At 38.2% G+C, this 144,179-nt stretch overlaps 6 protein-coding genes and 2 non-coding genes across 14 annotated transcripts; 4 read left to right on the top strand and 4 right to left on the bottom strand.

Moving 5' to 3' along the window:
- Positions 1-26,416: 26,416 nt before the first annotated feature.
- Positions 26,417-94,544, bottom strand: LOC124164120 (lariat debranching enzyme). 3 transcript variants are annotated; one of them, XR_006865963.1, is made up of 11 exons: positions 94,096-94,544; positions 93,734-94,025; positions 93,545-93,645; positions 89,584-89,710; positions 82,387-82,464; positions 81,790-81,932; positions 81,503-81,691; positions 76,064-76,389; positions 75,015-75,234; positions 62,371-62,512; positions 26,417-26,661 (listed from the first exon to the last, which is right to left on the bottom strand). XR_006865963.1 is itself a non-coding variant. In XM_046541298.1 (10 exons), exons 1-9 carry the CDS (start codon positions 94,290-94,292, stop codon positions 75,056-75,058), a joined length of 1,632 nt encoding a protein of 543 aa, XP_046397254.1. In that variant the 5' UTR covers positions 94,293-94,544; the 3' UTR covers positions 72,571-74,821; positions 75,015-75,055. The 3 variants fall into 3 exon arrangements, 2 of the variants coding, with proteins under 2 accessions (XP_046397254.1, XP_046397253.1); XM_046541298.1 differs by lacking the exons at positions 26,417-26,661; positions 62,371-62,512 and adding an exon at positions 72,571-74,821; XM_046541297.1 differs by lacking the exons at positions 26,417-26,661; positions 62,371-62,512 and having other exon boundaries at positions 72,571-75,234.
- LOC124164121 lies at positions 28,862-66,836 on the top strand. Of its 2 annotated transcripts, none has more exons than XM_046541299.1 (4): positions 28,862-29,000; positions 58,291-58,880; positions 63,681-63,986; positions 65,933-66,836. In XM_046541299.1, the coding sequence occupies exons 2-4, from the start codon at positions 58,423-58,425 to the stop codon at positions 66,300-66,302; spliced, it is 1,134 nt and encodes a 377-aa protein (XP_046397255.1). In that variant the 5' UTR covers positions 28,862-29,000; positions 58,291-58,422; the 3' UTR covers positions 66,303-66,836. The 2 variants fall into 2 exon arrangements, with proteins under 2 accessions (XP_046397255.1, XP_046397256.1); XM_046541300.1 differs by having other exon boundaries at positions 58,288-58,880.
- Positions 94,545-94,603: 59 nt separating the features above from the next.
- Positions 94,604-102,254, top strand: LOC124164123 (ubiquitin-conjugating enzyme E2 W). 4 transcript variants are annotated; one of them, XM_046541302.1, is made up of 7 exons: positions 94,684-94,707; positions 95,779-95,950; positions 98,051-98,142; positions 98,252-98,354; positions 99,257-99,412; positions 100,365-100,440; positions 100,958-102,254. In XM_046541302.1, the coding sequence occupies exons 2-7, from the start codon at positions 95,903-95,905 to the stop codon at positions 100,969-100,971; spliced, it is 489 nt and encodes a 162-aa protein (XP_046397258.1). In that variant the 5' UTR covers positions 94,684-94,707; positions 95,779-95,902; the 3' UTR covers positions 100,972-102,254. The 4 variants fall into 4 exon arrangements, with proteins under 4 accessions (XP_046397261.1, XP_046397258.1, XP_046397259.1 ...); XM_046541303.1 differs by lacking the exon at positions 94,684-94,707 and adding an exon at positions 95,375-95,758 and having other exon boundaries at positions 95,832-95,950; XM_046541305.1 differs by lacking the exon at positions 95,779-95,950 and having other exon boundaries at positions 94,604-94,707.
- A 1,937-nt stretch (positions 102,255-104,191) lies between these two features.
- Trnas-gga lies at positions 104,192-104,264 on the bottom strand. Its single transcript has one exon. It is a non-coding gene; the product is annotated as a tRNA-Ser (tRNA).
- A 91-nt stretch (positions 104,265-104,355) lies between these two features.
- On the top strand, positions 104,356-104,428 carry Trnas-gga. Its single transcript has one exon. It is a non-coding gene; the product is annotated as a tRNA-Ser (tRNA).
- Positions 104,429-106,631: 2,203 nt separating this feature from the next.
- On the bottom strand, positions 106,632-107,854 carry LOC124163482 (transmembrane protein 223). Its single transcript, XM_046540420.1, has 3 exons — positions 107,282-107,854; positions 107,063-107,205; positions 106,632-106,988 (listed from the first exon to the last, which is right to left on the bottom strand). Exons 1-3 carry the CDS (start codon positions 107,757-107,759, stop codon positions 106,839-106,841), a joined length of 771 nt encoding a protein of 256 aa, XP_046396376.1. The 5' UTR covers positions 107,760-107,854; the 3' UTR covers positions 106,632-106,838.
- Positions 107,855-107,926: 72 nt separating this feature from the next.
- On the top strand, positions 107,927-127,942 carry LOC124163481 (SUMO-activating enzyme subunit 2). The gene is made up of 14 exons (XM_046540419.1): positions 107,927-108,155; positions 108,269-108,423; positions 108,509-108,662; positions 109,153-109,286; positions 112,828-112,895; positions 114,031-114,282; positions 116,203-116,321; positions 117,994-118,123; positions 118,218-118,330; positions 118,590-118,694; positions 118,851-119,021; positions 120,073-120,155; positions 120,310-120,401; positions 127,220-127,942. Exons 1-14 carry the CDS (start codon positions 108,015-108,017, stop codon positions 127,408-127,410), a joined length of 1,908 nt encoding a protein of 635 aa, XP_046396375.1. The 5' UTR covers positions 107,927-108,014; the 3' UTR covers positions 127,411-127,942.
- A 3,219-nt stretch (positions 127,943-131,161) lies between these two features.
- On the bottom strand, positions 131,162-138,967 carry LOC124163309 (GTP-binding protein Rheb homolog). The gene is made up of 5 exons (XM_046540124.1): positions 138,713-138,967; positions 138,565-138,636; positions 138,015-138,222; positions 137,579-137,708; positions 131,162-133,452 (listed from the first exon to the last, which is right to left on the bottom strand). The coding sequence occupies exons 1-5, from the start codon at positions 138,759-138,761 to the stop codon at positions 133,363-133,365; spliced, it is 549 nt and encodes a 182-aa protein (XP_046396080.1). The 5' UTR covers positions 138,762-138,967; the 3' UTR covers positions 131,162-133,362.
- Between the last annotated feature and the right edge of the window lie 5,212 nt (positions 138,968-144,179).

The raw sequence follows: 144,179 nt of genomic DNA, 5'->3' as shown, positions 1-144,179 counted from the left end.
TTATGCCATACACTGTCTCCTCAAAGGCAACTAAAAGGGTCATTTTAGTGTACGAGTAGTACCTAGAAGTTTTTCCTAGTCCTTTAGTTTTATATCTGTTTCCATTCTTGTCTTTTCCTTCACCCGGTGGGAAGAAACAGTATCCGAAAATACAATGTCTTTAGCTCAGAGCAAATATTGCATTTTAGCGAGGCACCCTATTATTCAACAACATACTCGGACGCGGTCTGAAAATGTAGACGTCATCCATTCGTTGCCGCGGAAACCTGCAAACGAACTGCTGATTGTTATTAGTCGTGCGCAAAATCAACTCGAGTAAATCATTACAATGGCAACACCCAGAATTGCAGCCAACGACGTGAAATATTTTCCTGCATTACTGATCTTACCCACAGTCCTGACACCGTTTCCATATTTTGATGAGCGATTGACAGCGGAAAAAGAGAGGTGAGGTTTTTGCTCGACAAACGAAGAAAGGAAGAAGGAGCCAGGGCCTAAAGGAAAAGATGGATGAGAGTATTGGGTGAGGGCCTTGGGGAGGGACGTATGTATGAAGGACGCCGGAAGTTATAAGGAGAGGAGGATGTGGAGGGGAGTGAGAAAAGATAAGGGAGTCGATCAAAATCACAAAAACGCCAAGAAATGTTAACAAGGAAGACGGATATTATCAAATGCTTGGAAGAGAGTGTTCCAGAAACCGGCCAATCACAGCCCATCAGCGCGGAACGAGGGAGCGAAAATGCCGACATTGGCACTTCGACCAGAAGACGCCAGGTGGAATCCCGGTGAAACTGTCATCAGAGTCCTCTATATTGCCATATAATAGAAAAAAATAAGGGAGTAGTGTTGAGAATGCAGTCTAGAGGACTCTGACTATCACCAACCTATGACAAACAACGTAATGAAAACCCAGAACAAGGAGGGATCGACGAATCAAGAACGCCACGGAAGACAACGAGAAAACGTGATATATTTTCCAGCGTAATTACTCTTACAGGGTGTCGAGCCAATCAAAGCAGAGAAGTTCATGCATAATTCCAGGGAAATTTTTAAAAAATACCACGCTAATCTTAAGTGAACACTGCGATTGATGAGAATTTTAAAACGCTCAAAATTACTTCAATACTTTTAAACAATATTATATAATGTTATTATGTATTATTTTACGTTCCTAAGTTAAATTCTTACACAGAGTAATAGAAATTTTACACTTAATTTACGAATGTCTCACTTGGTACCCCCAAGACACTCTTCATATTTTAAAGTGCTACATAGATCAAGGTATGGTGGTATTTAGAGGAGGCGACCGACAGCTGAGGCCATTTGCACCATGAGGGAAGGGTAGGTAAGGAAGGTTGGAGAGTAACCCGGCGCGCGGCGTCGGCATTAACCTGCTCTTAACGAAAGGCGCCTAGGGGAACACGGCTTAACGTCCCATCCGACGGACGGACTGTTGCGCTTGAAATGTCCTCCGCACAACATTCAAGCAGGATCGGGCAGTCTGAAAATTCTCTGCAAACGCCGGGATTTGAACCCGAGCCCACAGGATGGTAATCCAACACTCTAGCCACCACACCAACCCGACCCCTAAAAATATATCAATGTATGTTTTCATAATGTGCAATCTAAAATGTAATCAATACTTTGTAATGCATACATGTGCATAAAATTGGGCAGAAAACGGGTGTTGTAATGGCAAAATTTTGTGCGAAATGAAATTGAAATAAAAGATTTTGAAATTCCAGGTCGGACCAAACATTCATGAATAATTCATGCATAATTCCAAGGAATAAAAATTCATGCACAATTCCCGATTACCCCGGTTTACCCGGTCACTGAACTCCCTATCTTGCCCACAGTCCTGGCACTGTTTCCACACTTTGATATTCGAATGACAGCGGAAAAAAGAGAGATAAGGATGTTGATGGAGGCGAAGGAAGGAGCCAGGGCCTAAAGGGAAAGGTGGATGAGGGTATTGGGTGTGGGCCTTGGGGAGGGACGTATGTATTAAGGACGCCGGAGGTTAAAAGGAGGGTAGGATGTGGAGAGGAGTAAGAAAAGACGGGCGTCTCCCCCGTCTCTCAAGAGAAGGAGCAATCAATCTCCTTCGCACACCTCCCGCCACCCCCCACACACAACATTCCCTCCGCCCGAAAACCCGCGGCGGCGGTGGCGCCACCGAAAAGCACTCGATCACCAAGCAACCCAATCCATCCAAGCCATCTCTCTCTATCTCTCCCGCCCAACAAATCCCACCCTCCCTTCTGCAGTCTTCGGCGTCCCGTTTGCTAATGACTGGGATCTCTTAACGCGACTGTGAGAGGAACCTCTCAAACGCACCCCCCCCCCTTTCACAATTCTCTACCCTATATAATATGTATTTAAGCCGCTCGTGAGACGTAGCTGTTATCCTGCGCTGAGAAACAACTCCGCATACTAGCATAAATGAAATGATAAACAACAATATCGTATCGCATCGTGTGTTTATCATTTGATATGGTGTTCCACGATATCTCTCCAGAAAAAGTTGGCTTTATTACGGACATGAGTCGTCTATAGACTTGCTAAAAATTTCGTGGCTCTTCGATGGTAGTGATGAGCGATGCATCACTAACTGTGCTTGAAGAGAAGTAGCCGATCACTGCCAGTGACTTAGTCACCAAATACTCGAAATCACTGCAACTGTGAATACGGTGACGATAGCTTCGGCTGCTACCAACTACCAACAGTATAATAAAGAATGTCTTATTCATATTTTAAGAAATTCTTGACATTCTTTACGAAATACACAGCTAACGGTTTGAATCATGATGGTTTGAAAATATGTTTTTAAAAAATGCCGACGGGATGCTAATGGTTTCCACTTATCAATTCCTTTACCATATAAAATTTACTTAATTATCGCAATATAAACTCAGAATCAGAACTGTTCCCTCAAAAAATATTTTGCCTGATTTTCGAATTTTCAATAAGTTTATTCGTTCCATTTGCCTAGAGGTCATCCATTGGCACTGGACAAAGTAACAGGAATAGCAGTGCCACAAATCATGGCTGACTTTTAAGAGTGATTCTCCACGGTGATCGCAATCACAGTTAAGAATCACATTTACTGATGAGTTGCAGTCACAGGTAACGAAGTGATTGGAAAATCACAGTTCCGCTCATCACAATTCGATGGTAATTTTTGCAGGAATAATGTATTTGGAGCGATTAGAGAAGGCATTTTGAGTATACAACGCCCTGGAAGTTTATTATTATTTTCAGTCACAACCATTTCTCTACCCTATACATATTTGTATTCACGTCACCCGTGGGACGTAGCTGTTTTCTCGCGGTGAGAAAAAAACGCCGCAGTGGACGGAAATCGAATAAAGCTGGCCAAAACTCGCTGTAGTCATAATTTTAGCTAAATTAATGGGAATTCGCATATTGTGTATTTTAAAGATGCAAAGAAACTTATTTAGGATGATTTATTCCACAATTTTGTTAAGGAGAGCGATGAAAAAATAAGGCTAAGTGATACGGGAATCATCTATTCCAGGGGCGCTGATTTTTTTCCCCGGTAATATCAACGGAAAGATAGATTTTCTTCCACAGATAACAACGTTAAAGCCATCAAATACCTGCGTAAAGGGTAGTTAATGATTAAAAATTGCTGTTGGGTGTTTAAACTTGAAATTTTGATAACTGAAGCGATATAATATAAAAAATACCTTAAGGAATATTTTTACTGTTAATTCCTCATAAACAATGGCTTAAACTCCTATTTTGAGTAAGCGAATGAAGATTCCTCACCTTTAAACATCTTTCAAAATATTTTCTTACATCACCAGAAGATTTTCACGTCCTCTGTTAATTTATTACTCTACGGTGAACTCCAGCAGAACATTAAATAAAAGAATCTAATGTAAGCCGAAACCAATGGAAAAGGTCATCCTTTGTTGCAATACTAGACAATTTTCTGGAATTTTTTTCGCGATATCTTCTTATATCCTTTGGCCGGGCTTCCAATGCATCTTCCCAAGAGAAAGAATGGTCCCGCTCCATGTATTAAAAATTTGTTAAAGTTTGTTAAAAAGTTGGTGGTATGTGATACCATAGATAAAGTTTTTCGTACAAGTTAGATGTTTTAAGACAGTAAGCTGAGAAAATCGTATCACTTCCTAGAATTCCAGCCGATACAATTCTCAAAATTACTGAGAAGTGGGTAATAAGGTCGTTCGAAATTCCTAGAAAAGGATTTATCATTGCACTATCTTAGGATTGTCAATTAATAATTTTACCAACTCGAATACATTTTAATAGAGTGGCAGGAAGTGTTAATGACTTTTTTAGCCAAATTTTATTCAAATTCAGAAATCATTCACTCTGGAGAACTCGTCACAATTTCGAAAACATTGATGAAAAATTTAATAAGGCTACGAGAAAAGTTTTTAATTTCTCGCCCAAAAATAGCCTTTTTGGGTGAAACTTCTAACACGAATTATTTCTTCTGCTTCATGAATCCCCTTCTATTTGCCAAGACCATACTATGAAAATCATGGTGAGTCATTTTCGTTTTATCCAAAACTGGGCAATAGGGGTGGTCATCAAACAACTTTTTTTCGAAATTCAAAGTTTGATACATGTCAAAATGTAGCCCGAAGTACCAAATGAGCATACAAAAAAATTTGTTCCTGAAGGTTGACATCCTGCGGTGGTGCCAGGGCCATTTAGGTTGATTGTAGGCAACCCGCACCACATACCCTCTTTTTACGCTATTTCGGCGATAAATGTCGTGATTTAAATAGTTTTTCCAGCCGATTCTGCACCAGTCATGTCTAAAATTGTCGAGGTAAACCACACAGATCGAATACTCACATTTTTTATACGATACCCGGTAATAAAATGCAAAGAAACTTTTAAAAACTTAGAAAATTTCTTAATTAATGGCATATATTTTAATTAGCTGTACTCGTATGGGCATGATCGCACGAATATGACCCTTCCACTTATATAGAACAAAACCTTTCCCCTCTCTCATCCCAAAGTAAGGATCTCCTCATCTCCCTATGGCCCGCCTATGAACTAATGTCAACCCAGTGGGCAACTACACTGTCACTGTCCTTCGACATAAACTTCGACAAGGAATGCTTAAGGGAGACTGATGTTGAGCACTCGGCTAGAAATAAGCGAGACAATAGCTAAGACGGCTATATTATGGGAAACTCCTATTTATTGAATGGAAAAATGTGCACATTTTCAAAGGAAAAGAACAAATCTGGATACGTAAAGGGGCAGCCGCGGAGGACAAAGGCGCACGAACCGTTAGGTTTATTGGAGTCCGAACGTGGCATCCAAGCAAATATCAAAGGGTAAAACCGTCAGAAGATGTTACATTCCATAAAGGCACCGCAAATGATACGTACTTGAATGCAATTCACTCAAGATTTAGGGAAAATCCAGTCTCTCAAACGGACTGCTACGCATATCACGCCAAGTTCCCGTGCGCCTACCATGTGTATTGCCGGTCACTGGGCGCGAGAACCGCCCGACTTCGAATTGGTTTACCACAAAAAAATTAGAAAGTTGCAATTTTGCGCATGATTTTATTGTCCCGCTACATAGAATAAATATCTCTCTCACTGTTCAAGAAAATACCTCCTCGGAGATAAGCGGAAATTAGTAAGTTTATCTCTGATTTAGTTAAAATTTTAGCGGAAAGCATTTCATTTTTTATTCATGTATGATGCTCGTTTGGAAAGTGATATATTCGAAGAATCATAGCTTAATACTATCTAGTATATACATATACTAGCGTTATATTTTCGCCAATAGTACAATATTTTTGTTAGGTCCGAACACCAGGTTAACAAACATTGAGATATTTTGCAAAAAATGTAGTTTTGGACTTACGCGATTTTTTTCACTTTTTGAAGGATGACATACATATTACGAACATAAATAAATAAAATTGAGTTAATTTATTTGGGTATCTATGCATTCTAGAACAATACTACGTAACTTTTGGATCAATAAAAAATGGTAAAAAAATTGGGTTTTGGCCAGTTTTTTTCGATTTCCGCCCACCGCGTAACTTTCATAAATGAAATGATAAACAAAGTACTGCCCACTTAAATTCCGCGGCTTTGTGCTAAAAGGACCAATGTCAAAAATTAATACTTGTGTCATTATACCTCCATATTACTTTAAAAATTGGGGTCTATACAGAGTAAAAAGGGTCAATGTTTGAAAAAAATAGGAAAAAAGAAAGTTATAGCAGTTTTAGGGCCATTGTTACAACAAATTATTGAAAGCTAAAAAAAATCTACAAAAATAAAAACATATAAAAAACATAATAGTTCACGGGATTATAATTAAAACATTTTTCTGAAAATTACAAGTAGATAACTATTTTAGCTTCAATTGAAAATAAGGTTGAATTTTCCATTAAGTTCATACTGCTCTACTGAAGAGCAAGCGATTTTTTAATTGTCCCTTTGAGCACCAAGCCACAGAATTTATTTCACAGCTCTACAAAATGGGGTTCGATTGGCTTGCAATCATCATAAAGTACCATATAATGATTGCAATCCAATCAAAGCACGTGTTGCAGAGCTGTGAAATAAATTCTGTGGGTTGATGTTGGTGCTGAAAGGGCCAATCTCAAAGAAATGAACATTCATCCGGCTTATTACAATAACAGGAATCTAAAAAGCTTGCTTCCACCCATCAAAGACTCCATAAACCCAGCCCTCCATAGTGGGGTTTACCAACTAAAATGCAGTGATTGTGACGCCAGTATGTGGGACAAACGGGGAGAAACCTAGCCAGCTTAGAGCCGAAGCCTAACCTAGCTTAGAGGCGAAGAACACAGACGAGACTACTTCAAGAAAACGGGGATGTCCCAGTTTGCCTCCCACCTCATTGAAGAAGGACATCTGGCGGATTTCACCCTGGAGTTGCTGCACCGTGTGAAGAAAGGGTTACAAATGGACATCAGGGAGCAACTGGAAATTTTAAGAATAGTCAAGAAGAAAGAGCCCATCACTAAAGACCACCTTTTCCCATTCCACTCCCCCCTCCTGGACATCCCAATTTTGCACCCGAAAAATTCCCATAACGCTAACCCTAACGCTAGTACGCTTCCTTTCCCTTTCCTCTCCCCCCCTTCCTAGGGCTTTCCATATTCCCTCACTTCCACTACTCCACCCCTATCCCCTTCCCACCCCTTCCACTCTTCCCCCTTTTTGGTATATAACCCACAACGACACTACTTGTACTGCTAGTCCTATGAATATGATACAGTGTATCGAAAAACTAGTAGGGAAAATAAAGTTCCAAATTGTAGAAACAGCAAAGTTTTTCATTCACAAATCAGTACCAGATTATGATTGCAAGCCTATCAAAGCACATGTTGTAGAGCTATGAAATAAATTCTGTGGCTTGGTGCTGAAAGGGCCAATCTCAAAATCGCTTACTTTTTAGTAGAGCAGTATGAACTTATATCTCAGTAGACCTTATATCTCAATTTCCTAGCTGAATTTCCAATGTTCCCCATCCAATAGAGGCACAATAGAGTTTCTTGATTAGCTATATTTTCGGCTGCAATCTTGCCATCGTCTCGGCAATGTTTCCAGTAAGCCATCTGATGTTTTAAAAAAAATCATGTCATGTAATAGAGAATATTTTTCCTACACACTCTGTTGATGAAGCCTTTACATATGATTGGTACTTGCCAGCGGAACTGAAATATGCATTGAAGATGGACTGGTGGAGCAGACTATGCTGAAAGAAAATAAAAGTAAAAGAGTTGAATTGAAGATGCTTGGTTGGTAACGATTCAGACACAGGAAAGGAGAAGACAGGTATGTGACAGTAGGGTAAAGCATATGTGCTTTCAGGAAAAGAGGGGAATTGTGCCAGACTTGTAAAAAAAAGCTAGAATCAAAGATTGTATTTTGACAAAAGAATAATTCCAATTAAATTTATCCAAGAATCAATAGATAAAGGCTAACATTTACATGGAAAATGTGTCCTCCCATGAGATTTATCAAAATGTAGCTAATCAAATAATCATTTTTATTTTGATAAACATGGAAATAATACTTTAAATAAAATTAATCATCTCTTAATTCTCAATCGTGGAATTAATCCATTGATGAAATAAATTAAATTAGAGATAAAAGGCATCCATGCATAACCACTAATGGTAGTACATACCTACATATACTGGTTTAATATTGCTGACCAGCCTTTGACTTCATTTTCATTGCTTTTTGCCTGAACTTTTCCCTTCCTGTCCCCGAGATGCACCTCTGCCTGCAAATAGGCATTCCTTCTTCCATCCACTCCCAGCCACTTTCCCCCTTTTCACTTGTATTTCTGTACCTCCTTCTCACCTTCAGAGTCAGCAGCAAACTTTGTACATAGATGCATGATGTACTGTTGACATCGGGAGCCAATGAGGGCTTCAGAGAATGTCAGTAGGGGTAAGCCGAGACACCGAGGTACTGTTGGCATACGGCAGTCATGCATGGGATGTAATCGAGTAAAGACAATAAACGCTATCCGCTGTTTGTCTGTCTGTCATTACCCTTGGTTCCCTTCCTCCCTTCAAACAAACCCATTGCCATCGCTGGTGTTACACTGGCTTCAATAAAAACCCAACTTAATTCATTCAATGAGTAATCCTGGACATAAAGCAATGAAAATCTGAGGGGTTAATGGTCAATCCTTGGATAAGGTGGGCCATTTAAATGATACCAAAGTTCATGAAGAAGCCAGTCTTCTTTGGTTAGGTTATGATTTTTAAATAAGCAACCATTCTCCTGTATTTTGTGCAGAATTCGAGTAATCATTCTCCTCTTTCATTTCCATTACCTAATCTATATTCTCTGTTTATTCTTTTACCCTGACCTTCTCCAGTGATAGAATTCCAATTTTTTCATACTATAAAATTCTCTCCATAGGAATGATACGCCTATGAAGAAGCCTTTGCTACAGGAGGCTGCCACAAATTATGTGTTCAAACCTGGGGGAGGGGGCACAGCCCTCCTTCATGTTGGTGAAGGTGGAGACATTAGTGGTTATAGCAGCTTAACTCATAACACTGCAGGCATGGTAGAATTTACATTAACAATTGTAACACAGCATGGGAAAGGCAGGAGAATTATTATCAGAGAACTTCTTCTTCTTCCTCTTATCCCCTTTTGCTGTTAGGCGAGAACATCAGCTTATTATCCAGAAGAGTTGCAGCAACTCCACACACACATTCTGGAAAATGTAATACATGTCTCTTGATTGCGTAAACTGAAGAAGGCCAACTTCATCGCATAAAAATAAGGAACTATTGGAGAAAATTTGCAAACCAATTCTTCGAAAGAAAAAGTAGAAGTTGATCATCAAAATTTTTAGATCCAAATTTGACACAGCAATAAAGGACCGTATAATAAACTAAGCATCTGGATTGGTAGGACCATCGATATACTAATCCCCTGAAAGTAGAGAGCTAAAAAAAGCAAGGATTTTAAAACCATAAGCTTGACAACTCACCCCTTGAGGATATTGACTAGCATCATCAACAGGAGAATTGAACAGAAAGCAGAGGAGTTTCTGGATGAAGACCAATTCAGATTTAGGAAAAGCAAGGGTGCTAGGGAAGCCACATTGGCCCTTAGGATGCTTGCAGAGAAGAGAATAGAGGAGAACAAACTGACACCAACAAATACGGTGGACACAGAGAGGGCTTTTTAATATGTGGATTGGAATACGATGCTCTATCTCCTAGAGCACATGGAGTGTTCTATGCCAACCAGAGAATAATCCATAATTTATATAAAACCAAGTATCTGTGGTCAAATCTGGACTGAGCAGCAAGAAGCTAGAATAAGAAAAGGAGCGCAACAAGGATGTACTGTCCCCAGTACTTTTTAATGTTCATCATTATCATCATTAGCCAACAATCCTAAGATTGGTTTGTCACAGCTCTCCATTCCTCTCTCCCATCCACTAATCTTTTCATAGTGACGTATTTCTTCTCTTTTACATCCTTTATAACCTGTCCTATGTAACTCATTTGGGGCCATCCCTTATCATCAGAAAATCTAAAAATTATACAAAAGAAAAACACCAAGAGTGAAAATCCACAAGGATGAAATTAGCTTGCCATTATTTGCCGATGACATAGCAGTCATTGCAGGCACATAAAGGGATCTAAAGAGTTCCGCCTCCCGATTATCTAGGAAAGGAGTTTTTCTAGGGATATCAGCTCTGCATCTTCAAATTTCAAATATTATGTCAGTCAAATGCATTGAGTTTTGCAATGGCATAGATGATCTCCCTCCCTGAATGTGTAGCCCTCTTCTCACTAAGGTATTTCTTCTGTGAGTCAATCTAGAGTACTCTCTATCTTTGCCCAATTTAGCAACTAACTCACTATCAATCTATTCAGCAGACACTATCATCGTTTACTTTTGGCACCCACACTATGATCCTTTTCAAATATCTTTGTGACTGGCTCACTCATGCAAGCTCTAAATATTTTTAGCGGTGTCGCAGCATGAGGTGGAACCTGCGACACTAGGGATGATGGATGGGGACAGGGAATGGCAGGCGTTCCCATGTTTTCTCAATTGGCTTTTTGCATGAATGGAAATGAGAAGCTTCATCAAAAACCCTCCCCTCACCAGGCAACACAACTAACTTACTCACAAAGCATATAACACGCAGGCCTAAAGGCGATTAAATTTCCCATAGGCTAGGCTCTCCCTATTGCATTTTTCCCAGTGAGAAATGGGTGGCGGAATCCACGTGGAACCCATGTGGAATCCACGTTGACTCGTGGTTATATGGTGGTGGTGGATATTGAGTGGTTGGACCCACGTGGAATCCACGTTGATTTCAAGTGGATTGGTGGTGATTAGCATAAAATGTTTAACAGAATTTCTTATTTGTGGAACTCAACTCTCAGGTGACATTGCATCATTTATCATCCTGAAACCACGCTAGTTTTGTGAAAATGTATCGCACATTCTATTTTATATAATTTGTGGAAAGGCAGCCATGAGAGCACACAATAAATCGTAGACACATGAAATATCTATTTCCAGTGTACAAGTAACTTAAACCGATGAAAGTGCGATGTAGACCATGAATATACACAATCCCAATGAGCAATGGGTGGTGGCATCATGGTGGATTGTGGAATCCACCACAAATTAACGTTGAATCCACCACAAATCAACGTTGAATCCACCACAAATCAACGTGGAACCCACGTGGAATCCACATTGATTTCAAGTGGTGTGGTGATTAGTATAAAATATTTAACGGAATTTCTAATTCGTGGAACTTAACTCTCTGGTGACATTGCGTCATTTATCATCCTGAAACCATGCTAGTTATGTGAAAATGCATCACACATTCTATTTATATGTAATTCATGGAAAGGCAGGATTAGTATTATGTTTAAAATAGAATCAGCGGGTTATCAAGCTTTTGTATAATAGGCAGATTTTACTTTTTTATATCCACTACACTAGCTCCTGCTGCAACTTCACTATTAAACTATTCATTCATTTTATAGTTCTATTTTATAAATATTTTAAATTTCCTTCCCCACATCACAAAATATCACCTGCATAGCACAAAATATCTTCTAGATATCTGGAGCAAGTCTGCAATGTCTTGGATATTTTTAATATCTACTAGATGTCTAGAAATACATCTATTTTATATGAAAGTATGATTACTACTTAGCCTTCTAAATTTCTGGAATTTTAGATAGGTACTGAAAGTAATTTCACAAAAAGATTATTTAAATAAATGATGCATTTTTCAAAAAAATTAAAATCTTTGAGATGAAAGAGCAGACATCGACAATTCAAGCAAAATTTATTATTATTTAATTAATCAAAATTGATAGGTAACTACGAACTTGCTCAGCTTAGTTACCATCAATAAACAAATCCAATTCAGTGGAATAAAAGGTATGTCAAAATTCTAGTCTTTTCTTTTTCATTAATTTACAACAAAATATTTTTACTATCGTAACAAAAATTGCCATAACCTTTTATGTATCACAGTTATGTACCTACCCATATTCATTCATAGCCTTGATGAAGGAATCGTGCGAAAAAGTTATCACCGCGGCTAGTCCCAGTATACTTTAAACTTGATGAAGGAAGGCAAAAACTTGAATTGAAAACTCCTCAAGACCTATACTGCAAGACACTGAATCAACATTAATTGATAATGTTGCACTACTCCTTTCAGAAATTAAATAAATTGTAAGCTGCTTTGGAAACTTCAAATTTAGAATCAGAGGAGGAAGTCCTAATTAGAAAGAAGCGAAAGGAAGAGAGTTTCCAATATTCAGGAAGAATTTCCAGAAGATGTTATTCCATCACCTCCTGCTCCACCATCAGGCTGTCAGTTGAAAAATAAACATATCTTATACCGAAATATTACATTCGAGTCATTTATCCTGAATTTTCCCTGTGGGTCCAATTCAAATATGATTATCTAGAAAATATCTTCTCAAGATATCTTGTACATATCAGAAAAGGGAACATTCAGATGCCTACAAAATGTCTGGAAGCTATTACAAGATATTTTATGCTATGCCAATCCTTTTTCTCATCTATGCAATATTTTTAATTTAAAAATTCATGAGATGAACCAAAGCATTGCCATGCACATTTGCTTTCATCATGAAGAACTATCTTCACATGGTTAGGGAAGAATTCTGAATTTCCTGCTTATTCAGTAGAGGCATTTTGTTTGGAATTGTATAAGGAAGGACATTAGCTGCTGGGTATTTGGTTTAGATATAGAGTGGTCAAGGTTTTAATGGTTTTAGGACAGCACCTACTGCTGTTTTAATTTTTCCACCAAATTTCCACGTGGATTCCACGTTGATTCCACCAAATTTCCACATTGATTCCACCAAATTTCCACCTTGATTCCACAACCAAAAACACTTATATCTATGTTACATTTCCACCTAATCTCCAACGTAATTTTCACGTGGGTTCCACGTGGATTCCACCACCCATTTCTCACTGGTGGTTAGCTTTCAGAACGTCACGTCCCCTCCAGCCTCTTCCCAAGAAAAACTTGGGCCTTCCTCTCAGTTGCAAAGATATTTTAAATGAACTCTAAGTTGGAGGTCTTTGTAAGGCAATAGAATCTTGAGAACACTCAAGATTCTATTGCCTTACAAAGACCTTCTGTAGTGCTTCTAGGAACAGTATTTTATACTCTCCAGGGTACTTTCCTGACGGTGAAATCTTGATGGAAATGTTTTCAGACAAAACACTTTTCCAGGCCAAATGGTTATCCAGAGATCATCAAATTTGTTAAGTGGGGCCATTTGAAACCAAAAAGCCTTTCTGCTTGGCCAGCGGATACGCCTGATGGCTGTGAATAATGGCATTGCTCTCACCCCTTCATGGAAAAATTTAAAGTGAATTGGTGATAACATGTCTGTATTACATGCTCCTGCCAAGTACATCTAAAAATAATAATTTTTTGTAAAGTATGACAGCATAATTAGGTTCAGTCACATTCAGCATCAACTTCATATTATTTACCACCAGGGCATTTAAAAATATATAGTAGCCCTCGTCCATCTCCATAGTGAACTTAATACAGTAGTTTTGGTTTAACAGGTGGTTTAGGAATTTTAGCTATCTCTCCCTATGCAGCCAAATAACTAAAATCTAAATGGTTTTTCCCAAAATTTAATAGACAAATTGATTTTTAAAAAACAGAGAAGATTGGTTATCAACCAAATGCTTTCAGCAGGCAAGAATAATAATAAGCAGAGGTGCACAGTGACATACCTCGATGCACTTTCTGTGAAAATGGCCCATTATTTTAGTTTTAAGGTTTTCGCAGCGATTAGATGCACTATTATAATTCATTTTCGGGTGTACGTCTGCGTGCTTAATATTTAACTCAACGTTTCGTTCCACCTACTGGGAACGTCGTCAGGAGAATGAAAATATAAACACCTATCATACCGTTGGAAAAACTGGTCCATTGTTGTCAAGGTATTTAAAAAAGTAAATAAAAATAAAATAAAAGCCAACTTCTTTAAAACATCTACTATAAAAAGGAAGATGAAAAGTGGAATATTGTTATTAAATTTTCGAAATGTATCTCTTCCACACATGGCTTAAATTATATCCATCATCCCTGTTAAAATTCATAGGTCGTTTAGAAATTTCTATCGCCTCTCTAATAAGCCGTGGATAATATGCAGATTTTCTTGCAATGGCTTTGGCCTCATCCAGGAGGATCTTGTGTCCTGGCCCCGACATAAAATGATCGGCGACAGCTGAAGTTTCCCATTGCCTTGCCTTCAGCGCCCTTTCATGCTCTTTCAGCCTTGTCACTATCTTCCGTTTGGTCTGTCCGATGTAACTAGACCCACATGAACACGGAATCTCATATATACCTTCCATTTGTAATGGGGGAATAGCATCAATGACGGATGGAAGTAGGTCTACGATCTTCCTCAACGTGCCAAACCTGGTTTCAACGTTGGCTTTTCCAAGGATGCGAGCAATCCGGTCCGTTGTTCCTGATATGTAAGGCAGAACTGCAAAAGCACTTGGTTTTGTTTTCTCCATCGGGGCCTTGACTTCCCTTAAAGCTCTCCTAATGAATGAATTAGCATATCCGTTTCCTTTTAAAATAGAAATAAGATGTTCCATTTCACTTTCCATGCTATCTTCATCAGAAACGGCAAGGGCTCTATGTCTTAAGGTCTTGATAACGCAGGACTTCTGACGTGGGTGATGGTGTGATGCCGCGTTTAAGTAGGTACCTATCTGTGTGGGTCTTCTTCCTAAAGACCGAATGTCCCAAGCTTCCGTCTTGCCTTTTACTTACTAGAACATCAAGAAACGGTAAAGAGCCATCTTCTTCGATTTCTTTAGTGAACTTGATGTTATCATGAATATTATTCAGGTGTTCATGGAAATATTCAAGAGACTCTTTCCCGTGTGGGCAAATAACAAAAGTGTCATCAACGTATCGGAGCCAGCATACCGGTTGATATTCACTTGATGAAAGAGCATCGGCTTCAAACTTCTCCATGAAGAGGTTAGCTATGACCGGAGAGAGAGGGGATCCCATAGCAGCTCCCTCTACTTGGGAATATATTTCTCCGTCGTAGCGTAGATAGCTGTTTTTGAGGCATAATTCTGCGAGATCGGGTACATAATTAGGGAGCCCTTTCTGAGTTAGTTCCCTTAAAATCAGAACTGAATCATTAACCGGAACTTTAGTAAAAAGACTCACAACGTCAAAACTGACCAGAATATCATTCTCTGATGTTCTTAAATCCTTTAGTAGCTCGATGAAATGGCTTGAGTTTTTAACGTAGGATTCGGTACTCCCAATAAAAGACTGAATGTCTCTGGATATATAGCGGGCCAAATTATACGTCGGTGAGTCGATAGTGTTCACAATCGGTCGCAGAGGTATTCCTGCTTTATGTATGAAGCAGCTAAAGAAGGCCTGCTTTTATGAAACATGCATAAATGTATACATAATAAAAATTGCAATATTCCCACTAGTACCGGAAGTGATGAATATTTTAAAAGTAGGAAGCGATGCGCAATTACTCCAAAACCAAACCTAACATTATTTAATAGGTCCTTTGTTTACTTAGGACCTAAACTATTAGATGATATACCAGAGTATTTTAAATTTCCAGATTACAAAAGAGAAAACCTAAAAACCTAAGCTGCTAAAGAAATGATACTAACCATAAATAAAATCGGAGTACTGTATTTGATTTGGAACTCATATTATATTCCAAATTGTAACTAACAATGTTAAGTGTACATATAATATAGCTTGATGCATTGTAAAATTGTGCAAATATATATGTTGGGAAATTTTCAATACATGTAGTATAATATCACCAGTAATGGGATCTATGTATTTATTTAGGGAAGGTAGTTTTGAGGCTGTGAGGTAGACTGCCTAAAGCTTCGAATTATTTGTACTTAAATAATGTTTTATGGAGTAAAAGATGAATATGTTGTTATTATTATTATTATTATGAGATTTATTTCATGGATAATTTTATTGTAAATTTTGTGTATTTTGATAACATCTCTGCACAGAATTTGAGTGAAAACCAGCGATACCATCAGAGAACCAAACATAATGATGCGAGGCATTGTTTTGTTGGTGGTGCTCAGCTCAAAATACAAATTGATAAATGGTAACTGAGTTCCGAAGAAACGGTAGCAGATGCTTTCAAATAGGCTATCCCAAAAACTAAGTTAGTGAAATGTATCTAATCACTAGGTGTTATAGAAATATCGTAGAATTCCTGCCTGCATGTGGCATTGGTTGTTTTTCTTTTGAATGTCTTATTTTTTGCACTCTTATGCATAGACTCAATTGTTTTTGTGTGCGATTTACCAATAAAAAGCACGTGTGCTGTTCCTTATATAAATCTGAATCTGGATGATACCATTGAAGTGACAAAAGCAATTATCGATCATGGACAGACAAAGTTTTACCTTATGAACTTAAGCAAAGTTTTAACTTATGGCCTGGATGGTATGCAACACCCATACAAAATTGGCACTATTTTTTAATGACCTTAGAAAAACATTGAAGGAGAAGATACGCACATAAGAAGATCTGATAAAGAAAAGACAAAAATGAGCTAAAATGCAGCTTATAGATGTAACTGGAGCCTATCAAAATTATTGAAAAATTAACTCCTGTCAAGAAATATAAAAATAAGAATATACACGCTACACAGTCACAATACAGCTAGTTCTTTTATATAGTATAGTCACAATACAGCTAGTTCATTTATATAGTGAAGGCATAGGCCATAACAAAACAGACCCAGAAGAAGTTAATAACCTTTAAAAATAATATATTGAGAAACAGAGAGCTCAGGACACAGGCACAGACATGAAAAAATATTATTAACTCTTACCATGGCTCAGTGGTACACCTTTAAAGTTTAAAGCACCATTATTAATGTAAACGAACACTTAAATAATGTCTTATTTTCTAGGCGAGTACCCCTTAACATGCCATCATACAGCCCAGACCAATCCAGCAGGGTGCGATTTGACGTACTCTTTAGGCAATTATGTATCATGATATTGTCGTGTCCTCTTGTGGACAGCTGGACGTAATGTATTTTAGCATGTGCATTCCATAAGATCAGAGTTTTTTATTTTGATAACTGCTTTCATTTTGCTTTATTGTGTCATTATTTTTTTTTAACCATGCTAAATAATCCACCACTGATCTGTTGGCATAAAGGTGAAAAGTAAAAGGCTGCATAGAGCATATCAAAAGAAACAGCTACTATGAGCTTCAAGGGTGTATGCTGCCTAGTGGAACGGAGAAATGAAAAAACAGTCGTGCTGAGCCTGTTAAATCCATTGCACCCGACAAAAGGTTGAATTAAAAAAACATTAGCAGACATGAAATGCATTCTCGATGCATAAGCATCATATACATAACTGTTAAAATGATGGAAAATCGAATTTTAAGTATACCGGGACTAGCCACGGTGATAACTAAATAATCAATTAAATAATTAACTAATAAATAATTTCCACAGGGATGAATGACGCCTCGGTAGCTTAACTGGCTAAAGCACTCGGCCGGAAATCGAGGGATCCGGGTTCGAATCCCGGTCAAGGCGAATGATTTTTTCTCTGTGGATTTTTCGCACAATTGTGCATTGATGGAAAATCACTTCCATGGCCACGGTTTCTCTATTTTCTCAAAAACTTTCTGAGGGGTGCGTTTGTGTTCCTCCCCTCCCCTCCAACATCCATTATGATTCGTAAATAAGGAAGATGAAGACCATTTTTTTTAGCGGAGGCGTATGAGGGAAACTCTCTCTCCTTTGAGGAAACAGTTAAGAAGAGACGATCATAAATTCACCTTAACAAAAGAGTTTTCTCTACTACTTGACCCAAATATGCGAAAGACTCAAAAATAAACATTGCTATATTCCACACAGTATTTATTGAAAACTCTAATGGTTTCGACCTATTCAGATCATTATTATGAAGTTACAGAAAATATGAGGTTATGCTACCAGTTGATAATGACCTGAAAAGGTTGAAACATTTATTTTTTAATCTATCATGTCACCATTCCAAGATGTGAACTCGAAATCATTGATTTGATACCAAGATTGCGATTTGCTGGCTCATCTCATGGGAGATGCAGAGTTTAGCATGCATTTTCAGGTACATACAATTACTGTACCATGTTCTTTCAATCACTTTTTTCATCATAATCAGCAGAAATAATACCAGTGATCACGTCCTAAGAAAATTAATAATAAGTATTACATAAAGCTAGATTATATATATGCAAATTATACCAAATCGGATGGACTCAAATCGAGCTGAGTTCCATTGGATGCACCAGCATGTTGGGATTCTTTGATACAAAAAAATAAAAATATTCCAATTTTGAGAATTTAAATACATCGAAAAATGAAGCAAAATGTGAAATCAGGCAATCGCTCTTTTATGTGTTAAGTCAATTGACAATGACCTATTTGAGAATTTTCACCATCACCGACACTCATAAAGTATATCCATACACTGTGGGTAATTTTTTTTTTTTTTGAAGGTCATATATAATCCTGTTATTTTACTCTTGAACTCAATCAGAAACAATCTATTCATTTTTATTAGCTTCACATCAAAGAATTTACTTTGATTCTAAAATATTTGGATAAGATTCAATTTGGTAAATTAAGATTCAATTTGGAAACATTTCAAATGGATATTTACAATTTTCGTGTAAATCAGAGCTTGGTTATTTAGATTTCAATTGTATATTTGATTCAAAATACAAATTACTCTAAAAAAATTGCATTTCAGGTACAAATTATGAATTACTCCAACTATTTTTTCAATACATAATGCAAATATAATTTCAAATAACCTTCTTAAAATAAGAGGCTCTATTCAACTCTTTCACTCTGAAACTCAAATATTTGAAAATTTCAAATATTTCAGATAAACAAATATGACTTACTCAAGAATTATTTTCAAATCAAAATTTAATTGTAATTTCAAATACCCTTCTTTAAATACCAAATATATCGGCCCTTTCATCATGAAATTCAAATTTTTCAACACGACAAATTAAATTCAATTAAAATTGCTGAAATTTTGAGGCTCAATTATTCTTACATGCATACAGCCTGGTAGCTGAACTAATCTATAAAAATAAAAGAGTTTGTCTCTTTGTCTGTCCGCTATGCGTTTCCATAAGGCTGCACGGATTGAAACCAAAATCAGTACATAGGTGCATCTCATGCTCTCAAATCCCTTAGTGCTACTTCCGGTTGCGTCTGATGCATCCTTCGGGTCGTTTTCTTATTACTATTTGTTACATCGCATCATACAATTTTTGCGGTTGGGCATCCTGCTGGGTAGGCACATGTCTTGACACGATCAAAGGGAAAACATAACTCATAGGATACTACACTTGCCTATAAATCTTCTCGGTAAATCTTGTTGCTAGGGTATGCGTGCACACGAATTTTTTAATCTACGTACGTATGGATACACAACGATCAGTGGAACTATGGAACGGGGTAAAAGCTGATCCCGAGGGCGGCATACAGAAACCGTTTTTACCATTGTTTACAGTTCGGCATCGTCCGCTCACTGTATTACTTCAATTTTGAGTCAACCGTGGGATATATTAGGGGGGTGGGTTCAGAGTTTCCCACTTCTCTGGGTACTATCCTTCCCCAGCCACGCCGGGTGGTCAACTAGTTAATGATGAATAAAAAAGATTAAGACTTATTATCGATTTACATTTTTATCAAGAAAATGTTATAAAAAATTTTAGGCCGAAAAAAGCAATTAAGATAATTCGAACAAAAAATAATTCATACTATTTTTTATTTTTATATTAAGAGCCAACATCACTGAAAAAAATGGTAACAGGGTGCTGAAATACGCGTAGCCAATCAAAAATCCAAGAAGCTACAAGGGTGACATCGGTAATGTCCTCGAAACAGGTTAAGAGTATGAATTTTTATTTTTAATGTATTTACGAACGATAAACTACGCTGTAAACGTATTTTAGTTGCATAATACCGAGGGAAATTGAGTTTTCAACACAAAATGAAAGCTTCAAAAGGATCGAAAATACGAATTTCATAAACATTCATTTTCGACACATTCATTTCTCGATTTCGTAAGGCGGAAATATTCTTAAGTAGGAACTTTCAAAATCTGTGCATTCAGGGCCAGCAAAATTAGCACCAACCGAGTAAAAAGGTCATAAGAAAATATGAAATCTCTCAGGGAGTCTCTTAGTAATGGAGAAGTAGCTATATTAGAAGCTCCTTCTTCGATTAAATTTAGGACCATGTTAGCCAACATACGCGAAGAGACAGTAATAGGACTGATTTCAATGACGAAAAGTAACGATTCCGTTCCGACGAGATAAGGTTACTATTGGTCCAAGGTAGCTAACCTTTCTAAGCAGATAGGAAACTCAAAGACTTTCGAGAGGAAAAAAATGTGGATGTGGAAAAGTCAAATAAAATTGACAGCGAAGTGAAAGTGTCATCCAGACGTTCTTTAAATATACCAGGGACCAAGGTAAAAAGGTCATGCTTGAACAGACACAGAAAAGAGAACGTAATGATTAAAACGTTAGAGGGGTACTTCAGAGTACGTCTACTTACCTCCCTCTTGATCGTATTTTGTTTTTTTGGCGAATATCCTGCCTAAAAATTGCGTCTATACCTTGAAATGATCAGGGAAGATCTAATAGACCTTTTTCAGCATTTAACTATATCTCAAATCTTAAATATCAAAGTTAATACTAAGCCAATATTTTCTAATTAAGATGCAGAAAATTTTTGAAAGGGCCTATCTATATACATTAAGTTTGAAGCGTGTCAGCCTGTCTGCATTTTGCGCAGTCACACTTTAGGGTCTATCTCAGTCCCTTAATTGATGGAGTTTGGTGTGTTCGACGCAAAATCTCCGCACGCACATTTTAGACATGGTTCCAGCTCTGTAGCTCATCATTCCGTAAAGTTGCGGACAAAAACGGACCAAAAGCATCCTGTACACTAAACGGGAGACAAACAGTGGCAAACCACAATTAATTCCTGTCGACCCACTGCAGTGGTTCTCTTTTACAAAACTATCGCAACCAGTAGCAGGTGCAACACTACGACAGGCTACAGAGCCACAACGATAGGTGACAAGGCAAGTAGCGGAGCAGTCTCAACCTGGCTGTGGAACAGGCAGGTTGGCACTGCCAGTTTTATTTACCCTAATAATTTCAAGATGATAGATCAAGCTATTAACGAGCATAGTGTCACTAAGAACGCCGGTCGGGCGACAGCGATGCGTCCTCTTAAGAGCTGATCAGCCAGTCATTGATTGATTGATTGATTGACAGCCAACCAACCAGCCACCGTAAGACATCAAGTGAAAACATGCAAAGCTCCAGATGACTAAGGACTAAGAGTAATAATATTTTCTATGATCAAGAAAAAATATTCTTACTACAGATGTGATTGCATTCAATTATTCCAAATTTTTATCCGCGCACGTACACAGATGAAAATTCGTTGGAGCGTAAGAAGTGATAATTGAGGTGCATCTTCAACCTTTCTAATCTATTTTTTTTTCCTCTTCCGGCAGATGCTCATGGTCATGTTCCCAGTATTCCTATTATCTTTTACTTAGTACACATCGCCCTTTTCATTCATGATACCATAATAATATTTGCGATCGAGCCTTTCTTTCTCCTCGTCTGTTTTGGGTGCCGCGAGCAATTCATCCGTACCGTATTTTATATCACTTAAAATTTAATCCTCATAACGTTCGCCGCTATTCATTGAATTTCCCAAAAATTTCACAAAAAATTGATGAGACGATTGATGCTATAAAGCTTCAGTTTTCCAAAATTGTCCGTATCGGGAAGGGAAATAAAAAATTACCAGTTTTTTTTCAGTAAATCATCGCACTTCACCTTACTCGCGGTATCCGTATTCGCTACGGTCCAGCCAGTGGTGGTGTAACGAAATATGTTGAGAAAATAATGGGAATATTATTTGCTTTCTCATTATTTATTTATTCATCCACAATACTGGAGTCACATTCGAAATAGTCTCCATTAGATATCATGCACTTGTGCCAGCACTTCTTCCAATCCTCGAAACACATCATTAAGAGCATGCTGATGACGACGCTGGTTTTCGATCCGCCCTTCCTTTCCTATGGATCAATTGACTATAGCTGTAGGTCATCTCCTCCTAATACCGACCAGCCTAAAACCATGAATTTGACCATGATTCGAGAGTACCAACAACAACCTAGAATGCCACAGCTTCAACACCACTGCATACGTTGAAGTCTCCGTTAACTTCTCTTTTACATTTTCACTCTGCGTTTAAAAACAGACTTGAGCACAACCCCTATGAAATATATCACACTTTAAGATCTAAAACTATTGAAAATAGCAGAACAGACGAGCCCTGCGTAAGGTTTGAATGCTATAAACATACAGGTCGGCGCTAAATCAACCCGGCTACTAGCTTCGAATGGTACATAAATTCGCGTATAATATTCACCTCTACATACCGTACCAAAAGTTTCTCCCCTTCACCCATGCAAAAGTGCGAGCGATGGACCCAGAGCATCTTAAGTAGCTCGTCTCCCCACGCCAGGTCATCTTTTATTGCACTCTACTCGCCTTTTGTTGAGTAATTTAAATGAAAGCATCAGACGAAAATTAAGTAGAAAGGAATTAGTCTTATTCGGACTCAATATTAACAAAAATAAGCCATTATATCAAATTTTAATGGCTAAAATGCGTCTCATATAAAATTATTCCAACACCATAATCCAAAGAATTCATAAGAACAATTCATTAATTGATTTTATAAGGATATACAAATCCCCACATGTTTATTACCTACTGCTAGGTATTCAAATGTAGAACATGAAGATAATCATAGATTATGCAAATGAAATTCTAAGTCTTCCTTACAACTGATAATTAGATGAAAACAGTAGGTAATACAAAAGCGTAAATAAGTCAACATTAGTCATAAAAGAGAGTATTAGTTAACAGGGAGAAAATAATGTAAAACTTTACCCTGGCTAATAAAAGAGAACTCGAAAAACTGCAAAAGTATTCCACGATGTAAAACAGCACAACATACTTTGTCTCACCAAATCAATACGGGCTAGCATGTGGTGAACTTTCATTAAGGCACCTGCATGTGCATTGATACGTAAAAATTCCAAAAATGAACATCATCCCTTTGAACCTCAAGCAAGGATTTCTCGATTTCACAATTATTTTATTTCTCATCAGTATAGTTCAACATCGATAATTTAAATGGTCCATATTTTACTTCAATTATCTATTTTTTACGATCTCAGACCCATATACGACTATATTGCATTAAATTAGTGTAACTGATAAGTAATATTCCGATTCGTGGGTATACAGTTGTAGAAAACAATCTCTTGAGTGATTAGCCTTCAAAAAGTTAAGCTACCAACTCGAAATGCAAGAATTCAAACTGATGTTAAATAATTTTTCATCGTAAGATTTACCGTGGAGTCATAGTGGAAACATTATAGAAGACTTCAAAAGTGTGTCAAGCAAGTTCTTTTACTTATCTCTGCAGGTGGTGAACTTGTTTTGGACTTGCTCTGGTGTGCATTGCGCACGGAAAACAGTTTTCATCCAGTAACGGAAAGCGGGGATTGATCTCGCAATTAACTCCACATTATTTCCAGTTCTCCTCACGATGCGTAACTAATAGCTATTGGCCTGAAATTTCAATGGAGTAGGGTAGTTGGCTAACCTCAACAAAAATACAAGCGAGGAGATTTAAAAAATTGAATTTGAAATTCAGGGAACCGATTTAATCGATTTTCCGTGAACAGGTGCAGGCGGAGCGCGCGGTAGGGAGGTATTCCTATTACTCAACCTTACGTGATGCCAAACATGATCGGGCTTCCGGCACGGATCGAAGCGAAAACAGAGGCTGAGATACGAGCACAATAGCACAGGTAAACAGCATTGTGATGCCGCATGCCCAGATAAGGCGAATTTTCCTTTCCTTGCGCTCCTTAAATTCCAAACAGAGAAGCAGTCAACAGTCATTTTTATACACTCGAAAAAATGGCCCATTACTTTCAACTGAGGAATTCCGTTTATTAATATTTACACGAAACTCACTGAAAGTTTACAATTAAGACAGTACATACATGAAAAACTGCGTTCCTGAGTATTTTTACGGGAAACAACTGCTTTTTCAAAAGGCCAAATCCGCCCTCAAATTTTCGCGCATTCCAATGCTTAGATTCAGCCATTTCAATTCATACAGTTTAACTTGTTAACCTCTTGACATAAACACATGTCCATAACTAAATTAATATAATTGTTGTAGCTAAAAACGATGATTTAATGATAAATTAAACTGCAAAAATAGTTTCTAGTATTCCTCACACTGAAATTACTTTTTTTCAAACATAACTTCTTCTCTCATCGATTTGATTAGTATATAGAATTGACTCTACATTGTATGGTATAAAGTATAGTCCCTGGTAATGACAGACTAAAAATAGGAAAGCTAAGTCGATTAGTGTATCCACTTGTACTTGGCATTTAGTAGTTGAATTACATCAAAATTAATGCAGAAAGACTCGAGAAACGAAGAAAATGACGTACTCTCATATCACTTAAGACTTCTCAAAGATCTGTTCTACTTCGATTCTTGATTTAAACTGCCAAGTCACAGTCCTTTCCATTGCATTAGTCTTTGGGCACGCCTTTCCGACAATTGGCGAGCATTTAAACGTTGAACTTAAAACGGAGGAAGTCGAGATGCGGACTGTGAAAAGTGAAAGGAAAACCAGATACAAGGGACATTTTAGACGATTTGGTGGTCTTTTAATTTCTTGGTTTTTTCTGAGCAATTTCCATTCGTTTACCGAGGCAAGTAGTGAAAATAATCAACGATCTCGTTACTCCATTCGACACTGGGTCTCCTGTTGCCACAGCCTACACCGATATACAATTTCCCGTTCCCAAAATGAATGTATATCTGACTGCCGAGAATAATCGCCATGCCACGAAATCAAACCGCAGTCTAATTTAGCTATTATTAAAATAATTTATTACCAGTTTTCAGAGCAGGTCTAAGAAAAGGATTCAAACCTTTTAAGATCCATTGAGTGAAAAGTATTTTAAGAGCAGTAGATTTTTAAACAAAGGAATGGTAACACTGAATTGATAACGGAATGGTAGTGTTTCGTGGGAAAGTTTCGTTTCGTTTTTTTAGAGGGAAAATGAAATACATAATCAGACCAAAAAACGAATACAATTGATCTTTACTTCTGAAATATTTTTGAGCACAAACTTAAATATAAATTTTAATTAAATTTCAGGCATTAATGAGCATAATTAATTAAAGCACAAGAAATTATGATTCATGCCTGCATCCAAATTTAATTATATGCTGATCTAAAGTGAAGAATGTTCTAGACTGATTAGGCAACAAATACTGAGCGCAGTAAAAACTTCAGTAGCAGGGACAGACAGAATTCAGCACCAAAATCCCCGAGAAAAAAAAGGTCACAACAGAAGAGAGAAATATATATTGCGTGCATAAGAAGGATAACATAGATTTCTATCCCTTGGATGGGTGAAGATAATCGGTCAAATAAAGTAATAAATGAACGAGAAAATATCTCAATCGGTGAACACAATATCAATTTATTTCAGCGGTATCTACCGTTCCCGAGGGACGAAGAAGGTGTCCATGTTGGATTCCCACGGAGGAGTTAAACAAAGGGTTAGAATTCCATTATCAGCATTGACCGATGTGGCCGGAGGAAGAATGGAGCGACAGACACACCTCTGCTTGTTCGCCGGGGTGGCATCGCAAGCCGGGGACTCGCCCTCGACACAGTCTGCTGAATGGGCGTGGAAGACTAAAGGACTGACTCCAGGAGATAATAAGTTTGCTTTGTTTGCCGAACGAAGGCCAGCGAATAGCTTGGAGGTGCCGCGAAGCCGGAAATCCTTAAAGGTAGCTCTATAGTTGTCTCAGTATCTTGATTCATGGAATTCGACGGAATACAATGCATTTCATGCGTTGTTGATATAAAATCGCGATTTGAAATAGGCCAGACGGTTTAACACGCAGGGAACAATGCCGATAGCTTTTCTGGCTCCATCGTTAAACGTATCGCCTCGTGGGCTAAATTGATGAGCCTTAATTATTATTTCTTAAGCATACCCGTAATATAATGACATATTAGTGCTTACATCTCTTAAATATCCTTGGCAATGGATCTATGCAAGCAAAATTCACACTCGAAATCAAAAAATGATTGATAATCACATATTAATTCAAAAAACAGTAATTTTTAATTGAAACGAAGCATTTTATGAGCACAATAATTACTATTTCACAAAACAATCATGAGACGGGAAAGTCTCCAAACTTGGCAATTTGGACAATTTTTCAACCCAGAAAAAATTGCGGCGAGGATTATTAACCAGTATCTTCTAACTTGCCATCTTGGTTTTTGTTTTGAAAATTCGTTGAAAAGCGTGAGATTCTTCGTTTTGGTGACGAAATTTTAACACCTAATTTTGAAAAGCACATCAAAATAAATAAAATTAGAGAGAAACAAAATTATTTTTCTACGACAATCTTAGGCTAATTTATGTATTTCAATTATTTATTTACCATTAGTCGCGTGAATTTTTCAAAACTCAACACATAACGGTATTAAATAGAGGAAATATATTGAAGGCTAAATTCTGCAAGACAATTCTTTTATTATAGTTTCAAAAACACTTTAAATGACGAAAATATTTACATCATGATAAAAATAACACCCGATAGTAAGATAAGAAAAAGTAAATTTATACTATCCACTAAAGAAAATTAAAATGTTGTATTTTAAATTTCTACCGTATTTTGTACAATGATGGGTATCCTAAAGGGTTCTACACGCCTTCCTCAATCAGGCAAAGCCACGAACGACAAAATGGTATTTATCATGACTTTTAGAATAGCCATAACCCATAATGGACCCCATAAATAACCAAAAAATATAGTGGCGATGTTAAAGCTATGTGGGTCGCATGTAAAGGAATTTTCATGGGAGCGGATGCCATTCACGTTTGAAATATATAATTCGCAAAAAAAGGGCATAGTATTCCTTTCAGAGGCGGTCTAAATGGTGCGTATAAAAGCCTTTGTGATAATCGCATCACCTGACATGATTCTTACTTTTATAGCCTATATCTTGTATGTGTGATTTGCGGCACAATGCGGAGGAAGCTCTTAGTATTAGTGAAATAAAACCTGACCAGTGGAAATATTTCAATGTTTCATTTAACTAAAATTCCAGTCTATAGTTGAAGTTAAGGCTCATTAAATAATAATGTCCCTCTTTTCAGTTATTTACCTGTGGCATGATTAAAACTCTATTTATAAATACCATGCCAGCTGGATATTCACTCAGTCCACATCACTAAACAGCACAGGTGGTTTATTTGTCCGAGGAAAAGAACGACATTTTGCCATTGGGTTGAAAACAATAAGAAAAAAATTAAGATGACAATACAAATCCTCCTTAATTTAGAAAAATTATCGCCTCACTTTACATGATACTTATAACCCCCAGCTTATAACTGAAATCAGACCTCATTAAACCATAAATTACCTCATTTCAGGTATTTGCCTAGGGCACGATTAAAATTCTACTTATAACTACCATACGAGCTGGGTTTTTACTCAGTCCATATCATTAAACAAATCAGATAGTTTCATTGTTCAAGAACTAAAACCCACGAGAAGAAGAACGACACTTTGCTATTGTTTTGAAAACGATAAGAAAAAATAAGAAGACAAGATAAAGCCTTCTTTAATTATAAATATTATCGCATCACCTGACATTACATTTATAACCGACAGCGTATAATTAAAACCAGAGCTCATTAAACCATAAATTCCTTCGTTTCAGGTATTTACCAAACGTTCCATCCTCTCCCGCCTCTCTTCCCTCATAAATTCCCTTACAGATCACATTGACCCGTTCTCCTTTCCAAACCACTCCTTCACAAACCGCGCTCTTTCCTACCTTAATAGAAACTCCTCAGTTCAATAAGCTTACTTTCAATGCATTGTTATTTATTTAAATTTATTATGTTTGATTGTGCTTGTACTTTTTAAGTTTGTTATACTGTGCCACTATAAAATGGCAAACTATGCTGTATGTGGACAATTTGATAAATAAATAAATAAATTTACTTAGGGCATGGTTAAAATTATATTTATAAATATCATACCAGCTGGATATTTACTCAGTACACATAATTAAACATCACAGGTGGTTCCATTGTCCAAGAGTTAAAACCCACGAGGAGAACAACGACATTTTGCTATCGGTTTGAAAACAATAAGAAAAAAAATAAGAAGACAAAGCCTCCTGCCGGTGAACCATCACCGACCCGAATGTTCGCGGGTGAGGCGCCAGAAACCGTGACGTCACGCCAGCGAAGAGGCTGTTCTTCCCTCCGATACAGGTGTGAGGCGGGATGCTTCCGAGTACGCTGAGTGGGATGGGGAGGAGAGTTCTTGAAGGGGCGGTCTGTGAGGAGGAGGAGGACGTAGGGTGGGGTAAGGTGGATGTTATGAAGTGAGCGGGCTCTGGAGGAGAAGTGGTGGCTTTGGCACACCTGAGAGGCCTCGAGACTTAGGGCAAGGGAGAAGTATGAGGAGGGAGGAATACGAGGGGAGGGGAACCACAGAGAGAGGGGGAAAGAGGGGAAGATGTCGGCCGCCCCGACCGCTTCAGTGCTAAGGAGGTCGCTTACGAGGAATGGTGATTTCAACGCTCGCAACGGACTTCGCGGCAAGAAAACCGAAGGATACACATCCAGGGGAAGGCGGGAGGAACATGCAGGAGTCTTAGGTGAGTCCATAAAAACGACGCCCACGGTGATTATAACCACTACGTGACCACAGAGTTCGGTGCAAAGGAGATTAGACACGACGACGCCAGCTTTTTCGAATAAATCGAGTTTTCAGCAAGTTTTTCGCATCGATACAAGATGAACACGACGACTTGTGTAGGACGACATGGATTGGAGTGAATAATCGAAGTGAGAAATCGTACACAGTGATTGCACCCATTATGTTCGTGGTTACCAAACTCCACCAATGGATAAATTCAACTAAAGTCAGTGACACTGTGGTACATATTTAGTGTAAATGTGCACCAGATGTTGTATTTTATTCAATAGTAAATTGAAGGTGACGCTTAGCTGTCAAAACGTGTTTTCATGAAGTTTAAGGTAATAATCGTGCCTCAAAGGTGGCGCGAGGTGCTGAAAACATGATCAAAAAGAGAATAAAAATTATGGAAAATAGATAAAGATGGTTTTCATTTCAGTATGGAACCATCCAGCACTGAGTATAACATTGGTGTTCATTTACATCGACCGAATGGAGCCAGATTCGAACATAACGTCGTGACGAATGATTGAAAACAACGGTATGGGGCGAGATATTTTGGAACACAATGAAATGAAATAATATCAACAATTTGTCTTGTATGTCCACTTCTTAAACTTCACCGAGCGACTAATTTCGACGCATCAATGCGTCCTCCTCAGGTACAACAACTTCCACTTCAATGCTTGAGAACAAATGCAGTTTCCTGGTGACGAATCAAACCTTGTTTCAAGGGAGTTTTCTTTGCGTGGCGATGGTAAATGAAAACGAAATCGTGTTCCTCGCGACGACGGAAAGTGTGTCTGAGCAGTGCGGCCCACCTCTTCAGCGGCTGCACCGTGTCCCTCCCCGCTTCCCAAATAGGAAGTGAAGGTCTTTCCTCGTCGGAGAGAGAGAGAGAGAAGGAGATAGAGAGAGAGAGAGAGTGGCGCGGAGTGTGAAGGAGTCGTGCTCGCTTGTGGGTGAAAACGCTGCTGGGCGATCGGGCGGAATGGAGGCGGGCGGATGGGGTTGCAGGTAGCCCCGGGCCCTCGCCGCCCCCCTCGCCCGCCCGGGGCAACCATCCCGCGACGATCACAGAACGTGGGATACAAACGAGGCGGAAACGTCGAACCCACTACGACGAGTGGATCGGCATCATAGAGTGATATAAAATACCTGTGTATTCATCAATCAGGGTAAATTCCCATAATATTAGGGTAAATATCATGGGTATTTAATTATTAAATAAAACGTAATTATGAATACCTAGGTATTCGTACCTAAAATACCGCGGTGAAAGTAAATATTTGGGATTAATCGGCATCGGAGAGTGATCTAAAATACCCGTATATTTATCAATCAGGATACCCATTCTATCAGTGTAAATATAATGGTATTTACCCGGGTAATAAACCTTGTCCATAAATAACCAAGTATTCGTACCAAATATTCCGCGGTGAAAGTAAATAATTGGGATTTATCGGCATCGGAGAACGATACAAAATACCCGGGTATTTATCAAACCTAATTGAAAATTATTTTTTTAAATTGAATCAGTCAAAAATAAATAAAAATATGTTTTTCATTGAAGAAATTACTAACTCATTTTACCCGGTATAAATTGGTGAAGATGTAGTTTATCCATCAACGCTAAAGTCGCGTGAACTTCGTACATTTATCGAAGTCCTTTTAAATGTATTACATAACCCTTTTAAAATACTAATTAGTGCTATCGCTCTTAAAATCACTCATTAAATGGCCTCTTTCTAGGCAATAACCCAGAGGATGGATTGACACCCATTCGTGCAGATTCAATTGCATGAGAATTTACCCAGCCGGCGTCACTACCCTCGGGTATCCATCCTGGCCATGTCGAAGACGGGACACGTAGGTTTCACACGAGGCGGAAACGTCGATATGGATCTGAGAGAGAAAGAAATCAGTGACGGGGAGTACATTAGAAGGGGAAATTAATACCTTATGTCAATGACATAAATGTTTTGCATGCAAAGCATGATACAGAGTAAATTCCCAAACAAAAATTTGTGACAAGTCCCTCGCAAAGGTCTATTTTCTTAAGATGTGTTCAGTCTTAACGAAGGCTAATGAGCAGGAGAAGATCAAATTCTGTCATAATCTTCATGGAAAATCCTATTTTCCTTCGAAATGTTGGTGATGAACAACAATTCCACCCAACAGATTATACTAGGTGTTTAAGGTGGTGTTAGGGGAGATAATTTAAGCATTTTTGTCCATAAAAACGGGGCCGCAACTCCTTACTTACTGCGCTATGACAAGGGAAACATTTTAATGCACCTTGCAGTTATCATGAAAACGGGTTTTCCTGGGTATCCCACCTTTTCGACATTATATTTAATAATCTGGATTTCTAAGGACATTAATTAATTAATGTTGAACGAGCATGTACGATTATAATTGTCTGAAACCATCTCAAATGGGCGAGATTTCGCAATCGTATTGTCGATACTCCTTCAAAGCTCTCGTCTAATTAAGCACAAAGAGCGCACATTTTCCGCCCAACATTGATCGCCCACCTCCTTTAATATTTCAGATTCCTCCTGAAACACCCTGGATACAATTGTAATGGTAGTTATTATGGAACAGGACTGTCAATCGCAGTTTTTTGGCATCGAAGCAGGAGGGAGTCGATACTATAATAACAAAAATCGCTTCTGTTTATTGGCTCGATACAATAATTTAGACGAGAAATGGTCACTGAAAGAACTTCGGATCGGAGGAAATGAACAGAGAAATAGATGGGCTGACTTCTTTCGAGTTTTTAACCGATATGGAAATAGGCCGGTGCTTCACTTTTGTCATCCTCGTCATGGACAATACTCAGTATTTCATAGCATTGTTATTTCATACATTCCTATGGTGTTCTAGAGTAGAATCCACTTTACTTATCAATCCTATTTATATCCAATTTAACTCCAATAATAATCATAGCCTCAGCAAGGCTCGTACGAAGAGATTTTCGCATCTCAGGGATCTCACTACAAGATTTATAATTTCAAGAACGTCCATTGCAGGTTAGATTGATAAATTGCATATCCAAGGCATTTATTTATCTTCAAGTAAATAAGAGTTTGTGGAGATTCTTCCCTCAGGCCCAATAATAAGTTCATGACAAAGATTCCAAATAGTTCATGAAAACCCAAGGAAATAAAAATAATTTGGTGAAATATCTTTCCTATAGCATCCGAAAATTTTATGACATCAAATTTAACGAGGTTCTATAACAAATTCAGTCATATTAGAAAAAGTATCATTAAAACATGGATGCAAAAATAAATATCATTAATGCAAAGTGCAATGTTCTGATCATTAAGAGGTAGAGTACTGATAAAAAAAAGTAACGTAGTAATATTTTGCGAAAAAAATCTAATGAAAGTCAAACCGTGATTAAAATCCATGAGCAATGGCATTTTTCAGTCTCTTAAATTGAAACTTGCTCTCCAATCAAAATTATCTCGCATTCAATCAATGGGTAAAAACCTTAACTGGCGCAGTAACGGTTGTTACTGTCTCTTATACATTTGATGGGGACAAAAAAGGCCAGAAATCATTTTATACATCTCGAACAACCAGTTCCTGCTCTATCATACGCACACTCTAACTTGGATTTTATCTCATTTTCCCACTTAACTCTCCACCAAAGAATTGCGTGTGCAAGTTTACTTCAACAACGCACTCCTACTTATTGCACCTTGAGCAATCCGCAATTCGACCTTGGTCATTTTTATTAACCGCTGGAATCCCTCTTCATTGAAAAACACGACATAATGAATGACGCTGGAACATCTGTCGTCAACTCTCGACTGCGAGGCGAACAGTCCTTATAAAAAAATGTAGGTAATTCAGCCGAAGTCACGGGAAAAGGGAATGATAAATTAAACATAAAGGCGATAGAAGATAGGCTATTAATATTCATCATGCGCGAGCAGCAGAGAGTCTATAAATGCATTCACGAGACTTATTTCCCGCGACATCTTCGCCCCAGTGGCATATTGATACCTACGCTTCTTTCCAAGCTCACCGAAACTATGTGGCAAATCTAGATTCAGAACGCGTGTCTTTTTCCCTTTTAAAGGCAAAGACCTGTGTCACACCGAGCCGCCTCGACGTCAGCACAGCACCCCCAACTAAGCCACCGCGATATATCGGAACATATCATGGGATTCAAATATATCGTGAATTCGATATTTAGTTTTGACTACTAGCAATGTATGGCTGTCCGATACAAGTCGTATTAAGTACATGTTTGATAAAGTGTATAAAAATTTCGAATATAGCGATATATCATCCGATTAAAAATCGTTGCCCGGTAAAATTCCATCGATAATAATCCGATATTCCTACTCATCATCCTATATAATAATAATAAAAATATGATTTATTGTTGTCCTTTAATAACATAATGGGATTATACAATACAAGAGAGCTCATAATGGACAAATAATAAATTTTTTATGGGGGAAATATAGGGAAGGGTGGATATATTTTAGTTAAAATAACATAGGTATAAGAATATAAAAGAGATGAACTGACAACATAAGTTATAAACTTAAGAGGGTCTATATTTAAAGTTTCTAAAACGAAAAAATTAATATAATCAGATAAATGGTGTTATATACCGAGATGCGATATGTTATCTCGAAATTTCATCGCGATACTTTAGTCGGGCCCGATAAAACTATATATTCAAAATTTACTTATTCCGATTTTTTGGAGGATATTGAATTTTCAATCTCACCAAAACCTACGCCTATCAAGCTTGGAAAACGCTGGGCGGCCGGGGTAAAACTCGATGCAAAAGCTAAGGGATGGATAAAATAACAAAAAAGGAAAAACCCGTGCCAAACTTGGGGTGATGTCAACACTCATCTCATTCTCCGTGCGGATGGCTTGTGTTACTCGATATTTTCTGGGGCGGCGAGCGTGATACAGCGCCGATCGTCTGGGGATGGGCGTTTTTCTTACGTTGTTTTTTCCATCAACCTACATACTTCGTTTTTCTCCGGTGACCTTGAGGTGCATCATGGGGTATTCTTTCGCGTTCGCTAGAGAGCGGACCTCGCAAGTCGACTTGCCATACGTTCCGAGATAGTCCCGCTTTCTAAGAACGAAACACGCTCATGCTCGATTGGGTATGTATTCCGTATATTAAACAGCATATATTTCACGGTAACACTACGTCATTTACGAAATAGTTTGCATTCGAAGATTATTACCATAGCTATCATTCTAAAATTTGATTGTGTAACAGTTATCTGAATTTTAATTGAAATCGATAGGAAATTTGTTAGGAAATCGATAAGAAAAACTAATGCGTTAGTGAGTCCCTTGTACTTATTCTTCGTCAAATTTTCGATTACTCTGATCTTAGAAGCTCTATACATTGGCTTAAGTCCACTTTGCGATTTAGGGATATTATAGTCAACGGAATAAGTCCATAAAATCGGAAGAACCAAGCGCGATGGAGCGAATTTTTTCATATTGTAATAAACGCTTGCAATATTCAACGATTACAAACTTTTATTCCGACCTTGGTTTCGATGTTTCTACATCATCTTAAAGGTACAACGTGGTACCTTGAAGGCGATGTAGTACAATAAGTCTATGTCAAGGCGAATAGTTTTATCTTCAAAATGTTCACATTGATTTGTTTCTCAAGATTCTACCTAGAATTTATCTTACAATGAAAAATTCTTAGTAGAGTACAATTTGATACAACTTAACCTTTCATCTCAGCCCGATTTTTGAAGAAATCGTCTCAATTCCACTCATGAAGTTAAAAAAATAGTGGGCAGGCGGTGCGGTAACGTGGCGAATAATTTAGCTCTCGCATGTTTTTCCATGCAATGGTACCTCCTGCGGGCTCCATTGCGAACGGATGACATTCCTGAGCGATTACGGACAAGGCTTACTGGTCGTGCACCACAGTTGGGGAAGGATGTCGTCATAGACGTTTCCCTGTAATCCCAGCCCACGGTTCGTCATTCGCTTACGCATCATCCTCTACTGGTGAATCGGGACCCCGTGGCATTGCGATGGATCAATTAAGAGTCATTCTTCTTCCTTGGTAACATTACCTGTTATTTTGCCAATAACAATTATGACCCAATACCTCCCTTGGCCGCTATGGCAAGTAAGAATACAAATATTCAGCCTAAAATCAATGTTCCAAGGGTGTCTGCATCCCAAGCATCATTGATTCCAGCACGATTAGCTTTAACTTGGGGAGCGATAGATACCTGGAGAGACTTAAAATTTAATGTTTTGGCACAGAGACGACGGAAATGAATCATACAAACTTTAACATTCAAGCATCACAATTAACTAGCCTATGATAAGATTGACGACATATAGGATTTGAAGAAAATATTTGATAAAGTTTCACATCCAAAGCGTGGATTTGTGAAGATAAACACAGGTTTAAGAGAATAAATAATTCCCGATTGTACCCTGGCCATGGAGAGAAATGGAAGGTTAATTAAATGTGAAGACGTTAAGAGCACTTGAGATGACATACATATGCCTGTTGATAGATACAGGAGAAAGGATTGCTGGAACACTTAAGAAGTTGGAGTTGTTTTCAAATGGTACTGGTGAAGATAAAATGGATTGACCGTGTAAGTAACGAGGAGGTGCTCAAACCAATCTTAGGATTGTTGACTAATGATGACTCATGGAAGGTTAGGAAGATGGAAATCGAAGGAGAGGAATAATTATGGATGGCACGCAATTGGACGAGATGGAACGCAGAAACTTTGAGCAAATAAAAAGAAATTCACAGGAAAGGAAATACTGAATACTTTGTTGTTGACGATCCTCGACAGTTAGATGAAAAATACTAATATAATTACCGAGGCTATATCTTTATTCGCATGCGAATTATCTAGATTTGTCCTCTCTGGAATTTATGCACTTCAGTGCCCTTGCGGGGCACCCATGACAAGGATGCTGAACAGGTGCGCCGGGCAATGTTGCATGCAGCGTTGCCATAAATTAGCAGTCGTTAACCGCGCGACTATCCATTGCGGTACAGCGCGAAGCATCAGTAAATTTAAAAGGTGTTGCACATTGTTCAAAGCCACGATGTCACAATTAAAATTAAACTCATATTTCAAATATCATTCTTATTTTGAATATGAACCACCATTCACAGATAAAGAAATCACAACTCCAGAAAATACATATACACTTTCTTCGCCAACACTTCCAGTGTCAAATACTCGTAATTAACAAAACGAATAATGCCAGAAGCATTAATATTATTAATATAAAAAATTTACAATCTCCAAATGAGGCAAGGATGTCAATGTTCGTTAGACAGTATTCATGAGCCCTATCCAGCTGCTAAAATAGTACCGTAAAACAGGTTTTCGACCGACTGGGGATACGATTTAGCATTGCTCATTTATAAGACATTATTTCCTCAATAAAATCTCAATTCTGGGGATTACATCAGTTTCATTTCGAAGAAAACGATGGAACAGCCGGAAATTAAAAAAAAAGTGCCGACATTTCGTTGCCCTTTTGCCAAAGACGAAAGCTCTTTTTTATTTAAAGAGAAAATTCTGAGTTTCTTTACATTTTAAAATCAAATAACAAGATTAAAAACATAGAAAGCCAACTTTTCCTCAAAAGAAACCTCACAATTCCCAAAACAGCACGTATTTCTTTCTCACAGTGACGAAATTCTGTAGGGAAAATTCTTGTACAACCATAAAATTAGAGAACTCTCTACCTCATAAAACTCGTTTCTTACTTAGAGATATTCGGCTTCTGCAGATCATGAACCAAATTATCATCCCCTTGACCCTTTGATTAACTTAGAATTTTGAGCATTCAACAATTCAAGGAACATGTGTCAATTCTATTAATAATCGACGACCTAACTTCAAATGGGCATCTTCTACTTCGTGGATTCACAATGCTAGGTCGCAAAACGAGCCTATAACTTCAAAACAATGATTTTACTCCCATACAAAAATCATCCTCCTATTAACAATAATTCTTCACCAGGAAATTATGCATTCATCAGCTATAAATATTGGCCACAATATGCTGATCATGTCACGCGAAGGACAATACTATCCAAAAATGCCTGCTTCCGATATGTAGCGCAGTTTCAGGTTCAGTAACCTCCACACCATTGCTTGAATTAATTCAATATAATGTCTTATAAATACGCCATATTCAGTGAAATATACAACATTACCGATGTATGTCCTCGACGAAATAAATCTAAAAGCATTTTCGTAAGAGATTGGGTTTCCAAAGTACATAATAAACTTGATTAAAAATGTAAATACTCAACCGATTCGATATCAGCACTTTTTCCATTGTTGAATTCAATCACCACACATTCCTTTCATTATCTTAGCATCATTATTCCGTAAAAAAGCATTAAGATTCCTTAAAATTGTATTCATATTTTCTCCATATCATTCCGGGAACCGTCTTTCGGGAAGCGAGGGCAGCGAGAGTCTCATTGCCCTGAGGACGGTGCCCAAGTTAGGTGGCGAAACGTTGGAGGTCATGGAGTTATTGAACCGGCAGCAAACCCAAGAACAGTTACAGAACATTATGCGCCGCAAAAGCACCAACTAATAATTCATCCAATCCCAGGATTATTCAACACCGATGACGACCTGTAGATGATTTTTCCTGTAAATTTCTCTTCCTACACAATTTCAAAATGATCGCTTATCTACATAAATTGAAGTTTTATAAACAGTATTTATTTTACTTTTAATTTCCTCCTGCTTCATTCAAAATCAAATTTATGACACCATACTCTGCCATAACTTAAGTTAATTCCGTTCTTTGTTCCTAAAATGAATAACAGATCAGCGCATTTTACTACACTCTCCACCAAAGCCCAAATGTTATCAGTAGGTATAATAAATACGAATAAGCTTTCAGAAGTGCTAAGGAGAGTAGGAGAAAAGAGAAGCCTCCTAAAAACATTAAGCAGAAGAAGGGACAACTTTGTTGGCCACATTTTGAGGCACGATGGTCTGATGAAGACAATCGTTGAAGGACAAGTGGAAGGGAAAAAGGGCAAGGGACGGCCCCGAATGAGTTATATAGGACAGGTTATAAAGGATGTAAAAGAGAATAAATATGTAGCTATGAAGAGATTAGCGGATAGGAGAGAGAAATGGAGAGCTGCGTCAAACCAATCTTAGGATTGTTGACTAATGATGATGATGAAGCTTTCATATCTGCAGAAGCTTTGCGCACCATGCTTTTAAAACTGACTTCGGTGGTTCATTTTACTTTCATACCGAACTAGTTTTAAAAAGTATTATCGGGTGATATTTTCCCTGACTTAAAAAACATGGGTCAGTGGGGGATTTGACTGAATTATCTCCCTCACTTACTTTCAATGCAACTTTCCACGCCTACCTCGACTGTTCAGAGCTCATAAAAAAGTAAATAAATACACACGCACGGCTATAACGTACGAACCTGCATTACTCCTTAATCAACCACAGCCCATTTCGATAAAAGTCATCGAACACCGATGACGGACACTATCTTTCCTGTTAATTCAATAAAAAAAGTTCACATCGATTCGCTTCTCTGAACGGAAGTTTTATAGATAGTATTTATTTTACTTTCCATTTCCTATGCTTCATCTAAAATCAAATTCATGACTTCATACTTTTTCTTTGATTAGTTTAGATCCTCTTTTTTTCTTAAAAGAATGACAGATAAGCACATTTCACAACTGTCTCCCCCGAGGACAACATATATTCCCAAATATTTCCAGTAGATATAATAAATTAGAATAAGTTTTCATGATTGCACAAGTCTATGCGCCCTATGATTTTAACACTGACTTTGGTGGATAAGTTAACTTTCATATTGAGCTAGTCTAAAAATCGCTTGCTAACTAAAAAAGGCTAAAGAGCTAATAAAAAGCATTATCGGGTAATATTTTCCCTGACTTGATAAACATGGGTCAGTGGGGGATATGACTGAATTATCTCGCTTACTTTCAATACAACTTCCCACGCCTCTTCGGATCTTAAAAAAAGTAAATAAACATCCTCACGGCTATAACGGACGAACCTGCCTTACTCCTTAATCAACTACAGCCCGCTTCCCTAAAAGTCCATCACGGCTTTAACGGGAGCTGCGGCGAATTCAAATCGGCCCGGCCCACAGCTTCACCTTCACTCTCTCGCGTCCTTCCCACTCGCATTCTCGCTATACGTCACTCTTTCCTTTCTTCTCCTCCCACTCCTGCTCAGCCAGCTCCAGCCCTTTCGTAGCATCTCCCACGCAAACCGCGATCGGCGGTCGCGCCCTTCGCAACCTCAACGCTGTTCCGCCCAGCCGCAAGCATATGGGGCTATGCACGGAAAGATCTAATACGGGCACCAACTAAATGCGCGTTTTGGATTCAAAATTTGTTGCGATCGTCCACTTGCTGCCCCTAAATAAGCTAAAATATCAGATAAGCACATTTCATAACTGTCTCCAGGAATGGCAAAACGCATGGCCAAATATTTCAGTCTTCTTTATGTTTTCTAAGTACTGAAATTGTGAAGTGGTAATAAACCTAAAGAAGGAACAAAAATCAATTAATACAACTTAAGATCTACAAATATGTATAATTTGCCCAAGCCGAATTTGACCCTGTCCAAGCGCTCATTTATCTACGCAGGGCCAAAATTGTTTCCTGAACTGTTAGATAGTATTAGAGGTTGCAATACTTTATCATATTTTATGAAAAGAGTAACAAAATAGTTATTTAGAGTAGAAATTCCAAATTAATTATTTTTTTAATAGTACAATTAATAGTAAATTTATTTTTGTTTGCACGACAAGTTTAGACTGAACAACAAATTGTTATCTTTCATGTAATTATGTTCGTGTAACTGTATCACCTTACTTTTTTCAATTCATATTGTAATTAATGTTGAGGTATCCAAAGACAGTCAATACCTCAAAGGGATTCCTAATTTATCCCTTTCTATTTGAAATATTTCCACTAGATATAATAAATTCGAATAAGCGTTAATGCCTTCAAAAGTCTTTGCGCCCTATGATTTTAACACTGACTTTGGCGGTCAAGTTTACTTTCATATCGAGCTGGTTTAAAAAGCATTATCGGTTAATGTATTCCCTGACATGATAAGCATGGGTCAGTAGGATTTTCAGTGGATCAGTTTTGGATTCAAAATTTATTCCGATTGTCTATGATAGTGCCCCTCAATTCGGGCTTGCTTACAAGCGGGAAATGTCAGGACATCAGTCGTAAACCCGTGTGAGAAAACAAAAATAGGCGCACGTTTTGAGATATTTGGCGACCTTAGTTCAACCTAACATTAATTTCAGGCCTTCATTTTCTAACTCTAGTGGGTAGAGCGCTAAGCTGCAGACCGAAAGGTCCTGGGTTCAAATCCCAGGTGAACCCTGCGGATATACCCAAATAAAATCCTAAAGTGCTCGATGGTAAAAGAAACTGACCTCCTCTTAAGGTGCGTTTACACTGAGTAACATTTTATATAAAACAAGTTACATATAAAATGTTTTACGAGAAAGTTACAAATCCGTATAACATGTTACATGTAATATGTTACACGGATTTGCAATTTTTTCGTAAAACAAATTATATGTAACTTGGTTTATATAACATGTTACACGTTGTAAACGCACCTTTACTGTGCTTGTTTGCCATTCACAAGATAGAAACAGCCTTAGTAGGTGATTTTTCACACTTTTTACCCCAAGGTTTCAACGTTTATACAAACGTCAATTTCAAGAGTTGTCCAGTATGTTACTCTTGTTACCATGAGTTTCCACAAAGAAAACTCGTCGACAATCTATCGGTGACATTCAGAAGCCTACGGCTCAGTTTGGATTGGGCTCTACCCTCACCTATGCAAGCCAAACTTCGAGATGAATCACTGACGCCAATTTTATTGTATTGTTCTGAGAAAAATAATTCCTACACATATTCGTTCCGTAAAATATATCATATTGTCAGTTATTATGTTGTTTCTGAGGGACCCGAAAATATAGTGCGCTTCTGAGATAATTTTTTTCCTTGCCGTTCTGAAACTTATTTATTTGCTCCTTTGCTACCGAAAACAACAATATAGGTCTTTTGCATCGGGGTTTTTAACTTAACGAGTAAACGTTCACAAACATCCGTGCTCCGGATAGGTGTAACCTGCCCAGGCAGGACTCGAGCCCGCGACCTCTTGTATGGCAGGCAAGGAATTTGCCCCGCCACCATTGAGGCCCGAAATACACCTGTTCTTAATTGCTCAAGCTATCTAGTCTGGCGCAATGCGAAGTTTTCACACGAAAAGAGGGGACCAATCGATGCTATCATTGGCGTATCTATAGGTGGAGGGACTCAGTAATCCCCCCCCCCCCCCCCAATTGGATCGAAACTAGATAAAAACGATATTTTTGGAGGCTGTCCTTTTCTACAAAAGTATTTAGTTACATTTTCCGATATATTTACCTACTTTAACGAATTGAAATACAAATTAGGTCTAAACTTAGGGCCTACTTTACACGCTTTTGCTATGTTACAACCCAGAGGTAGCCCCAGAGTGGGGCTAGGGGGGTAATAGACCCCCTCTTGGATATCCAATTTACACTAAATAGAATGGTAATTTTGTTCGGACCCCCACTATTGCTGGCAGGTTACCCCACTCTTCGCCCTCCTAGCCCCTATCCTGGATGCGCCACTATTAAACTTTTCCAGCGTTACTTTTTCCTCCAAGGTAGTGCGCCCCTTGAGATGATGTAGATGCGGATCTCTTTACTGTTTGGTCCCCACCCTGACCTCCCTCTGCTCCTCCATCACCCTCCTCCTTTCGCTCCGACACACGCTATTGCCGTTAACGGTTGATACACCCAGTAGAGAGGCAGAGGAGAGGTGGAATTGGGGGGAGGGAGAGCTTTCCCCTTCTCCCCTTCCTCATCTGGCTCTAAACAGCCTTCCTCCCCCAACCCCTCCCGCTTCCCACCGCCCTCCCGTCCATATTCGCTCTTCTTTTCGCCTCCTATTTCACTCACGGAGAGCAGAAGAATTCCACCGTCACCTCAGGAATGCCTCTTCCGTAAGCCGTAAAGTGGGAGAAGCGTAGCAAAAACATGGAAGATTGCGGCAGTCCATCCCTTTTTCCTCCTTCTTAAAAAATTTAAAAAAAAGAGTGCACTTCTGCCCTGGGGGCTCCGTCGCTGCCCGTCGGGCCCTCTCCAACAAGCATTGCTTTCATCGCGAAAGATGAGCAGCGGGATGGAGACGTGGTGACTTCGGCGTCTTTCGCTTAGTGCAACCCTATGCCGACGCCGGTTTTCTCTCCGCCATACCTTTCCTACCCTTGCCAATGTTTCAAATGACCTAGATAGATTAAAAAGTAAACTTTGCTGTGTTCATCTCTTGATTCATCTCTTGAAAAAGTAAACTTTGTGTAGGTTTACCTCTTGATAATGGCCTGAAAAGGTCAAAACCGGTTGCGTATTTAATAAATATTGTGTGAAATACAAAAAAGTTACTTTTCAATTTATCTTGTGATCATTGAAGAAACTGAACTCGTAAACCATTGATTTAAAATGTCCTACGCTGTATAATCCCCTACAATAACCGTCCTACCTAAAACTTCGAATTCGATAATCGTCCGAGAGTATTAGCATAGTCCATCTCAACTCCATTGTATGAACCCACAGCCTCACTACCACTGCAAGCGTCGAAGTCTCCGTCAGCTACTCTTTACCAGTACAGAAGGGTGAATGATGGACCGAGAGCCTCTGGATGGCTATGGCTTCACCCTTTTGCACTGGTGAACGAGAGGAATTTATCCCGTATAAAACGTGACCAAGGGCCTCGGAATTACGCAGTGTCACAAAGGATGTGCAATGACTCGAACCAGGGTGTTCGGGGGGGTGGGTCCACGGTGACAAGAGTCTACCCCCTGATCCTCTCCGAGAATTATAAAAATTATTTGCGCTTACGCTGTCAACCGCCAGCGACTTATACCTTGGTATTATCAATTCATCTACTGTTACTTTCGCACTTACTTATTTCATTAATATCACATTTATTCAAACATAATATAAGACGGGGTTTCTTAATACAAAATTACCTAGCCCTACATTGACCTTAGCTCGACCTGAAGATCTAATCTAAATATGCCAATGACTCTTAAGCTATCACTTTGATATACAAAATACTCAGTTTGGCGATAGGAATCAACGAATTTATCAATATAAAATAAATACTTGTCCAGGAGGTGAACAAGAGTTTACTTCGATCTCTTGCCCTGGAGCAAAGCTATTGCTCTGGTCGGAGCAATGCCTCCATCGCGAAAGATGATCTCACGCGAAGAGACGGGTTACTTAAACTGGCTCTGGGTCCATCGTTAACACTTTTACAAGGATGGAGAGAGGATATATTTTGTATAGTATTGGGATAAATATTTTACACGAACTAAGGTACCAGTCGAAGCCAGTAGCCGGGTTGATTGCATGCCGAACTGTAAGTTTCTGAGATTCAAACCTTACACAGGTGACGTTTTTATTGCTACTTGACAATAGCTCAAGATCTTTCGATAAATTAAAAGGGTTCAAGTCTGTATGTAAACGTAGAATGGGAAGTTGAAAAAGAAGCTGACGGATATTTCAACGCTTACAGTAGTATTGATGCCTTGGCTTCATAAAATGAAGCGGAGAAGGATTATGGTTATCTCTTGAATCATAGTCGAATTCATGATTTTAGGTAGGTCGGTATTTGCAGGTGGTGTGCTCCACCTGTGATCATTTGCATCATTAAGAGGGGTAGAAAGGGAATGGCGAAAAGAAAAGCCGGTGTGGGCATTAACCTGCTCTAAGCGATAGACGCCGAAGTCACCACGGCTCAACATCCTATCCGACGGACGGTATTCTGCATTTCAATTTCCCTCAACAAAGCTCTCAATTAGGGATTGGCCAGTATGAAAAATCTTCGCCTCCGCCGATATTTGGGACCGGAACCACATGGTAGGAAGCCAACATTTCAGCCACCACAACTACCCGATTCTCGGAGGGATTTTGCAGTTCATTACGCGACCAAGGGCCTCGGCAGTATATAGTGTCGCAAGCGATGTATACAATGACTCCAAAGTTACTGTAAATATGCGGGTTCGACAGGTGGGGAGAATCAGATTGTTTGTTCAGAGCCATCTTCATTCATAACACTCAGTTTGGCGATAGGAATTTACGATCTTATCGATGAAAGAAATACTACCCCTGGACGTGAAAAGAGACTTAATAATAATCTAATTTATAGACCCTAGAATCAGTTTGACGCATTTCCATTTGATCCATTTTATCCTCCTATAATCAAATATTTTCATATTTCCGTACGCGTACTCTTTAATATCCTTCCTATCTTGTCCTATGTAACACATTCGAAGCCTTCCTCTGCCGTTCTTCTCGTCCACTTGTCCTTCGACGATTGTCTTCATCAGACAATTATGTCTTATGAATAAAAAACTGGTAAATGGATTACATCCGGTGCTTGCTACCGCAGCTTTTGTCGATTAACTATGCATGTTATTTCATCACAACATATGTATACACTAAAAGTTCCACCTACTCGTAAACAGAAAAACGGTACATTCCAGGATATCCTTTAATGAATCGCAATGCCAAACAATCAAGGAGATAATGAAACAGATCTTAAGGAAACAGTAAACTTAGGACTAGTTATCACATTCTACAGAAAAAGAGAATAGATTTTCAAATGAAAGGACAAATCAATCGGTACGGAGAAACGTTAAAACATAACAGTGTTACTTTCTTTTCTCAATAAAGATACCAAAAAGTCAAGTTCAAACTTTGGAAATAAAGTGATCAAGTAACCTTCGTCGTATCTAAGGGAAAATATAGTTTTGGCTATGATAAAGAAAACTTCTTCAGGTTAAGGTTTTAACAAACACGAAAGCGCCTATGAAAGTGAACTAAATGCATGAAGGAAAGTCATTAGGGTAAGAGTCGTAGTACAAGAGGATTTTAGGAAACTGTGTGAACCTTCAGGGGAGTATGATATAAAAACGGAAATAAAAGACGACGTACTACCGAAAACGAGATAGATAGCCGTGGAAGAAAGGGGAAAGAGGAAGAAATATACCAGAGAATTTGGAAGGTGTGAAGAGATATTTGAAGCAGTCGGCTATAAAGAAAGAAATCTTGTGATCAGAGACGATATAGACTGCACAGATGAAGATAGCAAAACTCCTTATCTCCATCAAAACTCAACGTAGACAATGGACCGCCGTATATAATGACACGAGATCTTGAGACATTAGGAATTTTTCTCCATCTAAAATAGGTGTGGATTAAGGAAAAGTTAAAGAACAAAATTTCTTCAAGAACTCGTAGAAATTACATTTTTAGACACCGGCTATCCTTTGTAAACCTTGGGAAAGAGATCCCATGATAGCTCAAATGTAAAGGCATTGTCCTCTCGTGTGTAATTTTTTTTACAGGCGACCACAGGCAAATACCCTAAGCACCTCATTAAGAAAAGGAACCCGTTCAGAGGTTATACTTTGTCGTGGCTATTTTATTCCTTGTGATCACTCATTCACTGAATGAATCGACCCGAAAGTTGGTTTTGTTAAAATACGGGAGACCTCGCCCCAAACTAAGCCACGGGTGTGTGAATTTCACTAATGCAGGGTAATGGGGGGCAGTTTCTTTACCTAGTAAACCTTGCACCTCGAGGATTTTTGTTTGGAGTGTCCCAAGGTTTCATCCGAAGGCCTTTATTATCGCAAATACAAGAATTCGTCTTCAAATATTATGTGAAATATCATGAAGCGTTGTCCGGCCTACTTCTCCATCGCAACACTTTATAAGTAGGTTAGTTATTTCCTTTGGCTTTTTCCCTATAATTGATTAAGTGAGTAGGTATTACCAGAGGAGGTGGTAACTGAAATGGCAAACTTTCCTCATGGAGAGAAAAAATTGGTACTAATGTCTAGTCGAGCGATTTCAATTTACCTGAAATTTCCAACTCATTAGTTACGAATGAAAATGCAAAATTTTATATTAAAAACTTATTTTGACGTTGCTATACAGTTTGACTCAATTTTAAAAGACACTCGAAGGAAATTAGTTGAATATGGCAGGGCTCACCTCAGACTGAGCTACAGGCGTGTGAATTTTACTCGTTCTAGGCAAGGGGGGCAGTTCCTTTCACACTGCGAGGATTTTTGTTTGGAATGTTCAAAGGCTTTTACTATCGCCAGTAAAAATATTCCTCCTCAAATATTATGGAAAATATCATGAAGCGTTCTCCGTCTTCCGAACGGGTTGAATTCTCCATCGCCGCCAGCGATTCCATGAAAGACTTTTTCATAAACCTCAAGGAAGCCCAAGCACACTTCATAAACTTAATTTTCCAGGAAACGTTTACTTCTCCATGAAGTATTACTAATAAATTCCTTGCCTCAAGATCGCCACTGTGGGTTACGAACGCATTCTTTGCAAAGACGATGGCATTTTTGTAAGGTTGGGAAGACAAAATGATAGGGGACAAAAATCAGCTAGGCAACAGAAAGGTACCTGCGGAAAAGTGTTTGGAAGAGGAAATGAGATGTTGAAATCCGTGATGAGAAGCGAGTTGAGTAAACCGGAAAGGAGTAGCGAAGACTATAGGATGGGAATTTTGATAAAGTCATGATATCACCATCACTAAAATCTCATAAAAATCGATAAGAAGTACGATCTTAGAAATGGTGAATGGAAGCAAACTACCATCAACGACTAAACTGATTTGAGAGACCTTTCCATGAAAATATGTTGTAAGTGAATGCGTGATCCTCAACGATAGCGAAATGTCAATAAGGAAAAAAAAGAAAAATTCCTTCGAGTGCCCTTTAAAATTGGCTCAAACTGTATAGAAAAGATTTTTTATAAACTTTATAATTACCGTATGTAAGAAATGACTCGGACATTTCGGGTAAATTGAAATCACCGGAACCATTAGCAGCTATTTTTTCTCTCCATGGGGAATGTATGCCGTTTCAGTCACACCTACTCTGAGGTAATGCTTACTTACTCAATATTCAGAAAAAAAATCTAATGAAAAAACTGAGCTACTTGAAAAGTGTTGCAAGAAGAATATACTTATTCAAGAAATTGATATTTAACTTATGTATTTAACGAAGAGCCCCGGAAAATTGATTTCTGTAGTGTACCACCTGAAAACGAAATTTATAGGTTTTCAATTTCCGGTTATGCCACATAACCAAGTGGACCAAGGCGTAGTAAATGGGCAAATATTGATGCATTTACACACATATTCCAACCAAATAATCAGACAGTCATGACGCAAACTACTAAAAACACTAATCCATTAACATTTCACATGTACCTCCAAACAAAGTTATACCAACACATTCAATGCAGAAAGAAATACTATGGCTGTGAGAACTATCGATGAATTAAAATCAACTCAATCACATCTTCGTGAAATACCAAACTACAGAAAATTACTACGAGATAACACTATTTATATTTTCTTATTTACAAGCTTGATAATTTACTTGCGGCTCATTCCTCAAACGTACACATTATATGTATAAGAGAGATAATCTGCCGTTAATAGAAAATCGCTTTTTTCCCTTGGGATTGAACCCGCTGAAACGTCTAACACCTGAAATGGTAGGGATAAAATTGCAGTTTGGCTGATACCAAAATGTAGTACCGAATATCCAAAAGTAGCCGAATCACCTGATTTCAAAACTAGGCCTGGGTGCAAGGTCCGGCAAACATGGTAATGAGCAAGGTAAACAAACATGATATGTAAAAGGTAAGCAAGTTTCCACGCCAAAACGTAAAAACTCAAAGATTGAGAGAATGACAATTCTATTCCACGCATGCTGGTAAGATTGATTGAAAATCAGGCAATCATCTCCCACTCCGACCTTTCCGTAAAAAAAAAGAATTCTGATTCGCCGATTTCATGGATAAGATTATTTGAATCTTAACAATCCGCGCGAAACTTTCACTTAATTAAACGTAAATTTTGTCCAGGTGACAAAACATATCATGCTCAGAATCGCTGCTATCTTCAAATGTTAGTCTAACTTACTTTTTTTATTTTCCTAAATATAATATCGATTTATTCCTAAGTAGCTTAGTTTCAGTGTTGGTCTCTGCATAGCCAAGTCGAGTGCTCCTATGGTATTTACTTTGACGTTAAAATAACTGATAACTTCATTCTTCACTGTATGAACCTTTCAGTTATTTTGTAAGTTATATTAATAAAGTGTTATTTTCCATAAAATAATCTGTTCTTTCTCGACACAATAGACACAAAATTTTATTCGCACTTCCAGCATTCTTCTATCCATATCTAATAGAAAAATAACTGGAACCCTCACGTCCCTCATAACGTACCCCTGCACCAGATCGCTAAGTAATGCGCACGTTCGTGTACATGAAATTCGACGCACGAATTTCACGTAGGCATAGCATAGGCGTGCAAAGCTTTTACTCACGTTTACCCACGCAAACTTCGTCCCGATTCACTTTTCCTCTAGTCATGTATTCCTTTATGGTATCCTCGGGATAAAACTACTTTCTCCAGCATTGCTTTCTTTTAAGACTCCTCTGGCGGTATTGGCGAATAACTTCAATCGAACAAATTCAACAGAGGCCCAAAGCCACTTAGAATAAAATTCATGGGTAAGATGTTGACTTAGAAGCTAAAATATTCACAGGCGAAGCCATTAGAAAACATCACACAATATACCATAACAGCAATTTGCACTGTCTGAAATAAGTGACTTGGTGCGCAGCCATAGGCACGGGTGCACAGTTTTATTCACCAAAGATGAATTTCTCTAAGAAAAAATGTTGGAGTTAAGCGGGATACGAACCTGGATTTCCCGGTTACCGGTCAGGCGTCTTAGCCAATTAAACTATCAAACCATCTTCTCAAAACGAAATTCAGGATCCCCGTTAAGCCAAATGTTTTTTTTTTTTACTTTTCCTTGGTGTATAAAATAGCAATCCGACAATACGAAATTTCTATCATACCTTATATTTCATTCTTAATATTTCCTTGAGCTATATTCCGTTCGTAGAGAGGCAGAATTAGACGAAATGAGTTTTCGATAAATCTAAAGAAATGTTCGATGGAAATGTATCGATTAAAGCCGGTTAAGGTATTAGAAATGGTACAAGTCCAATGCAGGACGTTGTAGTACCTCGGTTGCTAAGAACTATGATGTCACCGTCATCCCATGATGTCAAGGCAAATACCATTTACCGCGCTCAACGCAGCTTGTTCGCATGCTTGGCATCTCAGACCTACGCGGTCATCGCCTCAATAAGCAACTCGATCGGGAAAAATCCTGTGCGTTTTCCCGAGTGGGTGGTGCGGTGTTTGGCACTTTCCCTCTCAGTGGTATTTGTCATCAACCTTCAAATGAAATGGCGTGGGCGAAAAATGTTGCAGCATTCGTCGACTTCGGGGGGTCAGGTATAGTTAGAAAGGAGGAGAAAAAATAAATGTTTATTGTTCTTAAACCCATTTGCTCGTTAAGAGCAACAAAAAATATGAGAGCTCGCTTATTAATAAGTAATTACATTGGAAGTGGGCACAAAAATTGAAATAAAATCAACAAAAAAGAAGAAATAAGAAGGCAAGAAAATTTATGTCATTTTTTCCAGCAATGCCATTTGCATAATTGCTTACTAAAATCCATCAGGGCACAGGAAATTTTAATATTTTCGGAGTGCCCTCACAGCAATAAAAAACATGTATGGTATCCGAGGAGTAGTATGGGTTGCAAAAACTAAATTTTTTCATAGCGGCAGATTTCATTTACGTATGGCATTTTTATTTTCAGAAAAGAGGAAAAAAATTCCTTTTGACGACAACCTATGGTCACATTCGATCACTTTTGGGTTTAATTCATTACTTTAGGCCTTATAAAAACTAATACTTCTTGCTAAATTACACCACAACATTAATAAGCTCATTTTGGGTATCAACCAAGTCGTGAGTAAGCACTCAATTAAATACTGATTAATTTCACCACTCGACTGTATTCCATTTAAATGGACATCAAATACAGCAGCGTAGGCAAATGAAGTTGCAGCTTTCGAAAACTTTCTGCAATCAGGTCGAGGTAGAGTTGAGAGACAGAGAAGGGCGTACAAGAAAAGAAAGGCAAAAGAAATACGAAATAGAGAGGGGGAATGGGCACAAATGAACCATTTAAGCTTTTGTCGAGTCATTGACCACGTGAAATTAGCAAAATTCCGTCATGTATTCTTTCTTCTCCTTCCAAACCGTGTGAAAGTCACGCTAGTACAGTAAAGAATTTCAAGGGCGGCTTACGGCAAACTATTTTCCTCTAGAGGCAAAAAATAACGAAAAATTCTTAGTTTTCACTCCATTCCGTAGTAGTGAAATTAGTAATACGTTTCTTTTAGATCTTGAAATGTGCATGTTTATGATGATAATTACGGTCATTAACAAACCGTGGGCAATAAATTAAATTCATCAACAAATAGTTTGGATTTGATCACCTCACATACGATTATATAGTGTGCATGAAAAATATTTTTTAATGTAAGTGAAAGATAAATTTTTGTATGAAAACACTATATCGTACGAAAATCTTCTGCTATTTAAAAATTATAAAAAATATTTTTTTTAATATCTGGCTTTTGCAATCAGCTCCAATTATTTCTCAAAACAAAGCCATTTTATCTAATGAAACAATTATATCAGACATATTAGATTAGAAATTTGATGATTCTTTAATCCTTAATTTAAAATAAATGAGCAAACTTATGGTAAATCTATTTTTCTGTTTCTGAGTAGCTATAAATTCTCGTTTCTCGTCTCAAGTTAAGAGTATAATAGATGGATTAAAGTCCCCTCTGGCAAAACGCCCCCTTTTGGCGCTTAACTACGCATTACAAGGTTTCAGAAGCAATAAATATATTAATTATTATTGATAAGCCACTATCTACAAATAAAAAATTAAGACCGCATAGTATAAATCAAGACCAGTTTAGGCGGTAACCTTTAAGTTAATATATAAAACTCTTGTTTCTAAAAAAATAAGAACCTAAGCCACGCATCAGCTGATTTATTATACATTTGCATTAGATGGACGTCCTCGATTGCGCTTGAGACGGATGAGTGCTTTCACACCGAACAAATACTCAATGAATGCTATCTGCGAGTCGTGAGGATGCGTTAGAAGACAAGAAATTTCGTGTAACTCGAGCCAAGTTGAGGAAGGCTGTATTCAATCAATTCCAAGATAATTGAGGGGGGAAGAGGGTCAGGACTTTCACAATACGTCCTCCAAATCCAAAGATTTTCACACACTTGAACAAGGATCCGCTGCGATTTCGTAGATGAAAGAATGTTAAGAAATGCCATCATGTTACGCCCCCAAATTAGCTCAAGTGAAACCAGTGAATAAATGTGAAAGTCCTAGCACTTTCATTCCTCGGTAACTTATACGATTTGTCAGTTTCCTCAGCTTTTCATTGCGGCCGTGAATATTTTGCTTGGAGAAATAAACGATAACATTTTTTAAGCCTGAAATTGCTCAAAGGGGATGAATAAATTTAGTCTCATAGCCATTTTTTCTATAATAATTGCTCAACACTTATTTTGAGTACTTAACTTGGCGCATCAGCATCTTTTTTACCGTTAATGAAGTTACGGGTCTGTACTAAACACAGATCAAATTTTATCACGCAATAGCTGTGCTCCCGAGTTCTTGCGCCATTTTTTGAGCCCCAGTTACAACTGATACGATTTAAAATTTTAATATTAACTAAAAATGCACAAATTTACTTAATAGATATTAGTTCTTAGCTAGAGAAAATGTTTTAGTTTAAAGCTCAAAATTGAACCGTGAGCGCAGCCGCGAGACCAGTCCAAAAAAATTGTAACAATAATAAATTCTTTGTAGCGATTTTCTTGCGCTGATATTTCCTTATACTCCTATCGCCTTAATATTAAGCCACTAGGTATTTAAATGCATAAAAACAATCTCAATCTCATTCACTTTCCGAAATCCACGGCTTTAAGCCAACAGCTATTACGTCAAACGGTGTTCCCAATTTAATGCCATTCTATAACATCTCAAACTGAAAATTGTTTTAATTTCCCTCTTTTAACTACTCTCATGAAAACTGGGGAGCAGTTCTCTCCGCTCTGAGTCTGGGAAAAGCGTCCTTATCTCAACATGAGGTTTCAAACTACTATGACGAAGCCCACTTTCACTTTCTTCCTTATTTCCTTATACGCTGTCGTAGTCTCGGATCGCGTGCTTGCGATTCCGCGGAGCGAAACATCCCGCTTCTCTCCTCGCGCCGACTCTTGCAAAGCAACGGAAGTTGATTAGCGCTTCTAGAGTTTCATCTTTTTCCTCTATCTCCCCTTTACAGCACAGAAATTGATACAGACGGTAGATACAATGAAAGTAAAGCATAAGCAGAAAGTTGTAATCGAGGGAAGTCTGGGCACCACTGGTGCTAATTTTGAGGTCCATGATTTCCTTACCGATTAGCACCAAGCGCACCACGGTGGCATACAGGACACCATAGAGAGGTTTATACGAGAAACGAAGTACGTGTCATGTTAAATAAAAACTTTTGGGCTATGTCGCCGCGTCAATTTTTGGGTGGCCCCAACATTTCCCGACCGATACTGGTCACTTTCTTTAACGAAGAAGTACATTACACTTTCATAAAAAATTCAAAATATGCTTTAATAACCTCATGTATCTCAGATTTAAATCGTGTGAACCACAAATACGGTAAGAAAAAATCCATATTCCTCAGGCATAATTTTAATTCTGACGATGACGAATATTTTAGGGGAATCCTGATCCAAGCTTGCCTCGAGAGAGAGAACACCTCGAGTACAACAAACCGTCCGTCATTTAGGACGCTAAGTCGTAGTCCACTCAAGTATTTTTTCACAGGCGGCAGTAGTCTAACACGGGATTTCTCTACACCCTTCCTTTCATGAAGAGTGAAAATAAACTCAACAGTCACCTCTCGGTCACCCTCTTTAAATACCAATTAGTACCACCCATCAACAAGTTGCATCGATCCTTAGGGTATTTTTCCATGGAAACAGCTAATCCTCGACATTGAGATGGACGGTAAGATAGGAGGAAATAAAATATTAAGAACTAGGAGAGATTAGAAATAAAAAAAGACGTAATGTGGAGATTCAGATAAAGATTTAACAAAATACCGTAAACTAGGCATTGCAACTTAATGAAGTCACCGTACGCGAAATAGGTGCAGAAATGCTATATGAGAGAGTGAAATACGACGCATTTTTGCATGGAATTTAACCGCATGCTTTAGTTTACATGCCCGCCGTTATTAAGAACATAAGTACTTGGGCCTAGTAGTACAGATACCTATGTCAGCTCGCGCTCGGTACTCCAGTTATTTTTCCTTTCTCCATGGTATGGAATGTAAATGTTATATGCTGAGTTGCATATTGTAAACATTAAAAGAGAGGAGGATTCAGAGGAACTGAGTAAACATAATTTCAATTATAAAGTTCAAATTTCCATTCGGGGGTACTGCACTCATTCCCACAGATATCACATACCTACCATAAACTTATTTGCAATATGACCAACGTATCAGTATCCCAATATGGCAAATCCCTCTAGTATACTCGTTTCGTACCCCTTCTATCTTGACAATATTCGGCAAGTGATGTGATTTACCGAAGTAAAAGTAATGGAATTACAGTAAACGATTACATCTTTGGAAATTTTTACTTTTATTCTTTTTTTTTAATAATTTTTATTTGCAACCTCTACTCCAGATCTCGTGCGATAAATCGTAATATTTGAGTAACCGCTATATATTAGTAATCGAAAACGAAAATTTGAATCCCATGCGCGATGATCAAAGGCTGTTTCAGCTCCAATTACCCAATACACAAGTGAAAATGTTTGGGGAACAATCTCATTTATTCCTGAGGTGCCTAAAGCAAACATTTTAATTATTGTTTCATCCAATAACATTAAGTAATAATTAAAATGCTCTTTTGCACGTTCTCCCAGTTTGATAAAATTGATTCCATCATGTGCAAGTAATTAAAAATGACGGCAATTGTACTCCTACTGATTACTTTTTCAAAGAGCGATTTTTAGATGTAATTAATTATTAATATGACAGCATTATTTTAATGGAGCTCGATTATATTTTGCCAAACTTTTCCCGTCACCGGATACGGGTGAAAGAAAAATAATCGCCTCCAAAATCGTGCTTTGACGCGCACGATAAAGCGAGAGTTTTCTCCCACACGAGCAGCCGGTGCGTATGACACGAATTAATACGGCCCATTTATTGGAGCAGCGAGTTGAATTCGAGTTCTTTCTTTTTCTATAGCGGCGAGTGAGTGAGTGAGTCCACTTGTGAAAGTTGCGGCCCAGAAAGTTATGAAAATCGCGTGGGTGGGGGTAGGGTGGGTTCAGGAGGAACGGGAGGGGAAGTTGGGTGGGCGAAGCGAACGAGGGGAGGGGAAACGACCCCACGGAGAGGCGAGGCCCGATCGGGATTAAGTAACTCAAGGAGGTTAGTCCGGGGAACGAATTCGTACGCCATATTCATGAAATTTTCGAATGATCAGGGGCGGTCTGGGGTGATTGGGGGCTCTCGTCTAAGGCTCACGATGGGGCCCTCCTTACCGGAGGATTGGGGGGTCTCCCCTGGAAAATTTGTAGAAAATTGCGTGCCCGAAAATGGATTCTGACGCTATTCTAGCTCTTAAAAACTGGATGGAAGTTAACAAAAAATAGCCATTTCGAAAGAAAAAATAATTGAAAAGTGAGAATTACACAGCATATAAAATTTAGTAATTTAATATGGTTCTTATTTATAAGAGTTACATTATCTATTCAATGAATTTGTACGTTGAAACCGGCGTGACATCAAAAGAAATCACTGTCAATAAAAGACATTAAAGAATAACCCATTCAAAATAATCAGGGTTCTCTCTTATCCTCTGACACCTTAACTTTTACTATTTTTTATGCAAGCTCCTAACGCTGAGAATGCAATAAATAAAGCAACTAATGAAAACCTAAAATTTTATAATTACAAAAAACTTTGGTTCAAGTAATCCAAACCCAAGCTCCTCCACTTTTGTATCACGAATCACGTGATGGACGCAAAAAATAGATTTCCTCAAATTTTCAATAAATTCCGTTCCAAATATTTACATCCTATTAAGCATGTTTGTGAGGAAGTCCCAAGAAGAGTAGGAAGCCTAATGAAAAGGGAAGCCTCATGAAAACGTTGATAAGAAGAAGGAACAACCTCATATACCAAATCTTGAGACATGGTGGCCGAATGAAGAAGTGAAAGCGAACATTAAAGGAGGGAAACAAAAACTGGAAGATGTGGATGAATTCTGTTATTTGGGAAGCAGGATAACTAACGATGGGAGAAGCAAGAAAGAAATTATCAGCAGAATAGCTCAGGCTAATACAGCATTCCACCAAAAGAAATATCTACTTACGGCAGGTAATTTAAACATAGAAGTAGGGAAACATTTTATATGAACGTACATTTACAGTATCCTTCTCTACGGAAGTGAGGCGTGGACAATGACAGCAGCGGAGATATCAAGGCCGTAAAGGCCTTCGGAATGTGGTGCTATAGAAGATTGGATTGACCGAGTAAGTACTGAGGAAATCCTAAAAAGAGTACGAGAGAAGAAGGGCCTCATGAAAGCCATGATAAGAAGACGGAACAACTTTAAAGGCCACATCTTAAGACATGATGGCCTGATGAAGACAATCGTCGAGGGACGAGTAGATGGCAAGAACGCAAAAGGAAGACCTCGAACAAAATATTTGGTACAGGTAGAGAAATATGTGGAAGAGAAGAAATACGATAGTGTGAAAGATTAGCTGTTAGGATATCGAAGAGCTGCGAAAAACCATTCTTAGGATTGTTGACTAGTGATAATTATGATGATGAAGTTGTTTGAATACTCTATGTCGGTTACGTCAGCAAAAATGATTAAGTAAAAAATTATTTTTCGACACTTGCGATTGGAAATGTTTAGTTTTTCGTACAAACCTCGATTGTAGTATTATAGGATGATATCATCAAATAATGACAAAAATATTTGTTTGCTTATAGTTAAAGTCTAGAGTAATTCATATGATTCTCAGTAATAATAGGTAAGTCACTTTTTATTTTCCACTTTAATCATATGACATAATAAAAAAACTTATGCAATGTTTTACACAGATCTGTACATTTTGGCCCTCCCAACATGGAAAAACACGATTCTGTTTTCTGAAGATACACTACGATTATCTTGATACGGGACCAGGAACAAACCGCTTCCAACCTCCCTCCATTCTCTATTGTCTAACGCTGAAGATTCCCACGCTAGCCTATCTTCCTGAGCCGCCTGTCACTTTCTATGAGATCACCGTAGCGCGTTAACAGGCTCGTCTGTATCGGTGCGGTGTATCTTAATCTTCTGTGAATGAATTGTCATAGCGTCCTTCCATTTTGTATTTTTCCGGAATTTCGCAGAAAAACCTATGAAAGTGGCATTAACATAAGAGCGAGGAAGGGGAAATCCAAAGTAGTACTGTGAATATATTTTCGAGTTGCCGCCCCACATTCATTAAGGGAATGACAAGACGGTAACCTACTATCGGCAAAAAAGGTAGAGCTTTGAATTGAATTGAATTTAAAGCATTTGTAAGAAATTCTGCCGAAGCTCCATAGGGTCGTGTATTATATCGTTGTACTCATTTTTTATTCGACTAGAACAATGAATCTTTAAACATTGAAGAAATAGATTTGGAAGGGGAAATAATTTGTTAACTATAGGAAGAAAAAAATGGAGTGAGGCGATATCTTGTGGAACATAGTGATGTGAAATATAAGCTGCAAAAGATGTACTATATGCACACTTTAATTTTCAGGCGCACAACTAATTACTATCGACGAATACATGCGCCATCTTCGGGTACTCTTCATGTTTCGGGTTATGGGAGTTTTCATACCTGATGAAAGTATACACAGATGATGACACATGACAGGGGCGGATCCAGGATTTCTCTCTGGGAGGGGCACAAGCAAGACCGTATCCAGGATTTTGTTCAGGGGGGGGGGGGGGGCACAAGGATACCTCGTCATACAAAACGAACGAAATGATAATGGGACCGTATTAAAAATCTAGCATATTTTTAAGGGTCTAGGGGGGGGCACGTGCCCCCGTGCCCCCCCCCCTGGATCCGCCTATGTCACATGAATGCGTAAAAACTAGACGTATTAGTCAACATTAAGTGGACATATACCGCATACTTTCCATCTTACATTTGATACAGGACGAAAATAAAACTGCGGGTGGGTGGGTTGTTTTGTAACTTATGATTTTTAAAAAATCTGAATATTCTAGAGAGACGGCGTGGAATTTGTCCCTATTGGATTGTCAAGGAGCAATGATGAGAAAATCCCTGAATGACGAAGAAGTATTTTTCGCGTTATCTTTCCCTTCCATCTACAAAATTTCCCTCATAAATTGCAAATTCGAGTCAAAAACCCCCGAAAAATTCGCCTGGCCATGGGCCAGACGTTGGACAGTGTGCCGATTAATTTAATCGATAAAGCCGTGTTTACGCGATGCATTTACCCTCGCAAGTACACGACTCTTCAAATGTTCGGATGAATGCACGAAATTAGAACGGTGCGATTTCCTGGACATACTTTATTTTGAGTTTATACACGGTTACATTTTAATGGTGGATATGTTAACGCATTTACCCCATGGGCGGAGTTTAGAATTTTATGTTGGAGGGCCAGCAATCCTACAGTGGGTTTAGGGGCTATTTAATACCACCACAAAAACACCTACCCCCCAGAGAAACGGGAGGGTCTTCGGAGCCCTCCCCTGGAAAATTTGTTTAAATTAGTCTCTAAAAACAGCATTTTAAGGACTATCTAAGACTAAATGTTTTGACATTTTCACAGTTTTCGTACTTTTTCGGACAAATTACCATTTATGTTGGGGGAGGGGGGGGGAAGGTTCCCCCTGCCAACACCAAAACTCCGCACGTGCAGGTAAAGGCAACGGGCCCAATTTTCAATTTTCTTCGATTTATCAACAGCTTTCAAAGTATAATCAATTTTTAACCGAAAACTTTCCTTCTTTCTCCTCGTTTCAGCAGTAGTTCCCGGGAAGTCATCCGGAGCGAAACTGCCATGACTTAACCACCGAAGGAGGGGAACCTCAGGAGGAAACCGACAAGCGAAAACCCGCTCGACGACCCCAACCGCCCGGAGCCGAGAAGAAGTGCACCATGGTGGTCGCCCCACCTAGACGCAAGGGCCTGGCCCCGAGGGGCCCGCCCCTCCAGGACCACTACCCTGCACCCGTCCACGCCCAAGGGGGCCAGGCGGGATACACGAACAGGGGCCGACGCCTCAGCGACTCCGACTACGACGACAACGGCAGTCAGCGCGCGCCCTCCGACCGCACCATCTCCGAGTACATGATCGCAAATGAGCGGGTGGCCGGACGGGATCCATACCGTCCGAGGGGATACGGCGGCGCCGGGGGCAGCCACCATCGGGGCGGGGGCGGCGGTGGGGGCAGGCACGAGAGGCTGGACGCCCGGGAGGAGTACGACGCGGAGGAGGAGGACGAGGAGTACGAGCGGAGGAGGGGCAAGAGGCAGCACAGGGACGTGGAGGCGGGCGTGAGGAGGGATGGGGACTACTACGCCAACGGTGCTTACAGGGCCCCTTCCGAGATCAGGTACAGCCGAGGGTACAGATGACAGACGTAAGATCTTAGGCCCTTATTAGACGAGGTAGCCAGGCGACGTCGCCAGCGACGAAACTGGCTACTCAGCTTGTCGCGGGTCATTGATTCTTATGGGCCTTATTACACGAGGGTAGCCAGCGACGTAGCCACACTTTGGCGACTGACTGGCTACCGAGCCCCGTCGCCACTCCGGTCGCCACTGGCTACCCGTACTGGCGACGCTGCGTTGTAGCATACGGAGCTTATTACACGAGGTCGCCAGGCTACTCGGTCAGTACACCTCGTTTGGTAGGTACTGCTCAAGGTTGTGTTGTGTTCTGTTGTGAGTGGGTGAGTTGTTCAGTTTGTCCACTCCAGTTGAGAAAATGTCTACATCTTCTGATTCAATCGAAGGGATACGCGGAGTGAAGAAGAAAAAAGAAGAGCCGCAGAAATACGATCAAAAGAAAAAGCATGAAGAGCTCACGAAAAAGTGCCAGAAGTAGGCCGACACAAAATTAAACACTGAAGAATTGATTAATGAAATCGAAAAACACCCTTGTATTTGGAACTGTGGTGTAGAGGAGTACAGTAACAAACACGTTAAATTGTGTGCGTGGAATGAAATTTTATGCACCTTCATACATGATTTTGAGAACGGGAGCTGAAAAGATCACCCTCAGTAGGTATTGTGAGGTTACAACTTGTAGGCCTAACTTATAAAAATAGCTGATCATTGTACATATATGTCCACTAAAAGCAATTTAATTTTAAATGAAAATATGGCACTTTAGGTAATATTAAATAGCTTAGTTTCAAGTATGGTAAATTTAAGACACAGTTATTAAACAGAATAAATAAGGAGCTCCATAGTATGTTGACGGAAAAAATATATTTTAGGGCACACATTAAAAATTGTACAACAGCTGAAAATGTGGATAAATATTTTTAAAGTATTATTTTCTGGGTGATAAACTTATTTTGTAAAACAACAATTGAAAAGTAAGGATAAAATAGGTTTGGTTATTGCCTAAATAATTTACAGTTATAAATTTACAATCTTGAAATGATTTAATTTTATTTCTTTATGTTTTATGTCGCACTAAGCTAAATATTTCTCTGGTGATACTAATCATGACAACTTTAAAAATTTCCCCAAATGTTAAGTTGACAAAATATCATTGACATTTTTAGAAGTACACGTATATTCAAATGAAAAAAATACAAAATCAAGAAATTCAAACCATTTCTCAACATTCACGTACGTTATTTACCAACTGTTACGCACTAGTGCCTTTGTTTAAATATTCCCCATTTGCCATGATACAGCTCCTGCTTCACTGACGAAGTAATCGCAGAACTTGTCCCTGAGCTGTGTAGATGTTTTTGTTGGTGTTGTAGCTGTTTCTGAAAAATTCTGGCTACTGAATTGGCTACACAACTGGCTACTAGGTTCGGTAGCCAGTGCGTCGCCAGCTACCGTCGCTGGCGACGTCGCCTGGCTACCTCGTCTAATAAGGGCCTTAGGCCCTTATTAGACGAGGTAACCAGGCGACGTCGCCAGCGGTAGCAGCTGGCGACGCACTGGCTACCAAATCTAGTAGCCAGTTATGTAGCCAGAATTTTTTCGTATTGATAAAAATATTTGTCATGCAATCTGACTGAGTGACGATGTGAGACTGGCGACCTAGTGTAATAAGCTCCGTATGCTGCAATGCAGCGTTGCCAGTATGGATAGCCAGTGGCGACCGGAGTGGTGATGGGGCTCGGTAGCCAGTCAGTCACCAAAGTGTGGCTACGTCGCTGGCTACCATCGTGTAATAACATCCATTAGGCCCTTATTAGACGAGGTAGCCAGGCGACGTCGCCAGCGACGAAACTAGATTGTCATGGGTCATTGATTCTTATGGATGTTATTACACGAGGGTAGCCAGCAATGTAGCCACACTTTGACGACTGACTGGCAACTGAGCCCTGTCACCACTCCGGTCGCCACTGGCTACCCATACTGGCAATGCTGCATTGTAGCATATGGAGCTTATTACCCTAGGTCGCCAGTCTCAAGTCGCCACTCATCAGTGGCACAGCAAGGGGGGGTTTTGGGGGATAAAACCCCCCCCAGAGCTCAGTGAAATTTTTAAGTTTTATCCATTTTACTTATTTGGATCAGTATTACTCACAGAATAGAGTTAGGATTTATCAAATATCCCTTAGAAAGCCGTAAAAACTCGCCATTTTGAACCATTATTCTTAATTTTTTTCTGGAGGAAGGCCCCCGCAACTCCTGCTTACCCTGGTGGGTATGCTATACCCCCACACCCATAAGTATTAGTTACCCTAAAACCCCCCTAGCCTTAATTCCTAGCTGCGCCCCTGCCACTCATTGTCAGTCAGATTGCAGGACAAATATTTTTATCATCAATATGAAAAAATTCTGGCTACTAGATTTGGTAGCCAGTGCGTTGCCAGCTACTGTCACTGGCAACGTCGCCTGGCTACCTCGTCTAATAAGGGCCTACGCTGCCAGTTTCATTGCTGGCGACGTCGCCGTCTACCTCATCTAATGAGGGCAGTGGCGCAGCAAGGGGGGTTTTGGGGGTAAAACTCCCCCCTTCCCAGAGCTCAGAGAAATTTTGAAGTTTCATCCATTTTACTTAATCGGATTGATATTACTAATAGACCAGTGTAAGTATTTATAAAAATATCCCTCAGAAAACCGTAAAACTTACCATTTTGATTCGTTTACCTTAAAATTCCGCAATCTCGCACCTATCGCTTATCCTGGTGGGTATTCCATACCCCCACACACCCCAGTATTAGTTGCATCTAAACCCCCCCCAGACTTAATTCCTAGCCGCGCCCCTGAATGAGGTCCTTAGATTCCCCCAGCATATCTGATGCAGAAAAGTTTCTTGGGTTTTCCACCAGGTAATTGGCTTCATATCTCCACAAGTTTCCAAGGGTGACATCCTCAGGGAATCTTCTGTATCAGAATATCCTCTGAGGTTGAATAGGAATTTACTCTTTGAAACGTCCGGGAGACATGGAGCAAATTACCCGGTGGCAAACCTGAGAAACCTTTCCAGCGAAGATGACAGGCTTTGTACAGTCACTTTATTATTATTAAAGTATTCTGCTGATTAAGGTATGTTTCCATGGAGTACTTTTCAACCATTCTGGCAGCCTTACCTTCCTAGCATAGTACTAGCTAGAGACAAGTGCTTCCCTCAAGTACTTCCATTTTCAATTTACAGTAAGGCTTGCTCCCTTTCATTCTATCTAAAAATCTTATTCTTTTCCTTCCTCTCCCTAGTTTACCAAACATTCTACCCTCTAACACTGTTTCCAACATCCCCTCCCTGCTATGTACTCACTCTATCCATACATACTTTTTGTCTGCTCCTTATACGGAATAAGAGAGATCACACATCAAATATGGCTTCAGTAATTTTGATAGAGAAATATATCATTACTATAGAAAGGATAATTGTTTTTTGCTTACCTTTGCAAATTTTCAGGATCCTTCGAAGGTCTTTTCAACTACAAAACATCTGACTGCAATGTCTTTGAAGGCATTCCCAGAAACTCAGAGATTAATACATTTCAACTTCAACTAAAACTTGCATCTTCAGAAGATTGTAATTCTAGAAAATTAAATAGTAAATTTCATTGTAAACCTCATAAGAAAAGCATCATTCCCATAAAATTAGCTATGATTATTTCTAATAATGCATTAATTAAATTAATGCATTTCTAAAATGCATTGTTTATGAGTAAATGCCACAGCAAAACTTACACATACAAGATTGGTTTAAAAGAGTCACAGTTAAAATGGCAGGGAATAAATAGCAGTATCTTGAATAGATGCTTAGCCAAGAGGAAAAATTAACTAGGACCAGGAATTGAACCACGGACCTATGGCTTCTGGTTTCTTTGCTCTCATGATTATTTACTTTAACTTAACTATCTTAATTACAGCTGAGTGCAAACTTTCGCCAATTTAATTAAGTATAACTGATATTTATGTGATGCTATATGATTGAGCTATTTATGAGTTAATTGCCTAGAAACATAATACCTAAATGCACCTCTTGCATCTACCGCGGCTTTCATTTGGAGCGGATTGAAATCAGAATATATATGCCTTGCATAGTGGCAAATTATCTTTGACACCAAACTTTAAACTATGATGCAGTCTTAAGGGAGTAACCCCTCTCAATAGCCCACATCCTACTTCCTGTGCCATTCTTGATATGACTGGAATGAGAAAACAACTAATTCCCATATATCCTTAAAACTAGTTTGAGTTTGAAAACCTCCAAATACTAATCTACACTATCATAGACATAGATACAGTTAATACAGAGATGGTTGTGTGCAGAGCTTTCCGAGCAGTCCTTAATTTTTAGCAATGCATCTACTGTTGAGGTGATCTGAGAAACTGATTGAAATTTAAAAGGCATGCACTACTCATTTACTTCTAGCTTGATATTTCTTATTAATTCTCCTAAAACATTAGGAATAATCATCAACGATGCCTGAAGGTTTTTTAATAAATTCTTAGAAAAATGTCTGAGAGGCAAAAACATGTCCATGACTTACCTAAGCAGTTTACATGTTGAAAATTTAAAGAAAAAACAAAGGATATGTTATAAGTTCATGGTGCCACATTATCGCACTTGAAAGCTCAGGAAAATTTTCTAAGAATTGATAAGTATCTAAAAGTGACTAGATTATGGCCTGGGCATCACTAGTACAGGTTACCTATAATGAACTTCTAATTTTATTTCTAATATGTACTTCTTTTTCCAGTGTTCGCAGTCACCCTCAGAGTCAGTACTCATACCGCAGCTACAGATCCGGTGGAGGGGCTAGTCGACATTCAAGACGAGATGGGGCTCACAGCATGGCCCCTTCGGTGGTATCACATCGGAGTGGCCGAAGTGCACGGAGTGGAAGAAGTGCCGGCCTTAAAATGGAGGCAATGGCCGCCCCTAATCCCTTCTGCCCAAACATAAAAGGAATGTGCTGCCTATTACTCCTCATCAATTTGGGACTCATTCTCATTGCACTAGGATTTGTCATCGTCATACAATTCTTCAGGCCTTTATTTGTTTGGTGAGTATTCCTCAAGGGACAGAATAATCAACTACAGCATTGGTATTGAAGGTGACTATTACCTGACAAATCAAGGCTATTTCATACGACACTCAATGATTGAGAAATAAAAATAAGAAAAGCAGAATTCTGCAAGGGCAAACTGATATCCTACAACTTCAAAAAAAATTGATTACTGACACTCTAAAAACTGAAATAACCACAATAATTACATATTACCTATTCAAGTCTTGAACAAAACTCACTGTTAAACATATAGCATTTGAATTAAATATTAGAGGGATGGAATTAACTAATTATGATATTGATAGCCATTAATTATCTCCCAAATGACTACGGATATTTCCTAGAAGCATAAAATGCCCCTCCTAAAAATTGACAGATGAGTAATCAATGTCGTCCCACTTGCATTGGGTTTTGCTACGTGACAGGGCAGCTAAAAACGATCTGGACGCAAGACAAGTAACATTGCATTACTTAGTGAGTTAATTTTGGTCTTCTTCATTAATGCTATCATTATTTACAATCCGCAGTGAAAAGAACAAAAAGTAAATATTAATGAATACAATATCAACATAGTATTAAGAACAGACAACAAATATTGCTTAATAAACAAAATATGTTTAAACGAAGAATTAAGACAACAAATAGTTAAGGAGATTTAAACTATGAATGATTTGTATGAGACTGACAGAAGATAGAAACGTGAGGTCTGCATTATCCAGCTCTAACACCAAATACACCGCAGGTTCCACATAATATCCTCTCAGATGACAAAAGTAAAGTACATAGTTTAAAGGACCCTCCTGAAAGCACACATGTACGAATTGAAATTCCTGCAAAAATAAATGTCACAGCCAGGATTGACTTGAACATTGTGGTGGGGATGTAATTTCACTTTTCACACCCTTACTCCCAAACAATATCAGCAAGTGTCAAAGTCTACACACGAGTTGGTCGCAATTCTAGAGGTGAGTTTTAATGTTAAGACAGAGCCAATTCTACACATTTTTCTAGAAAGCATACAATATGCCAGCTGCCTCCCTTGAAATTAACCTACGAGTTAGTAGGATTATTATTGAACCTTGGACTAAGTGCTCAGGCTTGCTTCCTTTTGCTTGAGCACAATTGGTTGAATTAAATTTTTAAACTGAAGGCCCCATACCATAGTGCTTGCTCAGTCCACCCAAAGTATACACATAAAAGGTAAGAGTGGGCCAAATCCCAAACACATGATGCCACAGTTTATAATTCAGATGATTCACCAAAATAAAAATGTCACGCAAACACTTGCGTTCATCATACCAAAAAAAAAATCTTAAGCGATGGACACACGTAGAAAATCCTTTCATACTGGCAAAAATGAATTGATTTGGTAGAAAAATGTTGATGTCCCTCAAATGAGAACAAAAGCTGTAGTAGGTGAGGAGAGAGAGAAATAGAGAACAGTGAAAAGTTAAATATCAGGACTGGTCAAGGGCCTGATAAGTGGATAGGTATTAACCAGGCCAACGAATGAGTAATGGCGCAACGGGGTAGGCTGTTTCAAATTGGAAGAGGTTCGCTGGTCCGGTTTCAAGAGGTGCATGGGGTATTAACTATAAATTGAAATTAGGATAACTATTACACTACAGGAAAGAGGTGCTTGGGAAATCCACAATTAAAATAGAAACCTCACCCAAAGAAATTAGTATGGAAAATATATTCTTTAACCTTGGGATGGGAAATGCCAGAAAAAGGGAAATTGCCACGTCGATGAAGTAAAATCAAGATTTTGTAAATCGCAAATTCGGTCCACTTGATACCATTTACATGACTAATATTAGTTTCCATTTACTTGAGGCACAGAGAGCAATAATTTATAAACAAAAAGTTATCAAGTCTGATCATAGCAAAGTTGGTTAATACGGTTTGCTGAAATTACCACTTTTTTATTCCCACTGCAGGATCCTTGGGATTGTGTTCCTGATATTTGGATTCTTAACCCTGATTGGATCCCTCGTCTACTGCGTGGTGATGTGCAGAGAATCTAAGAGCCCAAGGGATTTCAGGCCAGAGGACATGCACTGGACGCACTACTGGACGAAATCCTTTGGGAACACTACAACTGCAGGGGGAACAGGCCCTGAAATTCATTACAGAGCAACAACGCCAGCAGTGACGGTGGATGAAAAATATCATCATCCAGATGATATTTACAGTGAAAGAAGCAGTTATGCAGGAGGCAGTAGGTTGGGACCTCCACCTGCAACTCATGGGAAACGAGATGCTTCATCTCCTGCAAGATTCTCTGATAGACAAAGTGACCGATACTAATATGCTTTAAACTAAGTAGGTTTTGAGGGACAAGAAGTGTGATGACATAACCAATCCTTTTATAAAGGAATGTGAACCAAGTTGGTGCCTTTAGCTATGAGTAATCTCTATAAGTAGCAAGTTCACAAGCGAGTGGTAGGTAATGACTGATGCGACCTTCTTCAGGGGTGATGTTAATACTATTTTGTGTCTTCTAATATGTTTAATATCCTCACCCCAATAATCAAATGTGGTAAGCTTATGAAGTTCAGCAACTAACTCGTGAAGTAAGGTCAATACAAAGGTGAAAATTCTAAGCATGTTATAAAATCATTTGAAAGGTAACTTTCACTTCCCATTGTTAAAAACTAAAAGTTATACTGTTTGTTAAGAACCTAATTATTTATATGAATTATTTTAGCATGCAATGCAACCAAAAATAGGAAAAAAACATGAAAATGACTATTTCCAGATTGAAATAAACCTTTCCAGAAAGTCTTCCATTGAAAGTATTGAAGGACAAGAATCCCTAATAATAAAAATATTTAAAATTTTGCTTTGGTGTTCATATTTTTACCAGCCTGCTCCTTCGAAATACAACTTCAAACTCTTCTAGAGCATATAATAACAACATCATAGCCTTCCTTGCAGCAAACAAACTTGAGATAATATTCGAAATCACCATCTGTGTCACCAGATGAAGATCAATTATGAGTCAAACAAAACAAATGAAAAGGAAGTTTTGGAAGTGTGTAGCTCTCTGAAAATAGAGGAATTTCCAAGACATTTCCAGATCTGAGTGTGGTAAACTCAATGTTTAAAAATTCTCAATTAATTAATTAATATCAGAGCAGAGGATCACTGACACGACCCTTGCTTGGAGAAGCTTCTCACTCCTGAGAATAAAATCATGCAGCCCAGAGGCAGGAGAGTGATATCTCCAAAATTCTGACCATCACAAAAGATGGAACAGTAAGAGAACACGTTTCTTCTACATTTAAACCATATTCCTTTCCTTAGCATCTCCACAGCAATAAAATTTATTTCATGAAGATGACATGACAAACAAAAGAATTAAAACACTAAAGCAAACTATGTACCCATAATGTGACATGGCATTCCTAAAAAAATTGTGTTCACATCACAGAATGAATGTGATTTCTTCAATGTCCTGTAACTTTTTGTGTACCCAAACAAAATACACACCTTCACGAGCAATTTGACCATATAGAATTGAAATGAATAAGAATGAAGGCTTTATGTACTAGTTAGGGTACAAAGACCACGGGAGCTACGTTTGAACCACCTAATATTCTGATGAGCAAGAGAAAATTGATCTAAAAGTACTGCTGCATTATGTATTTTCAAGCTCTTTCAACCAAGTGTAGTGTACCAACATGCAGTCCTCCTACTTAGAGCTTTCCCAGGTCATAATTATCTCAATTACTTCTAATGCAATGATCCATGCATAGGTTAAATAAATAATTACTTGCTATGAGGTTGAAACAAGCTCATAAGGAAACTTATCCGAAGAAATCAATTGCAACAATTCCACCTTTGTATTTTGTCTCTAAAATGACAATTAACCTGGTAATAAGCTAACATAGGTAGCTATAAATGAACCACACAGTACTTCACATCTCATTCTAATGACAGCATTAAAAAAAACATAATTCTTTTCTTTCATCACAGTAAAATGTATTTCTCAATTGGAAGATACCACAGCATTCTCAATGCTTTTAATACAATTCCTTAATGATGAAAAACGTCTTGGTTAGCAGTTTGAAATAACTGGTAAATTCCTGATTAAAGAAACACAATGTTACTTCATCATCACAGAAACAGATAAAAATGTATCTTTATCTTTATTCATCCACGGCGAGGATTGGCCCTCGCGGATGCTGTATACAACACATTTATGAAAACATACAATACAACGAAACATACAAAACATGTACATTGGATTAAAACATTAGATTAAAACATTAAAACATTAGAAACACATACATTACAAAGATTACATTTAAATTTACATTTAAAATAAAAGAGAAGAAAAGTCCAGCTCAAAATACTCATGAATAGAGTACAGTGGATAATTGCACAGCCACTTTTCCAGCACATTTTTCAGTCTAGTGATGCTCACTGATCTGGCTTTGCTGGGTAATTTATTAAATAATTTTACTCCCAAATTATCAGACTGGTTGTTGGTCTTAAACAGCCTACAGTAATTAGTATTTAGGCTATTTTTAGCCCTAGTGTCATGAGAGTGGATGGTGGATCGAATGGGGTAGGTATCTAAGTTATCTTTAATGTGCATAATGCTGCGAAACACAAAGAGGCTGTAGATGGTGAGGATATGAAAGTTTTTAAAAATTGGCCTGCAGTGGTCACGGGGCCCAGCACCACTCAGAATCCTCACTGCTTTTTTTTGCAGTTTTAGAATTTCTTTGGTTTCTTTTGCATGTCCCCAGAGTCGAACACCATAGGCAAGAATACTATGAAAAAAAGCAAAATAGGCTAATCTCATGTACTTTACATTGATACAGGTTTTAAGTTTCCTCAATAAGTACAAAACCCTAGAGAGTTTTTTGCTGACTAGGAAAACATGTGAATTCCATGTCAATTTAGCGTCAATATTGAAGCCTAGAAGCCTGACAGGATCATTGTTTAGCTCAGTACTTTTAAGACAGCATGTAAGATGTTGTGTCTTACCATTGTTCAGAAAGAGGTTATTGGCTGTAAACCAGAGTTGAGATTCTTCTATTGCCTTTTTTGTAAGAAGTCTGACTTGGCTAGGAGTATTGCATTTCTGCACCAGAGTGGTGTCATCTGCATATATCATGCAGTCCATAGAAAGATTGTAAGGTAGGTCATTGATTAGAATAAGGAACAAGAGAGGACCAAGGACGGACCCCTGAGGAACTCCATGTTTCACTGGAAGAAAATCAGATTGGTTACAATTTACTTGTACCATCTGCTTTCGATCAGTGAGGTAAGAGGTCATGAATTTCAGCTCACTGTTATGAAAGCCGTAGTATTGGAGTTTTTGCAGGAGGGTAGCATGATTGACGCAGTCAAAGGCAGAGGTTAAATCACAAAGTGTGAGTGAGACACATTGCTTGTCTTCAAATGCCCTTGATAAATTTTTTACCACTGACTCAACTGCCAATTCAGTGGATTTCCCCGGGCGAAATCCAAACTGGGAAGGGGTGAAGAGATTGTGTTTCTCAAAGTGTACTAGAATTTGTGTATAGGCAATAGTTTCTATTATTTTAGCGATCACTGATATAATGGTGATGGGCCTATAGCTGTTGGGAAGAGTAGTGTCTCCTTTTTTGAAGACAGGTATGACCTTAGAATATTTTAAGGAGTCTGGGAAGTATCCAGTGGAAAAACAGGCATTAATAATAATAGATAGAGGATGAGCTATAATATGTATTATGGACTTAATCAGATCATTGGAAAGCCCATTGATGTCACGACTGGTGGAGTTTTTAAATTTTTTTACTACATTGAAAATATCCCTCGTACTAATCCATTGCCACTGAAATTTAGGAGGGGAAATCAGGTGTTTATTGAGTAGTGCTAAGGCATCACACCTATTATTTGTGATTTTTGATAATGTGGTGTCCACGGAATTGACAAAGTGATTGTTGAAGGTATCGGGATCAATTGTAATAGGAGATCTGTTTATAGAAGTGCCTTTTTCCCTGTTGATCACATTCCAGGCAGCTTTGAATTTATTAGAGGCACTATTAATGAAATCCATGTTCGCATTTTGTTTCGCTTTTATTGCTGCGAAATGATACTCCTTATTCAATCTTTTATACACTTGTTTCAAATCCTCAGTGGGTTGTCGCTTGTACTCATGATAGGCATGTAGTACACTTTCCCTGCGTATTTGGACCTCGGGATTGTTTGAGTGGCCACGTGATTTAAAGAATTTTCGGACTGGGACAGCTTTTCTGGGAAAGGATTCATTAAAAAGGGAGATTAAGGTTTCAAAGAACAAAGAGAAATTTGAATGACTGTCGTTGAGTGAGAGTAAGCTAGTCCAATCCACACCACCAAGCAGGCCTTTAAAGACTTCAAGGCCGTGAATGGTGATTGGACTTATGTACCTAGTGCTGGATTCCCTAGGTGGACTATTGTTAATTGCAATCAACTGAAAGAGTATGGCCATATGGTCTGCAACAAGAGGATCGATGACAGTAAGGTTATATGCATGAACATTAAGAGTGGTTATCACATTATCAATACATGAATTGTTCCTCGTAGGTTCACTGTTTACACAATAGAGGTTGAAAGATCTCAGGAGATTAGACAGTTGCCTGCTACTCTTAGAGGAATATCTCATATCAATGTTTAAATCAGCACCAATTACAATGTTAGCATTAAACTGCATTAAATGACATAGTACCTTTTCAAGCTGTTCAAGAAACTTTTCAGGGTCGCCATTAGGTGACCGATATAGGGAGAGAACAATGAGATTGTATACACACAGAATAACAGCTGTGATTTCGAAGTGCAGTTCAATGCAGTACCTAGTAGTATCGATTACTTTAAATTGAAGGTTCTTTGATAAAAATATGCACACACCACCATGTATATGATGAGAGCGACAGAAAATTGAGGCAAGATTGAAACCGTCCACCTGATAAAGGCTACCTTCATCAACATGAAGCCAATGCTCACTGATACACAGAATATCACAATTTACTGAGTTGAGAAATAGTTCTAATTTAGTTATTTTATTTCGGAGACATTGTACATTCAGGACAGCAAGATTAATGAGTTCCTTACCAGCTGTTGGTTCAAGAGGAGCACTTCTTGTGATCCCCAAGTTGGGATTCCCTAGTCACAAAACACACTTAATTATTTCTGAGCACAGATGATTTTTCCCTTTACTGTTCAAATGAAGACCATGACGAGTGTAGAATGAACGGTCAAGGCTATTTGTATCAATCATTGTTACATGATCGAAGTTGGTACTAAGTTTTAGCAGATCCTCATTTACCTTTTTAGTCTCAACATTGATACATGAGGTAGCAGGAAGGTCATGGCGATGAGGAATGTTGGCAATTATTACGTTGGTATTTGAAAGCTTTGACATCAGATTACTCATGGTGTGAACAACAACTTTACCCTTATTGAGGTACACATCGTTCGTGCCGGCCATGATGATTATGTGGTCATTTTTGGTGAGGTTATGTGAGATCTTTTCACAGGAGTTCGTGATCTCTTTGATCCCGGCGTTCGGCATCACTACACCACAAGTATTGTACACTTTACTAACCTCGGTTGCTGCAATTTTAGCCGAAATACCACGGCCATGGCTGTCCGAATACAGCAGAATAGATTTCAGCTTCCGTTTTACGCGATGAAGACACTTGTTTACATTTTTGGGGGGTACAGGAACAAGATGGTCTTCACAATGTTGCACATCACTGTTTTCAGGGAGTTGATTTAACAATTCAAATTTGTTACGCAGCGGCAACAAGGGTGGAGAAGGAGCTGTTTTCCTCGTTGAGTTCACACGCCAGTTGCCCTGTTGAATCCACTCGTCGTCCATCTCCACGGGACTTTTGGCTGCGACGACGGGCCTGCTCGCATGTTGATTCTTATTCAAGATATGTAGCTGAATCTCTAGATTTTTGTTTTTTTCCCGTAGAACACTCATATCATGCAGGAGTTGCGAGATCAGGGCTTCCTTAGAGGCGAGGTTACGTAGAAGGGAGACATTTTCGTCTTGAACGGTGTGCAATGAGCAAGCTAAACACGACCACGTATTTTCAAAACTTGAGACGTTAATATTCGGAACATTGGCACAATTATTGTGGAACGATGACTTGCAGGACTTGCAATTAACGCCGTTAACTACTTTTTTGTGGCAGATAGCGCATTTTATACTATTAACCAATATTTTACCGGTGCCGAGTACATTTGCGTACGTTCCACTAGGCGCCATCTTGGAACACATAGTAGTACATTCTGAAAAGATTTTAATGGAAATATTGGTTTCAATATCCCTTTGACTGATAAAAAAATTTTGGCCGGTCCAAAAGCAAAATCAAATCGATGGTCCTAGTTTAACATAGGAAATTTCAGACAGTTATCCTTTCACCCAAAATAATGAAAATTTCCAAATTATAGTATTGAACCACCATAATAAACAGCTACATAGCAGCTGTTTAGAGAAAAAAATGTACCTGTAAACATTTGGCTGAAAACAAATGGTGCATTATTCAGTTTGGGTCTATTCACCATGTTTTCTCTTTTGCCAGTACCAGTTTCACAAGTAAAATAAATTTAACAGCAGGCTAGTTATTTTCAACAGTTCAGCATTCGATTTTAAGGTAAAGAACAAGACAATATGCCTCAAGCACTTGCTGCTCAGGTTCAACCACCACAGTTGCTATGCAGCATTACTCATCCCTGGTACACAAGTGAATTGGATTCTGATATGAAACCGTGATTTCAATCTCAGTTTCAACTATGTGATTAAATTTTACGCAGAGCTGCCAATTTTACCCATTTTTGCTTGAAGAATTTTTTCCAATGAAAATTAATTTCTCGATCATTCTGTGTTTGTTCTACCATAAGTCAACACTTACAGAGAGAGGAACAAAGATTAGAAGTCTATGACGCAAAGAAGATTATTGAGCATACCCAAAACAGGACCAATGAATTAATCGATGGGTGCGTGCATCTGCGTGCTTCCCTTCCATTCTTCCCCATTTCGTTAAACTTGGTAAAAGTGAACGTGCGAATGTAGAAGAGAAATGAACTGATTCTTTTCTGACAAAAACCCTGCCTCTCCCAATGCCAGGTTTCTCTTTAAAGGAATACGCAATGACTCTCTGAATTAAATTTACAGAGGTAGGCAAGATAAAGTAGAATAACATCCTGATTAATTAATAAGAGAGACAGTAATTTTCCACAAATTTCTTTAACTCCGCTCCTTGCCATCCCATTCCCCATGTACTCTACCAAATGATTCATCCCTCCCTTCCTCAACCTTCTCCACCCTCATCTGAACTATATAAATACAGCTCCTGATCTTAACGACTTCAAATTAAATTTGAGAATGACTTGACAGTCAAAACGCATCATGCCTTGTTGAATAAATTAGTAAAAAAAAGAGGCATCTCTCTTCTTCATTTACCAGACTCTAGGTAGTGGTAGTGATGATAGAAATGAGGTGATGAAAAACTGATGATGGGCATGAATGTAGTGAATTCCTGGCTACCCTCCTTCCCTTGTAAAATTTTAGGTTTTCCCAGCGTATAGATTGATGAAAAATTTCTCGGGATTCCCTTCGGGTGTGGTTTTTGGTTAATTCTCCCAACATTTCAATGGCCGAGTCTGCCATCGTCTTCAGGGGTTTACTCTTAATGAAACCATTTAGGGATTTTAAGGGTAAACCCCTGAAGATGATGGCAGACAGCCATTGAAACGTTGGGAGAATTAACCCAATACCACACCCGGTGGGAATCCCGAGAAATTTTTCATTACCCTCCTTCCTAATTCCCCAACCCACCTACCATGTCCAATCAGCAACATTCTTGCACATTTCCCCATCTCTATCCCTCATTACTTTCAGTTAACACACCAACTCTTTCAATAAAAGTTGACGGAAATGTGCATTTTGCACCTGAAGATGACATATTACTTCCATCTGAAGCCACAACCAAAATAAATTTACCACAAAATTCACTAAGTATGCTTTTTTCCCTGGTATTACATAATACTGATTGGTCACACAATAAAGACAGCCACTAATCCTAAGCCTACATGGACGACGACATTAAAGGTTATTTAAGTCATTATAATAATAACAAACAAATGAAAAGGAGTTAAATGTCTTCAAATAAAATGATTTATAAAGTTTGAATTTTGACACCATTAATGGTACAATGACCAAACAGTTAAGCTTAGTAGTCACTTTGCTGAAAGGCGCTTTGAATTCCATTAAGCTTATTAGTCATCACACATGTAAGTATTCAACCGTTGAGAACCATTCCATACTGAACTTAATCGAAGCCGACGTTTAATAACGAAAAATATATCCACAAAAAATAAAATTACCCACTATGATAAAATTCTCAAACAAACTAAATCACAATACCTGATGCATCAGATATAACACACATAATCACATTATGCTCAACACAAAATGAAGTCAAATTATGTACACAAATGATTGTTTTTCAAGTACATACTCACATTGACATCCACTTCAGATTTCTTTCACTTTTAATGATTTGTATTTAGAGTTACTCATTCAACTCTCAACATTGGTGACTAAGTACTGTACCAGTTGAAAGCTAGTACATTCTCAAATTTAACAGGAGCTGGAAACTTAGTGGCATCCATTTCCAAAAAAAAAACATTATTGTGAGAGCCATTTTTAAGGCACTTCCTTTCCTCTTATAAAAATGTCCTTATGGTTCATGTCCTGTTCCTTACGTCCATGATTTCAAAATAATGGTTTCACAAGGAAACCATCCACAAGAGTCATTCATCATTCTAAGCATATCCTTTAACAAAAAGAACATAGAAAAATAAAAGCTATCCCACGCTCTTACTCTGATGCAACGAATCTCATTTAAAACCACATCAGAGCAGCAGAATGAATAACTAATTGAAAAAGAATATCCATAGACATTCATTTGGAGTGCTCGTATATATACCTTGGAAAAATATTTGACTTGTTATTTAAATCTGATATACCTATTAAATTGCACAAGTAAAACGGAATAGAATTGATTAATTCAAGGCAGATCCTCTTCTGGTTCTGCATAGAGAGATTCATTCCTCCTCTTAAATTTTTTAGGACCTAATGGTTTCGTTTCTTCTGCATCATGAGCTGTTTCCTCTTGGTTGCCATCTGGTTCAACTTCTTTTTCATCCACATTAAAAACCTTCATGAGCGTAGTATCACTGATATCCACTGAAATGAGATAAAGATAATTAAATACAAAGCATTGAGTTCTCTGAAGTGAAGCAACAATGGCTACGATCAGTCACAAACACTTCATTTCTTGAACTACTTCAAGGATTATACCAGGTGTTTCAAAATGAATAGTGTGGTTTTAGGTAAAATAGTAAAACATAACAGCCTACAAATGTTCAATGTGATTCCAATTTGTCGCAAGGCACACATCAAGACAACGTGTGCGTTCTTCCAAAATGCTGATTATTGTCTCTCAAGTAATCATAGCAACAGCTACTTCAATCCCTTTTCTTAATTAAAAGTTCAGCTGGTAATAGAGGAATTATAACCTGGATGACAACCCAACTTGGACGCCACCTGGCACAGTAACCACAGATTATGTCCTTGGAAATTGTAAAACACAAAAAACTCCCTTTTCTCTAGTCACCACCTTTACTGGCGTTTTCTAATGGATGGAGGCAAAAAGATTGGGGGCACATGTCCATTCCTCCATTGCACAAACGCTCAAAAATTGCCCACCGAATCAAATCCGCCCACCTAATACTACATACTAGGGCTACTAGATGAGCGGATTTGATTCGGTGGGCGATTGTTGAGCGTTTGTGCAGTGGAGATATCAATGTGCATTGTTGCCAAAAAACATAACTGCTTGAACGTTGCTCTTTCATTTGATGAATTGCCTATAGCTGTAAGTGAAGTTTAATAAATATTGTAAAGTGTTAAAACCCTGCTATTCATTTTAAATACTGGTACTGTAATAGATATGACCTCCATTCAATAAAAACAAGAAGAACAAACACTGTTCAAGAGAACACCTGATGCTTACCTGAGCTATTAGTAGTGGCAAATGACCCCTCTTCCTCACAAGTGGATGTTTCGTCATTACGAGGGGTAGGTAGAGAGAGCCTGCCAAGGGTTGGAGGAGAGAAGGATAAACTTCTTCCCACGGTCCCACCAGTAGGTTTTTGATCATCAGTATTCAAATCCTCATCCTCATTGACAGAGCAAAATGAGAGTTCGTTGGAACTATCCAAGTAATTTGACTGATCATTCCAACTTCCTCTTTGATGGCGTGGAGTCCCAAATCCATCATCTGATCCTTCGTTCATTGTGGCAAGCAGTAGTGCCATTGGATCATCAATTCCAAGCCGCCTAAAAATGAGAAAAATTCATGAGGTTGATACTTTTTCAAGCAGTTTCAAAGAAACAAGCCTCCAGATTACCATCAAATGAAATAATACAATAACCTTGAAAATTTTCAGTTATACAAGCAACTCAAGTGACATTTCTCAAGACACATCAAGACCCATGCAATTACAATGAGAACATTTGCCTGGAAATTATCCCATACTGCACTTCTAAAACTCTATTGTTAGCACACATCTACCAAAAAAGTACTGATCATTACAGCTGAGGGACTACATATTTCAAAAATACATTTGAATAATTACTGAGCTATGGTCATCACTCACTGTGGAGTTCTAAGTTTAATGAGACACCTCAACAAAGAGGCCTATGAAGATATCAAAGCATCTAGAAATGTAGAACGAAAGTTGTCGAGCACTGTAGCATTACGACTCAAGCAATACAACACACACAGCCCACCAAGAGAAAAAGAAAATTTTTAGCAACAACTAATATTTCAGGAGTCATTCTGAAACTCAAACACAAAATCACAAAACAGAAAAAAGTGAAAGCTGTTCCCCAACAAAAAAAGGTCCTTATGCAATGTAAAAAATCCTACTTATAGCAATGGCATACTGAAAGGAGTCCCGTTTATAATGAAGTTGATTGGCAAGATATTATTTACATTTTCAACCTTTCAAGTTTTATCATCAAATTTTTTTTTTAATTATTACATTATTGCAGAGTAACTGCCTGTATGTGGTCAAAGTTCAGGCTTTGCTCTCCGGCTGAGGCACTGAGTGCACAATTTGGACTGCTTGTGGCATCATATGCTCAGCAGTCCATACCACCTTGTCCGGTATAGTCCTGAAATTTCCACAGAGGAGAATGATGCCTCGGTAGCTTAACTGGCTAAACCACTCGACCGGAAATCGGGGAATTCCGGTCAAAGCGAATGATTTTTTCCTCCAATGATTTTTTGCACTCTTTGGAGGTGTAATGAAGCATTAAGGCAAATGCCACATTCATTTTAAGACGCTGAAAGATCTAACAATATCCTATTATTTTTGTCCTTGAATGCTCAAATAGAAATCTACCATGAGCACCACAACTCACCTTCTCAGACTAAAAGAACAGAATAACTCACACTTCCACCATGGGCTGAGCAAAACCCTCAACTTAACAATGCTCCAACCAACTCCCACCCCCTCTCGCAAGCCACTCTTCCCCAACTCCACCGTCAACCCTTCCCATGTTTGTCAGTCTTATCGGTTTTCTTCAATATTTTATACTGCGTTATCTGAATTTGCAATCGCATAGACAGTCTTGTTATAACAATCAGTATGGAGGGCAATAAGCAAGAAAAAAGTTTTTAGGTTAAATACACAATTAGAAATTTTCATGAGCATAGACAATAAGATGAATTCATCTATAACGCAAAAAGTACAATTTTTCATTCAGCACATTATCAGGTAGAATAAAAAATCAGGACAAAATTGATAAATGTAGAGAGCATGTGACTTAAGGAGCTCATAAAAAACAATCTGCCACTCAAAAAAGTGGATATTGCGATCCTATATTTAAGTGACCCATAAAAAAAAACTCCACACGTCCAACATCCCTCTTCCTATTTCATGACCACCTTTATGTTGCTTTTCCCACAGTCGAGGGCAGGGGTGGCTCTTCCTTTCAGCCCACTTCCTTCCTCTCCTAGTGTTACAAACCCTTGATTCTGTGTTACAATCCCCTTCAGTTGACACTTGCGCCTTCTTCTAAGGTTTGCAGTTCAATGCAAAGTTCACAGGTGTGGGCTAGGGTGTTGCTTATTTTTTATTTTTTCTCGGATTTTTTATTTCTACCTCTTAAAATATGCTATGGGGTCCAGAATGGATATCCTAAAAATTTCAGCTCAATTATTTAACATTTAGAGGTCGCTCAAGGAGCATAAATGCAATAACATTAAATTTTCCCGATTTTTTTAAGTAACATCATTTTCAGGTGTAACGCACGATTTTGCAGCCCTATAGGGCCAAAATTCGCTCCATTTTAACGTCCGCTCAACAGTTTTCCAGGAATACAATACTTTTCCGCGAGCTACAGCAGCGCGACACACCCCTGAAGGCGAGCTGGTCGCTCGCAGGCCTCATTCACTGTCATCGACCGTCATTGCCTTACGCAGTGCGTAATATGCACCCGTCGCGCCTTCCCTAACGAGAGTCGGTGGAAGAAGGGAGGAGTTACCTGTATTGTTTTACATTGTTATAAATTCATGAGACTTTCGTTGAGATTAAGCAGAATAGATGGAACCATGGAGAATGATGTTTAGAGACAACTATGTGTATGTTTTCTTACCCGAGTTTGCGTGTTTCACACCCCCTTTAACCTCATCGCAGTTGGTTTTTGAATGGCGTGGAGGAAATTTTCGGAGTCGAGACGCTATTGATAAAAACAATGTTGTTTATCGCGCGCAAGTCTATTGAAGTATTCCTAATCGGTGTCCCAGCAGCTATAGCCGCTTGTTTCGCGAAAAATAAGCTGCCTTTGCTTCGCGAAATGCTGCAGGTGTTCTATCACCACCACTTAACCCTGAAACAGGGAATGTGTGCAAATACGAGACTAACGATGAGGTTCGTGGTTCCATTCCGGACCATTATGTCGAGAATTCAAATTATTCAAGAAATACGTGGAATATATAAAATAGAGACACTGTGCAGTGAGCTGTAATAATTCAAAATTTATTTTTGACGGCGACCTATGCAACAGCTAAAGAATGGCATGGAATTGAATGAAAAATTGGAGATACAGAGGCGACCAGGATACCTGCTTCAAAAGATACTAAGTTAGCACTTATTGTTAGAGAGTTTTCAAAATATTTTTCTTTCTGAAAAACTTCCTTCCAATTATTACTTTCAAGTTTCTGCTAGCACCAAAAAACTAATCTCCCACATCATAGACAAATGCACATTATATGAATTGCATTGTAAACTGGCTGATTGGGGTGGACTTGGTTTACCGGGACAGCTATAACGCGCCTTTGGCTTGCCAAATAATGAGATCCTTATCTAGCACTTAATAGAGAGTGAGGAGTAAGAGAAGTCGGCGCATCGAGTGGAGAGGAAGAGAAGATATGATGAGTAGATAGAAGAGAAGATAGATGGGTAGGAAAATCCTAAGTACACCCCAAACTGCACTGATCTTTGATGCATTTGGCATTAGCACGAGAGGAGCGGCAACGGTTCTTGTTGCTACTATGTTGTGGTAACAGGGGTTACTGTCTTCTAAAGGAAATATTTACTAATTCGTTGAATCAATTAAGCAGATATTATTTTGCATATTATGTCATTAAATGGTTCTATAAATCTCATTGCCGATGGATGAATTAAAAACAACATTAATGGTTCCATAACTCACCGGAACTGCCAGTGGCCGGGCCACTGTTGAGATTGTTCACGACTGCGTTTAAGAGTAGAGATTAGCGAACATAATAAAGCATTTTCAATTGATTCGACAAGCGCAAATAGAGTTAACTAACTACTTTCATATCTTAGGTTCTCAGTCAATCATATTTTTTTTTTTGGATTCTTAACATGAGAAGTTCTTTTTTTTATCATTAATTAGGTTCGAAGAGCAGTGATGTAGTTATTTTAAAGGATCAACTACAACAAACACTCGGTATGAAAAACGCCAACATAGTATTCGACTCCTCCTTTCTTAAGCCGACTTTTGCTAGGGAAGGCGCGAGGGGCATAAGGCAATGACGGTCGCTGACTGTGAATGCGGCCTGCGAGCGACCAGCTCGCCGTCAGGGGTGTGACGCGCTGCTATAGCTCGCGGAAAAGTATTGTATTCCTGGAAAACTGTTGAGCGGACGTTAAAATGGAGCGAATTTTGGCCCTATAGGGCTGCAAAATCGTGCGTTACCCCTGAAAATTATGTTACTTAAAAAAATCGGGAAAATTTAATGTTACTGCATTTATGCTCCTTGAGCGACCTCTAAATGTTAAACAATTGAGCTGAAATTTTTAGGATATCCATTCTGGACCCCATAGCATATTTTAAGAGGTAGAAATCAAAAATCCGAGAAAAAATAAAAAATAAGCAACACCCTAGTGTGGGCCTACACACATCAAATTTCAGTTAAAATGAAGTAAATTTCCAGTCCACTCTACTTCATTATAGAGGACAGTGAGAAATTCACTGATACGAGGACGTTATAGAGTAAGTTATTCTTAACAACAAGTTACCTAAAAAAAATTTTTCAGTTGCACCATTTCCAAGGTTTTCGCGATTGAAGTTAGCCAATCAGAGTGCAGAGTCAGCGAATACAAACGTCCTTAGAGAGGCAATGTTGTCAATTCGAAAGTGGTTTTGAAGTACCAGCCCGACAAAACGAAAAGATTGAATTTTACTCTCTAACCAATTCCAATATCAAGTGCCATTCAAACCAACAATCTTCGGACTGGGAGTCTCGCTTCTTGATGCTTGCGCAACTGAGACACCTACATAAAATGCCACAACCAGTGCACTGGAACCCGGTAGGTGATTATCATCATTTTAAATCTCAACGAATGAGCTATCATCAACAGTGTTTGCAAAATTCAGTCTCAAACGAACCTGATGGAGAATTAGCAGTCAAACGCTGTTCCTCTTAAAAAGTGATTAAAAACAGAATGGAACACCATCGGTACTCAGTTACCTAATACGCTGCGAATATTCATTTAGCAAATAGCACTGCCAGACAAAACTGTAAAGATGTTCGAATAAGTTCAAGATTAAAATTCAATCTTTTCACTATGTCTGGCTAGTACTTAAAAACCACTTTCGGTTCGACAACACCACCTCTCAAATGATGTTTGTATTCACCTGTGCTGTGCTCTGATTGGCTAACGTCGATCGCAAATAGCTCGGAAATGGTGCGAATGAGCAAATGTTTTTTAAGTAATTTGTGGTTGAGAATAACATACTCTAAAACGTACATAGTGGCATATCAGTAAATTTCCGACCACCCTGTATTTTCTGTATGTAGGCTCCACTATATGCTGGTGCCCATTTCAGAATTAATCCAGGGTACATCCACAGAAGGTAGTATATTCAAGTATGAAGAGTCACAGGATGTTTTGGGACAAGGATAAAAATATACCTGCAGAACTCTGTTGTTTGAGGGTTTACTTGAGGTTTAGGCTGGCAGACATTTGATTCCAGAGGAGAACCATCAGTTTCTGGGTTGTAAGGGGGGACCGTCTGCGCAAAATTTTTGGGAATGGCAAGGTTGCTTTCCATTCGAAGCAATACATCATTCTTTTCTTCATCCGTTGGGGTAAAATTCCACCTGTTTGAATGTAAAAAATAGGGAGATAGATATTTACAAAAAACTTTTGGTGATGTAAACATACTTATACCTCAAATTTCATTGCGTTCTCAATTTACCTACTGTCATGACCTTTCCCTGGCATATAGTTAGCACACTTTTTAACACTGGTAAGATGATTAGTCAAGGATAAAATAGTCAGCCACTCTAAGTCGTATTCAAGACTTATTGATTTTGTCTCATCGTGAGGAATTTCGACTATCTAAGGAAAAATCATTGAAAAAATAATTATAGCATGTGTATTCAGTTTAACAGATTTCCCAAAGTAGTGCCAAAATTATGTTAATTTTAAATTCCTGAGCAGGCACAATTTTGTATGATGCTTTCACATTATTAAATATTAAGAAAGCACAGAAAAGTTAAATATCCATAATTTCCCATTGGAGGCTTGAGTGTCATTTACAATTACAAACAATTGTAAAAGCTAAAATGAAGAAATTCACATATGTATCTCCGTACATTTATAAAGAGAGTTTTATTGAAAATATCATCTTGAAAACCATGGGAATAATTCCCATCAAGCATTGACACATCATTCAATGTATTCATCTGCAGTCATGAAAATAATGTAATAACATTGAAAGTTTCAGAACTGATTATCTAACTTCATAGCATTAATAATAATAATCATCATAATGAGAAAAAAAAGAGATTACCTGTAAAAACTGTCTTCTGGGAAGACACTTATCAAGAGCTAAAAATTTAGTCAACTTAGTGGCAGGACCCCCATTTTCCTAGCAAGTAAAAAGTTAAGCCATTAAATAAATCACAGCACATGAAGCAACAGAAAGAAGCATAACAATGGGTAAGTTCTAACAACATGTATCTCAAAAATAGCAACTTTTCAGGAGAGCAAAAAAACGATTAATTTTTTTTACTTGTACATACACTGAAATTAAAAACCTAAAGTTCGTAAAACTGGAAAAGAAGCATTCATTTGCAAACAAAGAGTTGTTATTTGCTTGAATTTTATTTTTTTTAATGTTATTACACTTTTTTAAGATTTACCTATCTCAAAGCAGCCAAATTTTAGATATGTGCTGTTAGAACTTAGCCATTGATAAGGAAATTTCATACATCATGGAATATAGATTAAGAGAAAATTTTATCAATTTTTTGTATGGTTAGCTCAATATAATCAAGGAGACGTATATATTGAAAAACTTCACAATAAAATCAAAGACTTATTCCAATGCCAATTCATAACAATAATTCATAAGACTCTGTAAAGATTTTGACCATTTATAATATTAGGAAGCTATAAATAGATATAACTGAACTCACACTTTTGGCCATAAAATCATGTAAACTGACAGCATTTCCAATATAGTGGTCAAGAAAAAAAGTGACCACATTGTTACCGAGAAGTTCCCACACATCAATATTAATCAATTGAATTGAAGTCCATGCAAACCTTTTCTAAAAGTCCAAATTCTAAGATTCCTTTTTTCAAAGACAGACTCATCTAAGAACTGCAAAACGACAATCCTCTAATGATTATCCGATGGACCAATACCCTTCCAAAGAGAATTTACTTCAGAGAGTGGTTTATACATTCAGTGGTTTAAAAATACATACTCAAATCAAAATTAAAATTTTGAAAACAAATGAAGCAGATTGCTAAGGCAAATGCAGGTGGTGATGGTTCACATTTTGAGGTATGTATTAAATCCTGAACCACTCCTAGACCATTAAGAATTCCTACCATTCACGCATTTTCAGCCAAGTAGTTCAGAAACTGGCAAGAAAACCCTGTTATAGTTTACACAAGAGTTTTGATCAAAATATTGCATGAGCTCACCAAAACATAAGAATTTTTATGGTATACTTTTTTTTAATATAACTATATTTTAACGTGGATAATGCTAGCAAATAAAACAAGTTACCAATGCCATAAGCATGCACATACGCATAGGCGGATCCAGGGGGGGGGCACGGGGGCACGTGCCCCCCCCAGACTCTTAAAAATATGCTAGATTTTTAATACGGTCCCATTATCTTTTCGTTCGTTTTGTATGACGAGGTATCCTTGTGCCCCCCCCTGAACAAAATCCTGGATATGGCCTTGCTTGTGCCCCCCCCAGAAAGAAATCCTGGATCCGCCCCTGCACATAAGTGATAACAGCAACCAAATAGTTCAAACATCAAGCCAAGCTGTCTAATAAAATGCAACACACTGCAACATTGGCAATGCAATAGAGAACACTATGACACCAATAGGTATAATTTAACGATCTCAAGTACGAATAGCCAAGGATGCTATTTGAACTTTAGCCATGATGAATGTCCTATGCGAGACAGAAAGGAAAGTAAACCAGGCTCCCTATTATCCGGCTGTGGATTATCCGTGCATGAGTTTCACCCTCCCATGATGTTTTCTGCAATCTTTACAAAAAATAAAATGGGACTTAAAAGCACTGAGATGATTGCATTTTCATACCAGGCTACACCCGGCTTACTTTTTCCATTAGAATTTCAAGATCAGTCAATCATTAACCATTGATAGTTGCCGCCCAGGCAACTTGTGCGAGACACGACTCCTTGGAATGGTGCCTGACAGTACAGTGTTGACATCGCGTAGTGATTTTGAAGCAATCATGCAAACTGAACATGCATTCTGAATCTGTGATCACGGCACAAAGAATGTGTGGATTTGGAAGTCGGGTCTTAAATGGAGCGGTAGGATTACGAGTACAATCACTTTTTCGTAGCTCAAAAAGATTTCAGTTTGCTGAAGAAAGCTCTCGATGAGTCTGGGAAGCAATCTAAAATAATAGAACATGTGCAAAAATAATAATTAGTGATGGGTCGATTCCAAAATTTTATCGATTCCGATCCCGATTCCGATTCTGACATTTCGATTCCGATTCTACCGATACCGATTCCATCGATTCTGATGCCATAGGCTCCAAGAAAAATATCACTTAATTCCAGGCAACAAGAAAACCACTTTTAAAAATATTACTCTGTGAAAGAGTCAGTCAAACAAAAGCATCTTTCATATCATCACTATGTAATTAAAATATAATAGCTAAATTTCAAAACAGAACATAGGTACCTGAAAAGTGATGTTACATGATAAGTATTACTTTAGAGTATTAGCACTCATGTTTAAATTTAAAATAAAAGTATCTCCTTTAATATCTATCTTTTATTGATAATATCTTATCATTATCAATAATGTCTCACAAATTTTTTCTCCTTTTACAGACTTTAAATTTTTTCTCAGAAAGCAAAGCATCTTCACTCTGTCAGCTGACAGAGTGAAGATGCTTTGCTTTCTAGGATAGCCTAGGATATCCTAGGATAAAGCCTGTTGCATTTTACATCACATATTTTTCCTGCAGAACTAAATGTCTTTCACTGAACACAGTGGATGGTGGTATGGCAAGAAACCTCTTCGCTAATACTTTCAGCCTAGGGTAGGAGACACAAGTCTTCCAGTATTTCCCAGGGAAGGAATTTGGTGGTGCATTCATCTATGATAAATAAGCTTCCACTTCAGCTTCAACAGTGTTTGCTATGGTGACTTTGGGTACTTTCCAAATGCATCACTGTATCTTGCAAGATACTATATACCTGTCACAGGCTCCCTAGTCTGCATTTGCTCCTTTGGAATATAAAAGGGATTTCCAAGTAGCACTATTTGATCTCGAGTCGAGTTGAAAATTACTCACAAGTATCAAGTCGAGTATGATAATTTCTGAACCAGGCAATACAGCAATGCATACTACAATAAATTCTACTCCAATTTTCTATGATGAATGTCTAACCTAATGTAAGAAGGAAAATATAATGAGGATCGTTGATGGTTATTGCCAGAAGTAGGAGATGAATGAAAATTAATGTGTCTTCAACTGTTCTATCTGTCTTCAACTGTTAAAATTGAAATTAATTAACCCCAAGTAATATGTCGACAATATATATGTATCCAAAGTACAAGGGAGAGCCCTGAGTATAGTAATTTTCGCAGCTATAATAAAGATTACATACTAAGTATATGAATAGTGTAATATTTGGCCCTTTCAAATTCTCAAGCAGAAAATCCAATTATTCTACATGCTCAGCCAGCAGGTTTTGACATCTCCATGTTACAGTATTACTGCCTGCAGAAAATTGGCTTTCGCTACACACTTGTGTGACTGGGCAAGTACTTTCCTACCAAAATTGCAAGATTTTGGAACCTTTGGAATTTTTATTAAAAATTATATCAACGATTTATTTGGACCTTGAATCTTCATGGAATTCAAGTGGACGAAGCGAACGAACAATAGAACTAAAGTTTAGTTTTGTAGAGCCAAAAAAATTCTATACTTCTCACATCATTTAATCAGCGTTAAAACCTCTTGCTTTTTTTAAGTTCAAGAAAGAAACTAAACGCTACAAATGAATATCACATCGGACGGACGCAGTAATAAAAAAGGCTAAAAGATGCCTTGTGATATGAAAACTCCCCCTTCCTCGCGACTCACCTCGGCGAAGGTGGAAAGGGAAAAAGGGTATCAGTTGTTGCCTTTCGTGGAAACTGTTCATTTTTCTCTCTCTTAAGCATGGTGACTTAATTTCTTCACTTTACTTCAATACCCGTGCCATATTTCTTATGCGTGGGATGGTTCCGAAAAATATCCAATCCTTAGTATTTTCTTTCGAGTAATGCGCTAAATGGCCTAGTCGATCTATACATAATCCTTTTTAACATACTCATTTTAGTGTTTTAAGTCAATTAAGACGATTATCCATGCATTACATGACGATTTTCAAGACTAATGTTTTAAAAAACTTGAAAAATCGGCCTCAGTTACCGAGCCTCAGAGGTCCGCGGCGTGTAGGTCAGCCTTGACGCGCGATTGAAAAATCGCTCTTGTTTCCTTCGCCGCAAACTTTTTTCCAAGATTTCTACTTAGTAATATTTAAAAATCTCTACTTTATATTGTGCTTCAAATTTTCCGAGTTATATTTTTCGTAAACCAAAGATAATGTCTACTTTATGTCAAATTTCACGTGAAAAACGGGTCGGCCATTTTGCGTTGTAAAACCAGACAGATGAGAGCCAAAATCTTCAAATGTTATTGAAAATATAAGAAAAGCACCAGGTCAAAGGAATATTGCGTTTTTTTATCCCATTAAACTCATACCAACGCAAAACCACCTGGATAAATTCAAAGATTTTTTGAGGAAAAACGATATCTCGCGTGGCATTGAAAAATTGGTCATGTTTGGGCCACTGTATCTCACTTAAGGGTCGTATTTATGTAAAACGGCATATAAATCTATATCTGGTAATAATTTATGAGTATTTACGCTAAGTTTCAAGTCTCTATCCCCAAAAAGGTCATTCTTCTTTGGACTTCATTCCAGCTTTTTCCGATTTCGGACCAGTGCGCGTTAGGAAGACGATCGTGTTAGAGCGTAGGTTTCCGCGGCGATGGTCTGATCTCTGCATTTTTCCAGGGTTTTCTTCCGCGTCAGGTTGTTGGTTGATTGACAACAGTTTCGCTGGCTGTACTGTAGGCTGGATGGGAGCTGCACTGTGATTGGCTGTCTGACTGGGTGCTTCTCTCTGATTGGCTCTCTCTTTGATGACTCTTTTCCAGGCGCTGTGAAGGAAGTATCCATCTTCTCTATTGAAATTCAAAGGTGTTTTTTGAATTTCTATCGCTTCCCTGATTTGTCTAGGGAAGTATCGGCACTCCTTAACTAAAAGTTTCTTCTCCTCAAATTTTATGTCGTGGCCAGGTTCCGACCATGCATGTTCAGCGATGGCAGAGAGCTGAAACTGCTTGTTATTGGTCGCCCTTTGATGCTCTTTAATCCTCACATGCATGGAGCATCAAGTTTCCCCTATGTAGGATTTTCCGCAGGAGCAGGGCACCTTGTAAACCCCCTCATACAGTTCTTGGGGAATGATATCCTTGGGCCCGGGGAGGAAGTCTCTTATCTTGGTCACACAGTTGTATCTGGTGACCACGTCATGCTTTTTTAATATTCTGGCGATCCTCTCTGACGTTCCAGCAATGAAAGGGATGGTGACGTATAGCTTCTTTGACGATTCTTCTTCTCCAACGTCATCACTTTGGTTTTCAATGGTGGCCTTGCGTCGCTTTTCCTCTTCCTTCGTGGTCCTTTTAAGGACCAATTCTCTCCTATAGCCATTTCTCTGCAGTGCCGTAGTGAGGTGCTTTATCTCCGTGGAGAGGGAGATATCGTCGGAGATATTATACGCTCTGTTAATTAATGTAGCCACTAGTGAGGCCTTCTGACTGGGATGATGGTGAGATGCTGCATTTAGGTATCGGTCGGTGTGCGTAAGCTTTCTGTAGACAGCATGGCCGAGTCTCCCGTTGTCTTTTTTGGTCACGAGGACATCCAGAAAATTTAATGACTGCTCCTTCTCCATGTCCATAGTAAATTGGATTCCATGATGTTGTGAGTTCAGGTGTCGAAGGAACCCTTGTAATTCTTGTACACCATGCGGCCAGATGACGAACGTGTCGTCCACATATCTCAGCCACAACTTCGGAACCTGGCCACGACATAAAATTTGAGAAAACACCTTTGAATTTCAATAGAGAAGATGGATACTTCCTTCACAGCGCCTGGAAAAGAGTCATCAAAGAGAGAGCCAATCAGAGAGAAGCACCCAGTCCGACAGCCAATCACAGTGCAGCTCCCATCCAGCCTACAGTATATAAGCGAGGCAGAAACCAACAGCCGACACCTTCGACCTGAAGACGCTGGCTGGACAGCCAGCGAAACTGTTGTCAATCAACCAACAACCTGACGCGGAAGAAAACCCTGGAAAAATGCAGAGATCAGGAAGACGATCGGCCGCCGCGGCTGCCGTAAAGGCATTCGGCGCCCATGTCGACAACTAGTGTATTCGGCTAGCTGAAACTACCAGGCCAAGGCATTAGGATGACTTATCGGCTTTAAAAACTGCATTATAACGCGAGTTTCATGATAGCACTTCCTGTCGGCAGATCGCTGGGCCTACTACACTCGAAAGCTCATAACCTTAACTACTCGACTCGACATTCGTAATGCTACTCGAAACGCTCGAGTCGAGTACCAACTACTCGACTCGACTTGAATTTTCGAGTACTCGCACATCCCAGGAAGATATGTGTTTTGTTATCACGATTACGAGGCGCGAAAATTCAAATGAATTTTGGAAACGCGGTCGTATATTTTGTGGTTTGAAGTACTACTGGAATCGGAATCGATTTTTCACCTTGGCAAGTACTCGTTTTCGATTCCGGTTCTTGGCCGAGAATCGAAGAATCGAGGAATCGAACCGACCCATCACTAATAATAATACATTGTTCGATTTAGGTAAATTATGAACATTACAAGAAATGAAAGTGAAAGTTTGAATTATCTGTGCTTTTCGATTATTCGTGCTGCTTCTCCCCATCATTAGCCCAGTTTTTTTAAATATTTTTGTAAACTATTCCCCGCTCTTGGAGATTCCCCTGAAGCTGAGTGACGCTCCAACCCCAACGCAACCCTCCCCTACCAACGTAATAGCAACCAGATAAACAAGAACAAAATAACTGTTATTATAAAGGATTCTGTACCTGATGATGTCGCCTCTGCGACGAAACCGGTCGTATTAATTAAATCGTGTGGAAAAGTACAATAACGTTTTATTATTAAGAATGGATTTTCACAAAGTAAAGCCAGAAACAATCAAGTTTATTAGCCCAGTTGATAGGGAGTTTTCTGTAAAACAATTCTATCAGTCTTAGATATAAAAAATTATATAAAACCAGTCTCCTTGTTTTAATGGGATAAAATAACAAAAAAAATTAAATAATGGTATGCAAAAGCAGCAGCACTCTACTTTGAATTACCTCAGGGTGTGGAACAACAGCAGCAAATTTTACATGCAGATGAGCAGCAAACCAAAATGAGGGTTTCAAGAATTTCAGAAGTTCTTCATAAGGTCCACTACCAAGACGATTGGTAATTACTTCATCTCTGCCAAAGAAAGAAAGTCACCATCAAATAGAGACAAGGTCAAAATAAATTCTTCACCACTCCGGGCAATAATAATGCATACACTACATTACAGACGCTCAACATAAACAGTAAACTTGATCAAAGAAGAAGCCGAAATTAACACCACTTATAGGAGAACACAAGGACTGTAACAAGTACACAGCTTTACAAAATGCACTGCAATTTTCCAAAATGAGATAAAGGAAAATTACGCATCATTCTCAACAAATGCTTCTGCAAAAGCCACAAGTGGGCAAAATGCAACCTATGACCTAAGGGATAGCAATTTTTTTCTTTTTATTTTCTGGTTGTCACTCTTCGGCCAAAAGAGAAGGCAGCCGTATAACTTGGTGCCTCTTCCTGCATCTGTGTTATGACTGGCGGTTATACATGATCCAACGGTGGTTATGCCACCCAAGAAGAAACTCATTGCTCCTAAGGCTGGTGGTGACCCAACAGTGGGTCATACTCTCAAAATTTACATTTATTTATTTCCAACGTCCCCAAAAAACAACATAAAGGCTTTTAAAATGGAGGATGAACAAAGAACTACACAAACATCCATGCCCTGGATAGGAACCACGACCCACGACCTATGGTTTGGCAGGTGCGGACTTTACCCCACCACCATCGAGGCCACTTTTTTTTTTCACTTCAAAACTCATTTTTCACTATGTGGTATTCCATTTAAAGGTTTCTTGGATGAGTACTCTAAAGATACATACTTATCTTTTTTTAAAGGAATATAAAGTAAATATAAAATTAGGTTATGTATTAAATATGATTAATTTAAATCGGGAGTCTGCTGCATTTATCCATATAAATATAGCAGACTCCCGATTATCTGGCTGCGGTTCATCCGAGTTGCGGATTATCTGTGCATGATTTTCAATCTCGCTCAATTTTTTCTGTGATCTTTATTTTTAAATAACGGATGCAAAATCATCGGAATTACGGCATTAATGCTAGGATACACCTGGATTTCCGTTAGAATCCCCTTCGTAAAACGGAAGCAATCATGCACTAGCTGCATTCACGGGAGCACTGTGTTCCTGTTTCACGCGTCTACGTGGCGTGGTGCCTGAGAGTGTAGTTTCCGGCGTCGAGCAGTGGTTTTGAAGCATTCGTGCAAACCACTTCTCTGTATCCGTGATCACGCAGCCACGGATGTGTGGTTTTCCAAACCAGGCCTTACATGGAGCATCAATAATACGAGTACAACCATATTATTGCCGCTAAAAAGATCGCAAACTGGCGAAGAAAGCTCTCAATGAGTCCGAGAAGCACTCTTAAATAACAGAATAACTGCATGAATAACAATATATTGTTTGTTTTACGTAAATTAAGACCATTACAAGACGTGTAAGTGGAAGTTCCGATTTCCGATTATTCGTGCCATATCTCGCCATCATTAGCCCAGATAATCGAGAGTGTACTGTATCTACTAGTCCATTACATACTATTCTTGATTATCATTATCATTATTTTTTTATTATTATTAAGCAATAGATATTCATCCAAGAAACCTGGTCACACTCTCACTAGGCTGGATGGTGACATTCAAAATTGTCGGCCATCCGCAACTCAGGCCACCAATAATGATCAGAGCAAACCTGTCAGCAGGCTATTTCTTATACAATGCATATAGTGAGCAACACAACCCCACTGCAGAGGTCATCTAACAATGGATTTTGAATGATTTGAAACTAAATGGGGTAGGCACCATCCATGTACGTGCCAATGTCGTATTCTAAAGGCACTATGCTTGGATGGTCTCACAATTGACACGTTGACCGCCATGCCGGTCATAATGACCGGAGTCGAGTGGCTCCTGTCACGCCATGCCGGTCATACTGACCGGCCTCCAAGCACCTGCTTCAAAGTGGATTTCTGATGCCGGAGTGACCGGAATCTCTTGCTAACGTATGGGCCATGATCGTTGTGGCGTCAGAATATAAATATGTATTTTAAAGTAAAGTACAAATATCACATTTAATGTTTTATGATCCGGGAATAGTTAACGGAATGAATACACTAATGGCGTCACAGGACATATCTACTAAAAACATCATGGCGGTCAACATGTTAAGGGCCTCTAGCATGCTCCTCTGCTGCAGTGGGCCTAAACCGGAGGTGGATTAAGGTTGCTTTTGGGGTGAGGTGGTTGATAATGTTTAGCATCACCTTTCTGGAGAGCAATACCTCTCATCAATAATCCCTCTGAGGTCTGATATGTTTAGACAAGAGGCTTTTAGATATTCATCAATTCTTTTTTTGAGTATCATTTGTTACCCTGGAGAAATAAAAACTTTCACAGGGAAGCCACCTTAAAGATTCCCATCTTTTATTTTTTCAGAAATTACAGGGCATTGCTATCTTCACTAATCCACCTTTGGCCTGAACAATGGTCCTGCACCCCCTCACTTCTCCTTAAGCCACTCCTATTGGTTGAAGTCCTCCAAGTGATGCAGTACCTTTAATCATAGCCTAGAAGAACAACCTAGGTCTGACCTAATGGTGGGTTCTAATACACTCAGAATCTATGAAGGGTGAATCAACACCCCGGCAAATGTGTTTAATGAAAAATTAGAGACTTTCTTCATTAATTTAATATGGAGGAAAGAATAACAAATTAATAGGATACCAAGCAGAACCAATAATATTACAATGTAGATTAACAAAAAGTAAAGCATAATCTATAATCAGAACCCAAGGGAAATGCCTCTTGCAACATGCAGAATAAAATGAAAGCATCGTCACTGTTCATTAGACAAAAACCATAGAGTAAAGCCTGAAGTTATTTCATATAATGACACATGTTCAAAAATGAAACTGGTAGATATAAAAATTATGAGTAAAATTACAAAGTTTCACCAAACAACATGGTTTCAATTGCAATGGCAAAACTAAATCAATCGCATAGAGTATTTTATCTAATTAAAACACTTCTTAAACATCCAGGTGGGACTTATGAGGGAGCAAGAACCTACATAGTATGTACTTTAAATTTTTAGATTATAATCACATATAGTTGGATTTAAATAGACATTTGTTCATATGCCATCCAGTAAATTAGTGTTCTCACAGCAGCAAACCTAAAACACTTACATTTAATTCCCTGTGTGGAAATTAGGCTAAATATTGCACTTGCCAACTTTATCAGCATCATGAAATATAAAGATGGCAACATCATGAAATAGGAATAGGGGAACTGACAAGAGGAAGTTTTCTTTGTTTAAGGGAAAAAAGAATCAACAGAAAAGGGATGATGCATGACTATTACAAAACACATACAATAATCAAGTAATGACAATATACTGACTTCTTTCTTAGCATGAAATCTCATCGAGGCTTTTGTTACAATGATTAAATTCACAAGGAAATTTTTGCAGCATTGGCTTTTCATCATCACTGCACCATTATCATGGTGAGTTTAACTGACAGGTTTGTTCCAGTTCAGACAAAAGGTAACATAACACCAATACTATAGGCTAATGAGGTAAAGTTAAGAGTGAGATTTGACATTTTTTTCAATTTATGATTGTTTGTTGGAAGGTATGATTAAATTAGAGCATGTATCACGAGTTGTTTTCCTCGGACTTCAGTTCACATAAATTAAACGCTATTTCTTAAGTTTGGCCTACATGAAATCGGAAATATCTATGCATTGAGTAGGCTTTGTGGGATATTATATGCAACAAAATAAACATGTACACGTTAAAGTGACCAAACCTTGCAACTCGACTCTCAAATCAAAAGTTGCTTCTTAACATGTAGGAACACATTACTAACTACTGTACGGTGCATACTTACGTAAAAAATGGTTTCCTCTGGAGGAGTCTGGCAGTGTCTCCATATTTATAAACACCAGTGGGCCAATCATGCGATAAAAATACGTCTATTGGCTGCTGCATCTGTTTTCAAAAACAATAAAAGTAAATGCCATCTCTCATATGTATAAGAGAACAAAGTGATAAACCAGCTACAAATTGGACTACATACCTGTCTTACTCTGAATACTTCCACATTTCTAATGTGATAAGCTGATCTTTTGGATTCTTCCGAGTATGGCGGTTTCTCATAGTGACCTTTATAGTAATCTTTGCCCTTGTATATTCCTGATATACCAGCTATTCTTACTCCCGCTATATTAATTACTCCTGCATATCCCATATAATAAATGTTTGGAGCTACCCAACCGCCATAGGGCAACTCTTGCAGATAATTGCTAGCTTCATGGTTTCCACCGACAAAAATGGTTAACATTGGAGCGGTTTTTTCGCCAGAGTAGTACCTACGAAAATAATTTTAATGTCTAGGGCATCCCATAAAACAAACTAAGTCCACACTTTAAGGATACTTACTTGTAGAAGGTACACATTTCTTGATATTTAAGAGGCACTGCCATGCACTTCAAGTCTTGCAAGTTCCTAGTAGACTGAAAATCGCCACAACATATCAGCAGATCTACTTGTATACCCTCCTTCTTCTGTAGATGATCAATTGACTCGTATATTTTCTCCAGCTCCCCATGAGCACATCCTTCCACGGCTATTTTCATCTTATAATATTTATATCAAATACTATGGCTTTGATGAAAAGAAGTGACCGGTTCTTACCGGAATACCTTCACAATTCACTCATGAAACGTGTAACCAAGTCCATACTTAAACTTGGAAAATATCCTCGCCTTTAAATACCAAAAAGATGAAATTATATCAGGCACATACTTCCACGAGCTCACAGATATTTTTTTCCATCAAAACATCTGACAATTTCTGTCAACAACCTTCATCCACCATAGATTATTACGATACGATTCTCTTTCATCCAATCAAGAAGACAGCCGGTCGCCGCCGGTCGCAATACACGTTCTTCCGATAGCTATCGATCTATCTCCCATCAATCGACCCATCGACCATTAATCGTTATTTGTCATCCCGAATGTAAAGATGTCTTCTATGGCACCGTCTCAGGTAAATAACTTAACACCGCAGTGCTATCTCAGGCGTTTTTGTAATTTAACTATAGCCTTAGACATGATTGCATGTTGCGCATTTTGTATGAAAGTATAAATAATCAGAGCAATGTAACCACTGTTCTTGTTTTCCGAATTTTGAGTGTTCCCAACTCCCCTCTAAACAAAGGAGTAATGATTTGCAATCCACTCAGGATTTGACAATTGAGGGAAAATGCCGAATTTTCTGTCGTATGTGGTTAACGCGTGACTTTTATGTATTTGGGATGAAAACTGATGATATAGTCAATAATTGCAAATTTTATGTGGCCCTTGTTTTGGCCTCATATTGTATGCCTTACATCCAAACACTATGTAATGAATTCAAAAAGGGCTTGTGAATTTTTTTCTATATTTTGTAGTGTTTACTTTTTGAGAAGACAATGCTCCTTGACTCGATACTTATGATCGATTCCCAGTAAATAAAATAAATTAAATATTAAATTGGGAAATTACTGGGTTTTTTATGCCCCCCTTATCAGTTGGGAAAGAGACGTTAATCCCCAGAAGGCAATAAAATCAACAGAATTTCGTTTTTAAGAAAATATGACCATTACCTATTTTCTAAGTTTTTAGTGTATACCGTCTCGCAATTTTCTGATGCTCCATAGTTATTATTTTTTTAGCAAGCATTGTTGTTAACTAACAGTTTCCATGAGTTCCTCTAATCTTACTTAGGGACGGATATAACCCTATGCAACTATTGGGAACCCTCTTTAATCTCATAACAACCCAAATTAAATCACCCGTGATCGTGTAAACTATGGCCCTTTTGTGAAGAGGCAACTCTGTTGGATCGATTCCGTAATGGAGTCGGGCGGTGTGATGTGCTCAGGGTGCTCTAGAAAGAATCGGATTTATCGCTAAGATATTTAACTTGTTGGTACAAGAAGCGACACCTTTAGAGAATATACGTCAGTCGGTCAAGTGGACAGCAAGTTCTTCACGGAATTGATTTCTTCTCTAAACTTACCCCTTCCTCTCCGTATCGTTGGTTTGAAATAAGCACCGTAAGCATTTGTCTTTGCAGCCTTTGAAAGGTGTCATTGTATGAGTCAACTTCCTCAAAAATTTGTCTTAAAGCTGCCCCAAGAAATGTGTGAAAGCTCAAAATTTCCCCAGAAGCGTTATAATTTCTTCTTTATGCCAAGAAGATGAAACCGGCGGAGACTAAACCTTGCCTGGATCATTCGCGTCGGGAGGTACGATTTTTTCGCAATTTTATCTGCCGTTTCTTAATATTTCTAGTAATCGACTGACAAATAACTGCGGATTCTATTGTAGATATTTGGTGAAGCGCACTGCGGCAGGATTTCATGTGTGAGATATATTTTAAATATAAATATTGGCTAATTTAATATCTACAGATTCGCCATATTGAAGTGGAAACAATTTATTCGCGTATTTCTTTTAACTTACAGAATGTATTTTCTGGTTTTAAATATTCATGATAAATTTCATAACTTTCTAGACTTATTGCTATGTACCTTTTTTAAGCCGAAGGAAACCGAATGAGTTATCTTGTCAATTTACATCTGCTGTCTTGTTTTTTTTTCACTTGAAAGCCAATATTTTCTCTGTTTAATATTATTTACATGTTGCTTACATCATCTTTCAATTGTGCATTCATGTAGCTGGATTTCGAATGCTACGAGTAATAGTGGCTGTAAAATTTTGTTGTGTATGGTTTTCCTTGAACATCATAGCCTATCATATGTACCCACCATTGAGCAGGCTTGCTTTAGTGAATAGATTTTAATTTTCTAATGACATGTGAAGTTTGTGAGTTATGACCTAAGCTCAATGTCCCATCTGACGGACAGAGTGTTGCACATAAAGTTTCCTCCACTTGTGCAGTCTCTGAAAATTCTCTGCCCATGCAGGAATTTGAACCCAGGGCTATGAGGTGTGAAGTCAGCACTCATGCCACCACACCAACCTGATCCCCATTTCACTACTAACTTCTCCATTGAAATTAAGCTGGATAAAAGTTTCCATAAATTTTATCCCTTAGATATTTTTCTCTTTAAATTGTTTGAGCTCCAGCACCATTTGAAAATTGGCATTTGTTTTGAATTTTTATCTTCAAGCCATTTATGTCTTTGAGCGCTGAATCTGAAAATGACCTTCAATTTATTCAATCACAGCAAATTCTTTGCATAATGTAATTTTTAAATATTGCAAAAAAAAAAAGGTATAAGTAGCGAGCAGAAAAACTGAAAGTGCAAGAAAATAGAAGTAACGCCATAACTATCGTAGCAAGGCACTGTCTGAGATCACCTCGAGTGGATTCTTAATCATCGAAGTGAAAAGTTTTCTATGTATTTACCATGTTCAGCAGAATTGGTGACAGGTTTGCAACAAGTTAGCGTGAGAAAACAGAGTTTTCACTAATCCCCCATAGCGAGCCTTTCATGAAGATAGACTTCAATTGGTCAAAATCGATATCAGCCACATGCTGTCAAACAGGCTTTACTTCAATGTTCCATGATTAATGAATAAAATTGGGCTCAGTGACAGTAGCTTTAGCCAAAATTGAATTGATTACAAGATCAATTACTTTCCAATAAAATTTATTGATTACTTTCTTATCATATTATAATGCTTATATCGTCTGCTTCTAATGACTTGTCCATGTATTTTGCTGGATTAGGGCCGTACAATTATTTCTTCACCAATATCATTGAAAGAAAAGTTTATTGCTATGTCTTTAAAAAATATAATTTATATGTAATTAATATCAGTAGTGGAATAATAATGTTCACTTGTGCATGGAAGAAAGTCATACATATCCAGCACAAATTTTTCAATCACCATCAAACTCCTTAAAAGAATTTCAATAAATGAAAGGGAAAGGAAAGTAAAGTTGTTCCATGGTTTCATTCATTTCCTTGTATTACAGTTGGCAGCTTTCAATTAAATAGTGCTTCTGAATAAAATAAATCAGGGTTTTTGTTCTGCAAAACTGTGCATTGGGTGCCAAAGAAAGATTATGGTGATGATATTGGCGACCTTGTAAAAATTGCAGAAATGTTGTGATTGATAGCTAAATATATATCACCCAAAATGGTGTCATGTGTGCTGAATTTCAAAGCTCTCGTCAACAATCATTGAAATAATATCAGTCATGAAATTTTCAAATCTCATAATATTTTAATAAGGTAGCAATTACCCGCATGTAACTATGTATTATTCAGTGTGGGTGACCAAAAGATACTAGAAAATTGCTTCCTTTGCAGTGTAAGTAAATTAGACCTTTTGGTCCTGGGTTATCCATTCTGATCATTGTTGAAAACTTTCAGAGGCGGCTACAGAAGGAGTTGATGTCATTGGTTAAGGAGCCTCCTCCAGGTGTTACTGTTGACTCTGATCTAACTGGGCAAGATCTCTCACTGTAAGTATCATCTGCCGGCATGAAAATGTCTGCTGAGTGTTAGTGTCAGATTTTCACACTTGGTTTCATTAGTGACTATTTGAAGTTGAGCCTTTAAATATCCTTGCAGGTGGATCGTTCATATGGAGGGAGCAGCTGGAACGCTGTACGAGGGTGAAAAGTTCCAATTGCAGTTCAAATTTGGATCAAAATATCCTTTTGATTCCCCAGAGGTAAATGAATTTTTTAGGCTTTGACTTTTGTAATGAAGATGCACTTTAGTGATCAATGATTAGCTTCTTTCCTAAACATATTGAAGCTTGAAATCTTTGCCACTAGAACTATGTGCATACAGCTAACTTCCATGTTGGTCAAATAAACTGGGTGGCGACTCTCATGGAAAACCTGAAAATTCTGGGAAAGTCATGAAAATTCATTCTGTCTGTGAAGTCATGGAATTTCTGGGCAAGTGGCGTAAGTTTGGAAAAAGTGTATTTGTTGTAACTATCAGGAAAGAATATTTTTGATGTAAAAGTCAAATAGTGATTTTTCCTCTCCTCGTTAGGCAAAGTTACATGTTCATTTTTAGAAAAGCTGATTCCCACTTTTACATTCAAATGATGCTCAACAACTCTTAAAATTCATTTGTGTTGCAATATTTTATTAAATTTGTGTTAATTTTGTGTTTTGGTAAAATATTCAGTAAAATATGCATAATCAAGTTGTCCAGAAAATTGTCGGGGAAAATTGGGGGATTTCAGATTTACATTTAAGTAGCAACTCTGATGTATGAGGTTAGCAAAATAAGTCTACTATTGAAAGGTGATGTATGTTTTTTTCCTTATAGTAATGCATATCATATTTTATGATAGACATGAATTTTCCTGTATATATGTACAAGGTTTTTCTTAGCCATTCTTCTAGATATGTGTAATCTCTTGTATATTTAACATCTAAATATAAAAATATTCAGATGTCAATACATCCTATTTCTGTTCAAAATGGTGAAAGTTTCAAAAATATTAAAAAATATAATACAGAGAGAAGAATTAAATGAGTTGTTACTAAGGGTCTAATAATTCTTCACACCCCAACAGCATTTAACTTTCATTATTAATATATTTTTTTGTTTTAGGTTACATTCATTGGGGGAAATATTCCTATCCATCCACATGTTTACAGTAATGGACATATCTGCCTATCAATCCTTACAGAGGATTGGTCTCCTGCCCTCTCCGTCCAGTCTGTCTGTTTGAGTATAGTGTCAATGCTCAGTAGTTGTAAAGAGAAGGTAAATGCTACAAGTGTTTTTAATTTTCATTAGGAGTAAGCAGAATGAGTGTAAGGGGTTATTCAATTATTACCAGAAATGCTATTATTTCACTCCCTCCTTATGAGACGGTGTAAGTTTCTAGCAAACCATGTCTCATCTCTCAATATAGAATTAGATATCAGATGTTCATTTGCAAGGCTATCCAATGGGGATGTATGGCATTAGTTGTGCCATAAAATAAAATTTTTGGAGAAATAATAAATTTCTAAGGGATATTAAAGTTCATAATATTTGGGGCAGCTTGTTTTTTTATAATAAATGTGAATTGCTTTTTGATACTAGGCTACTATTAGGCCAGCTGATGAGGTTCGATGATTTGTCAGCTGTTTGTTACATAGATATAATTCTAATAGGTCGGATATTATTAACTATTTCTTCTTGTAACTACGGCTTTAGTTAAGGCACCTGTCATTGGTAAGGACATGCTTTGATATACTCATAGATTAAAATTCTGCTGCCTAGGTCTTTAGTTAGCTGCTCACTAAGTGCTGCATTCCATGCCATTTTTTTCATTTTGGGGGACATTGGAAATAGCTTCTCATCAAATTAAGGCTGGGTAGTGAATGTTCAACAGCATCACTTCCTAAACTGCCTGGAAGCTCCTGAGTTCATGTTGCAGTGTCTTCACTAGTCTCAGTACTGTAGCTTGGCATTCAGCCGAACTAAGTGGGAGGGGAGGTTAGGTATATTAACTGGTTGGGTCGGTATAATTAACTGTGAACATCACAGCAATTTCAAACTGTTTTTATTGTTCCTTTGCTATGAAAATATCTTAGAAGCAGTGTTTTTGATAGAGTCAGGGTCAGTAGCTCACTGCATTCACAGTAGCGTTACATCCATCTGTTCTTATTGCAAATGTATGCAATTATTAATTTTTGTAAAAATTAATTCTACGTTCTCTTTTTCTCAGAAAAGGCCTCCCGATAATACTCTTTATGTGAAGACATGCAATAAAAACCCAAAGAAAACTAAGTGGTGGTATCATGGTAAGTTAAATTACTAATTTTTATGATGTATTGACGTTATGGGGGTATTAGAGGGCTATATCAATTTGGTAACACTATTTTGCAAAAGATCAGGGAGATGGCAACACCCTCCCCCATCAAAAGTGTCTAGGTAAGCAACTGCTTGCTATAATTAATATGAAGTAGGTCATTCCTATGACCAGAATGAATGTTCTGACCAATAAATCACCTGGTATTCACAAGGTAAGAAGCTGTATAGGGGATTCCATCCTTAGCATTTAAGTAGCACATGAAAGCTCTGATAGTTCTTCACAATTTAGTTCTTGAAAAACGAAGAAAGGTGTAAGAGCACAAACTTTAAATGTAAGAGATAAGTATCTGATGTGAAATTGATTGGCTGTAGTATAAATCTGTGCACTTTAAGTAGGAAAGCCAATTAACTGCTAATATAATTCATCCGCTGAGATCTCACTCATTATTGAAGATGTGGGCAAAACCGTATTTGACATTTATCATTTCCATTTTTTTTCCTTTTCAGATGATTCTGTTTGATCATGGCTGTGATGATTATTATGAAAAGCTACTTTAAATGAGATATTAATCTTAAAGCTTAAAATATTCTAATTGTGGAAGTTATTACTTTAATTTCTTGTTGCTTGCATCCAGCAAGATATTTCTCAGTGTTTTCAAGAAAAAATTACTGAGTTTCCAGATTGGTTTTGTATCCCAGATTGTAATGAGAACAAATAACTCTCACATGTGAACTGATCAACTAATGAGAAGAAGAGAGTGACAATGATAAGATGAATTTATCGAGTTGGTGGCTCATTACACATGATGCAGAAAGTTTCTATAGTTTCTTGTGAATAAATCTCTCTTAACAGTTTAAAATTTCAAAAAAAAGACACTGGGGCATCTACATCAACAATTCATACACCATAAGTTGGAGAAAATGTATTCTATTATCATTGTATATCCTAGTGGCTTATGTATTAAGCTTGTCAAAACAATCAACTATCGATTCTTTGAATAATTGATGTCCCATTTGTCTAATGTTTTTATCTTTGAGTTTAAGTAAGCTAGTTGAAATTCGAATTTTATTTTTATTTCAATTTGTATGTACCCAGAAATTCTCACCGATCAACTGCTAAGATTTGAGGTGCTTTTTTATCTTTTAAATTAAATCAGTGCCATGGAAAAGCCAATTTTAGTGTTCAGTGAAGAAACATTCCTTGTAATGCATAGTCGGAAAGGTGGCCCTGCTTTATTATTACTGTAGATTTCCACAATATTGGGCAGTAAAGTTCTTAAATTAAAATCTATTTGCTAATGGGGACATCATCTTGAACTAATGCTTACTCAGAATGCACTTTGGTTAATGAATTATTTCATGATTTTTCACCTATCACAAAATTTTAAGATTTAAAAATATTTTACTACATACATATTATTGCTGTGTAATCTTGGTAATAGCTGCAAGACATAGGTTGTCTGCACCAAACTTGCTTTTATTTATTTATTTGCCTGATAATAAGCTTGCATTGATGTACTTAACAATTGCAAGTGCAAGAGCCATGATGAATGGTGGTCGTTATCCTGTCTTCTTTCAAAAGGAATGGATTTTTGAGTGTTGGACTGGCCAGCATAATATTGAACAGCATTGTTTGTACCAAGAAGACAGGCAAGAAACAAACTAGAGGATGGTCTTGCAATGGAAACCACCTGATATCCCTATTTTCATCTAATTTTAGATGACCTGTGAGAGAAAGTAGTGTAGATACTGTATATAGAATTTTCACATAAGTATTTAATAAAGAAATACATATTTTTATTTATGAAAGCTGTTTTGTCTCATCTTTACAAAAGTATGACATCCTCCTCAGTTCTTTAGCTGTTACACTGTGAAACTATCAGTATAGAAAGCCAATTTCTTTAGGGATTGAAGGAAATAAGCCTGCTCTTAAGACAGTGTTGTGCTTGAAATTTCCACTCAACATCTAAGCAAAGATCAGGCAGTATCTGAAAATTTTCTGCCACAGCCAGAGTTTGAACCCAAGCCCACGCGGTGGGAAGCCAAAGGGAAAACACTTAGGTGTCTGTTGTCCGGAAGACCCTTGACAAGCCAAGTTATGAACTGCATTCTAGCACTAAAATGTACATAATGCTTTTTCACTGTCTCCAGTGTCCTGCTTGGATGAAGCACTTTCAGGCTTCCATCTGGATTAGACTTTACTTCATACAAGGCACTTAGCCAGAGGGAAAGTTTAGGGGGCTTCACACATCCTGAATTTTTTTCCCTAATGAGAACTGCCCATGACATATCACTCAGGAGGTGATGAGATGACTAGCCAAGGGATTCCAACACTCTGACCAAGAATCTACAATCTTATTTTAGCCACTAGAGAAAAAGCACTCATCTTTTGAATGCAACTTGGTTATAATTTAAAAAGACAAATATTTTGAGGAACATCTTAAGAATTTTCAAGAGCGGGATGCATGAACAATGTCAATAATTCCAATACGAGTGCGTTTATAAATGGAATATTCTATAGAATTTTTTATGATTAGGTAGAATAAGCAAATGCAGCTAAAGCTCTAAATTAGAAATTTGTCCAAAAAAAAAACAGGCTGATTGTAGGATCAAATGCCCACGGAGACCAATCCACGTGGGCTTGGGTGTTGTGCGGGTTACCTATATTGATAAATTTTTTTTCTTGCATGTGAAGCTAATCCAAATAAGTTATTAATTTTGTTTCCTCCTGAAATTTAAAGTCATTGACCATTACTATTTTTATAGCCATAGTTATTCATTTTAGAGTAGAATAAGTATTTCTAATTTTAGAGCTTTGGCTGCATTTGTTTACACTATATTTTAGAAAAAAGGTATGGCATTTCAAGGAGGCGATCGACAACTAAGGTCATTTGTGCCATGAGGGAAGGGAATGGAAGGAAGGGTGGAGAGAAACCTGGCATCGGCATAAGCCTGCCCTTGACGAAAGGTGCCAAGGGGACCATGGTTTAACGTCCCGTCCGACAGACGGAGTGTTGCACTTCAATTGTCCTCCACACAACTTTCTTGCAGGGATCGGACAATCTCTGAAAATCCCAGCCGCCGACAGGATTTGAACCAGAATCCATCGGGTGGAAAGCCAACACTCTAGCCACCACACCAACCCGATCCCCCATTTTGAAAAAAATAATATTTGTACAATATCCCATTCATTTATGCACTCATACAGGAATTATTGATATTCTTCATGCATTCCTTGCTTGGAAATTCTGAAGATATCACTTAAAAATTACTTTTCAAATTCAAACCAACTTGCATTTAACAGTCATGTACTTTTTGCATAGTGGCTAAAACAAGGATGTAAGCTTCTCAGTCAGATTATAGGTACCCCTTTGCTAGTTGTCTCCTGAGAGATGTACTGTGGCAATCCTTATAAGGGAAAAATTCAGGAGTCAAAAAATAATCAAGAAGTGACAAGAGATGCTACCCTAAATGAATGATTCAGCTCAGCCCATAAGAGTTAAAAAAAACCGGCCATCTCATTGGATAAGGAATACCTCCCCAAGTAGAATCAATATCCCAAAACATTGTTGGCGTTAACATATGACATATCCCTGCAATATACATGAAAATCCTACTAACACCGCATGGATATCTGTCAAATATCCAACCAAACAATGTAGCGGTGATGTCCAACAGCGGACAAGGAGGTCCATATTACAACATCTCTTAGGTATACGAGAATTGCCATGAGAAAAAATTCCCCTGGACCGGGAATCGAACCACGGACCTTTGGCTTTCCGGGCCAATGCGCAGACCACTACGCTATCCAGGTTCTTTAATTCCCATGGCAATTATACCGAGGCTCATGGCACTAGAAGTTAGGCCCTCGCGAGCCTCGGTATAATTGCCATGGGGATTAAAGAACCTGGATAGCGTAGTGGTCTGCGCATTGGCCTGGAAAGCCAAAGGTCCGTGGTTCGATTCCCGGTCCAGGGGAATTTTTTCTCATGGCAATTCTTGTATATTTCACCGCCGTTCACGCGGCAGGGTTTGAAATATTACACATCTCTTAGGAATCTTCACAATAATTAATCAGAAGAAAATGCATGTACATACTTATAATGGTTTTTGGTAATCCTCAGACATACAAAACATTTGTTCTCTTCAATTCTACACAGAATATTAAAATGGGGTAGTTTTCTTCATCAAAGAAAATGAAAGGCATTGATTGCAATTCGTAACCCACCATTAATGTATTCATAATATGCAAATTATTTGGTTTTAGAAATCCCAGTTTAGACGAATGTTAATAGTCAATTTTAACCTCATTTGAAAAAGGCCAGATTGGCACCCATGCGATGCCACTCCACGTGACAGGGACCTAGTTTCTATACGAGTAGATAGGAGTTTTATATCGTCTGAGATTACCAATGCATGTTTGAGGCACAGAGCTTAGGGAAACATCTCTTGATAATCACCTATTAAAATTGCCTATGGTCAGAAAGTTTCCTTCGTTTGATAGGGTATTAATAATCCTTATTTAAGCGAGGAGCTACCAGCTAACAGGGTACTCTGCTACCTGCTAGCAGCCTGCATCATAGCGGAGATCATAGCCTTGCACTAAGGTGGCCTCACACAGCAGCAGCCGAAACCATAATGGCATCACACAGGCTTTTCCCAGCATTCATACTTACCCATCGCATTTTCGTGCACTTGAAATTTTTCACTTTTCATTTTATCGCAAAAATAGATATCGTCACTTAAAAATCAAATAGCGTGAAATACATACTCCAGGAGTAATAATTTCTCAATTTAGGAAAAAAAAAATGGGAAACCACCTTATTGCCCTCTATACCATTTGGAATAACAATTTATAATATCACAGATGTTAAAACTTGGATATCTATCTAATGATATCGTTAGATCGAAGCGTTTGAAAGTGTCCATTGTGAAGCGTTTGAAAGGTGTACTAAAAAAAGACTGATTACTTGAACAAAAGTTATTTAAATTGCATGAATAAAATGCTACGTTTTCATTAGTTGCTTTATTTAAAACATAGCCAGTGGGAAAAGATTACGTAAAAAAATAAATAAAATAAAGGTGTCAGAAGATAAAAGAGAACCTAACCTTTTTTGAAAGGGCTATTTCAGATTTTTTCAAATATTTAATTGTCAGTGCAAGTTTCAATGAAATGATTCACTATATAGATAATAGAAGCATAATACAATGTTAAAATTTTATAAGCTATGAAATTCTCACTTGTCATAATATTTTTTCCTTCAAAATTGGTATTTTTTTATTAAATTTTATCTAGTTTTTAAGAGCCAGAATAACGTCAAAATCCACTTCTGGGGAAGACCTTCCCATCCCCCCTTCGGTAAGGAGGGCCCCATCTTGAGCCCCAGCTGAGGGCCCCCTATCATCCCAGATCACCCCTGATAACAGATAGTACCTAGGAATAATCACAAAACAATATGGAATTACTGATTAGCCTTTTTGTTTAATGTGGGTGTTGTGAATAATTAAAAGAAAATTTTCCAATCGGTGACACAAAACACGGCTTCACATAGAAGGGATTCTGTTGAATTTTAAACTAACCAAATTACTAGGGCACAAAATACGTTTTAAAGCAGTTGAAACTTCACCTTCACAGCAATATACACTAACAAAGCTCAATGGAGTAAAAGAAATGGGAATATCCTATCATAAAGAGAAGAACGAACTCACCAGACTGGATGTTATGCAACTACAGAGATGCAAATTACACTATCTACATTAGCAAAAAATTGTTTTCTCTCCGGTATTGACAAAATAACAAATTGGAATTCATGGATTAAATTGCCCTCAAATGTTATGTATAACATGTTAAACATATTGATGCAAAAAAAAAATAATTTAAATAGTCATTGTCAGATTCGATGACTCTGAAGGTACATCATTAGGATCATTCCGTAAGATAGGTCTACCAAAGGGAAGGAGGGTATTTAACTTTCTCGTGAGATGAGGAATCACCTGCAGCCAGTTTCCAAGGGGTTAGGATGGAAAGGGTTAATCATTCATTGCATTATCTTGCACCACTTCATCAAGGTGAGCCCCACTCCCTCCCCAATTTTCCCTTTCGAACTCTAAATCTCCAGAAACAGTGAGTATTTCAATGTATTGGATATAGGGAAAATTATCATAAGAAACAAAGACTAACGAGGTTACCAAACATCACTCTTATTTCTTTCTACAATTAGATTCTCACAAACACTGTACCCACCAGTTTTTATAGAGTGACAGTAAAACCAAGCACAAATCGTATGATGTGTTGAACTCTTTCATCGTTGCAGACGAAATTTGACATCATTGATCTTCAGGTGAAGTACTGACACTAAGTACCCATCCTGGTCAGTAATAAACGCAGCTAAAACGCACGTTTCAATCCAGCAGTACTGTCAAACAACACTCCATTCTTGAATTCACCTCTCATATCAAGCATGTAATACATCAAGTGGCCTCTTACTTTGATTGGCAATTGAACCCTTGCATTTTTCCGACTTTCTCCTGCACTAACCTGGAAAGGTAGAGAGTCAGTAAGAACGGGAAAAAACTACTTTATTAATTGAATAAATAAATGTTTCAACTTACATTCTCTAAACCAACAGTCATTATACGGTTCTGCCCAAGCGGCGCATAAGTAACGAAGGATACACTCTTCCCTCCTTTCCTTAAAATCAGGTATCTTACAGATTTCAAAGTGAACATCCAGCTAGCTCCTAAAATTCCATACCCTGTGAGAATAAAAAATAGGTGATACAAAATAGTACAAACACTTGAATATGTTCACCAAATTTTAAAATTACTAACCTATGATGAAGCAAAACACAGCTAGGGAGTTCTTGAATTTGTTTTCCCCCATGTTGATACGCCTCCACCACGGTAAATCGTCATTTTCACGGACTACGGGAGCATCACGAAGTTTAGTAAAACAAAAATGACTAAGGTAACTCCAGAACAAGAATTGACAAAGAGCAAATGCATTCAAAAACTTAAAAAATCGGGGGTTTTCGTATTTGAATAAGATAACGTCCTTGGCAACAGTGGTCTTCGCATTGATCGGTGACGTCTCAGAATGAATTCTACGGGATGATAACTGCGAATGATCTCTGAAATTTCGTTTAAGTACGTTGTGGCAAAATGATCGCCTACATAACGGTCTCTCAAAAGCTGCGAGAGATAAATATTTACATTGCACATGAGAAATTGATAACTTATTAGAGAATATCAACCGGTCAATGTTGAATGTTCTCTTCGCAGAATAGCCTCTGAAAACCCAGGAAGCCATTGTAGCAATAATAATGACCAGCTCTGCACTCAACACTACATATTATGCATTTGATGTTTAGTAAGGAACATATTGAAATCACCGGCCTGATTGAAGGCGCGTGTCGTTGCTTGATTGTTACGCGCGGGTTCAGGTTCTTGGCGCTGAAAGCGCTGTGACTTTTAGAAAAAAGTTGGCTTTCAGCAGCGGCAGCCGCGGGCAGCCGTATTTGTGTTGTGTGGTTTTGAGTGGTATTGAGAGTGCCCGGCAGCCAATATGGCTTGTACCTTTGATCTCGTGGAAACTGAACTAAAGGAAAAAGCAGAGGGTGGGAAAGTATTGGTTGTAGGTGCCGGAGGTATTGGCTGTGAGCTTCTAAAAAATTTAGTTTTAACGGGATTCAAGAACATAGAGATAGTAAGTACAGCTGGAGTTGTACTTCATTTGTTACCGGTTAATTCCCGCTTCATTGAAACATCACTTCTAGTCAATTATGTTTCCTATATATGCTTAATTTTTTATCATCTCAGATAGATTTGGATACGATCGACGTGAGCAACCTAAATAGGCAGTTCTTATTTCAAAAAGTCCACGTCGGAAAATCGAAGGCATCTGTTGCCAGAGAAAGTGCATTGCTCTTCAACCCCACTGCGAACATAAAGGCTTATCATGACAGTATTACAAGGTAAATACCATTGCAGTACAATTTTTCTACCCTAAGTAAATTAGATTGGTACTTCTATACTTAATTCGCCTTCGTCTTCCCTCAGCACCACATACAACGTCAATTTTTTCAAGCAATTTTCGCTTGTTATGAATGCATTGGATAACCGAGCCGCCAGAAATCATGTAAACAGGATGTGCCTTGCAGCTGACGTTCCACTCATTGAAAGTGGGACTGCCGGATATAGTGGCCAAGTGGAGGTAATTTCAGTGTAAAGGAGGTTTAAGGACATTTCCTCATCTTCTCTCTGTACTCATGTCTAAATTATCGCATTTTCAAGTTTTAAAGTGAATGCCTCATTCATTGTGAACGATTTTTCGTAACCACTTGTCTCCATCAGAAGACATCAGTGGAAGAGTCATTTTAGGACTTGGAAAAGGCCAGCTGGCTCATTTAATTCTTGGCTTTTATAATTTCCCCGTAAGCGTTTGTCTTTTATACCCTGGCTTCCTTGGTTCGTTTCATGGAGATCTGTTTTTCGGTAACCCTTTTTTGTATCTACCTTTTGTAGTCTACTGGACGATCTTACCCTTAAATTTAAAGATAATGTATTCTAACATATCGTATACCCTTTCGGGAAACAGTTTCTTATTTTTTGGATGGCATCAACTCTTTTTTTCGCTCTTGAATTTGTCTAAAAGTTATGCAAAACCTCTTACAAACTTTTGATGTATATCTTTCTATGGACAGGTTATCAAAAAAGGACTCACTGAATGCTATGAGTGTGTCACTAAACCTAGTCAGAAGAATTTCCCAAGTTGCACCATAAGGAACACACCATCAGAACCTATTCACTGCATCGTCTGGGGCAAGCACTTGTTCAAGTAAGTGAATACAATCCTGCTGAGCTTCTATTCTAACATTGGACCCTCTAAAACATTTTTATTTTGAAATATTCTTTTGGACACATCCTAATGAAAAATATTCAATTGACACATTCCATTTAAATTTGGCTCTTTTTAAATTGAAATGGTTTTTAAAATGAAATATGGTTCCAATTGAATCTTTTTCAACGACTTTATCAATCGAAAATGTCTATTTATAATTTTGTATATTTCTGATGTAGGAGATAATTGAACCCTCAGTTTCATGAATTCCAACTTCTAAAGAAATAATTCACCCGGGCATAGAATTTTCAGTTGAAATCTCATTTGAATGAGTGTTAGAAAATATTAAATTGAGCTTTTCCATGTCTTTCGTCAGTTCTAACAATCTTGAACCGTAATCGAAAAGTTTTGCCATGGTTTACCGATAAGTTGCTAAAGATTCATTTAATACTACGTATGTACATAAAATAAGGAAAATAAGAAGAAAAGTCTCAATACACATACATAAGGATATAGATGAAGTTTTGATGATCAAATGTACTTCGGTTACAGGTTTTAATTCTTTGTGCCCATTGCAATGGGGCTGTTATTTGTGCTTACAATTCCCTCTAAAATCATTTACAGACTTTATGCAATAATTTATTTACATTTTTTCAAGTGATTGTGGCGTTACGACTTTAAATCTTCCAGATTCTGAACATAAGCCCCAGACACAGAGAACTCCGATCGTCTGTCACTAGGTGGATGAGGGAAAGACTCCATAAACAAGAAAAATCAGTACTCAAAGAAACAATTGTCACAAAATTACAAGTCATTTTCAGTCAAAATCTATTACAAGTAGAAATATTCAAAATCAAAATTATTACAGAAAACAGCGATGATAACTGATAATCTCATAAAAAAACGTTACCAAAAACTAAGTGCAAAGCTTTGTTTGCCTGCCTGCACCAAAAATTTATTTTTTTTAATCACTCTCTCAACTGACCGATGTGTTCACTGTGAGCATCGAGAAGAGAAGAGGGTTGGCAGACTGCCGAGCAGTGTCAGAGTGGAGGGGAGGATTTTGCAAAGGAGTGGGGGGGGATTTGGCGATGTCCAAGTTAGCTGCATTGGTGTAAAACTCCCGGTAGGTGCCCGTGTTGACTGGAACCTCTGGAAAACGTCTCGTCATCCAAGCCGGGGTTGGGAGAGAACAGCGTACCGCCGGGTTTCCTCTCCTCTATCTCCTGGGTTGGAGACATAGCCAAGTAGTGTGATAGCTGGTTGAGGCAAGCCGTTGGAATTCAAGTAGGGGAAAAACATAGAAGGATGAGGTGTTGGAGTGAGAGAGAGTTGTTATAGGACAAAGTGGAGTACTTCTCACTCCAAACTGCATTCTTATGTCTCAGCACCCACTTCCCCGAGATTGCCAGGAGTAGGTATTCTGCCATATTTGCTATATAAGTGTTGATCTCCAGGTATGGATGGTTCGGATGGCACAGTTCAGAGACAAGAGTTCCAAGACTTAGTCTCTCCAAGCCTTTGAGTCGAAGGGCCTTTGGCGAAAATCCTGTGCATGAAAAATCTTAGTGCGAAAAGTCCTTAGCAGGAGAAGTTCTGTGGATAAGTTCGGAGGAATTTCTGGGGAGGGTACACTAAAAAATACCAAATGATAATTTTTGAGCTTTTCTTGAAGTATCTTTCTCACCGGCTGTAAACATCTCCTTTGACATGAATTTCGCTTACTGCGACACTTTTCAGACATCTCTAGTGCTAAGCCAGGAATACCTGTATATGGCAACTGGAAGGAAATCCAGGTGGCAGCACTAAGTTAGGTGTCATGGCCGAATAGGGAGGATCGCCCACTTTAGTACGTTTGTTTGTGTGGAACGATAACCTGCGAATACCCGAGTTTTATGTTCTTATTGAAAGCGTCATTGTTCTTATTGACAATTGCATCTGGAAGGGAATCCAGGTGACAGCACTAAATTAGGTGTCATGGCCGAATATGGAGGATCGGATGCATTAGTATGCTTGTTCGTGTGAAACGTTAGCCAGCCAGCACTATACCGTTTAGCCGAATATCAATGGCATTATGATGAAAAACTTAGAAGGAGAAGTTCATGAGCAACAAAATGTGCGGTGTTTATGATTGCACCGACCAGTGTGAGACAAAAGCTATCTCTCTACATAGATTCCGCAACACCCCTAATTTGGGAAAGAAGTGGGAGCACGTCATGAGAATGGGCAAGAGTGAGCTAGCATGCTAGTTTTATTTAAGAAAAAAACAAGAATGGGTCATAGAGAAACATATGAAGGCATGGCACCTTCATTGTATCATTTAATGCCTACTTAAAAATTGTTCGCGTAAGTATGGAGGTGTCAGAGGATGAGATGCAGACGGAAAGAAGGTTGAACAAACTTGCAATAACTATCAATGAATTTTCAGATATCCAATAAGCCAGGAAAGTTAAGGTTGGGGAAATGATTCGAATCGCGACAACTGAGAATTATATGAATATTCCCGGCCGACTACCCACCAATTGCCGGGACTAAGTCTGCTTGAGACAAGTAATTTCTCCCAAAGTCGCACAAACTTTTCCCAGGCGATCCCCCCCACGATCGCCGGGACATCTTCCGCCCGGGGGCCCGTCAAAACTGGGTCGGCCCTTAAAACATCTGTCTCTTTCTCATTCAATAACTAGGCCCTGCTCTTCCGAATACGATGCGGTGCGAAACCCCGACGTTTCTAAGGCCTGCGCGCTTCGTTGGGTTAAAGGATTTCTCGAGTCGCTTTGCCCAAATGGCCAAAATTCTGGGGCCGAGGCACGGAGACCCTCGCGCGACCCGTCTCGCCACTTCCCCATCAATCTTCGCTAGCCGGTGAGAGTCGAGTGACTCCACATAGCAGTCAAAACGCCAATGCAAGGGGAATTCCACTCACGACCACACCGACGTCGAATTCCCTTAAGAAGAATAGATTATTGAGGACGGATGGCTTATGCGAGTAGATGCCTATCATATTGTTTGATGATTTTAATAATGATATATCTCTTGTAATAGATGGTTGATAAAATCGTCAAACAATACACACGAAAACGGAAAAAGAAGCGCCAATTTTCTTCTGAAAAGCTTGTTTCTCGTGTGACATGCCATTAATAACGCTTGTTTGTATGCTAAAGCCCATTGCAAGAACCAAATACTCCAACAGTGCTTCAACCATGACAGGTTACAGCATTCCACCTCATAGCCCTCAACGAGGGACCTCTTGATGTCTCTATTGAACTCCAAAACGTCAGATGTGGAGAAAATTACTTCATCCATTATTCACAACTGAGATTTACCATATACATCAGTATTCGCTTCACAAAATTGCTGAAAACACATCCGTTTCGCACACCGCTAGGCTGTAGCATTAGTAAACAAACCGGCCGATCCTCCACGTCTCATTTCTGAAATTGGCCACCAGATGTCAGCTACTTTGATTCCTGTTGCCAATAGCCATAGAAGCTTGCCGTTAAATTCATCAAAACATTTTTACCACTGTCTTTTTTTGCAGTCAATTGTTTGGTGAAGATGACCCTGATGAAGATGTTTCTCCTGATACAGAAGATCCAGAAGCTGTTGGTAAGTATTTGTATGTTTTGGTAGATGATATAGATTTTGTTCTCATCTTGTGTTCTAAGTAAATAGGTATCAAGTTAATCAAGTTGGTATATGGAGTGGTGGAAACTTAACTAATGCGACTAATTGTAATTTGTAAATAATATCCATGAGTTTACCATAAGCATAATTTCACATTACCATTATGGTGTTTGAGGTATTGATGATACTAGAATCGTGTCATTGTACGCATTCAATTGATATTAAGAAGAGCTCTGCATGTTCATTTTTAACACGTTCCAAGTAATTTTAATTGAAGCGTCGCAAGTTTATGAAAGTTCGCCGTTTGTACTCTAAATGCTAACTTTTGCTACGAATGTTGCTAACTTTCATGAGAGGACACTTCTTCCACACTCGCTATGCGGAGCTGCATCAACATATACAGTCAGGGTGTGTTCCTGCAACAACTATGGAGCGATTTATAGATTTCACGTAGTGCTTTATTCTGTATAGTTGGAAAATGAGTGACGAGTCTGAGGGAAGCAGCTTGAATTACATGGATTCTCAGTGAAAATTTTGAAGTACTCTGAAGATAGGCAGTGTGAAATCAGTCAAAGATGGAAGACATATATCATAATTACCATTGACTTATCTCTAAATGTATGGTGTTTGATCTAATATAAATTATTCTCTTCCCCCTTGAGCCAATAACTAAAATTCTTTATGCCAGGAATGTTGAGTTATTTGCCAAAAGATTTCTTAGTTCTGGAAATCAAGCTTCCATGTTTCCACATACTGAACTAGTAGGAAGAATATATACTGCCAAAGGAAATTGTTCCTCTTTTGGGTCATTTCAGTATAATCCATTTTTGATCTAGAGTGAAAAACTGTATATCTGTGAAAATCCTTTATGTTTATTGTCTCTAACGAAGGTGGTTATCTCATCCTAATGGTGTTGGCCACCTCGTAGAACTCTTATCCCTTGTTTTTCCTTTCCTTGGAATTAACGAAGAGTAATGGATTGACTTCCCCTCCCAGGTTTTTCTCTCTATTCACTGTCATTCAGCTCTTTTATTGTCCACAAACTCCCTAATTCCCCTAGCGACTTTCCTACCTGTTTGAATCTGACAGTTGATTCATTTGTTTTATCCTTGTGTAGGGGATGCTGGTCAAAGAGCATTGGATAAAGTACAAGAGAAAAATGAAGAGAATGCATCAGAATCGTCTGATTCAAAGCCTGTTGTGGAACGGAAATCCACCCGGGAATGGGCCCGTTCTTGTGGCTACAATGTGAAGCTTCTCTTTCACAAATTGTTCCATGACGATATAAAATATTTGCTCTCCCTTCATCACCTTTGGGAGAAGAGGCGACCTCCCACACCACTAACATGGGATAATCTTCCAGATGCAGGTGAGATTTACATATTTTCCACCAATTTTGGCTTTTAACCACTTTGATTCCTGTGGCTAATCACCCTGAAATTTGAAGTGCTGAAAAGCCAGTTGAACATATTTTATATCTGCTGCCTTTCTTTAATTTAGCATTTTTTAACCTATTGATTTAGTTCTGCACTAAGGCCATTTTACACTGGGAATGAAAATGAAATTGGAGCATATTCTAATTTTGCATGAAAGATTCCTTGAATGATTGTGTGAAATGAGCGAGCACCATCCATCGAGCACCCTTTGGAGTAGGAGGGCCCTATAATGACAAAATCTGTTTATTTGGTGGGCACATTTCGACAAAAATGAGCAGTTATATCATGTGGGGCCTACCATTATCCTTATGTTTTTTTCCCACAAACAGAAATATTTTTTACACAAAATTTTCACGCATACTTGTTTATATTTTTGACTTTCACAAATAGTGTATATTGTATATCTTTTGTATTGTAAACGTTTATCTACCATTTTTCAAAATAGGTTTGCATTGACGCTATCGAGTGGTTAGGTGGAAGAAGAGACTTCTTAGTCTCAACCTCGCCCAAATAAAGGCATCTTATTATTATTGCTAAAATATTGCATTTGTCAAGGGGCAAACCCCTGAATCTAGTCCGTGAATGTTATCTTCTATTTTCTTCCCCTGCATCGATATTTCAACAATATTAAATCCTCTGAAGTGACTAATTTAGGTACCGTACACTCCCGTATTATGCGGGCTAATGATGGGGAGAGACGGCACGAATAATCAGAAAACACGGATAACCCAAACTTTCACTTACATGTCTTGTAATGTTCATAATTTATGTAAAACAAACAATATATTATTATTAATTATGCAGTTATTCTGTTATTTTAGAGTGCTTCCCGGACTCATTGAGAGCTTTCTTCGCCAGTTTGCGATCTTTTTAGCAGCGTTAACATGGTTGTACTTGCATTAATAATGCTCCATGTAAGGCCTGGTTTGGAAAACCATACTTCCGTGGCTGTGTGATCACGAGTACGGAAAAGTGGTTTGCACGAATGCTTCAAAACCACTGCTCGACGTCGGAAACTACACTGTCCAGCACCACGCCACATAGTTGTGTCTCACACAAGTTGCCCGGGTCGCAACTGCTGCGGGAAGTGTATCCGTGATCACGGAGAGCGGTCTTACACTGCGAGGCTTGGAAAATGGGAATACGATGCTCCCATGAATGCAGCTAGCACGCCGCGATTGCTTTCGTTTTACGAAGGGGAATCTAACAGAAATAAAAAGCCTGGTGTATCCTAGCATTAATGCAGTTACTATTCCAATGATTTTGTGTCCGATTTTATTTTTTATAAAGATCGCGGAAAATATTGAGCAAGAGTGAAAATCATGCACGGATAATCCGTAACTCGGATATACCGCAGCCAGATAATTGGGAGTCTGGTGTACTTACTAGACTTTAACTGTAATTGAGAGTTATTTCTCATAAGAATTCTTGAGAGCATTTGTGGCCTTGTAGACTTATTTTCGCTAGCAGAAATTAGGAAGTATTCTTGAGATAATCAACTCAATGGTAGAAAGGATTCTGCAGCCCACTCCTTTGTAAATAGAGCAAGCCCCTTCCTTTTCCCCCTTCTCAGTACCTGTATTCATTATGTTCGATTCTGCGAGCTATTTTTATTTTTAAATTTTCATTATGCATTTTTTTTTTTTTTTTTTTTGAAATTTTGAAAGTTTGTCAATATTTTGTTTCCAACCTCAGCCACTGTTGCAATCTGACATGTAAGCATACTTTTAAATCCCAAGGAAGTGTGTGACACCATGAAAAGCATTGAATCTCCACGAGATGGAGCCTAAGAGTATCTTTCTGTTTGAAGAACTATCGCTAGTCCTAAATGTACTTATTGAATGTTGTTTTAGTTCCAGGTAGTAGTCGATCCGAGGTGTCAGCTGGTCTGAAAGACCAAAGAATATGGAGCATTGCTGAGTGTGCTGATATTTTTGGTGATTCTGTCAACAGTTTGAAAAAGCAACTTGAGGTTAGTGTGGTAGTGCTCACGCATATGGTGCAAAAATGCTTTTGCTTTTAGGTGCATATTGTACACAGTTTTTCTTAACCTTATGTGCGATTGTGCCAATGTATGAATGATATTAGAACGAGCTATTTTGTCACCTCATGTTCATGCATTCTCGCATTTGTTCAAGCACTTCACCTCTTTAAACAATGCAAATTGAAATGTGCTCTGGTACCTCTAGTCAGATTGTTATGGGAGTAATTTTTTAGGGGTTGGTAGACTGATAAAAATTTGAAGAAATTCCCATTGTACATAAATCATAACCCAACTGTATTTGTAAATTTTGAGCATTTCAAAGTTTTAAAAATACCAATTTACTGTGTACTAAATTTCTTTATTTATTTATTGAATTATTCAAAAACAGCCAAAACAGCCTTTACATTGAATAGAAAACATAAAATCTGCAGCTTTTACAAATATAAATTATTTTAAAAAACTATAAAAAGGATATAAAAAAAGAAAAAAAAGGGATTCAGAAGATGGCTTTTCGAAGCTGCCTCTTGAATGATCTGATGGGCATTGAAAGATCCAGGGAAGGGTGAGTAGTCAAAATTGTATTGAAAGAGGTAGGGAGCCTGTAAAAACGTGATCTCTGAGAGAGAGAAAGACCGAATTTAGGTTGGTGTAGTAGGTGGTTATTACAGATAGAGCGGGTGGGAATTTGGAGTGAAAAGAAAGGCAGTACATATTTCTGAGGATCGGAACTTGCCATTTAAGGCATTGTAAATGAAATGTCATATAGGTATGTGTTCTAATGAACACCATTGTCACAATGAACAAAACTGTCAGTGCACTATATACATATATATGTATGTAATATTTAATTGACCATTCCAAGTTTTGTACACTTTTTATGCATTATCAAGGTATGGGATGGCAAGTAACAAGCTCCTATGTTCAAAGTTGGAGATGTGGAAAATGTAAGAGGGGCAAGTTGTAGAAGATTAGGCAGGTGTTGAGGGAATAGTGGTGAGGGGAAACATATTCTTATGGTTAAGGTCAAGATTGTTGGGAGGTTTGGAAGGCTATGGGCAAGTGACACTTGGAAACTATCCATTTAATCCAGTGGATCACTGTAATTTTGAAGAATGTTGTTGATATTCACTGACTCATTGTTACAGTTAGAAATTTCAAAAAATTTTAGCATCCAGGACAACACTCTCATGAACGAATCTTTAACCAACCTTTCCCCCTATTCTGCCAGCCTCGGTGGCACTGGGGTAACGTCCCCGATTGCCAAGCTAGAGGTCGCGGGTTCGAATCCTGCTGGGGTGGATTTACCACCATCGAGGGCATGGATGTATGTGATTGTCAAACAAGTAAATTTTAAGAAAGAATTATCTACTCCTAAACTCACTTGTAATAAAGACCACATTATTATTACATATTAGGTATTATTCTGGTGTACATTTCAAAATTATTTCATTCTCCATTAGGTAACTAAGTTACAATTATAAATAAATACATAGTAATTTATGCCTGTTCATGATGATTATTCTTGAAACCCAGGTCGCTCTACGTAAAAAAAGAAGTGGTGTAAGAAAAAGTATTCTAACCAAGAAATCTATTTCTATTATTAACTACAAAGCTGAATATTTTATTGCTTGTTTTTCTATAAGAAAAATTTCTATTTCAGAAAGAAGGGGAGAATGGCAATCTGATATGGGACAAAGATGATGATGTGGCAATGGATTTTGTTACAGCTTGTGCCAATATTAGAGCTCACATTTTTGGAATCTCTCAGACTTGTCGTTTTGATGTCAAGTGTAAGTATTGATTCTATCTTCATCAAATTCATATTTTTTCAAATCGGATCTTTTGTGATATACATATTTAACCTTTATCTATTATCTCTTGTAGCTATGGCAGGGAACATCATTCCTGCCATTGCCACCAGTAATGCTATAATTGCTGGTGTAATAGTGCTGCATGCATTAAAAATCTTACGGAACAAAATTGAGGACTGCAAATCGGTAAGCATTCATATTACACTGTGATAGTCATAGAAGAAGACTGAAGTATCCATCCTTTCCAATGATGAATGTGAATTCCTCCTGCCAAAATCATGAATTAGGGATTCTTTGAGTTTTTTTATGGGACATGATGATTCTGTAAAAATAAGTGTATTAAAATAGTGCTTTACATGCATGACTCCATGAGTGTTGAAATTCCTACTGTATTGTGTAATACCAAGTTTTATTTTACTGTGATTCTCTAATTAAAATTTTACAGGTGTACCTCCGTTTGCAGCCAAATCCTAGGAAGAGAGTGTTGGTGTCGGAACAGGTTCTCAATAAGCCAAATGAGAAGTGTTACATTTGTTCTCCAAAGCACACGGTAATATTTTACTTACCATTTTTTTCAAATTTTCAGCTTATCCTTCTTTTTCCTTTACCTGCAATTAGAATTTTTACCAACGTCTCTCTTTTTAAGTTAGTTTCATTTTTATATTTTTCTGATTACCTAATGGAGGACTTGAACTTTCATATTCAGGTTACCTTGTGTGTGGATGTTAACAAAATGACTGTGGGTGCTTTTGAAGAATTGGTTTTGAAGAAAGGCTTGCATATGGTGGCACCTGATATGATGATTCATGGCAAGGACTCAGTTCTCATTTCTAGTGAGGATGAGGAATTGAATGAGAACAAATCAAAGACTCTTGCGGTAAGTTTCCTTTCGTGTAAGTAATTATCGTTGGAAATTAAGTAATGCTCTTTATGTGAAATGCACATGGGAACTTTACGTAAAGGAATTTATATTAAAAATGCTGCTGTATATTTCTATTCAGTGTTAGTACATAATTATTTACCTCTGAAAACCCCAAAAACTGTTTTGAGTAACTCTGAGAAAAAGTATGCAAAATGCACAGTCTTAAAAAAGTGCCAAGGTCTCTGGATATTCCTTGCAGTTAAGGCTTTGTTAGAGTCATACCAATTTTCTTCAGTATTTATTGTAACAAATTACATAATTAATAACAAAAGAAACAGTTTGCCACACCTGCAAAAGCAGCCATAAAACAGACTTTTCCATAAAGAAAATCCCTCCATCAGTAAACAATCGGATGGGTGTCAAAAAGACACCCATTCTAGGGGCTCCAGTCCTGCATTCTGCGGTTAAAGCATAAGTTTGTTTATCAATATATTTATTAAAATATTTAATAATGTATGAATTATTCTTTGCTCAGTCTTGCATTGTGACTAATTAAGGGATTATAGATAAAGAGTGCTATTTGGAAGTGTGTGAATTATTCAAATAAACTTGATTTAAATATGGCATGATTTTATTCTCCTGAGAAAGAGGAAGCTGTGATACTTAGAGAATTGATGTACTTCAAAGTGTTGGATTCATTTTCAAGTTGCATCATAGGCCTACACTTTTTCATGCATGGAAATAATGGAAGCATTTACTCATTTTGTTTTCATTCTCTTATTTGTAATTACCTTTCACTCTAGTCATGTTGAAACTGAAATTCTTAACAATTTCTGAATAACACTCTGCAATACTGCTTACTTATTGATCTGTTATTTTGATTTGAATCTCATTAAATTTAGTCAATTTGGTTTGATTCTCTTATAATTTCTATGGGGTTTTCTGTTAACTTTCTCAACTTTTAATTTCAATAACTCATTTTCCTTTGCGTTTTTCATGATTTTGTCTGTATATTACTTAAAAACGCTTGAGCAAATACATTCTAATATAGAACTTTTTCTTTCAGGAATGTGGTGTAACTGATGGAGCTCTCCTGGATTGTGATGACTTTCTGCAAAATTATGATCTTACAATTACTGTTAGTCATAGGTGAGCAAGTGAAGTAAATCTTGACTATGTACATATGTACATTCTTTTTTTAGAATATTTGTTGCACTAAGTTATTGGCTTTGATCGTCATGAGTAATTATCTTGGAGCAACATCATAAATTATTTTTTTTTAATCATGCAAATTTTTCTTCAGAGAAATGGGCCGAGATGATCCAGAGTTTGTGATTACCAGTGACCCAGATGCTTTGAAGCCTAAAGAGCTTGATAATACCACCAAAAAGACAGGTAAGTTCTGAATAGGCTTTGATCAATTTGAATGTCAAAAATTATATTTCATATTGTATCCATTGTATATAGTATTTTAAACCTAATAATATTGTTCTCTTTAAAATTTAAATTCTGTGCATTCATTATCATACTATGCTTCATTAATGGCTGGGTCGAGATGTGTCGAATTGAGGATTTAGGGTTATTTAATAAATATATTTATTTATTTAAGTATAAATTCACAATAGGGTGGTTTCCTATTATTTTTTTATTGCTTTAATCGAAAGATTATTACTCCTGGAGTAGGTATTTCACGCTTTTAGATTTTTAAATGACAACATCTATTTTTCGCGATTAAATGAAAAGTGAAAATTTTCAAGCGCGCGAAAACGAGACGCTTAAGTAGGAATGATGGGAAAAAAGTCCGTGTGACGCATTTCTGGTTCCCCCTCCCGCCCGGTGAGGTGACCTTGAGGCGAGGCTTAGCGCTGATACGTCGCAGGATGCTAGCGGATAGCTGAGTACCTTGCTGGATGGTAGCGCTTGGCTTTAAAAAGGTTTATTAATGCCTTATCAAACGAAGAAAACTTTCCGAACTTAGCCAGTTTTAATAGGTGATTATTAAGACATGTTTCTCTGAGCTCTGTGCCTCATGCATGCATTGGTAACCTCAGACGATGTATAACTCCTATCTTCTCCTATAGAAACTAGGTCCCTGTGACGTCATGCGGAGTGGAATTGCATGGGCGCCAATCTGGCCTTTTTCAAATGAGGATAAAATTTGACCCTTGCCATTCGTCTAAACGGGTATTTCAAAAACCAAATAATTTGTGTATTATGAATACACTAATGGTGGGTAACGAATCGCAATCAATGCCTATCGTTTTCTTTGATGAAGGAAACTACCCTATTAGGGACCTTTGTTATAAGCTTGGAATGATTTGTATAAAAATGGGGAACAGAACTTTTCTTATTAGATCCTTATTGCCAACTGAGTGACCTCCAATGATTGATTATGTGGTTATATAGATAAAGGTCAGCAGGGTAAGATCTGCACTGTGGTAATGAACAATGGGCTGATATTAAGTTATTAAAGTATGCTCAGTCTAAAGGTATCCTAGTGGGTCCATCTCCTAAATTTAATGGCCTCCAAGGGTTGTATGAGGTCAAATACATGTACACTGAGGTACATAGTATCCAATATCAATAGCCTTCTAGATGAGTTGCGCCTGGAAAATGTATTTCTGTGGCTATGAATATGTATATGGGAATCAGCCTTGTGTATCTTGTTCTTCTCACTTAGTTTGTGGCAGCTTAGTTAAAAGCTTTACGTTAGCATCTAGGTTACCTACTTCTATCTTTTACTAGAACTAATTTACTTAAGTTGTATGTTTCATTGTTATTTTATGCTGACTGTTTTGCACATTGAATGTTTCCTTACACTTTGAATCACCAAAATTTCCTTCTCACCGTACTCACACTTACATTCTTGTTGAATTTGAATTTTGTAATTTTTGACTTATTTTCCTAGAGAAAGGGCACATTTGGCAATATGAATTTATACCATCTTAGCTGCATAGATGACAGCCTTTCCAAAATTTGGCAAAACCCTGTACCCAATCTACTTTATCTCACTTCTGGTCCATCATCAAGCTGGGAAACAGCAATTTTTATGTTTAGAATGGTGGAAACAGGGGTGAAAGGCATTTACCCAATCATTATATTTCATTCCTCTAGCTTTTTTGGATTTCTGGAATTTATTCTAGAATAATACGAACATATTTTTGTATGCAGTTATGGGAAAACACTTGATTCAAATTTATTTGCATTAGGGATGAGTCGATTCCACTTTTTTTCGATTCCGATTCCAATTTCGATTCCTTCAAATCGATTCCCGATTCTCGATTCCGATTCCATCGATTCTTATTCCTTCTAACAGGTGGGAATTTGATATATCTGTAGCATTGCTGTCATTAAAATTTAAGAATTGAATGGAATAAAATAACTAGGGATGGACGGATCCAGGATTTTTGGAGCCAGATCTTTCGAATCGGATATTTTCGAATCCAAATGCATTTTCAAATTCCTACCATTAAACAAAGTCATTATTCAAGTTTATTGTGGGTGCATACAATCAATGGAATGCTTTTTAGATTTTCATACACATTTTAATATTTTTATAAATTAAAAATTATTTTATGGGCTTTCAAGTTGTTTTTTAAAAACATCTTTACATAGCGGTGAATTCTTCTTGGGTTTCCATCCGGGTGAGCTCCATCTCCATCGCTGCCGACGTTTCCAAAAAAGGCCAAACCGCCCAAGGCTAATCTTAAGCCAAGTGAACTCTCTGCCCTTCGGAGACTCACAAGGAACAAAGACATCACCATTTTGCCGGCAGACAAGGGAAACGCGACCGTCATTATGAAAACGGAAGACTACCGCAGGAAAATGTTAGACCTTCTGGACGATGCGGCGTACCGGATTTTGCCACGGGACCCCACTGAATCAATAACGAAACGGACTATTTAATTCATCAAGAAATCAAACATCCCCGAGGATATTTCACGGAACTTGCGGCCACCGGCACCAGCTCCACCACGGATGTATGGTCTACCGAAGATCCATAAGGATGGTATCCCGCTACGACCGATCGTTAGCGCCATTGGCTCGCCAACCTATAATCTTGCCAGACATCTCACAGGCATTCTAGCGCCCCACGTCGGAAATTGTGGACATCACGTGAAAAATTCCGCTGACTTCGTCAAAATCCTAGAGGGCATCTATCTTAATCCATCGGACATCATGATCAGCCTGGACGTAGTGTCATTATTCACCAGAGTGCCACTCCATGAAACTCTGTCTCTCCTAGAAAAGAAATTCGAAGCCAACACAGTGAAGCTCTTTCACCACGCGCTTACTTCGACTTACTTCACCTTCGACAACTGTTACTATGAACAGAAGGACGGCGTGGCCATGGGATCCCCACTTTCTCCGGCCATCGCCAATTTCTTCATGGAAGATTTTGAGGAGCATGCACTCAACTCGGCTCCCCTCCGGCCAAAATACATTTATCGCTACGTGGACGATACCTTTGTCATCTGGCCACATGGGGTTGACACCCTGAAGCCTTTTTTGGACCACATGAACAGCCAACATCCGAACATCCAATTCACTATGGAATCAGAGAAAGAAGGAAGATTGCCATTCCTTGACATATTGGTGCAAAGGAAAGAAGATGGGAGTTTGAGCCATAAGGTTTATAGAAAGTCGACTCACACCGACTTATACTTAAACGCAAGAAGTCACCACCATCCAGCACAACGATCAGCGGTTCTTTCATCTTTATTACATAGAGCCAAAGTCATTTCCGACCAACAAAGCCTTCCTGCAGAACTCGGACATCTGAAGAAGACATTCCGTGGAAATGGTTATAGCTCGAGGGAAATCTCCATGGCCCTGAAAAGGGCCTTTGAAGGAAAAAGGAAGACACATGAAGAAGAGCGGAAACCGGTGGCCAACGCATACCTGCCGTACGTCTCTACGGTATCCGGCAAGATTTCGCGCATTCTTCATAAACACAACATACGGACAGTGCATCTGCCTCACAAAAAACTAAGACAAGTCTTAGTCCGTGCCAAAGACCCGGCAGGACTGAAATTGCCTGGTGTCTACAGCATACCATGCGAGTGTGGTGAGGAGTATATCGGTGAAACGGGAAGAACGATCGAGACCCGAATCAAAGAGCATAAGCGTCATCTCCGGCTGTGCCAACCATCGAAATCGGCGGTTGCGGAGCACGCCATCAATCTCGACCACGCGATTCGCTGGGAAAACACCAAAATGCTCTGCCACTCCAGCGGTTACTGGGATCGTCTCACCAAGGAGGCAATTGAAATACGACTCTCCAAGAAAAACTTCAACAGAGACGAGGGTTTCAACTTAAGTAAGGCATGGAACCCGATTTTGAAAGTGGCGGGAAAAGCGCACTCTTTCTCCGCCAATCAGAACGACCCAACATAACGACCGAGGATATGTAAACCTGGCACTTTCCTACTGGCATCATCGGCCCTGATGACGATAGAAAAGGATTCTATCGAAACGTCGGCAGCGATGGAGATGGAGCTCACCCGGATGGAAACCCGAGAAGAATTCACCGCCATCATACGCCGGGAAAAAGTGAAATCTTACATCTTTACATACTCAGGGCCTAAACTGTTACGCTTGGGTTTGGAAATGAAAATAGGAAAATTCTTAGGATGAACCACTGACCAGTGGCGTAGCGTGAGGACCCCCCCAAAATATAAAAACACAATTACTTTCCTTCATAAAAGGAAACAAAATATTTAAAAATCATGAATTTACAAATGAAAAAAATGAATCTTTGAAAAGTGAAGTATTTTCCATTATGGAGGGCGTTAAAATTAGTTTGAAACCCTCTCCTTTGTACCCTGTTGTTTAAAAATTTCCCCCCCTGGTTTTGGATCCCCCCTCAACAAAATTCTTGGCTACCCCCCTGCCATCGACTGAATTCAAATTTTCCTCACTCACGTTTCCCACGAATTTTACTTTCTCATCGCATACGGACTTGTGTTTCATCCGAAAATGCTTCAGTATTGAGAGGTGGATTTAGCACATCCTCGCGATAATTTACGCCACAGTGCGTAATTTTATAAAAAAACCGGGCACTAAATAATGGGTTTTAAACTAATTTTAACACTTTTTATGATCGAAAAACTTAATTTGTTAAAGAAAATTTTTGTAAATTCCTGATTTTTCGATATTTTGTTTTCTTTTGCGAAGGACAATAACTGTGTTTTTATATTTCGGGGGGTGGGGTCCGGACCCTCCCCATGGCTACGCCACTGGGAAGGAGCGCGTAAAGGAGAGGTGGAGAGAAAGGAGCACGCTCCCTCCGTATTTCAAACAACGAGGCTACAAATGAGGGAGTTGGACGAAGAAGTTAGATCTTGCTTCAGTGACGTCGTTGCCTTCAAAGCGAAGCGCGCTACGTGGTATATGTAGTTGGCGTTTCCAATCCGTCTCTAATTGTTTGAGGGGTTAATGCTGCGCTTGTTTCATTGAAAATCATGCTGTTTTGAAAATGTTGCATATCAGTAAAGTGTAATTGTAGATAGAAAACTGAGTAGCAATCAATTAGAGCTGAAAAATAAACATAAATATCGTCAGGAATGCGTCTCGTTTGGTCTCATTCTTTTATAAATCTCGTGCATATCATCTAATTGTCGAAGCTATCAAGATATCTTCGGGCCCAGAAAGTCACTCTCCTAGCATTTGTCGTCTAGAAACGGAGAATTGAAGCTGGAAGGCCAAAAAAGGTCAGTTGGTGAGACGAGTTAGGGATGAAACACGCTTCAATTTTTTTCATGTGATTTGATATTCTCCTTAGAAGACAATGATTTTTGGTCCGTGTGATTTCGGATACGAAAAAAAACAACAGAGGCACGGGCTGATGGACGGCCGAGGCTGGTTTTCTGAAATCTGCGACGTAGTTACTTTTGACGTGGTTATTATCCTACGGCGCTGAGATTCCTCCGATGATTGTTCAATCTCTTGGGAAGAGTCACACTATGTGCCAGTCGTATTTTGCCTTTTTTATTTTCTGGCTTGAAAATCCTGGCCACGGCTGAAATTCTACTCGCAACATCTGCGAGAGCTTTCAAACAAAATGGTTCATGAGTAGGACAAGAATCGCATGCGACGACGCATTCGAAGAGAGAATCGGAACTCTTTCCACCCTGATGGGGCGTTGCATTCACTGAAGCTATTATTTAAAATTTCGGATCCAGATCCGATGTCTTCCGCGACTTTGGATCCGATGTATCCGATGAAGGGCAATATCCGCGGATATTTGGATCCGAGGTATCCGATCCGACCATCCCTAAAAATAACAATAGCCGCGGTGGCTACATTCTCGTTTGGCCGCGGTGGTAAACAAATAATGTAGCGTTCATTGCGTCCATACATACCAGAGCAGCCTGGCGGGTGCGCGGTGGCGGCCGAACGCAACCTGTCGAGTCCGCCCGGAGGCCGCGGCGGCTTATGCCAAGCAAGTATCAACTTCCTCAAGGGTTGCATTGATGAAACTGGGCTATACAAACGCGAATGTGTCTAATTTTTTTTATTATTGACGCAGACGCGTGCTAGTCTCAAAAAGTTACGTATATAAAAAACCCGCTCTCAGCGCGTATTTATAAGAAACTTTTTTCACAGGAAAACTCGCTCTCTGCACGTTTTTATTATCATCAGACTTCAAATATCATTCGAAAATAAAAAAAATATATTTCGATCTATTATACTTTAAAATTGGTGGTCGAGATGAATTCTCCGAATGTGATTCATCGCAATACTTTGATTTGCCGTGACCAGCGGCTAATAAAAGAACGGAAAACGCATGCATTGCTTCCCGATCCCGAGGTTTCCAATTTTTTTTTCTCTTAGAGTTGCTCATGATCACGCACCATTTCAGGGTTCGTCGGTTTGTCGCTCTTGCCGACATTTTCACGTTTCCGAGGCCGCTTAGGTATGTTCGTCGCAGCACCCGCGAGCCGGGCGTATTCTCCGCGCGGGCAAGGCTGACACCGCGGCCGCTTGGGTGTGTAGCGGCCTTTATGCCCCAAACTTATAGTCTATGCTCAAAACATTTATCTTCCTGGAATCGATGGAATCGGAATCGACTTTAGGCGATCGATTCTCGATTCCGATTCCGTGCCCGAGAATCGGTGGAATCGAGAATCGACATTTGGAATCGACTCATCCCTAATTTGCATGCTTGATGTTGATATTTATTCTGACATTTTAAAAAATTATTTTTCCAGAAGAGAATGATGATGATGATGACTTGACATGCATTGGTGATGCAGTAACAGTGTCCGACTCGGAAGAGGAGCATGTGCTAGGTGCCTTGAAGCGCAAGAGTATGCTTGGTGATAATGGAACAGATGATATATCAAAAAGCAAAAGGTTGAAGGTTGCCTCTGAAGCTGATCATGAAATTATTATTTTGTAATTTTCTATTATTTTTTTACTCGCAGTCCTTAGTTGAGGGTTGAAGGCAAGATGAAGAAACAGTGTATGTTTATTATTGTTTTCTTTTTTTTTATTGGCATATCAGTTGCCAGAACCAGAATGACTTGGAAGTTATGTGTGTTATTTCCAGAGCTCATTTCACAGTTAATTCCAGATTTGGTGCTCTCTTGTTCATCTAAGTAATAAGCTCATATTTCCTCAGATCTCCTGCCCATTATCCATTGATTATGGCTAGCATTTTATCAAATGTTTTATCGTTAATCTGTGAAACTATTGGCTGGTATCCAGTTTCATTTCCAAGTCAAAACAAATTGTAATTTTTCAATTTCTCTGTGTATCTGGTTTTTGTTGATTCAGTATTTCTGTGCTTTAAGGCAGGCCAAACAGAAAAGGAAAACCCCATAAGTTTTATTTTGATTCACAGGAATGGAAACTATTTACACCTCCATAAATATTGTAATAAATATACTTGCATATTGTCATTTTTTAATAAAACAATGCAATTCAAAATATTTATTGTTTTCACCATGAGGGAAACAAAATTCATCCCAGGTAATTAATGATGGAAGGTAAGTTTACATGAAATATTATAATAGTTGCCCCAGAGTATCTTACTTTTGGTATCGAGTTTCCTATTTCATTCAGCATCAGCACCAATTTCCTTATAGAGTACACCTATTGCTGCAGTCCTGTTACCTTTCATTCTGTTCACCTATCTTGGTCCATTCTATTTCATGCTTATTCAATATTTTTCTCTTAATCATGGTTTTCCCTCGCCACGTTTTACTTGATCCATCCACACCTCTCACACATATAATCTGTTCTAGCAGTTTCTTCTCACCCACCATGTTAACTTTTTTTTTACTCTCCATATCACCTTCTGAGTCTTTTACACTCAGGACCCTCACTTTGAATGACTCCGGGTATTCTAATCCTCCTTCCTTATTCTACCCATGTTTCCACACACAAAAAAGTTATACACACCAATCAGATCCTTCTTTACACCCAACATTAAAATCCCGTTTCCAAGATTATTTAGCTACAGTACCAAGGACTAATACTAAGGACTCGGATATGAAAGGCACTATTTTTTGGAAAGGAGAGGGAGGAGGATGAAAATTGGATGGAGTCCTTAGAGATGTGGGCATGAAGGAGATATGTAATATGAATAGAGAAAAATGAGTGAATTTCAGGCCATAATGTGTAATTGTAAGAGCAAGCAAATGACCATAATAGCAGGATAAAACAAGAGGTGCTAAAGAAAAAGTGTTTAATTCAGAGATACAGCATAATTGAATCCCTTGGTTAAGGAACAAATGGTAGTTCTGTTGATATCAGCTGATATGACAAATTGCAATAGCTTCTCACATTAAATCATTTGGTAGCTAGCCAAGTCTAACCTGTACACAAACATACTCATGGCTATCTATAGTAGTAAGTTATTCGAATATTTAATCCTTAGCAATTACTGTAGCTAAATAACCTTGGAAACGGGAATCTCCTTTCAATAGACAACTTAAATTTGATGCCATGATATTTAGTCTACCCAAGAGGGGGAGATGTGGATACTGCCACTTTTCACTTGTGCGATACTGACCCAGGAGTCAGGGGCGGATCCAGGATTTTTTTCTGGGAGGGGCACAAGCAAGGCCGTATCCAGGATTTTGTTCTGGGTGGGGCACAAGGATACCTCGTAATACAAAACGAATGCAATGATAATGGGACCGTATTAAAAATCTTGCATATTTTTGAGGGTCTGGGGGGGCACGTGCCCCCCCCCCCCTGGATCCGCCTATGCCAGGAGTCACCCAAAAGTTTGAAAAAAGATAGTCACCATGCAATGCCTTAGTATAACGAAGTAGAGAGTGGGTAAACTGAAGAGCTGCGGTGTCGTACCAGTACTTTAAAGGTCTGAATTGCCCTCACCCCTGTCTCTTCCTCTATGTGCTGCACAGAGCTAACAGCATTCTCAGGTTTGCCGTCAGGTGCTGCCTCTACTGGTTGGCAAATGCTGAATTGACTATGCATAATCGTTTGGTCAAGCTTTCCTAACCTGTCCTACCAAGAGTTGCCGAGCATAACCAAGAGAAGTCGAGGGAGCAGGGATTTACTGGCATAAGTGATGACTAGCAGGGAAACAAATGAAGACCACCCAAAAGGACCAACTGTATTTCACAATGAGATTTTCATAAGAAAAGTTGGCCTGGCAGATTAATTTACAGGGTACAGGTACTTGAAACATGTAGACTGCAAAATTTTTATGGGATAGCTGATACAAAGGTATGTACTTAGGAAAATTTTGTAAAGTATGTTATCAGTACACTAATGTGATTATGGAGAGGCCTTTTCCCAGCAGGTCTGTCTCTGAGCTCGACTCCATTATCGCATGCTGAGCTGGTCATGTTGAAGACCCTCACAATCCAACCATACATTTTTGACCAGATGATCGATGTGAAAATTACTATCACAGAAAAACAAAGCAACATAGAAATGAATCTAGCCTGAAACTAATAAGTCTGAATTTCAGGAGGCAAGATTTACAACTTAGGCAGCTAGCATACAAAACAGTGACACCAATATATTTGAGGTATCAATTCAAACAATTTCATTAAAGCCTGAATTTATATGAAAATGAGCACATTCAATGATATCAGATAAGTTGGATAATGTTGGAGCACCTCTAAGTGAATTTGGCAGGCTGAAGAAATGCGTCACCAGAACTATTCAAACAAATCCTTTTACTTAAAAATTTTAAACTGAATCGATTAAGAAAATATCAAATGTGTTCTACACTTCATAGGTGTACTAGAACACTTTTTTGTGCCCAAGTTTTAATGGAGAGTAATTTGGAGGAGAAAATGCTGCTCTGTCTTTCAAATCTGTGGCGGGGCACCATTCCAAGTCCTACGTGCCACTATTCATAATATTCTATTAAGCCTTAAGCACCTGCAAGAGTACTTTTTTCCATGTGCATGCCTCATAAGCCTGCCATGTTTGTTTCAGTTTTGAAGCTGGTTGGCTATGCCATTAGCAACTTTCTTTTACATGCTATTTACTCCAATTTTGGATAAGCTTCTAACTAATTTTCTTCATTAATGTTTTCTTCTCAACTGCCGTGAATATCAATGTCAATTTTCCTTTGCTTCTAACTCATCTTTTTTCTGCCCCATATATCTTTCAAATATATTCTGAATTTTATTTATTTAATTCATATATTTGCACTGGAATGCCAAAATTATATTTGAGAGGTCATGTCAAAAAAAATTGCTTAAGTCCAATACATAAACACGCCTCATATCAATAAGAATACCCTCCACAAACATGACTGTTTTCCTAATATTTTTATTTAGAATATTATCTTCAACAGAATAACCTTAATGATTCCGGAGAACAAAATCAGCGAGACGAAATTTCTATTGCAGCATTAACTTAAAGTCAAATGGTATTTCTGATGGGCAGCTCTCACCATAACAAATATTGAAGAGCTCAAAATAAATGTTGTCCTACAGTCAGTGTGGATGCCACCAAATGGTAGCCCTTCCTAGTTTCTCAATTCATTTCAGCTGCCATTCCACATTAAACAGCACATCAGAAAAAAGTAGTCACGTGGAACTTTTGCCTTATGAGTATAACAAGAGGAGAAAAGCTTCCAGACTTAAAGAATTCCTTCACTCATTTGTTATAGAAAGCACACTGCCATTTCCATTCAAATGAAAATAAAAAAAACAGAATTTTAACAAACTATTTTTTTATTCTTATTCCACTATAAGTCATTAGTGACAATTTATACCTCATTTTTCAGACTTCATACATTTGATTACAGCTGCACTTTCAATTAAAATGATTACAGGACATAGGACCAATAGCATTCTCACTCTGACAACACATGAAGAATATTAGGAGAGAAAAAGGAAAGTATCCTTTTTCTTGAGCCTTGATTGGGTTGATGAAGAATTTATAAAGAATCCATAAAAAATAGGGGATTGATGACAATGGAGACACACTTAAGTAAAACAGCATGATCTGAGGACATATTCCTCAAACATTCGCAACTCCTGGATATAAAACCAAACAATCAGATAGCTCGCATGCTAAAAGTTTTCTGAGCAACAGCAATAAAAACAGCCACTTTAGCCATAATTGACAATATATTTTATAATATAAAAACTGACATGTTGGAGGAGGACTTAATTTGATGGAAAAAGGCTTTAAAATATTAGGAGGCAATATTAAGACCATAAAGCGGAAAGGAGAAAATTATGAGCCTATTACATTAAAAAGAAATGTAGTGCCAAAATTATAATGGCTTACATTATACACTGGCATTGAACAACTGGAAGTACTGACCAAAGAAACCAGCTTCAAGAGGTAGACCTTACTTAAGAATTCTTAACCTTCCATCATCATATTAGCATTAACGCACAACTGTAACTCATCTGGTCCCAAAAGAAAAGAAATTGGTCAAGACACATTCTATCCCATCAAAAGCAGCCAACAAAATCTTACCAAGCAAAGCCATCTTAAACACACATCAAAGGTAAAACAACAACCAAGGAATCCCAATAAGAAAAAGGTCAAAAGATACAATACAACAATTTTGAGGAGTACACATATCATGTGATCAATTAATAATAATGTGAAAAGTATACCATGTTTTAAGTCAGAGCTACCGTAACACATCTACAATGGGTCCACCAAAACTCATAAACATCAGCGATGAAATAAATATGTTCATTTTGTATTAGAATATGTACACCTTTAACAAATACTATAGCAAAATTTGTAGTGGTTAAAAAGAACCTTGTAGAAAATCTAACAATACTTTGCTAATGCACTGACATCTTTCGAACACAGGCTGCTCCCTCTAAATATGAGTTGAACATGAACTTCTAAAAATATCAGGTAAAACCAAGCATTTGCTCCTGACCCTAGTTACAAAAATTCCTTGAACAAAATGAGCCCTCCTTACAATGACCCACAGTGGTGTGTATCAAGGGAAGAAATTTAGAACGCATGAGACCAAATTAAGTTACACATCTATCACCCAGAAAATGAACTTTATGACATAGAAAAATAAAGAATAATCGTACCATTGCTTAAAATTCCACTGGCTACAAGAAAAAACACGTGCAAAATTAGTTCTGACCATTGTGTAAAGGCTCTTTCCATTAATGAGATTTGAAATGAGCAATAGGAGTAACTTTGCTCATTATTCATACATCCACGACCTCACATTTCTCCCACAGAGCCAAAGGTACCATATTAAAAAGGACCTTCAAACTATTTACACACACATGGAAATGAAATTAACATCGTAACTCAATCATAATCACTAAAATGTGTTCATAACTTATATACCAAATGCAATCGAGTTATAAAGCTAACGTTAGCCATAAAATAAACTACAAATATTTGAAAGGGCACCATCTTTTACCTAAAGCACATTTAGAAACATTTGATTTGAATTTTTTTCAAAAGGCTAAGGCTAAGACTCCTTGATAATCAAAACTATCATGAAGATATGAACATCATATGATAGATTGACATTTTATGCATCCCAGCAGAAAATCATATACAGTCAAAAGCATCAGAATCTAATCACTGGGGAGGAAATACACAAATAAAATCCCATTGGTAAAATCTTGTTAGATACTATAGATCAAAGATTTGTGTGTGTAACCGTGATAAGCAGGGAAGAATGGAAACAGTTTAGGGGGATTCAAAAACCAGAAAGAGGCTGTCCATTTCAAACGTTTCAACAATTGCTGCAGCTGCTGCCACACTCTCAATTGATTCTTAGTGCAGACAAACTCAGAGATAATGAGATATCCGCCCCAAACACATTCAGATACATACATAAGTGGAGCATATGTTTGTGTGTTTACGCTTGTGAGTTGGGCTGACGTCTCGTACGAGGAGGCAGTTTAACCCCTCATGAAATGACACAGTTACTTTTCTCTTGTACATTTCCATTAGCCCGCTCAATCTCCGTGAGAACTGTGTGAAAAATATCCGTCACCGACTGGAAAGAAAGAAAAGAATAGCTTCATTTATATGGTTTCATCATGATGTTTCATATGATCTTAACCCGTCATAGCCTTAAGTACCATATATGTCTTAATATAGTCCCCCCTTTTTTCCAAAAATGCCAAAGGTAAAAGTAAAGGGGGGGGACAATAATCAAATGCATTTTTTTAACTTTTCCCAAAACTGAAGTCTCAAAATTAGGGGGGGGACTATATTCAAAGGGGGACTATATTCGGAGAAATACGGTATTTCTGATTCAGAAATCGTTCATTTTTCTGTAATGATGTTGAGCATAGTAAAGATTCCTCATAAATATTTTTGCATTATGCTCAGTAGAACTTGCAACAAACCCTGTAGCCATATGACGCTACTGGGTTTTATGATAATCTTTAAAAACAAACAATTTAACAGCTGATGAGTTCGTTAAGACCCGAGTTATCTTCGTGGATTTTGAGTAGATAATTGGAACAAGCCGTAAATAAGCAATCTTTAGTAAGGTATCATACTTTGCAAAAGGCGACAATTATACCATCATATATTTCCTATCTTGTACCTGTAGAGCAATCTATTGGTGCATCAGCTACATATGAGGTGAGTTCAGAAAATAACAGGAATTATAGTTTAAAAAATATTTCTTGGTTAGTGTACATTAATGTTGTTGCCTTCAAAATAGTACCCATTAGATATTACAATTGTGCCAGCGATCCAGAATTGAACATACAACCTATCATATGATAGCTGGGCACAGTATTCCTTACACCACTTCAGTTGAAGTAAGTAGGTTTAGGTACTGGTTTACTTGTTTTGATTATGATCATACAGCCAAAACTTAAACCTTGTGAGCATGGAAGAACTTACTTCATACAAGATCTAACATTTATTTATTTTAGCTTCTTCCAAATTAACTTGATGACTAAACAGTTGATTATTGATTCTTCTTTCTGCCATATATATTGTGATGGCTCGTTCTTTTTTTGATACCACTTTACTAGCCATCACAAAGTTTTCTTTTTCGTCGCCACTCGAAGGATGGGAGCGATAGCGCCCATTTAAAAAGTTGGATGAAAATATATCATTATACTTGTTTTTATTATTTTTTGTTAAGAAGTATATTATTTTTTTTGTATTATGAAGTGTATTGTGTAATGTATGTAATTGAGTGAAGTGAGAAAACCGGTGAAAAGAAAGTGACTAGTGTACTACAACCGTTCGAATAGCCCGGTTCGACAAATGAATTGCAAAATAGCAGACGATCATGGAAGTAGGGCACTGTGGGTAGGGAACAAGGTGATATTACCCTTGCCTACGGGGTAAGAGGGTCTCTCTCTATCTCTCATGTCATCAGTTTTACTGTGCTGTCTGCCACCTAAGCTGATACGAGTTAGCTGCGGTGCTGCCCACCACACTGCTCGTAGTCCATACTTGGCCAACTACCATTTGCAAGCAACGAAAGCCAGGTGAAATCAACTGTTCGACCTACGGGCAGGAAAAAAGGAGGAACTGGGATAAGAGTCTACAACACAAGGAAAACAAGGCCTGACATCAGGGGTCCTTCCAACAATCAACGAGGTGCTGATGGGCTGGCGTGAGTTTCAGTAATTTTCCCTTAATTTTGCCCAACTCTGCATACGGAATTAATTTCCTTGGAAGAGACTTCGCCTGGAGAACGCTCGTATGAATCCTTGCCACCACATGTTACTCCCTCCCCCAAATTTCCTGTGTCGAACAACGTTGATCAGAAACTCTGAGCTATCCTGTTTTGTGGTTTTACCAATTCTGCAGAAGCAGTGGGACTAATTATTGAAGTCACAGTATTTTTCTTATTCATTTCACCAATAATTACAATTTGCTCAATTTTTTTTTCAATGAACATTAAAAAAAATCAGAATCAAACCAGTAAATTTCCCAATTGTGCTTAGAGGTGAAGCCGTTGGTGTGAAAGTGCATTTTTATGAGACGGCGTGTGGCTTACAATTAGTGTATTTTGTTTAGGAGACGGTGTGTTTTAAAAGGGTATTTGAGGAGACAACGTGTGATTTTGAGGGTTTTGGAGGAGAAGCCGTGTGCATGTGTGAAGTGAGTGTTGTAGGTGACGACGTAGGTCCATAAATCTTGGAGTTTATTAAATGTTATCGCAGAAATCACAAGAGTGTTCATGATTCAAAGGCTAACATCGTTAATATCCCATCCTTGGAGGGCATTACTAAAGAAGTCAACGCGATTATCGCGGAACCCCGGTCAACCCTATCCAAGCTCTTTTGATTCAATTAAAAGTCTGGTTCCAGGGGCACCACTCGTTAGTCGACAGCCCAGTTTCTTCAAGCCGAGTCAGCCGACTAGCAAACTCAGTTGTGTATGGGAATCCGGATCATTCATCCTATAAGAAATCCCAGGGAAAATCCAGCATATCAGCAGGGATCGTGTGATGGGACCAGTACAATATATAGGATGCACATCTATTTGTATAAAAACATGTTGCTTGTCCACGATTGTGGCTTCTAGTCATCAGTTTATGAATGCAAATGATTTTGAAATTAAGGTCTTAAAATGCAATTTGTAGAAAGTCAAAAATGGAAACATAATTCATCTACATAACTACCTTCATGAATTCTATGAAATATTGCAAAAGCAACAACATCAAGGGAGGTTTTAAAATTCTGAAAACTGAATAGGAGGCCTCCATCCTGTCATTACTCTGGACATTTGTCAGTGTGGCCGTAAGGAACCCATTAAGAATAGTCTAAGCTGCTAACAAATAAGTAGCTTCCATATGTTATCTTTCCAGTTTATCTCCATTACTTGCAATGTGCTGTCTGGGAAGTTATCTAGCTTAAGTTTAACCAAAGGAATGACGGAGCCGGAAGTATTCAACATGGTCACTGGAATCATGATGGTGAAACTTTTTTATAAAAATTATAACAGTAGGGGAAGGACAAAGTAACACAGTCAATTACTTCTTCCAAAGACAGAATATGTAAGAGAAACTATTGGAAATGGTTCAATGGGTATCAATGAGATCTTTAAGTGATTCAGACACAATCAACTATGTATGTATTGGGTACATAGATCAGTCACTGAAAGGCAATATGTATATAGGAGTGAAGGAATGGAGGGAAGGTTATTTGACTGCAGAGCTTTGACTGGGTGAGAGAGAGGGGAAAGCTTCATTACATAATTACCTGAATTACTTTAGAAAAGAAATTATAGCCAATAACATAAATAAAACCATTAGCCAACACTTCAAACACACTCTTACACACGCTCCCTATCCAATGGATTTTAAGAACAAAAGCATTACCTTCACTTTAAAAAGAAATGAGTCACAATGCCATTATGTTTAATATTCTACACAATGACAGCATAGAATTTGTAAAAGTAATACGAACCAACCACAAATTAATTTGACCAATTAAAATTAAATGAAGAAACTAGAAACTATTCCTCCTGCAGCACTACCATAATGGGAATAATCATTCCCGAGTGATGAACATTCACATTCGATATCATGCGTAAAATCATTCACGACAGGGTGCAGTTGATTCCAAAGCTACGAGCTGCCACTAACACCTAGAGCAGTTTGTTCATTCACACCATGAATGGTGAAGAAGAGCTCTAAATATGTTTGTGAGAGAAAGATCCTTGGTCATTTGAGAACAAGTTCCAGCTCATGAATGTCGGTCACTCACGATCAACACACCTCCACCATCAACCATGGCCATTACTTGGAAACCAGGGAAGTGCTTGTAAAGAGATTAATTTTGAAGGTTTCTGTACAATAAAGCTTAGTTTATTTCTGTTAGGCCATGTTATTTCCTATATGAAATAATGGATATACTACCCAGATTCCGTAATCTGATTTGTAAGAGAGCAATATTGGTCAAAATGTGTATGATGTTATTTCCTTGAATAGAAACATAGAATATACATCAATGATTACAAAGGTTTCAGTGCTCGTTTCATTCTTGCATTTCAACTAAAATATTATTACCAATGAACTTATTAATTCACTGTAATGTAATTGATAAATCAGAAATAATTATTCAACTCCTATTCTTTGAATGGAATATCTTTGAGGATTATAACACAGTCAAAATAGATTCTTACACCTCAAATTGACTCACCTCGTTTTGTTTAGCAGATGTCTCTAGAAAGACAGCTTTCCAGCTATCAGCCAACCTTTTACCTTCTTCTGTACTAATCATTCTCTCAATGTGGAGATCTGTTTTATTACCTACTAAGACAACTGGCACGCTGAAACAGAAACGTTAAAAACTTGAAACGGGCATAATGGATTTCAGTGTGTCAAGCATTAGATGCCACCACAGAAACATGGCGTTGCAATCACTTCCCCATTATCTCTGATGTGAAAATATTTAATCGAGTATACCGTATATAATTACAGAATTGGGGACCCAAAACACACCATGACAGGCTGACGTTAACTTTCTTCACATGAAAAACAGCTTTAGCTTTAATGTTAAGGTAACAACGATAGGGCTCGCGTCAATTTCATTAATTCATATCTTCAAGATTCCTGAGGAAAAAGTCTGTACTCACTGAACTTTACCAGTCATGTCCAACAGCTTATCGTGTATAATCTGCACCACTTCAAACGATTTGGGTGATGTAATTGAATAGACTAGCACATAGCCATGAATGTCCATCGAGTACTGCGCAGGAAATATAGAATATTCATCCTGACCAGCGGTGTCCACAAGGCGAACCTCATATTCATCCCCACGGAATCTTACGGTCTTTGTAAATGCTGCAAAAAGGGCAATGAAACGATTACATATCAACATAAAACGAGCACCAAAATCCTATTCCGTAAATGTTCTGCTGCGTATCTTTTAAAATTAGGAAGACGAAAACCACGGGATAAATTATATTCTTTAATCGAAAGGAGTCACAGCCATTGCCAAAATAAGATTGAAACCAATGATCATGCCTCTACGAGGATGAATGCAGTTGGTCAAAATTGGTTTCAAAGCAATCCATAAGGAAAATCACTAGAAAATTGCACATCGTTATCACTTATCCGACAAATTACAGATATATTAACAAACAAACAAAACGGAAATATGATAACGGAATGTTTGTTACGTACTGTTTTCAATGGTCGGATCGTATGAATCCACAAATTGTCCTTCGACGTACTGAATACTCAACGACGACTTCCCTGTAAATAGGAGTTAAGTATTGGTAATTGTTTCAAGAATGAATTTACCATCATGAATGTCACCCAAGGTTCTCACCAACTGATCTGTAACCCATGATTGCAATCTTCCTCTGCTTTGGTGGCATTGTTACAACTATTTAATATTTTGGCAAGCAAACCAGAACATTCCCTGTGCAGTAGCAAGTTTAGCGTTCGTTTCTGAAAGATGAATTCACTAGTACAAAGCACTATTTGCAATAAAAATACTAAAAGCACTGGACGTCAATCACTTCATAACAATATCCCAACGAAATCCGTGCGTAACCGGACGATCAGATGGAATTGCTGCGCAACAACGCCACTTCGGGATTTCGGGCTAAAATTACGATTTTATAATTTTCGACTGCTTTTTGTTTTCGCGGGCGAATTGATTCCCCCACGCCGATGAACCCACTGGTTATTAATGAAAAACTGGGTTAGTCTTCATTAAAGCCAAACTATAATCTCATACTTTATTAAATTATTCACGAAGTTAAGCTCCTTCAATATTTATACTGGTCGATAGAGCTTAGCTCAATCCAGGACTATCTCTTACAATCCGATTGCTATAAAGATTATAAAGATGGGATTGCCTTTGCTGTTATTTTTAATAATGTCATTATATAAATTATACATTGAAATTAAGAAGAATTATTGAGTATTCATTCATTGAAAATTATTAATAAGTAAAAAATGCAATAACAGACCCGTAAGGTTTGGTGTTGTTGCTACAAATACTATATTAATCAATAACTCTGAGTAAAATAAAGTAGCCACCAGTAAACGTTAACCGATGACTACTTTTTACCTATTTCATACATGCATTCAATCGACTGGCTTCACAAAAGACAATTGCGGGCCAGATGAATCTAACTTGAAGGCCTTGCGGCAGGTTTACACGGTGATTTACCCGTACGAGTCAATATTTAAATGTATGAACGCGCGATTTAACGCGAAAATGTACCGTGTAACCATCCAATTTGTGCAAACGCATAAACAGAAAATATAACCTGCTCTAATTAGATTCATGCATTCGCACATGCTCCGTTTCGATCCACCAAAAACGTTCATGCAAACACACATTGACTCCTACCTGGTAATGTACTGTGTAAGCAAGCATTTTTAGAGAAGCTCGATGTGTACTGTGTAAGCAGGCATTTTTAGAGAAGCTCGATCAAAATGGTACCAGCACAGGAAAGATTAGTTTTATCGCGTCAGTCCTACTAATCATCAATAAAAGGCTCTCCTCGGGTTGCTGGAATTAACTTCACTCCGGGCCACATATCCATATTCACAACAACATGTTCATTAGTTATACGTAGTTCATACTTGTACTAGCGAAGAATTTGGATCATTCGTGGTCACGGCAATGAAATGGATGCGAATTATAGCCAGAAAAAATAACCACTTCGGCCGAGTATCGATCCTCGGAGCTTCGGCTACCGGGGTCAAATCGTAAAAAAATTTCAATTACTTTTCTCGCATCGTATTTAACTCGAAACTCGTATTTAACAGACCCGCAAGGTTAGGTTCCATGTTAATAAAAACCATATGAAGCAATTTTCGGATGGATTTGAAAATCCTAAAGGTCCGCTCGACGATGACAACGCCCTCGATAACGCGATCGTAGAATCAATGAGAGTAATCAATTTCAGAAACTCACAGGGGAATGATGATTTGTAAATACTTACAAGTTGATAAAAGAGTGACATAGTTGGTGTATCGGAATTTGCCCCAACGCTTTGTGACCAGCAGTCGGTCAAGAAACGTCGGGAAATAATACTTCGCGGTATATATCCAATCCGATATACCACGCGGCATAAACCTGTATGTCACTCTTTAATCATCATCAGTCACGAGAGCTTTTATCAAGAAATACTAACAAGTCGCAACTTTCTCTAAAATCGAACACTAAACTGGAAAAAGTCCGCCTCGTAGCCTTAATATAGCAAGGGAACCTGGAATGAAAATCAGTTTTATGCTCACAATCAGATGCAAAGGATAAAACAGCAAACCCCTACCGATTACAAGGGTTGAAAACGATTGGTTAACACGGTCATAGGAGAGGGGCTAAAGCAAATAATACTTTCGTGCCTGAAAGGATAATTTATAGTAGCTGGTTAGGGCAAGAATGACGGGTCTATCCCCCACAGGCTTGATGGCTTGATAACCCTTCCAATGCAATTACAAAACTCCACGCCACAAAGTTCATTTGATATTTTTTGAATCAGAGATTCCCAGCAAATAAAACTCCTCTTTCTCCATTCCTAGGTCCTAAGGCATTCTTGCAATGATATTTTGATATTATGAGAGAAATGGAGTGCTCGGCTAATTTTCTGCAAGTTGTTTTTATATTGCTAATGAAAATTTTACCCATGATAATGACAAGTACTTTATTTTTCCAGAATATCAGTAGTGCTTTCTATTTTCCACCAATAGGGTAGTTTCCTTCATCAAAGAAAACGAAAGGCATTGATTGCGATTCGTTACCCACCATTAGTGTATTCATAATACACAAATTATTTGGTTTTTGAAATACCGGTTTAGACGAATGGCAAGGGTCAAATTTTATCCTCATTTGAAAAAGGCCAGATTGGCGCCCATGCGATTCCACTCCGCATGACGTCACAGGGACCTAGTTTCTACACGAGAGGATAGGAGTTATGCATCGTCTGAGGTTACCAATGCAAGCATGAGGCACAGAGCTCAGGGAAACATGTCTTAATAATCACCTATTAAAACTGGCTAATGTCGGAAAGTTTTCTTCGTTTGATAAGGTATTAATAAACCTTTTTTAAGCCAAGCGCTACCGTTCAGCAAGGTACTCAGCTATCCGCTAGCATCCTGCGACGTATCAGAGCTAAGCCTCGCCTCAAGGTCATCTCACCGGGCGGGAGGGGGAACCAGAAATACGACGTACGGAGATATTTCCCGACATTCATACTTAAGCGTCGCGTTTTCGCGCGCTTGAAAATTTTCACTTTTCATTTAATCGCGAAAAATAGATGTTGTCATTTAAAAATCTAAAAGCGCGAAATACGTACTCCAGGAGTAATAATCTTTCGATTAAGGCAATAAAAAATAATAGGAAACCACCCTATTAGAGTCAGCCAAAACAGGGTAGACGTTATATTTTGATTCATTTTCATTAGTTTAAAAAATATTATTGGCTGGTGCTCTTTACGTCCGTCTTTACATACATTTAAAGAAATAATTGATGCCTTATTTCATCTAACTTTCCGCGATAAAATTAATTTTTACGAGATGAAAATTTCAACGGCTCAAAACTATAAAAAGGGACCCTTAATGTGCTAGATTACCCTTGGGTAGCGACCTTAAATCCGGCTTCAATTTTTAACAAAATTTCCTCTGAATATTCCTGAATGCTAACTTAAATGTGATAAGCTTCGATAGCAAAATACAATATAATTTTAGGAAATCATCAGTTCTAGATAGCTTTATCTCTTAATCAAAAAAATCAAAAAGTTTGAAAATACCTACTAGAAGAGAAAAAGTAACTCCTGGCGATAAAAGTAAGAATATTATTAGACAACCGTGAACTTGGTTTTACGGTTGAAAAACGTAGTACTTTTTTACTATAATTTTTTTTATTTACACTAAGCGTTTCGCCATCTCACACATCATCAGTTGCAGTTTATTCTTATGTATAAGTCACATTATTAAGAATACATTAGCATATTTCTTCATTAAGAATGTTCACCCATGACTAAGGCAACAATCGTCCTATCTCATTAACATCGATATCAGGCAAGATACGTGCGCATATCGTCGTTAGCAATATCATGACTTTCGGCACTTCCTCCATGGCTGACAGCACGGATTCCGAAAAGGTACATCATGCGAAACACAGCTCGCGCTCTTACTTCACGGCGTTATTAAATCTGGTGAATCGAAAAGACAAGTTGATGCATTTTTCTAGATTTTAAGAAAGCTTTCGACACTACCCCACAATAAACTTTTATACAAATTACAGTCATGCGGGTAAAACGAAACAGTGGTAAACTGGACGACTAGACGACTTTCTGAATTATCGCAAACAAACAGTAGTTCTTGACTGAATTAGCTCTGATGAAGTTAAAGTGACATCGGGTGTTCCACAAAGAAGCGTAATCGTCCCGCTTTTGTTCATTATATACATTAATGACCTCTGCTCCCGAATTAGCAGTAAAATACGTTTATTTGCTGACGACGCTGTCATCTATCGCGAAATTAGTGATCACTCTGACAATGAAATTCTATCATCGGATTTAACACCAACGTTTATCTGTGGAGCCAAGAGTAGGGACTCGACTTGAGCAAATGCATTTTTTGCAGAGTTCGTCCAATTATAACCATGTTTATGCTGTGGATGGTAACAGACATAAAGGCAAAAGACGAAGTGAAGTACCTAGGAGTTACAATAACCTCGAACCCTTCATGGGGAACACATGAAATGAATATTTGCGGCATAGCCCTGAAGAAATTAGGATTCGTCAAGTGTATTGTGGGAAGATTTTCGGATGAGTAAGTAAAAGAAAGGTGTCATTTCGCACTCGTCGCTGAATATGCAGCGAGCGTATGGGATCTGGTGCAGAAATACTTAATCCACGAACTGAATAAAATACACAGGCAGGTTGTGCGGTTCGTCAAAAACTGCTACGGGCGTACAGACGGCGTTACCCAGATGTTAAGCGAATTAGGCTGGGAGCCGAGTCTCGGAGGCTGCGCGCTAGGCTTAGATTGTTTGAACTATTGTGAATGGATATCTTTAAGAGCGACATGGAGAACATAATATTAAAGCCCCACTATATTTACAGGTCCGACAGAAGCGATAAATTAAGAGAGATGTATTGCCGAACGGATAGATATGCGAATTCCTTTTTCCCCCGAACCATAGAGGACTTTAATAAATTCCAGTCGTAATTTCGTTAGAGCATTTCCTTTCGATATGCTAATAGCTTATGTCCTATAACCCCCTGCCACACGTCTTTTAGGCGGCTTGCGTGTTAGTATGTAGATGTAGATTTAGATGATGAAGTAGTGGGAGGGGAATGATTCGAAATAAGAATGGGGATGGGAGAGGAAACACAGAAACATAGTTAAGAAACATTACAACTCGTATGTTGTTTTTTATTGTCTTTTGGTTTGTGGGTTGCAATCTTCCTTAAATACTACACGTGTAGTAGAGCTTGTGAAATTAAAATTAAGTAGACAGAACGATATCTTTGTGTATCAATGTGGTGGTAAGCTAAATCTAATTGACGTTCAAATTCAATTATTGGACAAACGCATGGACGAGCTCAGGAACAACTGCTCACAGCAGGTACTAGTGGAATGACTGATCATTTCTATTTAAATGATTCGGCATCATCATCATTTACTTGACAAAAGATGAAGGTCCATTACAAAGGGCGTGATACCGTAAGGGGGAAATCCCCACACGGTGGGCCAACTGCCCTTGAGCGCTTCTGGGTTACGGAGTTTCACGGGAGCAGGAATCAAGTGGACCTTGTCCGAAAGCGGAG

Source organism: Ischnura elegans, chromosome 8 (assembly GCF_921293095.1).
Source record: "Ischnura elegans chromosome 8, ioIscEleg1.1, whole genome shotgun sequence".
Taxonomy (NCBI): Eukaryota; Metazoa; Arthropoda; class Insecta; order Odonata; family Coenagrionidae; genus Ischnura; species Ischnura elegans.
Note: the sequence above shows the minus strand (reverse complement) of the source record. Positions and strands in the feature narration are given on the sequence as shown.

Bases quoted from the DNA above. Each gene is read 5' to 3' on its own strand.
- LOC124163309 (XM_046540124.1), bottom strand. From the start codon at position 138,761: ATGCCACCAAAGCAGAGGAAGATTGCAATCATGGGTTACAGATCAGTT. The intron at 137,709-138,014 runs GTGAGTACAGAC...TTTCTGTTTCAG, and splicing joins GACATGACTGGTAAAGTTCA to CGTGCCAGTTGTCTTAGTAG. The intron at 133,453-137,578 runs GTGAGTCAATTT...CTTTCTTTCCAG, and splicing joins CATCTGCTAAACAAAACGAG to TCGGTGACGGATATTTTTCA.
- LOC124164121 (XM_046541299.1), top strand. From the start codon at position 58,423: ATGGTGGTCGCCCCACCTAGACGCAAGGGCCTGGCCCCGAGGGGCCCG. The intron at 58,881-63,680 runs GTACAGCCGAGG...TTCTTTTTCCAG, and splicing joins AGGGCCCCTTCCGAGATCAG to TGTTCGCAGTCACCCTCAGA. The intron at 63,987-65,932 runs GTGAGTATTCCT...TTCCCACTGCAG, and splicing joins TTCAGGCCTTTATTTGTTTG to GATCCTTGGGATTGTGTTCC.
- LOC124164123 (XM_046541302.1), top strand. From the start codon at position 95,903: ATGAAACCGGCGGAGACTAAACCTTGCCTGGATCATTCGCGTCGGGAG. The intron at 95,951-98,050 runs GTACGATTTTTT...GAAAACTTTCAG, and splicing joins TGGATCATTCGCGTCGGGAG to AGGCGGCTACAGAAGGAGTT. The intron at 99,413-100,364 runs GTAAATGCTACA...TCTTTTTCTCAG, and splicing joins TCAGTAGTTGTAAAGAGAAG to AAAAGGCCTCCCGATAATAC.
- LOC124163482 (XM_046540420.1), bottom strand. From the start codon at position 107,759: ATGGCTTCCTGGGTTTTCAGAGGCTATTCTGCGAAGAGAACATTCAAC. The intron at 107,206-107,281 runs GTTAGTAATTTT...TTATTCTCACAG, and splicing joins TGTGTTTTGCTTCATCATAG to GGTATGGAATTTTAGGAGCT. The intron at 106,989-107,062 runs GTAAGTTGAAAC...CTACCTTTCCAG, and splicing joins TGACTGTTGGTTTAGAGAAT to GTTAGTGCAGGAGAAAGTCG.
- LOC124164120 (XM_046541297.1), bottom strand. From the start codon at position 94,292: ATGAAAATAGCCGTGGAAGGATGTGCTCATGGGGAGCTGGAGAAAATA. The intron at 82,465-89,583 runs GTAATTCAAAGT...TTTACTTGCTAG, and splicing joins CTGTTGTTCCACACCCTGAG to GAAAATGGGGGTCCTGCCAC. The intron at 76,390-81,502 runs GTATATTTTTAT...TCTCATTTTTAG, and splicing joins CAAACAACAGAGTTCTGCAG to GCGGCTTGGAATTGATGATC.
- LOC124163481 (XM_046540419.1), top strand. From the start codon at position 108,015: ATGGCTTGTACCTTTGATCTCGTGGAAACTGAACTAAAGGAAAAAGCA. The intron at 118,331-118,589 runs GTAAGCATTCAT...AAAATTTTACAG, and splicing joins AAATTGAGGACTGCAAATCG to GTGTACCTCCGTTTGCAGCC. The intron at 119,022-120,072 runs GTAAGTTTCCTT...TTTTTCTTTCAG, and splicing joins ACAAATCAAAGACTCTTGCG to GAATGTGGTGTAACTGATGG.